General features: G+C 49.6%; 3 protein-coding genes across 3 annotated transcripts; 1 reads left to right on the top strand and 2 right to left on the bottom strand.

Moving 5' to 3' along the window:
* Nucleotides 1-25,700: 25,700 nt before the first annotated feature.
* CYB5A (cytochrome b5 type A) lies at nt 25,701-56,033 on the bottom strand. Its single transcript, XM_066352401.1, is given in 6 exon segments — nt 25,701-27,020; nt 27,580-27,614; nt 31,696-31,725; nt 33,077-33,199; nt 33,201-33,206; nt 55,769-56,033. Coding segments are annotated over 6 exon segments (405 nt in total). The 5' UTR covers nt 55,898-56,033; the 3' UTR covers nt 25,701-26,938.
* Nucleotides 56,034-60,576: 4,543 nt separating this feature from the next.
* On the top strand, nt 60,577-83,101 carry C11H18orf63 (chromosome 11 C18orf63 homolog). The gene is made up of 13 exons (XM_066353078.1): nt 60,577-60,710; nt 62,470-62,548; nt 64,597-64,653; nt 68,812-68,923; nt 69,476-69,517; nt 70,986-71,062; nt 73,075-73,184; nt 73,931-74,027; nt 74,140-74,225; nt 75,373-75,556; nt 78,833-79,825; nt 80,003-80,091; nt 82,917-83,101. Exons 1-12 carry the CDS (start codon nt 60,577-60,579, stop codon nt 80,069-80,071), a joined length of 2,040 nt encoding a protein of 679 aa, XP_066209175.1. The 3' UTR covers nt 80,072-80,091; nt 82,917-83,101.
* A 29,450-nt stretch (nt 83,102-112,551) lies between these two features.
* On the bottom strand, nt 112,552-126,819 carry DIPK1C (divergent protein kinase domain 1C). The gene is made up of 4 exons (XM_066352735.1): nt 126,600-126,819; nt 119,908-120,573; nt 116,669-116,833; nt 112,552-113,701 (listed from the first exon to the last, which is right to left on the bottom strand). The coding sequence occupies exons 1-4, from the start codon at nt 126,795-126,797 to the stop codon at nt 113,495-113,497; spliced, it is 1,236 nt and encodes a 411-aa protein (XP_066208832.1). The 5' UTR covers nt 126,798-126,819; the 3' UTR covers nt 112,552-113,494.
* Nucleotides 126,820-143,195: the final 16,376 nt, after the last annotated feature.

The raw sequence follows: 143,195 nt of genomic DNA, 5'->3' as shown, positions 1-143,195 counted from the left end.
AGCTGTTATAATCGGCCAGTTTCAGCAACTATTGGAAAAGGGGAAAACAGACAAAAATACATTAAGCTAATTATTTCAGAATGGTGACTCTGGGGTCCTAATTATCTTAATTAAATTTTCAACTGCTAATTGGGTTCACCAATTCGATTTATATGATTCACATGGACTGATATTCGTGTTCTTACATTGTTATGGTGGCGGGAAAACCCTCTGGAAAAGGGCCTCGCGGCCTGGGAGCCCTGAGAGGCAGGGCGCAGGGTCACGGAGCTGAGCAAGCCGGAGTGACCCATGGCTGTGATCTCAGGTCTCTAAGGGCACAGGCTACTGGTCATTTAGCTTTTCACAGCTGTATTCTAGAACAAATGGAAGGCTTTATTTCTCTTAGCATTTCACAAGAAGAAAAACATCTTAAGACATGGGGATACCAAGAGAAAAAGCAACGGCCACTCATCGAATGACTAGAACATACTCACATTGGGCAGGGTTCTCTCTGCCAAACTCATGTAATAAACAGGAAACAGGCAGAGAGGAGCATTTAGAAAGCCTTTCCTCTTACAGCCACTTGGACTCCCCTGGCGGGCACGCAATGGTCTAGGGCGCCCAGATCGGGAGTGGGGATGGGGTGGAGCTCCGCCCAGCACGCAGCCCTTCCCGTCCAAAGGGGCAGGGCTTTCTGCACACTGGCCTGTTAGAACAGCACGGGATGGGACAAAGTCCAGTGTGATAAGAACGGAAGCTCTGGTCCAACAACACACCCTTCCTAGGCAGCCAGTCAATCCCCAGGGGCTCTGAGAAGAAGGAGAAATTCAGTCACATGGGCCCTGCAGGGTTCTGGGGAGAGTTTGGCAGCGGGATGGGTTGAAGACAGTGGGGGACTGTCCTGACACACGAGGGTGATGGTTCAGAATTTATCCTCCGGGAAATGGGGGAGTTGTCGGCAAAGGACACGCAGATTAGACATATTTTAGGGAGGTCACCAGCCCTCAACGTGAGATCTTTACAACCACAAGGTCCTGGCTTTAGGACCTTTACCTGATCTAAAAATGCAGCCCTTTTTCCTATAAAAGCAAGATGTTCAGGCATAAACGCAAATATCTGGAATGCCCAAACTGTCAGGAAGAACACATTGATGTCAATCCATGGTTTTGTTTTACAGTGAATACTTCAATTGCTTCATTTCTTATTGTAACTATAACGTGTCCTTATGTTTCCTGACTTGTATCAGTTTTGCCTGTTGCAAACTGTTTGTAACCCTTGTAACACAGGTTTCCTGTAACCTTATATTAGTGGTGATGTATAATTTTCAACAGTGGTATTCTTGTTCTAGAATTACCTAATAACGAGTCTTTAATAGAGGATTGTGTTCAAGTTCAAATAAGAATGATTCATACCCTAATTGCTAAAGTAGATGCATCCAGAATATTCCCCCAAATTTGGTGTGCAGTATCTCTGCTAGGATGCTTATTATTGCAACTTAAAAGTCCCCGTCAACATGGCTTAATAAAGGGAACTTCTTGGCTTGCATAAAAGAAAAGCCCGAGGCTGGATATGGCCTCAGGTGGAGTGGACTCCAGGACTCCAACCTCAATGGTGACACAGTGTTTTCCCGGTCCCTCCACTCGGACTCCCAAAGGATCAGCTTGGATCCCAGGTCTGGTCTTCTCTGGCCCGAAAGACGTCCGCCCACAGTACCAGAGACACCTGCCTCCTTGCTTACAGCCCGAGGGTTAAGAGCATCTTCTCACCCCACACCCTCCTGAATCACTGTGGCCAGACGAAGTGTGGCCTTGAGCGGTTTAGAGAGATTCTCACTGATCCCTGAACCAACCACTGCGTAATGACTGCCCACAACTTAAGCTGGGGCTGGGTCTATGTGAGCCCAAACAGCGTGGTTACTAAGCCGTGGGGGGGAGCAATGGGTCTCAGGGAGACAGCCCCAATGTGCCAGTTTCCCCGTCTGGTTATTTCCCCACTGACTGGCAGGTGGCAGGAGGGGTCTGTGGTAATCTATCCTGCCTATGTGGGCTACAGCAAAAAAGTCCAAGACCAGGCAAAGCTGCATATGGTATTTGTGGCGGGCTGATATCCTCCAAAATATGTGTATCCACCCAGAACCTCAGCCAGGGGTCTTATTCAGAAGCCAGGGCATTGGAGACATAGTTGAAGATGAGATCACACTGGATTAGGTTGGGCCTTACATCAAATATGACTGGGGTCTTATATGATAGAGCAAAGGACACAGAGACACAGCGAAACAGCCACGTGAGGATGGGCGTCAAGTTTGGCGGGACATCGCTTTGAGCCCAGGAACACCTGGAATCACCAGAAGCCTGAGGAGGCAGGAAAAAACCCACCCCAGAGCCTTCAGAGGGACCATGACCCCGCGGGCACCCGGCTTCAGACTTCCAGCCTCCGCAACTGTGGGCAAATAACTATCTGTTGTTTTAAGCCGCCAGGTTGGATAAATATTGAATAAAGAATAATATATAAATTGAATAAACATTTGGAAAATCTCCTTTCCAAAAAAGACTGAGAAGCGGCACATAAATTTTAATGCCATGGCAGTGGCTGAGCTGACTAAGGGTGATGGTAGCATGAAGAGTGGAAAAAAAGGTCAAGCCTGACCAGGCGGTGGCGCAGTGGATAGAGCGTCAGACTGGGATGCAGAGGACCCAGATTTGAGATCCCCGAGGTCACCAGCTTGAGCACGGGCTCATCTGGTTTGAGCAAAGCTCATCAGCTTGGACCCAAGGTCGCTGGCTTGAGCAAGGGGTTACTTGGTCTGCTGAAGGCCCGTGGTCAAGACACATAGGAGAAAGCAATCAATGAACAACTAAGGTGTCACAACGAAAAACTAATGATTGATGCTTCTCATCTCTCTCCATTCCTGTCTGTCTGTCCCTATTTATCCCTCTCTCTGACTCTCACTCTGTCTCTGTAAAAAAAAAACATGGTCAAGAAGAAAAGGAGGTAGGTGCCAGACACAGCCAGCTGCCCAAGTTCAGGAAATACCAGCTGTGGTTCCTTCCCAAAGAGAGAGTCTGGTGCCACCTACCTTCCAGTTGTAATAACTTTTTGCTCTTATGTCTATGATGACATCACCTTCATTCGACTCTTTTTCTATAGATGTCCCTCACCTCCTCACCTCCCGACAGGAAGGAAGAAATCAACATGATAATATTTAGCATCACTACACATGTTCATCATGGCTGACTCTATTTGGTCCAGTCGAGCCAATATGTAGGACTGAGTCCATGAGACAAGCCATGTTCTACCTGCCACTGAGACAGCCCCCGTGACACACCCTGGGGTTTGGACCACAGATCCATCCATTGCAGTCCTCTGATAAATTTTGAATCATACCCAGTTGGTCTCCCCAAAATGAAGACTATGTCTGATGGATGCTGTCATGTCTCTTCCACACTTTGTGTGCACGTGTGTGTGTGTGTGTGTGTGTTTCCACTTTGTGGTAGATGATACAAGTGCACAGGCATATGCCCTTGTCCTCACCAATGTCGTGTTATCACCCCGTGATTAACTACCGGCACCTGTAGGTGTCGGCAGAGGGCGGGTGACAGGTTCTGAGCACCGCCCCAGCCTTTGCCATTCGGGGACTATCCATTTCCTGCAGCCACCACGGCAAATGACCACAAACTCAGTGGCTGAGAACAACCCACCTGTATTATTTCACAGTTCTGGGGGTCCCTGGTTCATCGTGGGTCTCACCTGGTTAATTAAAATCAAGCATCAGCAAGTTGAAGGCAGGTCCTTCCTGGAGGCTCTCGGGAGGGTCTGTTTCCTCAGCCAGCTGGGTTGCAGGCAAATTCCGTTCTTTGCCATTGTGGGACCAAAGGCACTGCTTTCTCGCCGTTTTTCACTTTGGGGCCATTCCTGCTCCTGGGTTCCTGGTCCCTTCTTCCACCTTCAAAGCCACCAACAGTGGCCTGTGTCCCTCTCACACTGAATCTCTTCCGCCTTCCTGCGTCAGACCCAGCCAGGGGCAAGGCTCCACTTTCAGGGGTCACACGATGAGGGTGGTGATGAACCCTGCCAAGCGTCAGGGCCCTGGCCCATTGCACCATCCGGTTTGAAACGAGGTGTGTCAGCTGCTGAGGTCGAGCCTGTAACCCCTCAGACACCCTGTTTTCCTAACAACCCCATTTGGGTTCAGAGAGAAATCGGTGCCTTGCTGAGCCACACTGGAGACTGAGGGGAGAAAAAAAGTCAGTACTTTTGATCCTGTCTTTACCCAAAATATTTTTGTTGGTCATGGTATTTGGTATTAATTTTTTATTTTAAAAATATTTCTTAAGTATTTTATTTAACTTGGTTCCTGTGTTCTGGGCAGCCTCCCCTAGGCCCCCGAGGTAGAGTCCTTGACTCCGGTCCAGGTAAGCAAACAGCGGGCCCAGATCCAGACTTACAAGCTGCTTAAAAGTGTTAAAATGACTCCACATGACAGAAAGATGAGACCTAGAACTGAAAACTGTTCAGAAGACTCGGAAACATACCCAGTCGTAAGTCAGAAGAGGGAGCTCTGGTTTCTGTTTCCCCAGCACCTCAGGTTTTTCGGGGCAGGGGGGGTGTCTCTTTGTTTTGCTGCCTGAAACATTTGTCTTTTGCCATTTTTCTGTTCTGTCCCCAAACGGCTCCGCTTCACTCAGGGGAGTGCGGTCACCCAGGAAGCACAGCCATCTTGAGAGAACGTCTGCGTTTCCTGCACCAGCGACGAGACCAACGCCTTCCCCCTTCGGAGCCACTAGAGGGCCCCCGGCACCCACAACGAAGAACGCCAGCTCCACGGGTCTTCATCAGCCCGTCTCTAATTGCTTTAGAGAGGCATTCTGTTTCGACAGTGTGTCTTGGCGATAGCCTTCATGAAAGGTGTTTCTTTCGCAGGTCCACGGTATACATGATTCACTGTAACTGCAAGACCCATGGCTCCTTAAGCGCAATTCAACTTCAGTTGTTTACACAGCCTCCGTGGATGCAGCAGTTATTTATAAATCGCAGCCTGCGTCTCTGTAACAGCCTGTCCTGGCCAGTGAGGCCCCAGAATTGCAACAGACTCCACGCTTTTCTTCCAGAATGGAAGAATGAGAGGCATAAACTGGTACAGTATCGGATGGCAAGGGTCAGAGTCAGTCCCTGCGCAGGAAACGCTACAGCTGGTGAGACGGGGACCAGGAACCCTACAGTGACCTACTGAACACCACCATGTTAACTTTTTATAACCTTTTAAAAGCTTTTTGTTGTTACTGTTTTAGAAAAGGGAGAAACAAGATGTTATTTTCTCCAAAAGCCATGCCGTGTCGCCGGGTCAGGGACTACACCCCTCCTCCTGCCTTGAGAAGTGGGTGCAGTCTGAAATAGGCTGGCTGTCACTGTGTCCCCCGCTGGGGGATGGGGGACAATGGATGTGTCTTCCCTTCTGTTTTGCATACGGGAGCTGGAGGAGTCTGTCCTTCAGCAAACGGGCAGAGCACGAGCCCTGGAATTGCTACCATTCTGACTGAAGGCCACCCTGTGTCCTGCTCGCCTCTGGCTTGGTCCTGGAGCCACTCACCTTGGAGAGCAGTCAAGGGATTTCTGGAGAACTGGGCTCAGACCCTCTGTCCCCAGACGCTCGCAGGGTTGTAAACCAGGGACATCAATCAACTGGATGTGGACACCAACCCGGAAAGCCAATGCCCAACAGCCGTTCCCTCTCACTCCCAGTGATCACAGCCAGGGGGCTGGGGTGGGGGGCCCAATGGGGCTCACAGGCAGAGGGAGGGAAGGGCCAGGCAGGCCAGGGATGGGGAGGACAGCAGGGTCCTCAGGAAGCGCTGGTGGAGGGGCCAGGCAGACGCACCCACCCAGAGGGCCTGCCATTCAGACTCCCGAAAGGAGGAGGCCACTAAGCTTTCGGGCAGGAAGGGCCCATGGTCAGACTAGGGACATCTGTGGATCTCTGAGCAACAGAGGACGACCAGACAGAGAGAAGAAACGCTGAATGCAGGCACCCCAGCAGGGATGCTGCCCAGATGACAGTCTAGCACAGGAGTGACCTCTGGGCTCTAAGTACTGACGCCTAAACCCTAGGGTCCCGGGGGAAAGGGGGTCACTCAGACACATGATCAGTGCAGGTTTAGTGCTTGGATAATGGCAGCGGTACAGACACACATGGACACCTGCCCTACACTGACCCCCATGCAGCTGCGCTGCACAGAGCCCAGTGGGCCAGGAGGCCAGGTGGCCGATCGGAGGGAGCTGACCCAGCCACAGCGGAGGGTGTCTGTGCCTGGCAGGAAGTGGCTTCTGGCCTGGGGACCCAGGTGACATTTGGCCAACAGACCCTGCCAGAAGGGAAAAGAGTCAGAAAGGAAGTCACCAGTGGGCTACCGTGACAGACCCCAGACTGCTACTGTGCAGACCCTGTGACAGGTGGTCCGATGAGGGCTGGGGGTCCTGCATTCGTGGGCAGGGCAAGGAGACCCAGGTGACAAGCTCTGAAGGGGGTTTCTCTGGCCTCAACGACAAGCTCCTCAGTGGGGGATCCACGAGCTCCCTTTGTGGGACCCCATGCCCCACAGAGAGCTTGTCCTGCAGGAAGCTCCATTTTGCTGGCCCGCGTGTGACAAGAGCATGAAGGCTGAGACACGACCGTCTGATGACCGACAAGCACCTCAATAGAGGAGAAAGGCACGGGCAGTCCCAAAGCTGAAATGGCCGGTTTTAAATTTTATGTTCCAAGGTAACCACGTGTGGCCTTACTCCTCTGAAGGTGGGTTCTTTGTTCCTGAGATGTTTTCTTTTCCTTTAATTTTGAATTTCATCTCCACCTCGGTGTGGTTAAGTCCCTGGAAGAGGCTGCGGCCCCCTCACCTTGGCCTCCAGCGGGCTGCGCGGCGGTACCCAGTCGGGGACGCTCTCGGCGACCCGCACAGACACGTCCGGTCGGCACCTTCCTTAGAGCAGAACGCGGCAAGGCGTACTTGAGTGGCCCATGGAGAAATGTTTACATGTGGGCTGCAGGTGCAGAGGGGACCGCATGGTGCTACAGAGCCGCCTGGCCAGCAGGAGGGGCCCTGTCTCCAACCCTGATGGGAGCGGCCTTGGACCCTGGCTCTGCATCTCCCACAAAGGACAACCTGAGAGGGGCTTACCTTTGGCTCCCTCACCTGTAAAAGGATGGTCCTTGTGGGGGGTTAGCTGTGTCCCAAAACAGGCATGACATGATGTGGCATTATATGGAAATGGTCTTTGCAGATGTAATTGATAGGTAAATTAAGGTACAGGTTTAAGGTGGGCCTTAAATCCAGTGACCTTCTTACAAGAGGAGAAAAGACAGAGACCCTCAGGGGAGAGGGAGGTGGAGATTGGAGTGACAATGACAAGTCTATAAACCAAGGAGCTCCAGACAGCAAGAAGGGCCCTCTAGAGAGCCTTCGGAGGGAGGGGCCCCACCACACCTTAATCTGAGATTTCTGGCATCCAGAACTGTGTGCTAATAAAGCTGTTATCCTGAGCCCCCAGGCCGGGGTATGCTGTTCCGCAGCCCAGAAACTCAGACAGCAATCCCCTCCCTCACAGGCTGCTCAGGAGGATTAACAGAGATTATGTACGTGAATTCTCACAAAGTGTTGGCTATCTATCACCCCCTCTTCTCTCCTCTTCCCCATGGATTGGGAATATAAATACACCCAGAAAGGGCTTGGCTGTGACCTGAGAACGCCTGGCTTTGACTGATTTGATACATGCACAGCCAGACTGCACTCAGCTTTGGCCTGCCCTGCCCCTGACATCTTGTCCCATGGGACAGATTGTTGGTCCAGGCTGGTCACTGGAGGTTTCTGTTGACCCAAATCCCAGCCAGATTGGCACAGAAGCTTGGGGGCATTGTACTAAGTGAAACAAGATGGAGAGAGAGACACAGTGCGTGATCTCACTCACGTGTGGGTTCTGCAAAGTAAAAGTCACACTGAGAGAAAGAGAGCAGAAGAGCAGCGTCCGCAGACCCGGGCGAGTGGACTAGGGAAAGGCTGGGCAAAGGACGCAAACGTTCAGCTAGGAAGTGAGCGAGGCCTGAGGATCTGTGGTATCCATCATGGTGGTTATAGTTGGTAGCACCATACTGCATCCACATGAAAAAAGATAAAACACGTGAGATGGTGGTTAACTGACCTGAGGGGGGAACCCTTCCACAATGTCTGTGTGGCTTAAACCATGACGCATGCTTTAACTATCTTACCATTTTATATGTCACATATGCCTCAGCAGAGCTGAGTCTTTAATAATGTTTTTAAACTGTGTCTAAGTGAAGAAGGATGCTGTTAGACAAAGACGTGTGTTCTGGGAAGGTCGCACACTGCAAAAGTGGAAGGTGAGACTTTGTTGGCTCTGTCTCCCGGGCATGAACGCCACAGTTATTAGAAGACACAGGTGGGGGCACCCAGGTCCCTTCTCACCGGCACCTGCTCCCCTTCTAATTGCCAATTCAGTTTCTTGGTTCCAACGCGGCCAATACACAGATCTGTGAGCTACTGGGGAACAGACTGACAGCGTGTCTAGCAAACCAATCTTGTGTAAGTCAGGCTTTGGTAGCTGGTCAGAAACCAGCTCATGCAAGTTTAGGCACAAAAACAATTTGACAGCCCCCTGCACCACCACCCCAATCCAAAGTAGACTTAAACAGCCAAATGCCAGGAAAGTCGCAGAAGCAGCTGGGCCACAAGGCTCTCTAGGGCCAGGCCTTGAAGCTGGCAGGAATGTCCTCTGGCAGCGCCGCTTAGAGCAGCTGGGTCTCTTCACCACTGGAAACAGCTAGCCTGGCTGCTCTGGCCTCAAGGCCCGGCCCCTCCTCCAGTAAGTCCTGGGAGATAACCACCCGGACCACCCTGACTGTGTGCTCAGCGAGAGCCCAACAATTCCACCAGAGCCACAAACCCTTGTCCCCCACAGAAGGGGCAGGTCAAGTGAGGAGCAGAGAGGAGAGGGTGGTGTCATCACCCGGCAACACACAGAGACATGCGTCATGGGGAGGCAGGTGGCCGGAGTCACTCTGTAAGGGCTGCTTGCCTCCCAAAAAGCAGCTTACTGACGTCACCAGTCTTACATACTGAAAATTCAGACCCTGGATCAGGACCCAACTGTCAGGGGCTCTGGGACACAAAGTCTGTCTAGAACAGCTTGGCATCTTGCCTGGTAGGTCGTGATCCAGATCGGAGCATGCTGGAGAATCTCATTTTTTTATTCGGTATCCAAGTGACAAGGAAGTGAACTGATTTGGGGTGGTGTTTGTTTGTTTGTTTCTTTCTTTCTTATGGCAACTTACTGGGGTCAGAACATACACACCTGTTTTCTATGTTTTTAATCCAGAGTCTCAATGTTGAGGCTGCTATGCAGAAGCATGGTTGTCAGCAGGTACTGAAGGCGGGCCTAGCTTGTTTCAGGCTTAGGACAAGTGCTGAGGAACCAGTGATCAGAGAGGCCTGGGCCTTCTTATAGACCTTTTGAACTCATTGGCCAAGTCCCTGGGAGAGTTAGTCTCTCAAGATGCTAGCTTCTGATCAGAATTCTAGAAATCATTAACACCCACTCTAAGGTGGTCAGCAATGGGGGACAGTCACATGAGGAACCCAGACCCAGGAACTTTGGCTGGAGCCACCCATACTCATGAGCGCCAAAAGAAACTTCCCAGGAGTCCGTTGGAAAAAGAGCGACCGTCTGCCAGCCAGTGAGATTTCACCACGTCATATTAGCTCGACCACCCAAGAGACCCTTTAAATATCCCCCATGCAGGTCACCCCATGTGACTTCCCTGGCCTCTGTCCCCGAGACCAGGGAACATCATCGGACAGGATGCGCTCTGTACTCAATAAAGCTTTTATAATTCCACATTTCGGTGACTACGCCCTTCCTTCTTCCTCGGCAGGGAAAAATACCTTACGCCCACCTTCCCCGCTGTAGTAAGCAGACATAAAGCCTGGGCCCAACACTCTCTAAAGCAGGGGTCTCAAACTCGCAGCCCGCGGGCCGCATGCGGCCCGCCAAACAATTTTGTGCGGCCCGCAGACTAATCCACGAAGTTCAAAATATTTTGGATAAAATTAAGTAAGCCTAGGGGCCTACTTGTATTTTTCATTTCTCTAGCATCCTAGCTAGATATTAGCTTAGTTAACAGCAGTTGTGATGTGAACTACAGTTTCTGGTCGTTTTGTGACACTGAGTAAACTGCATGTACGATTGTGCTTGTTGTACTGATTTTTTTTTTTGTTTTCAACTGCAGTGAGAAAAGTGTTGCGTAACAGTTGCCTTTTGTAGACCTAGTGCGGCCCGCCGAACGGCTGTGATCTTGCTCTGCGGCCCACATGCTGAGTTGAGTTTGAGACCCCTGCTCTAAAGCATCCAAGACCAGCTACGTTCTACTGACTTTTTGATGGTAAACTGGTATTACTCTGATTCATCTTCATTGTGGAAACCCAATCATGGCAGAAATGGTTTCCCTTCAGTCGTTTCTGCTATATTAGATGTATAATAATACTTGTTTTTAAATTCAAGTGATGTTTGTAATGTGACTGACAGTTCAGGACTATTTCCACTCTCATTAAATAAGTTAAGAGTTAACCCAAAACATCCTGCCTCGTGTACTCTGAATAGAGACTTAAATAATAACAGCAGGATGAGAACAATTAAGTCTTTGGAAATGACGTTAAAGAAGGAGAATATAAAAAAATTTTTTTTTAACTATTTTCAAGTTTTCTAATACAAATCATGTCACAACGGTATAAGAACCTTTACATCGGTGCAATAGGGCCGACGTGGACCTTGTTGACATGATATTTTTTTTCAAAACTTAATGAGAATTAGTTGGTCACGGTCTTCAGGTCTCACGAGCACTTTGGAACTTCCTAAATTAAATAAAAAGCAAGGTACTGGAAACGCTTAGGTGCGTTCACCAACCCCATAATCACACAGGTTTGGTCCCAGCCTTTCTATTAATTACTAGTAGACTTAGACACGGGAGTATCAGCTTTCCAGCGAGGATGCCCTCTGAATCACCATCTGATGTAAGGCAGCAGGTACCAGGTACACACCCCTACCTAAGTGGCCTGGCCAAGAGCAATCCCTTCCTCCCAGACCTAAGACATCAAAAATCCTGGAAAAGACTCGGCTGTCAGGGCCTGGTGCCGTCAACAGCACAGAGGAATCCCTCCCTCCCTCCTCCTCCTCCTTCTCCTGCTGCTGAAGTCAGCTGGGTGCCGGAAGCCAAGACAGCTTAGGAAGAAAAATACCCACGTGTAATAACAAAGAGTAGTGAGCGGGTAACAACTGTTTTACCTAGTTCTCCTTGTAAACATTCGCCAGTGGGGTGAAATGTTTATAGCTTATGCTGTGTGCACGCAGAATGAAAGCTCTTCACAGGAAAGACGTAAGCCGAAATGACAGGATCATCACGGAAGGTTCCAACCAAGCTAGTGCCACTGAGTCATCCATCTGACTTCTGAAAATGCGACTTTACATCAGAATAACCAGACGTAGTCTTCAGTCTTCACTGTAGGAAATGACGTATAAAGGAAGTTCTATTTTTCAACTTGCCTGTCTAATAATGATTTTACGATTTCCATATTGGCCAGGATTCCAGATCTATGATATTTTCCACTCTCAGGATAAGCATGCATGTGTGTGTGAAGGAGAGCTAAAGAAAAATGTCATTTAAACAACAAAATAGGGCCTGTCCGATTGTGGATAAAGCTGCTCTCCCTTCGAGGAGTGTTGTCTGGAGTATGGCTTATTATGTCGGTCTCATCAGTCTAAACGTGTTACGATTCCAGCACAGACCTTGTACCTAGACACCAACTGACAACAGAATCCCTGAGAACAGCTACCATTTAACTGAACACGTGCTCAATACCACAAAGTGTCCCAAAACCTTTCCACAAACCAAGTCACTGAATTCCCACGGGGACTTAAATAAGCAGAAGCCATTACCTTCTCTTGTATGAAAGACAAAACCAAGACACAAAGCGTTCAAACTGCCCAACGTCATCGGGGCTGGAAGACAGAGCCAGCATCCCAGCTCAGGCAGTGTGGCCCAAGTGCAGGTGCCATTGGGACAGCCCCGGGAACCAGCCACAGCCTGGGCTCACTGTCCCCCACCGGGGAGCACACTGGGGGAGCACACCAGGAGGCCTCTCAGGGGACCTGGGGACCACATGCCTCCACCTGCCATGGCTCCCAACTGGCGCTTTCCCCTTCACACTCAAATCTTTTCATGCTGAGAGTTCTTAACAGTTTACCCAATTCCAACACTCCCCTCCAGGGGGTCAAAACGTGACTTTCTTGAATTGGCAACGTGGTTTCTGTGCACCCCCCCTTCCCGTTTTCTAAACATTTGAACAAAGTGATACGCCCCAGACCCACTGGGTTAGCCAGGGCCGGGTCAGAGAACAGAAACCCAGCTAGTATTTAAGAGCACGAACTCAGTGCAGGAGGTTTGTCCAAGGGACTCAGAAGGGACACGAGGATCAGGGAGGCACATCAGAGCGAGCAAGCCAACAGAGGGAAGGACAGAGGGGCAGAGGGCGGTAAGGAGGGAGAGAAGGAGGGACAGAGGGACAGCAGAAAGGACAGAGGAGTCACCAGCCTCGCTGAACGCACTGCCAGCTTGACCAGAGGTCAGAGCCACCGTGACGCCCCTGCGGCCGAGTCAGGGCAGCCTGCCCCCCTGCCCCTGGCCCTCTAGCCTGGCGATCCTGCACCTGAGCTGGGCCCGAGCTGGCCACCTCGGGTGCCTGGGAGGAACACCCAGTATGGAGCGAGTGAGGGCCACCCTCAGGGACACAGAGCCCAACAGGGGGCCAGTGAGGAACAGAGCCGCTAAAGAAAACTGCCAAGAACCAGCATGTGGCTGCATGGCAGACTGGGGCTGCCCGGAGCCCACACAGGCAAAGCAGGCTGTGCTCACAAAGCTGAGCCTGGGGGCAGGGAGTGGGCAGCAGGTGAGGCACGGGTCCTTAGGACCTGGGATCGATGCTTCTGAACGGACTGCGTGATCTGTAAATAGAACTTCGGACGTGACTGCACAACAGGAGGAAAGAAAATATGGTGCAGGAACAATCGAACAACCAAATATTTATGTCAGATAAAGTGTTCATCAATCCCCACATGACATTCTGGGCACCGTAGATCTCTTTAACGTCGGGGACCATGGACTGGCTCTGAGTAGAGCTGGACAGGTCAGCAGTCTCACCCCCTCTCCCTCACATGCACCCCACTCCAAGACACCTCCCAGCTCACAGAGGTATTCAAGACTGTACAAAGGTAAGCACAGGCTGCAGGTGTAAAACGCCTCTTCTGCAACCCTGTATGTGTCCTTGTCAAGACAGAGCAAGTATTTCACAAGATGTCACATCAAACTCTAACTACGGTCTGAGGTCGCAGCGGCTACCACCCGACCTCCAAAGCTGCACGAGGTCTAAGGTAACTTCAGGTCACGGGCCCTCTGTTCACACACACTCTCATTTCCGGAGAAAGAAATCAAAATCACAAATACTACATTCCAAGTTGCATACAGTGTTGCAATTCCTGATTTTGAGAGTTACCATTTTTTATAAAGGAGACTGGTCAGCCATGGTTTTTATTTAAAAAAAAAATTTTTTTTTACTATTTTAAAATCTTCATTATGGAATTTTCAAATATATTCAAAAATATAGAAAATAGTATAATAATCTCCATGTTTGTTTAATTCAAAAATCATTCAAATTTTGAGGGATCATCAAAAAGCCAATCTCAGAGGTCATGTGATGTCACCTGTAAATGTGCATCTTTAACCTCACACGGCAATGCCATTTTTACAGCTAAGAAAGTTAACAGTAATTGCTCAGTATCATTCAGCACCTTCCCATGTCTAAAGTTTTATAGCGATCTCATGTCCCAGCTATTGCTTTAAAAGCCCCACCCCTCTGCCTCCGGTGTAGCTGGATGGATTCCTAGTAGGATGAGGGACGCCTTCCTACTCACTCAGCGTCTCAGGCATTGCAGGAATCAATGAAAGAAAGGCCCAGGCAGCTTCTCCTCTTCCGGACCCCTGGGTCTGTAAGGCTAAGGAAATTCTACAGCTGGAAAACATTAGAACTAAGTGGTGGCAGGTTCTGGGAGGCTGGAGGTAGTGGACGGAGGGAGGCAAGGAAGGGAGGAGGGAAAGAGGGAAGGGAAAGAGGGAAGGGAAAGAGAAGAGGGAAGGGAAAGAGGGAAGGGAAGGGAAGGGAAGGGAAGGGAAGGGAAGGGAAGGGAAGGGAAGGGAAGGGAAGGGAAGGGAAGGGAAGGGAAGGGAAGGGAAGGGAAAGGAGTACAAACTGCATGTCTAAACTTACAGAGCATCTTTGGAAAAAGACCAGAGAGCAACAGAAGGACTAGAAGGCAAGGATGAAGGAAATTCACTTTTCACGCCTTTAGAGCTAAGTCCTTCAGCCACGTGCTTGCAAGTTTCAAGGAAATCACATAACTGACACGCCACTCAGCTCAGTGCACACACACTTCATAGAAACAAAGTAGAAAGGTGGGTGCCAGGTGCTGGGGAATGGGGGGCAAGAACTGTATAACAGGGATGGAGTCTTACACGGTGAAGAAATTCTAATGACCGGTCACACAATAATGTGAATGCATACTTACCACCACTGAACCACACACTTAAAAATGGATGAGACGGCAAATTTTATTGCATACTTTACCACAAGTAAAAAGCTTTTAAAGTGAAAAAACTCCCCCCTCCCCCCAAAAGATCCAGGCTTTAAGATTAGTTCTATGTGTTACTCATTTGAACATCCCTTTTTAAATACTCCCTTACTTGATTATTCCAGAACGGAGCGCTCAGAACAAGAGGACACTCGCTAGGAGCACAATGTTCCAGGGACCTCTGCCCCAGAACCTGTGTGCCTTCAGTAAGACACCCAGCTATTGCTCAACCCACGGCGGGGCCTGCCCCACAGGCGGTGGGGTAACCCCTCCAGCTCCTTTACCGGTGCAAGAGGTTTCATACGGCTGCGACCGGAATGACATACGGCACACAGGGTGCCTTTTCATGTGTTCCCTCAGTGCCAGGAACAGCACGTCCTTCGCAAACCAGTATCCCCAGCACAGGCGTCCAGCTCGGGCCACACCTGGTCACACGCTCCATGCCTTGTCTTTCCCGGAGGCTCCCCTGCCCCAACCCAGTACCGGAACGTGACTTTCTAGATCAGAATCCATGGCGACCATGTTTTTCCTATACTGCCACTGATGCAACAAGATATGCTCGTCACGGGTCCACTAATCCAGGATGGAAGGAACTGGGACCCAAAGAAGTGGAACTTGTTACCCAAGGTCACAGTTACTTAGTTACAGGCAAAACCTCAATCAAAAGCCCACTTCTCGTGGCCCCTGACCAGGTGCCCTTTCTGTCCCATCCCTCGGTGCTTGCCAAGGACAGGAGACAAGCTCTCATGCACAGCCGCGGGAGATCACCGTGCGCCAGCAGCACGGGCCTTCCCAAGCGTCCCAAGCGCAGTCAGCCCCACTGACCCTTCCAGCCTGTGTTGCAAGATAGTTGGAAATGTCGATTAAAATTGCAACAGAATGGACTTCCAATGAAACCTCTGAGGCTTTGGACAACCCTCGGTCTCATTTAGGGATGGGAAGGGCATGTTTTATTTCAGGTTCTGCACGTCAAGTACACTTTCTCCCTTGTCTGCCTCTCCTTCCAGGCTCCCCTGGAACATGGAGCCCACCTGACACAGAAGGTACCCCACGTGGTCACCTGGCTTCGCGCACATGCCTCCCGCCTGCACTGGTGCATGCAGCTCTGCGTCTCTAGTAACAAATGGCTCCAACAGATGGCTGCACTTGGTGAACACGTGCTCCACAAGTGGAAGCATAGACAGTTGAGGGATCATCACACACTTGAGGGAGTGACCGTTCCTCTAGCTGTAAGGCGACATGCACTGTGACACGTTTTGTTGGTCTGTGCCATCAAGTAGGCAATGTCTTGCTTGAACCAGTAACAAATGAGGTCAAGTCCTTCACGCAGATATCTAATAAACGAAGAGCCAACAGACACAATTCCTAGAGTATCCGTTGGAAGAATATTTACAGGTGGTGTCTTATTCTGTAGTGGCATCATACCTGTACTATTGGGCATTAGCACTAGGGGGCCAATGTGAGTACTTCTTGTTCTCGATCCAGAAATTGTCTCATGATATGTTTTATAACTTACTAAGTTTTTGTTGAGTGATTTATTTAGAATAGTATTTCCAGAAAGGAAGATGAAGAGATGATAACCTTTGTAAGCATTAGCACTAACACAGACTTGATGGAACCCACATTAGTGAGGGTGACTGGTCTCCAGAGAAGTTTGTGTGTCTCAGACTAGGTGTTACCCGGAAGTGGACCCTGGGACAAGCCTCCAAGGGCAAACAGGTTCAGTGTGAGGTGTCCAAGAATGGGAAGCGACACAGGGAAGTTTGTGTTAATGAGGCAGGGGCGTGCTCATAGGCACTGGGGTCTCAGTCCCACAGGAGACTACAGAGCATGCCCCAGCACTGTCTTGGAGGGGAGGGGACCAGGCTCTTTGCTCTACCCCTTCCTGCCCTCTTGGGGAAGTTGCTCCTAGGACACTCCCTCCCTGCCCACTGCAGGGTCAGCGGGGTCCCAGGCAGGGGCACAGAAAGGTGTCAGGCAGAGACATGCAGGAGCCAAGAGTTCTCACCAGAACTGATCCAGAACGACTCCCTTCCCAGGTGCGGACCCAAAGTGGCAAGGACACGGGTGGGGGGAGGACAGTCTCGCCTGCCCCCGCGAGGCCTGGGAATGTGGAGCACATGCAGGAACTTGCGGGTCCCAGAACCCCACTGAAGTGCTCTGGCCGGGAGCGAGCTGAGCCTACACCAGCCAGCGCAGCGCAGAGGCCCGCCAGAAGCCACGGAAAGGGGAGGGCCAAGAATGCGCTGCCAAGCGACGCTACAAGAGAGGAACAGGGCGACCGGGTCCTGCTGGTCTCCTGAGCCACCACACACGCCCCCCCCTCTCCTTCACGACATCCGACTCAACTCTGTGCCCGAAAGTCAACGTGGTCCACGTGTTGCAGTGACAGGAAGTTTTGATGACATTCTTTCTGTGAGCTAACAGAAAGGCTCCTCTGTTGCTGGGTTCAGAGGCAATGCTGGCAGAGAGGTGGGCACAGGTTGTCAGCCATACGCTCAACACAGAGTTTCAGGCAAAGACACGCCACAGTGTGTCCACTGCAAACGCCCCTTCTTCCCATCAGAGACCGGAGATCTGAATTCCGTTGACGATGAGTGACCTTGGAGGTGGAGATGCTTGACACTTACCTACACGTACACCTGCCACCGAGGAGGTGCCCAGGGTGGGTGTGGCTGGACAGCACCTTTTGGCAAAGCTCTGCTCCCAGTGAGGGGCTGAGTCACCTGCCCGGGAGGGGCCAAACAGGTGAGAGGCTTCCAAATCAGAAGCAACAGCAGAGTGCCACGAAACCACCTGGGGCCCAAACCATTCCTGATGCAGAGATTTAACAAGGAAGAGGTGTGTGGGCCTGGTTCTGGGTTCTGTGGGCAAACATGCACAGGGCACGCTCAGACTTGTAGTTGTGTCTTCCGCCCCAGCTGGGGTAAGTCCCACTGGCATCCTGCCTGCCCTGGTCTCAGCTCACCTGGCTCGTCGAGGAATGCCCCTGGCATGCCCAATGTGCCCCTTCTGTGTGTCCTGACTGTCCCTCAGCAGCTGCACTGCAGGACACACCCCCGCAGCTCTGACACCATCTAACCAGCGGAACAGAGCGAGGAATGAGAGCGAGGGAACTGCTCGGTGTCCCATCAGCCAGGACCTCAGTGAGCTGCCCGGTGTCCCCATCAGCCAGGACCTCAGTGAGCTGCCCGGTGTCCCCATCAGCCAGGACCTCAGTGAGCTGCCCGGTGTCCCCATCAGCCAGGACCTCAGTGAGCTGCCCGGTGTCCCCATCAGCCAGGACCTCAGTGAGCTGCCCGGTGTCCCCATCAGCCAGGACCTCAGTGAGCTGCCCGGTGTCCCCATCAGCCAGGACCTCAGTGAGCTGCCCGGTGTCCCCATCAGCCAGGACCTCAGTGAGCTGCCCTGTGTCCCCATCAGCCAGGACCTCAGTGAGCTGCCCGGTGTCCCCATCAGCCAGGACCTCAGTGAGCTGCCCGGTGTCCCCATCAGCCAGGACCTCAGTGAGCTGCCCGGTGTCCCCATCAGCCAGGACCTCAGTGAGCTGCCCGGTGTCCCCATCAGCCAGGACCTCAGTGAGCTGCCCGGTGTCCCCATCAGCCAGGACCTCAGTGAGCTGCCCGGTGTCCCCATCAGCCAGGACCTCAGTGAGCTGCCCGGTGTCCCCATCAGCCAGGACCTCAGTGAGCTGCCCGGTGTCCCATCAGTCAGGATGGCCTTGGGCGCTTCCCTCCTCCTGGTCCTGCATTCTCGGACTTCTCCAGGAGTAAGGAAGGGCAGCCTCACATCAGCCCCCCAAATACCTAAGGCTGAACTCTTGTGGGTTGGTGGCACGAAATTAATTTTCTATTAGTTATTTTATCATCTTAGGTTTGATTATACTGGAGATTCTTGGTTGTTTAAAAAAAAGAAAAACTAGGTTCCAGGTTGCCATGCTAGCTTGCATAATTTTAGAACAGGGGTCGGGAACCTTTTTGGCTGAGAGAGCCATGAACGCCACATATTTTAAAATGTAATTCCATGAGAGCCATACAACGACCCATGTACATTAGGCATTATCCAATAAAAATTTGGTATTGCCCTGGAGAACAGCTGTGATTGGCTCCAGCCACCCGCAACCATGAACATGAGCGGTAGGAAATGAATGGATTGTAATACATGAGAATGTTTTATATTTTTAACATTATTTTTTTCATTAAAGATTTGTCTGCAAGCCAGATGCAGCCATCAAAAGAGCCACATCTGGCTCACGAGTCATAGGTTCCCGACTCCTGTTTCAGAAGTTTTTCCAAAAGGGCTTTCTAAGCACATTTTTTTTAAAACCTCAGTTTCTTATGAGCAAGAGGTGAGACATTTAGGCCATAGGAAATTATAGTCTGGGGGTGTCATACACAAAATTATGATATAAACCTTGCTTCTTTGTTTACAGTTTGGCGAGCCTTAAAACCAACCCTTCAAAGTAGGCACCCTTGCCATCCCATCTGCCATCTTTCTTTCCGTGAGGCAAGGTGCTGGCTGGCCCAGACTTTAGTCTCTACGAAGTAGCTGTGACCATGAGAATGACTTTTTCATCTGAATCTCAAACACCGCACGACCCCGAGGCCTCAAAGGCCCGCGTCAGAAGGCGCTCTTCCGCACCTGGCCTCCAGAACAGAGGTGTGCCGCACTGACGGCTCCTTGAACTCTGCTCCGGTGACGAATGATTACCTAACTGGGCATGTACCAACCCATAGGCTGTCCTGCGTGGTTCTGGGTCTGTGACGAGCTTGTGAACATTTTCCTAGGGACAGAGTTTAAAAACAAAGTGGTCGGGGGAAGAGACAGAAAGGTGACCATATCTGACTAATAAACAGTTTCGATCGACACCCCTGCCTCGAGGGAGGGCACTCTGAGTGGAGAGGTTTAGCTCGTGAGTGTGTCAGCACCGGGTTTCACCACACTGGGTTCAGGTCACTGACGACTGGCAAGCAAAGCCAAGAAGCATCAGAGGCCTCGGCCGACCTCCACAGGCTGAGCAGAACCCAAGCCTTGCTTTCTTTGGCTTATGGGACAGTTGTCGCTCCTGGGGACGGGCTCCATCCCAGCAAGGCCAGGGTGGCCATGAGTCCTCCTCCAGATATACTCGTTCCATCTGCCTACACCCGCCAGGCAGCTCTGCCCGGAAAGGAGGAGGGGCAGAGAGTCCAAACACAGGAGGAAACGGAACCATGTTGCATAGGAATGCCATAAATGCAAACTGACTCAGGATGTCCTTTCCCCCAAGGACAAGAAAGACTGTTACCTGATGAAAGATGCTGGGTTTATTATTCTAAGTAGTGATGGCTCCACGTTTGCCCTGTGTTCACAGAGCAAACTAGAGGAGCAGGAAACACTGTCTACACTGCGCACATTTTAAACTGGAAAACCTTCACTTGCCCGCCACACGGGCCATGCTCCGACGCACCCGGCCACACACAAATCCCTCCTGGCCATCCCAAGTGGTCAACTTACAAGGACAAAAATGCCAACACTGGCGTCTTGTGTGCATTGTGAGTCCTCTTCATCCATTCCTATTACTTGTTTTCAGCCACACTGATGTCTCAGATATGGGATACCCCCCCCCAAAGGAAGGCTCCCATCCCTAGACCCCGAGCCTGCAGACATCCCCACAGGAAGCGGGGTCCCCGAGTGGTAACTCACATTCAACTGGCTGGTCTGGGCCCCACGTCAGCTGGGCCAGAGTGACCAGAAAGGTCTTCCCTTTGGGTTTCTGCTCTCATACACTGACACTTGTTAATGAGAAAATGCACACAACACCAGCACACACCACAAACGGGAATGTGTGAGTTGAGCCTGGGATGGGAAGGAGCAAACCAGCAGTCTGGACTCGGTGGTGTAAGCTCCACAAGGCATCCCATCAGTCCGTCCCGGCGGCTCACTCCTGTCACCCAGCGAAACGTGTCTCCAGCCACACAGACACACAGAAGCAGCGAGGCCCCCGGCCACAAGGTATCTGCCTCCTGGTGTGCCCACAGCCCTGCTCCCCCTAGAGAATGCATGCTTATTGCCTGTCCTGGCTCCAGCCTGCTTATCCTGCCCATTTCTGTAAATGCAATTAGCACTATTAATTAAAATTGACATAACATGAAAAAAATATTTGTGCAAAAGGGGAGATGTTCCTGTATTGGCTGCAAAGGCTCAGCTGAATGCATTTGAAAGTTCCGCTGAAGGGGCCGTTAGAAGGGCTGGTTGGGTGTGAACATGACAATAGAAACCAGGTAGAAAGTTCTCAAACTCTAGGAGTGCCAGGAGCATCTTGGTTTTCACTCTGCCTTCAAGTAAGAGAAATCTTCAGTGATGCCCTCATGACCCAATCAACGGGCCAATCAACACAAAGAGAAGCCCCTGACAATGAACAAACATTTGGGTGAATGAAAATGATGAGGACTTCCCACTTTCCCACATTTGGAAAAGGGTTCTGGGACCCAGACGCACTTCAGAAAGACGGGACCAGCCAAAAAAGGGCACACGGCTCCGTGGTGATGGTTCTGAAAAATAAATCTGCTCCGTGGTTTTCCTACAAGAGCGGTTTGCTGTAATACATAAACACTTCAACCAAAAACACTGCGTTGCCTTAAATCATCACTGCCGGCAAGTCTGCGAGCTGCTCGGTGCCGGGGGTTGGTCCCTGACCAAGCTCAGCCTGAGGCAAGAGAAAATCTCTCTCTCTCTCTCTTTCTAGTTGAGTGCTCGGTCTCTGTCATGACTCTGGAATGCTGAAATCATCACTATTTCCCCAGGAGGAAAGTGTCACTTGGGGCCCCCCAAATCAACAGGTTTTAATTAAAAGGGAGGCATTTACGTGCTGGGCTTACTGTCAACTTACAAGCTTGTTCCGAATCCGCTAACTCTGGTCCAGGGCAGGTTTGCTGAAGTCAGGAGATAGCGCAGCTTGGCAGAGATAAAAGGGTAAGTTAGCACAAAATTCATCAAATGCGCAGAGCTCCGACCTTCGGGCATGCAGCCCGCCCTGCCCTCCGTCTGTTTGCTCCTGATAACCCTGCGCCCTCCCTGGCCCTGGCCCCGGCCCGTCTGGACAGGCTCCGAGATGGAGGCGCTCACAGGGCTTCAGCCGCCAGCAGCGCCGTCAGGCTCTGCACATCAGTGTGTCCTCAGGTCGATGACATCTCTGCCTGCCTCCCGCCAGGCTGAGGAACCAGGGGGGTCTAAAGGCATCTGAGCTCCAACATTAAGAAACCCGGACAGCCTCCCCCGGCTGCAGCTGTTAGACCTCACTGTCTTCTGAGGCTGGGCAGCTCCCACACCATGTGGACTCAGTGCCAAGAGTGATGTCAAAGGGCGGTCTCAGTCAACATAACTTAATGATGGGAGAAGACATCAGAAACAGAGACCAAGGGATGGTGGTCATTGATTCGTTTAGTTATTCAGTCAACAAAAGCCTCCTATGTCCCAGGAAAGGGACAGGCTCTTTAAGGAGAGTCATCTCCAGAGTTCCCTCATAGCTCCAAGAATATTAAAACAAATTAAAAATCTAAGAGACTCTTTGTAATAATGTATTTGAGCCAAATAGAGAATATCTACACCTAGAAGATCTCAAGACTGAGAAAAACGCTTCTAAATCAAGTCTTATCTAAAAACGACCACATGCCATTTTAGTGGCTTCTGAAACTGCTTGGAGTAGGGGTGGTATTTCTGCCAGTGCGTGCCTTGCATTGGTTTCCCGGGAACCTAAGTGGTGGATACAGAAAATTTATTCCAGAGGCTTTTTAAGGGAGTGGTGATTCTGGAGGGCCCCGCAGCCCCACCCCCAAATGGATAAGTATTTCTAGGCCAACCCTCGAGTCCCCTTCAGCCTGGTCCTAGAGGCTCCAAATACCCCCTCCCATGCCAGGAGACCATCTCTGGGATCGGGCATCTCTGAGACCACCCACCCTCCTTAAAACAACTATCCTTATGCCAGAAGTTTACTTCCAAACCCCACCCCCCACCCCGGGCTTTGGTGCACTGACTCTCGTGACTCAGGGACTCTCTGTGCCACCAGCCTCAGCAGGAAGCAGTGACCGGGCGGACACCCGGGCCAGCGACGAGCTCAGAGGGGAGCGTTTAACAGCACTCCCACTTCTCCATTTTTAGGACTTCAGACCAACAGATGGATAGACGCCACTGTGCCTGCCCACGACTCGGGACTCACTTCCTATCAGGATGGAAACGGTCACACCAGGCCACCAAAAATCAGATAAGACTGCAATGTATGTTTCAGGATTCACATGGTGGTTTTGTGACTGCTCTCAGGTTCTCAAAACTTGTTTCTGGGTTGATCGCAGCAGAGTGTGTCTCCTGATGGCACCCTCTCACCCCCGCCCCTTGCCCCACAGGCACACCTGTAACCCTTCTCTGCCGTCTCTCAGATGGACGCACAAACATCTCCCTGTTCAGCTGCCAGGGCCGACACAGAAGTCCAGCCCCACCGATGGACGCCGTCTGTGTTCACACGCGTGCCCCTCCTCCCAGGGGCACGGGGAGCACAGTCCCTGCCCCTGCCGAGCGGGGACCACGTGCCCCTCTTCCCCCGGGAAAGCTGATGCTGACAGCAGGAGTCGACCCCATCTCTCCAGGGCGACCGACTCCTCCACCCCCAGTCCAAGAGCTCCCCACCCTGATAGGGAGCCAGGCCCGTGGCACGTCTGGATAAGGCAACAGAGAGAACACACGTGCAGTCAGAGATGAACATCTGCGGGAGACTGGAGACGGGGCACAGGGGCCCCACCCCAGCGTCTTGTAGCCAGGCATGACGTGGCTTTTCACTGTACATGTTGCAACTGCAATTCCTTTTTATTCAAGTTCCAGCCACCACAGACCTCAAAGCAGCCACTTCTCCAAGAGAGCCAGCCGGAGGAAGGGAAGTGCACACACTCATCGCACACGCCCAGGTGGGGTGGGGGGTTAGGGCTGATGATCAAGCCCGGACCATAACCCTGAGAGCTGCCGCCCCCTCCCACCTGTGTGGCAGGCTCCAAAACTGTGAGATTAGAGTTCCTGTTTTAAGCCACCGACTCTGGGGTACTTTGTGTCCCCCAATGCCATCTGCATCTGCAGACCCCATGGGAAGTCCGCCCTCCATTGGGAAAGGGGTTCCCAGAACCCCCATGGGGCACTCCCCAGACATCTCCCCTGAAGGCGGGCAGACAGATGCCTGTCCAAAGGAGAGCAGGTCCCAGGATGAAGATGCAGGAAGGGGACTGGGCAGGAGGGGAGTCACCCACAGGGTCAGATCCAGCCCCAGGGCCTCGTCCAGGACAGGAAGGGGGCTCACACTCCTCGGGGGGGGGGATGACTTCCTGCCCAACAGAAGTCAGGAACCAGACAAGGAGGAGAAATGATTCTGTTAGCTTCATGAAAACAGAGAAAAAAAAGTTTCAAATTATCTTTCCTTGCTTGTGATTCTGGCTGCATATAATAGGTTAAAATATAAAATACACCATGTCCTTTTTCTCCTTTGTATAATGTTGTTCCCACAACAAAGGAAGAGAAACTTACAAAACAGGGAATGAGTGAGTCAGCAATAAAAGTGTCAATGTACAAGTGTTCTTGACGGCTCCCAAGAGCCACACTTCTTAAACATCACCTACAAGCCCACCCTTGAGTCTCTCGGATAAGATACACCCCGCCACTCATCTCAAAGCCGATTTAGGAGCAGGTTTGTAAAAGTACTAACATTCCAAAGTTTATAAGCTAAGAGCCACAACCTTAAAGAGATGGAAATGTTTACACAGGGCCTGTAACACGTGTTATGTTATTTTGAAATACCGATCAACATATTGACTCCAGGTTACACCTCTTTGTTCTACAGCCCTGCTTTTTTTCTAAGAGCACATCCCAGCAACGTGAGGGAAGAGGGGAGCAGAAGTGAGGGGAAGGGAAGGAAAGAGAGAGAAAGGGAGAGGAGGAGGCAGCCCCCACGCCGGGGGGGGGGGGCTGGTGGAAATCAGGGGGGGGGAGGCCTGGCGGAAATCCGTGGTATGGAACCCCTTCTGTGGGGTCTGTGCAAGCGTTTACCTCCGTGATGAGGCCAGCTCCCTGAAACATCCATCCCCGCGCACTCGGAGGAGGAGCGCAGAGTGCAGGGCGAGAGTCCGTCAACATGCACATGCCCCCACCGCGAGGCCTGCAGTCGACGGACAGGCAGGAGCAGCCACCGACAGAGGCTGCAAACCCAGCTTGAGGGTTTGGCAGTCATCACGAAGACAACACAACATGACTCTTGTCATCGACTTGCCAGTGTCTGGCGGGCAGTAAGTGCTCAGAAGTGTCAGTTCATAGGAGTGACGGTAACGTGACACAGCAATACAATGACCATAGGAATTGTCCTGTGCGTTAACACAGAGGGAACTGATACGAGACTGATGATAAAATCACCACTGTATCCTCCGGTGCAAATGACATTCTTGGTGTGTACTTTAGCGAACTACAGCAATGCCACAATCCAGCGTCCTCTAGACGCAAATAAATGGTCAACCAACCAAAAGAAAAAATACCTCTCCTGGAGTAATTTTAAAATTTGAACTTACTCAAGAAAACTGTTCCAAGCTTTCCTCTCTACCACAGCAACGCGGTGGGTCTCCATTAGCGACGGCCCACAGGAGCACGCTTTTACTTCCAGAAAGCCCTGGGAGTAGACACTCCTCTCACCTTAATCCCTGGGGTTTCTTACTCCCCCTCCCAGATGCACCCTCCAGCATGAGAGCAGTGGACCAACCGCTCTCCGTTCCTAGAGGAAATGCAGGGCTCTCCATGGAAATCTTAGACAAGTGTCAAAAGGCAGCAGGAAGGTCCTGACATTCCTTTCTGGTTCACGTCTGAGCCGCCCGGGACCGAGGCATGGTGCCGGTATAGTCAGCGCCCATGGGCTCCCGGGTCACGGGCATCCCAGAACTGAGGTGCATGTCAGAGCACGGTGAGTCCATCACAGGAGGCGTGGCTTTGTTCCAGGCGTGTGTTTATTGAAATGTGAATACAGGATTCATTCTCTCTGCAAAGTATTTTCCCATGTGCCACAACACCCTTCCCCAGCCCCTAGATTCACACTAACTTACCTTGCAAGTGACAAAAACAGCAAAAGGGGGATACATGGCAATGGTTATAAAAAGTTATACTCTGTAATAATAAAAAATATTCCTTTCCAATGTGTCAGTGGACTCTGACGCACCCCAGTGCTCGGCACTCAGCTGGTGTGCCCGCAGACCGCTATGTGTACACATCCACCCCGTAAGCTCCCACACTGAAAGGCCAGAGGCACAGGACAGAAGGGACCAACGGAGACGAGTGACCGGGTCCTCTGGGGCCACGTCAGAGTCTCTAGCGGCTCATCACCCTCAGCTCGGTGTCTTCAAAAATCAGATTCCTAATGTCCCACAATCTCCAATGTGTGTCTTGATGGGTTAGGAAACCGGCATTTCCTTACAAAAAAACACATAGACAATTTTCCCCTCCAGGTGAGGACCTTTTACCACTTTAGAACCTCTGTAACTGAGCACTTCTCTGGTCAGTATTTGTGAGCTGGGTGAAGAGGTGCAGCGCCCTCTCACGGCTCACAGGGTTGTGTTTTTGCTGCTGGTGCTAAAATCTAGTCCAAGAAGAGGAGCGGTCTCCTAGGGGCCGCCTCCTCTTCAGACCTCTATTGCGGGTAGAAATCCTTACACTACCATTTCCGGGGCCTATCTTGACTTCCTTGAACAAGAAACTAAATTGGCAACAGGCGATCATACCAAGTGACTCAACCAGATACTCCCCCCTATGTTCCTCGTGCCCCACGGACCCCGTGGGCCTCAGTGGCGAGCATGCCAGGTGGCTCTGCTGAACTACTGGAGGTGTTACATGTGAAAGACAATGACATCCCCAATCGACAGGCACACAGGGTGGTGTATTTGAAAAGCCAGATGCGTTTTTTAAAAGATGGTGCCTACACTCAGGAATGTTATGGCACCAGGGGACACAGAGACCAAGTCGGTGACTACAAAGGCACACAGCGAAAGGTCAAGGGCAGAGGGAACAGAACGGTTCTTTCTGGTTCGGTTTTGTTTCTAACACAGGAGGGAAGGGAGATGGGCGTAAGAAGATGACTTTCGGGAGAAGGTTTCTGTTGGTCGAAGCAGGGAACATGGGCTTCTCTCTTCCTGCTGCGCGGTGCCTCCCCCGCGGGCTGGGGGGGGGGCTGCGTCTAGTCTTCTGCGGTGTAGAGGTGGTACATCAGGGCCACGGCCAGGGCTGACAGGGCAGGGATCACCCAATTGGTCCACCAGCTGAAAGGAACAGCAATGGTGCTTGTGTGTGTGTGTGTTGGGGGGGGGGGGTTTTGCCTTGGAAACTACCCCTCTGACCTCTCTGGAGGAAAAGACAGTTCTGAGCTGCTAAAAGGGCTGCCAGCCGGTATTCTGGTATTTCCTCCATCATCCTAGGCTGGTAGGAAAACTAACAACCACCCCCCACCCCTCACGTTCACTTCAATCTGTTTTTGTGAACTGACACAAAGAGCCACCAGTCACTCTCCCCAAACACACGACCGAGGACTAGTGACGTCCCCTGGGGGGGAAGGGACCTCGCTGAGCTCCTGCTGCTCCTTAGGGGAGGTGCAGCTGGAGTGAGGACTTTGGGGTCGTTCTGAAGACTGTCCAGAGTTCAGGAGGGAATGCCCTGGGCAGTGCAGCTGCCGAGTGGACATGAACCCTGGGAGTCCCCCGAGGGGGGTCAGGGGGAGCCCCAGTGTCAGGCCCACAGGGTGGGGAGAGGCCAACAGTCCGGCTCTGTGAGTCTGTGAGCCTGATCATCACAGTGACACTTGAAAAGGAAACAACCACATACCTAGAACTCGAGTCAACCGTAGTAATGAGAGTTTCCTGGAATGCGAGAGAAAAAGTAAGGTAAGTTAAAGGGAACTGACTGAAAACCTGTTTCAGAGAAAGATCACAGTTCTTCATTCAGTGCGTTCTTCAAAACACAGCAAAAGGGAAAATTACATCATCGACCTCTTTCCACTCAAATGCATGATTTCATCTTATTTTTTTTCCCAGAAGAAAATACAGAAGAATGATCTATTCTTAAATTACTTACAAACACAACCTAGATAACTTGAAAGAAAATGTTAAAAACTGATAGGCTACATAAAATATCCTCTACATCACAGATATTTAAATAATTTATCAGAGAAAAGGACAATAGATCTATCTGATTTACACACACACACACACACGGCCCCATCATTACCTTTAGGAAGAAAGTTTAATTCTTCAAGTCCATGAATAAAACATTCAATAAAAAATATTCATTTCATTCAAATCTTACACAAGGTAAAAGTGTCCCAGATTATGTTAAAGACACATCAATCGACAAGAAAAAATTAAGATCTGCCATTTGAACTGCAGAGTTTGTGACAATCTTTCTTTAACTCTCAGAAGACAGTTCTAAAAAGACACTGGAGGCCTTGGGGACCAACTTCACACTGTCACCCACCAGGAAACCTCCGAATCAGGACGCCCTGGGCCCTGGGGTCTTCCCCAGTTTGGGCCTGGCCGCGTCCCCGCAGCTGCTGAGCGTCCCTGACGGGACCGGGGAAGTGACCCAGCATGGCCCCACCTCGGAGAGCGTGTCCTCTCCCACACGGCTGGAGAGCCAAGGCCTCGGGAAATATAAACTTTGCCAGGCTTCCCAATGTGTTAAGGAGCATTCTTTTAAAATTCCACACCAGCGAAAGCATTAGTGCCTCAAAAGAAGGCAGCCATGAATAAGGCGGCAGCCCAGCCCCCTGAGACCCAAGCCCAGCAGAGCAGACCGTTAGCAGCGCAGGCAGCGGCAGGGCACAGGTCCACGCGGGGGCAAAGCTCCACACAGCCAGGCAGGTTAACAAAGGGCAGAAACTGGTCAGGGACAAGCAGGCAAAGCAGTTGTGGGACCCACCAACCTGGGAACACAGCCATTACGATTCCTGACACAGGAGAGGGGGGAAAAATAAGTCGTTGAAAAAGAAAACTTCACATGTATTATCTTTTTGAGCAATGTTCCATTTTAGAGGCTACAAGATGTATTCACCACCCACTATGGGGTGATTTTTCAAAGTCTGTACGTTAAAAATAAAACTAATCAAGATTCTTAGAAGTGAACTAGAATACACAAAAATACAGCTTAGCGATTAGAAGAAACACAATCAGCTCAGAAACCCAGCAGTTCATTGGAGGTAAAATATTATGGTCATGCTAGAAAGTTAAGCCTGAACCAGAAAACATCAGGCAAACACACTCCGTTACTTTGTTACCCCGAGCACAAACACGTGCATGATTTACTCAACATGCTGACAGCTCTGTGGATACTCAGCTGGCCTGGTCTTCCCCCTCATCCCAGGCTGCCTGCGCCCCCCAGGGCCAAAACTGCTAGCAGGTCACCACCACCAGCACGCACAGTGATCGCATCAAGAGCTGACCTTTAAAAGATCTCATAGCCGTCTGACTGCTTCTCATCTGTGAGGCTCTTAACCCTCACAGATGCTTGAGAGTGAAAGCAGGTTTGAATGCCCATGGGGTCTATGGCCATACCACCCTGAACACTCGATCTCGTCTGAATCGCCCAAGGACATTTGGATGAAAAGGGGAAGGTCTTCCCTGTCCAATGCTCCAAAGAGGCTAAGAGGCTTTGGGTACGTGTCTAATCAATATGTCAACAAGGAAATGGGGAGAGTGGACCATGGTTTTTATCACAGGCTTGGCCACCTGTTCACTCAGTGACCGTGAGGGGTTCAATTCCAAGTGGGTTAACAGTGAAAACAGTACGTGATACGCTCTCATATAGACAAGCGTGCAAAGCCCATGCAGCTTTGGCCAAAGTTGTCTCATTTATAAGTTCACCCTACTCAGCCCCTTTCCTGAACTGGAACTCTTTCCAAAAAATACTGACAGACTGAAGCTTTCATGCAAAGTCTACAGCCTCCATAAGATTAAGAGATTGTACCTGCCACACCTGACGTGGGGACCAGCCGTGGTGCCTGCCACCCAGTGTGACCCTGAACAAGATCACAGCCTGGAACAAAGCCTGAATCCCACCATATTCACCATCCCTGGATCCCACCGGGAAATCATGAGAACCAAATCAAGTCACAGACAGAGCAATCCTTTGAAAACTACAACCAGGGACAGGGGCTGCCAACTACTGACACCCCTCACGTGAGCCCATGTGATAGAGACAAACTTCAATGACCATGAGTCATTTCTACGTCCACAAAGACCTTGTTCTGGCAAACTGACATCATGTTTTCCTTTGGGCAAATGGGCACTAATCATCTGGGGTGCACTTATTTCACAACTCAACTAGATATTTCAGCAGGCAACATTTCAAAAATTTGGACCACGGCACATACAGGCACCAGTCTGGAGATAGATGGAGGGTTATACAAACCCACATGACAAAGAAATATCTGAGGACACTCTCTTCTGGTAAACCTGGAGCACAAGAAAGGTCGATCGCTGTATTTGCTTACGGCCTCTAGGAAAAAGAGCATCATCTCCCCAGTTGTGCTCTAATGTAAGCATGTTCTAGCAAACAGAGGAGAAAAGAGTCTCTTTCAAAAATCATGCAGGTATGGTGGGAGACCTCAGCCCTCACCAGTGCTTTTTGCTTGATGACATCCTGGTTTGGGACACAGTTGGACCTGCGTTAGACCTAAGTTCATGTAATAAGCCTTATCCAACTGTTGTTGATTACAGCCGAATGATTTACACCAAGATTATTAGATACTGAACACCTAACAGGGTTCTGGCTTTGGAGAAAAAGCAAAAACTTCATGCACCACAGAATTTCAGAGGTCCAAAGAGTAGTCGACAAAAAAGGTGCTGAAGCCATCTGGACCAACAGCAAGGATTCTAAGCAATTGTTCAGAGGCAATTCAAAGTCTGAAGTCAACTTTTTATCTGCCCAGAGTACTGAGCTTTAAAAGATAATACACAGTACTGAGCTTGCCAACACCAAACTGCAGCCTTCCTCAAGCAGGGAGAGGACAGAACATACGAGGAACAGCCTCACACAGACGTACACTGGACTCTGCGGTGCCAGGGTGAGCGTGACCTTCACGCTCAGCCGGACCACAGCTTGGTTTTCTTGAGAATAAACTGAGACAATGACTTGTCCTCAGCAGCAGCTGGTAAATGGGTTTGCCAGATCTTAACCCGAGCCCTGTGCGGTCTCACTTGAAGGAACCAGGAGCCAGGCCCAGGAGAGAAAGTTACACTTTCTGCCGTCTGTTTTAAGCACAACACAGTCCCCTAGTTACAGGCTAAGAACTGTCCATCCTGCTTGCACGTTTCAGGAACTCTGGCTGTGGTCACCAGTGCTCACTATGGATTATCTTCAGATATGAGGGAGGTGATCAGCCCAGAGAGAAGGGCTATGGAACCAGGGCACAGATTCAGTCTTACCAGAACTCTTTTCTTTACCCAAGGAGACAGGCATCAAGAAGTTAACTGAAGTAACATGAAATTCACCCAGTAAGTACTTACTGGGACATCGACTGTGTCCCAGAGATGTGGCAACGGGGACATGGACAGTGTCCTCAGAGGGTTACATCTGAAGACCTCTGCCCAGTCAGATGTTGGTTCTCAGAAAAGAAGGCTGTGCCCAACCTGTCACTCCAGAGGTGGCATGCCGGTTGTAAAACGTAGCTCTTTAAAAGGTGTCCATTGAGGGTCACGATGAAAAAATTATGTTAGGTACCGAAAGTCTTTTGCAGAGAACACATGACTCTCCTAATGAAGCATCATGGCTGGTCTGCACAAAGAGAGAAGCTCGCCGAGCTGAGCCCACAGGTTACACATTCATCTAACCTATACAAAGACGCCTGTACTGGCCTAGTCAGCTCAGCAAACGACCTTTACTCTCCAGTTTGCGGGGATGAGATACAGTGCCGATAGCTACAGCCACTGATACGGTCACACTCACCGGAGGCTTGGTTATCTTTGCTCTGTCATCCTGCAATAAAGAGAGAAAGAAAGAAGAAAGGCATATTACAGAGTGAAAACTGTCTACAAGAGCACTGCTTCCAAAGTGCTTCCTTTCACTGAGATTTCTAAAAAAAAATTACTGTTCCGTAATTCTCGTGTTAGGTTCAACTAGGTAGGTTGTGAAACACAAAGTCTCCTCTGCCTTGACTGCAAAAAAGAAAAATGATTAGCAGATTAAGTCCTGAAAGGTGTTCTGATCCAGAGTGAGTTCCAAAACTGAGAACAGCACCCATGCGGTCAGATCTACATGTTGCTGTGGAGATGCTGCTGTCACAGCCAGAGCGCAAGGTTTACTCATTTAACAGTGCCAACCTTTTTTATTTATTTATTTTTTTCTGAAGTTGGAAACGGGGAGGTAGTCAGACAGACTCCCACATGCGCCTGACTGGGATCCATCTGGCATGCCCACCAGGGGGCGATGCTCTGCCCATCTGGGGCGATGCTCTGCCGCAACCAGAGACATTCTAGTGCCTGAGGCAAAGGCCATGGAGCCATCCTCAGCACCTGGGCCAACTTTGCTCTAATGGAGCCTTGGCTGAAGAAGGGGAAGAGAGAAACAGAGAGGAAGGAGAGGAGGAGGGGTGGAGAAGCAGATGGGCGCTTCTCCTGTGTGCCCTGGCCAGGAATCGAACCCAGGACTCCTGCACACCAGGCCGACACTCTACCACTGGGCCAACTGGCCAGGGCCAATAGTGCCAACTTTTTTAAAAATTAAAATCTTTTTTTTTAGAATAAAATATTCTCGGCTTGACCTGTGGTGGCACAGTGGATAAAGCATTGACCTGGAAATGCTGAAGTCACCTGTTCGAAACCCATCACATATGGGAGTTGATGCTTCTAGCTCCTCCCCCCCCTTCTCTCTCTCTGTCTCTCCTCTCTCTCTCTCCCTCTCCTCTCTAAAATGAATAAAAAAAATAGAATAAAATATTCTCAAACTAATGAAAATAGAAGGGAGGGTCTTAAATATATATATTTTGGTCCAAAAAGTAAGCAATAAAAAGTAAAACTATATACTGGGTTGATTCTCTCCCCCTTCTAAAAATGTGCTGCTCCACGGCCCTTCACTGCCGGAGACACACTGTCCCCAGGGCCACGGCCACGGGCGAGAGGATTCAGACACTAAACTCCAGTGGAGAACGCAACCAGGGGAACACAAAAAAGTTTCCAGGCGATTTGTTTACGACAAAAATGGTGTCGTAAAATCAGAAGGAACTGGTTTCCTTTACTCCTTTTGAAACCTGTAAGTCTACAGACCTGAGGAAGGTCACACCCCTAGCCTTCAAGAGAAAGACGTATAAAGGTCCTCAAAAAGCACTTACTGGATGCAGCTCCCCGATGATAAACGTTTTGGACAATTCTCTGGCATCCGTCGAGTGCCCGACGTCCTCAAAGTTTTCAGTGGCGTCCCCTCCAGCTTGCTCCCGTAAGACTTCTTCCCCCCCCAGGATGCTGTTCGAAGGACAGACAGAAACAAACAAACAAACGTTTCTTCCCCAAGCAAATGAGATCGAGGAAGTGGTCAGTCTATTTAACCGAACTGCCTATTCCAGAAGTTTCAGACGACAACGTGTGGGCACACCTCGTCCACAGTGTGGGTGAACACGGTATACTCCTTTCTATCCCAACGCCTTCCTGGGCATGTGATGGAACCTTCGCCGATGGGAAGGTTGTTCATTTCTCCGGGCTATTCTGACGGCAGTAAGAGCGTTAGGCAGATATTTCCCTTGCTTTGGCAACATCCTCTTCGCTTTACCATGAAGATCTTAAAATTGCTCTTCTTAATCTTTATCTAGTCCTTTTTTTCTTACGCCCCACCCCTTGACCTCTTAGGTCTAAGTGTACATGGAATATACACCATTCCATGTTCGATAGCTGCCAAGTACAGGCTACAGTCTGACGGACAGGTCAGCGAGCCCCCATCTCCTGCCGAACTCGCCTTCTAGGCAGAAGGACAAGAAAGTCAGCAGGTGCACAGTGACTTGCTCAAAATTCTGCCACAGGGATATGTCATTGCTAGGGTACAGAAGCAAGGGGGAAAGGGTTCAGTGCTACACAGGGGAGGGGAGAGGGAGCCTCTGTATAATCAAAAGCACTTCATTGCTCTTAGCTGCTTTGCAATGCAGGGAGTGGGGGCTGACGGGAGGCAGGGGGGGGGGGGGTGACCAGTCGTGAAGGTGGGTGAAGAACTCAGGCAAGGGAGGATTGCAGTCAAGTAAAAAGAAAGTGCTCGCTTATATCACCCTAAATACTTCCACAGGGGAAACACCTACTTAAACTGAGCTTCATTATTCCTTAGAGCAAATTCTTCTGCCCTTGAGCAAAGCACCTGCAAGTGTCCAATAACTAAGGTAACAACCCCTGCTTGAGCAACAGACTGGAGCCTCTTCTTAATTTCTCCCAATAACGGAAGATGGAAAGACACGTAAGATTTTAGGAAGGTGGACAGCTATTCTGTATTGAAACCTGTTTCTCTTCCTCCTTTGTTTAAATATATCTACGGCTAAATAATTTCACTTACTTTTTCTCTACTCTTTGTACAAGTTATCCATCTACATTGTAGAAAAATTGGAAAGCACTAAAAGGAAACTACAATCGCCTAAATCACCCATAAACTTGCCGTCCATAGAAACCTGGATATACACATGCATGTATGTAACAATTTAAAAAAGAAAACTGTGTCCGCTACCTTATACACACCGTTTTTGTTAGATAGAAAAAGCAGATTACAATACATGGGAGAGAAACAGTATGCCCTGCGGTCACCCCTGCTACGTGAACTTGGGAAAAGAATGGTACTTAGATAGTTTCTGAGGATTAAGTGTGTTGTTCTGTGTGTCTGGCACATAACATATGACCAATAAATGTTACTCAGTATTTCTATTAAATATTTTCTGTGTCATTATTCTTCAGTGTGGCTGCTCCAAACTTATTTAATGCCTCCTATTGGGGCATGCAGAATTTTGGACGTCCACTTAAGCAAGCGTGTGATGCACACTGGAGGTAAAGGCAGGTGGCAAGCCCACCCCCAAAGCCAGCGGAAGCTTCCAGATGCATCTGTAGGCCATGGCCATGGCCATGACAACATGGTTTGTGGATCTGGAACCATCTGTTTATTGCTGGACATGAATGGAGAAGTTCAGAACACAGGAGTCATAAAACAACCAGTCTAGCATGTACGGATCATACAAATTCAGACAGCTGTTCCTTGGGGGGGTTTAACTCCCCAGTTCCCTAACTTGCGATTCCTGCTATGGATCTGTGAGGATTGACAGATGCCCCAGGGTAAATCACCACGTCCCAGGACAGCCTCGCTTCAAAGGAAAGTTTCAAGTGAGGCTAAAAACAAACAGCCTTTTGTAAAGAATCCTAAAATTAGGCAAGTTTAAAAAATACAGAATTTGACCTTGCTAAAAATGAAGAACGTAAACATTCTATTTTGTTGAGAGTAACACAGCTTTCTTAACCTGAAACAAAAGGACAACTTTTCAAGGTCTGACCAGGCACAAGAAACAGAAGGGCATGTGCTTAAATATATCTATGTATATATGTATGTTATCTATCTATCTATCTTTCTTTCTATCTCCCGGTCTGTCTGTCTATAATTTAGACCCTGTCTAAACTACTTGTGAGGCAATTTTCAAAGGAAAAAACAAACAAACAAAAAAAAACAATGAGAGAAAAACACCTTGTGTTATGCTAGTTTCACTGACCACGGTTTAAAAAAAGAATAAACTATAGGATAGGGCAAATAAATTGATGCTAAGATCCTTTTGCCCAACCCTCAGAATTTTTTAAACAATTAATAAGAAAAACAAAGCCCCAAAATTGATTTTTGGGGAATAAACAACTCAAGACTTGTTAGTCAATAAAAAATTACAGGAATGGCTTACTGGCATACCTGACATTTTCCTTGAAATATGTGTGTGCTGTGGGGGCAGAGATAAATGGACAGAAACACAATGCCAATTAAATCTAACCCAGAGCGCCTGAACAGGCAGTGGTGCAGTGGATAGAGCATCAGACTAGATGCAGAGGACCCAGGTTCGAAACCCCAAGGTTACTGGCTTGAGCACGGGCTCACCAGCTTGAGCATGGGATCACTGGCTTGAGCATGGGATCACAGACATGACCCCATGGTCACTGGCTTGAGCACGGGCTCACCAGCTTGAGCATGGGATCACAGACATGACCCCATGGTCACTGGCTTGAGCAAGGGGTTACTCCCTCTGCTGTAGCCCCACAGTCAAGGCACATATGAGAAAGCAGTCACTGAACTAAGGTGTCGCATCAAAGAATTGATGCTTCTCATCTCTCTCCCTCTCCCTTCCTGTCTCTTCCTATCTGCCCCTCTCTCTGTCTCTGTCATAAAAAAAACAAACAAAAAAAAAAACCTGACCCAGAACCCCACACAAGGCCTCACACACATCCTCGCTCCAGAGCCCTCTGCCGACTCCCAGACTAAAAACAATCCTGCCCCGTATCCCAACACCACAGTCTCCATCACAGCACTTAGCACCACCTCAGGTTACAGTTACTTACATGTGTTTGTAAGACTCAAAAGGACAGACACGATTGTCTTACATGTTCATCCCTACTGCCCTGATACCTAGTTTAATGTTCAGCACACGGCAAACACAAAGAAATGTCTGTAAGTAATTTCTGAAAAAATGTATAAGTACCCATCATTCCACGCTGGTTTTGAACCTATCAGCCATAACCAGTTTGCAGCTGATGATAACCTCTTCCTTTCAACTTTATTCCACTCTTCTTTTCCTGAACTGTAATAGCTCTGACCATATAATGTCATTATTCAATCGCTGACTAACCCACTTACTCAAAATAAGTAAGTGCAAGGCATTGTGTGGGACACACAAAAGCACATGGGAAATAAAATCAAATGTGATTTGATTCTGAAAAAGCATGCCGTTAATTTGAGGTTAAAGAAATAACACAGAAACGACCTTTGGCCTTCACTGACACAGCCTCGCAGCTTGGATTATTCATAAATTACCCAATAGGTCCTAAATGTGTCGTAATGTGACCTACGAGCATGAACTGGAATCACTTCCCCTGAGAAGCAGGCATGAGTCACTCAGCGACTGAGCACAGCCGTGGACTGCGCGAACCTTCTTCAAGACATGGAGACCAGCCAGGGGGAAATAAATGGAAGAGGCATCTCCTTCTGCCCTCCGCCCCAGGTGAGAGGCTCACAGGGGAGGCTCCCAGGCGGAGACAAGAGTTCAGCACAAACCAAGCCGCTCCAGAAGGAGCGCTTTCGTCAACTGACCCATCCAAGCAGGAGTGGCCAGCACAAAAGATGACGGTGGCCTGGCCGAGGCCCAAATGTCTCTGTGGCTACGTGGCAAGTTTCAGGAGCAGGTCGCACCTGTTTTACCATTCTGCCAACCCCGGGGCCCTAAAGAGTAAGGATAAGAAGTTCCCGTCTGTATAAGAACGATGCAATCAGAAACCTCCTGCATAACAGGTTGCTTCAGTTCCTTTAATTTAACAGAAATAAAAATAAGAATAATAATTTAACATAAATGAATAGTGTTAGGGCTTCAGTCCTCCTCTTTCCATCATGGGAGGTCTGAAGTGGTCTCTGAGAAGCTTCTTCAGTTACACTTTATTCAGTGTGAGAAACACAGTTGCAACTGTACCTGTGAACTTGAGGATTTGTCAAAGTCAAAGGTCTGCCAAATATTGATACATACAAAAATGAGAGAGGGACAAGGCAGAAAACAAAGAGCGATAAACGAGCATTAGTGAACTCAAGAAGGGCGGACAGCTAAGGCATCCCTCTGGCCTTTGCTGGTCTCTCTCCACATGCCCAGTGCCTGACAGATAGGGAGGGGAGGGTTGCCCCTCCCCCGCTGCTGGTCATTTTAACAAACAGGACAGGCTGAGCCCTCTGTGGGGCTCAATGATCTAAAAGGTAGATCCCCTGTTTTCTAAAACAAAAAAAGGAAGATCTCAAAAAGAGCATAGTACAGACCTGATACATTTTTCTTCCCTGGGCACCAAATATCCATAAGGAAGGAAGCAATTTGGACAGTCCTTTGGACAACGAAACCAACCGCACAACTTGAAGTGTCATTCCATCTTTGATCAGCAGCCCCAGGTTTTCCGGGTAAACTGCTGAGCTGACCTGCAGCAAAAAGTCCACACACTTCAAACCAGCGACCACTACGTCCCTCTTCACCTCTAGCGCCGAAGCCAGCGTCACTGGTGGCCCCCTCCCCTCCCGTTTTCAGAATACACTGTAGCGTAAGAAGTGGCTCTAACAGGATAAACACTGAGTGAAGGTGAAATTCAAGTGCTCTTGTGACTGTTTTGTGGAGGAGACATATCAAGGTTTTCAGGGCTGACCCCACACTCACGGCCTCGCCACCGCGGCCACCGGGTAAGCTGCATTCCTGACCCAAGTTCCAAGGATCATGCCGAGATGTGCAGCCCCACCTTGAATGCTACGCAGCTCAATCGTTTCCACCGTAGGTCATTCCAAAAAAGAACATGCCCCAAACCATCGCACGTCCCATTGAGGTCACACCAGTTCTGTCCAAGTGGTGAAGGCCAGTCACGGGGGGCTGCTGCCTGCACTGCATCTTCTAACCGACTTCAGTGTTGCTAGGCATGAGCTACCACATGCAGCGTGGAACTCGTTTCAAATGGAGTAAGAGTTCAATTTCCCACTCACACATAAAAAAAAATAATAAAGTCAGACTAAAATAGCAGAGCACACAGTGGAAACAGGTCCGGCGCAGAATGGGCACAATGGGTGACAGCGTGGTCTGCGGTCACTTGTGCACACAGGCAGGCTAAGTGCACACTCCACGCCATGGCAGCGGCATCTCAGGTCCCTTGTAGGACAAAGCCAAGGAGAAATGCTACACGAAGGAATAAAGGTTATTACTAGACAACCCGCGGTCCCCGGGATTGATTACATCGCAGGGAAATTCTCTTTCATGTCTAACAGTGTACACTAAAAATGATCTATAAAAACTGGCAAGATACAAAAAAAAAGATAAGACTTAGATGCCCTCCTGACACAGACAATTTCAGGAAGTAAATTCTGAATGTGTAGGCAATAATCCCAAGGAGACAGACAATATAGTAAATAAAACTGGTTGCTCTGGACTCAACTACGCAGTCCGCAGCGTTAACTCAGAAACCCATCCCTGAGGGGAAACACCCACAGGTCCTCTCTTCTCCACTGTGTGTTTCTAGGAGTGTCTGACAGATCCTGAGATGCTCTACCCGCCCCCCGAGAAAAGATGAGTATAAAGGATACTTTTGGCATCGCTTTTGCTAGTTATGTTCCCCCTTTAATACAAATTAGGTTAGCACAGTTTAACCACCCTAAAATATGTCTTTCTGGGATATCGATTATTTTAAAGGGGTTAGTTTTAAGCAACAGCAGATGTGGAGGAAGCTCTGAACACCAGCAGGTCTTACACTCCATGAAAGGACGTTTACATTTGTGGGGGAAACCTTGCGCCCCCCCCCCCAGCTGCCCTCACTGTACCTGCCCTCCCTCTGTGGAGAAGGCGGGACCTCCATCTGCTTAGTAATCTTCCCCTCTTCCCCTTGTCTGTGCTGTACCTGTCACCTCCCATAACTGACTTTCTGCCCCCAACACCTTTTCTGCCTTTAGGTGAAACTGTTGTTTAAGGTAACATTTTCCACCATTTTGACAAGTTACTCACTGTCCCTGGGTCTCCCCTGCCCGTGTACCCAGGAGGTATATATATTATGCAACTTGAATTTGTTTTTCTCAGGCTACATCTCCCTCATGTGTATCTGATTATTAGGCCAGTATAAGAACTTTGAGGCCCCAACAGTTCCATAAAAGAGAGGGTATTAGGCTTGATACGGAGCCATAGTTTTACTTGTCTTTGACCTTCATACTCCCTACATTTTAAGGGCTTTGGAAAAACAAGTGAAATAATGTCCAAGTCAAGGGTTAGAAGATCTTGTTTACGTGACAGGAAGGCCTTGCATTCTTGTAAATAAAGCCAGGGTGGGCTTCTCATCACCTTCATGGCTCCAGCCACGGGACAGGTCTTCCTCAGTCCACGCCCTCACCCATTCCCAACCATCTTCTACATCTGCTAGACGACTCGCCCTCAAATTATCAGGCCTGTGCCCTCCTCAGAAATCTACAGTGGTGAATTTCTGCAGGCACATCAAAGGCCTCCTGAATTCTCAACAGAGCTCCAGTGTCTACTGAGCCCAGGAAGTAGCCAGGTGCCAAACGGCACGGGCTGCAGGGAAGACTGCTTGTTGCTCCAGCGCCTGTTTCTCCCTTGCCCCGACACTTCAGCCTCTGGCTGGGAACAGCTACTTGGAACAGAAGCATTTTCTCCCAGGCTCCCTTGCAGCTGGGTATGCCACGAGAGGAAATCCTGGCTAATGGAACGTATGCACAAGCATCAGGAGCGCCTTCCGGAAGCCTTCTCTTTAGAGTGGTGTGCCCCCCTTTAGCCATTTCTCTTTATCCCTTTCTTCATCCTGCTGTCTGGAATGAGGGTGCTGCCTTTGAACCTGGGAACAGGGTCAGGTCCTAGAAATGGCTGAGCAGTGGGCTAGAAGCTGAGCCCCAAGGGCTCGCCGGAGCACCGCCGCCCGGCACGCTGCACCTGGGCCGCAAAGCACGTGTCTTCACAATGGGTGAATCAACTTCTTATCTAAGCACAGTTGTTTGGGGTTCTTCTGAGCTTAATTCTCGTGACTACATCCGTCACTCTGTCAAGAAACACCGCAAGCCAGCACTCAAGTCCTGAAAGATGCAGATAAGCATATGCCCGAGTGGTGAGAAACCTGAAGCCAAACTAGGACAATGGTCTTCACATACGTTAACCAAATAGAGAAATATTGAAGAACCATCTTAATTTATCCAGTATCTAATAATTGGGCCATCTTAATAAAAATCTTTAAGCATACTCTAGTCCCCTTCGGGTTAGAATCTGGAGGAACAGAGGAGACACAGGTGAGTCCCATCACAAGGAGCCCAAGCCCGAGGGAAGGCCTGGGTTGAACTGTGCTCAGTGCACTGGCTGAGGGAAGAGATACGTAGTTTGAACGAAGCAACAGCCGGACTGGGCCGGGGATACCCGGACTGAACGCCATTTCCAGGGTGTGTCCAGGAAGGGGTTTCCGGGCAAGAGTGGCCTTCGAAGCCGAGGACTCAGTAAGCCAGCTGACCTCCTGTAATGTCGGCGGGCTCCCTCACACCCATGAAGAGCTTGACTAAAACCAAAGGCAAGGAACTGACCCTCGTTCCTGCCTCACTGATGGGGCTGGGACATGTCCTCATGTCCTCTCACTGGACCCTGCCTTGGACAGGGTCTGCCCTTTACACCTCTGGCTCCTCTGGCTCTCAGGCCCGTAGAGGGACAGAGGGACCCAGCAGCTTGCCTGGGGCTCCAGCTTGCAGACAGCGCACCTTGGGACTCCTTGGCCTTCCTCCTAATAAATCTCCTCCATGTGACAGATCGGGCATGTGTGTGCACACGCGTGTGTGTCTCCTATTGGTTCTGTCTCTCTGGTGAACCCAGAATGACACAGGCAGATGGCTGGAATGGACCACACGATGGAAGACCCTGCAGGCCAGTGTGAAGGGCGGACACTAAGGGGTCCTGAAGAGCAGGGCAGCATGGCCAGATGGCACAGGGCCACTGTGGGAACAGACAGGCTTCAAGTGCAGAGCTCTGCTGCAGGCCCGTAGCCGCCTGAGAGCGGTGGCAGCACAAGGCTTCTCCAACCCTGCCCTCCTTACCAGGCACCGGCTGCAGCCTTAGTAATAAAGCGGTCTTGGCCTCCTGAAAGTTCTGCCTCCTCCCTTTACCTGTGAGCCTGACACCAAAATCATAAAACCCAGCTGGAGAACTCGACTTGAAGGTCAGGCCAAGGGCTCCAATTCCAGAAGCTCAGGGTTTACAGGACCTTCAGAGACCCAACGTCCTCCCGCACTGAGGTGGAGAAACTGGGACCCAGAGCAAATAAGCCCGACATCACACGGACAGTTCATGAGGAAAACAGGACAAGCGCCCCAGTTTCTGACCTACTTCGCCACCCCCCCCCCTTCGGAACATGGGTATTCAATGGCCATTTTTATGTTTCTGAACAAAGCGACTTTCAATAGGAAGGCTTAAAAATAAAGTTTCTTCTTACATTTCCCCAAAGGGGAATTTAGAGGAAAATCTGTCTCGCTTCTTCTAGACCCCAGCAAATTGTCATCTGTCCTGGGCCTTACCCACTAATATTCAAAAGACAAACCTACACACTCCGAGTTCAGAGAGTTACCTGGGCAAGCAGGTTGTTCCAGAAAAAAACCAGAAGAGTGCAAAACTACACTTGGTGTCACAATAGGCACTAAGCAAAAAAACAAATAATAAAAAACCTTTCCACTTAGAGGTAATGCCATGTGGACCCAAAGTCCAAAGCCCTGGAGTACTTTCAATGCGAACACTTCACACTGCCAAAAAAGGTGGAGTAAACAATGCCTAGGCAAAACAAACACACAACAGTGTACAGGGATTATCTGCAATAGTTAAGCCAAAAATGAGAACAACTCAAAGGAGTTTGGAAAGCAGTCGTTTAAAAAAGATTTAGAGCAAAATAAGCCGCCCAACCAAATAAATGTTCTTGATCACTTCCGGATCCTGTTTTTCCGAGGAGGCCCAGGATGAAGGCCTGGCAGCTGGCGGGGGTCACCAGACTTGTGTGTGAGGCCCCCAGCGTGGAGTCCGAGGAACATTCCTGCGCGGCCCTGCCTGGGGCTGAGTGTGGCCCTCATGCCGTCCTCAGAGCTGCAGGACCGGGCTCACAAGCCTCGCAGTCTCCCGATTTCACACTGAGGATACCGGGACAGAGCATACAACAAGGCCTATCCATGGCATCTGCCCACCCAACAGCTCCTAAATTACCACCGGGGGAAGCCACGGCTCTGGCCTCAGGAATTCCAGTCGGGTGGGTGTGGGGGAGGTCGGACTGACAAGCAGACAAGGGGAGCCAGCTCAACAGCTGGATGGGTCACCCTGCCCAGGAGCAGCAGGCCAGGGAGGGGACACTTGGGCTCTGGTGGGCAGGTCCAGGAGCCGTTCACCAGGTGACCCAGCGAGCTGGGCACTCTAATAAAGGGAAGGACATCACAAAGGCCCAGAGGCAGAAACACAGTGGCACCTTGGAGGAAAGGCAGGTGCTGTGACTTGTTTCAGGGGGATAAAAATGCTTGACGCATGGCCTGACCTGTGGTGGCGCAGTAGATAAAGTGTCGACCTGGAAATGCTGAGGTTGCCGGTTCAAAACCCTGGGCTTGCCTGGTCAAGGCACATATGGGAGTTGATGCTTCCAGCTCCTCCCCACCTTCTCTCTCTGTCTCTCTCTCTCCCTTTCTCTCTCCTCTCTAAAATGAATAAATAAAATTAAAAAAAAAAAAAACTCTAAAAAAAAAAAATGCTTGACGCAAAACCCATCAGGGCGGAGGGTCCGTGGGAGCAGCTGGGGCCCCAGGAAGTCTACGCCCTCTGTGTAACGGCGGGAACGCTACAGGCAAACTCTGTTCTAGGAAAGCTCTCTGGTCCTGACGTGAGCCCCTGCACTTCCTCCTCCCGTCTATAAATACCCCTCCACCTTCGCACGCAGGCCGGAGTGTGCACGCAGCTGCCACGTCGGCATGCTCTGGGTTGCAACCCTTTCTCTTCCCCCAAGCAAATCCTTTTTGGTGACAAAACACCAAGTTGATATTACTATGTATCAGTTCACAACTGATAGTTTCTTCACTTGTTAGTAAATAGAAGGAAGGCCATTAGAAAGGAGAATTAAGAACAAATCACACCTCCCAACTACTTCACATAAAGAACGCCTTCCTGTATCATTTACCTAAAAGTTAAAAGAGACCCCTCATGAGTCATATATTTGGCACAAACCCCTTCACCTTTGTAAGGCCTGCCTGACCCCTCAGGGGCTCCAATGTCTACCTTCTTCCACTCCCCGGGTTCCCACGTCCTGCTCTAGAAGTATTCTGGAAGTCATGGGTTTTTCTCCAGCGGGCACAGCCTGCAGGCCCAGGCAGCACTGTGCTACAGAGCAGGCAGAGGCCTGCAGGTGAGGACCCCGACCACAAGGTCCAGCTCTGCCACATCTTCAAGGCGAGACCTCCCCCATCTTACACTACACGGAAGAGTAAACGATATACCGTGTTTCCCTGAAAATAAGGCAGCGTCTTATATTAATCTTTGCTCCTAAAGACGTGCTAGGTCTTATTTTCAGGGGATGTCTTATTTTTCCATGAACAAGAATTCACATTTATTGCTGAATAAAAAATCAACATTTATTACTATACTGTAGTCATGTCATCACAAACATCAGCATAACCAGCCAAACTCTGAATTTCATCAAGAATTTCTTGTGACTCTATTTCCATATACAACAATCTACCCTGTTTCCTCGAAAATAAGACAGTGTCATATTAATTTTTGCTCCTAAAGACGCACTGGGTCTTATTTTCAGGGGAGGCCTTATATTTCTAAGCTTGAAAAAAATTGCACTAGATCTTATTTTCGGGGAAACAGGGTAATTAGTAGAATGCCGGGCATAATAAGCATTCAAGTCATATCAACTGAGTTTCCTTGTATCCCCAATCCCATCTGATAATGTCACAAAGAACCTTGTACAGGCCTGATACAGTTCCCAACCCTGAAATGTTCAAGGCAAAGTCCAGCACCAACAGACCACCCCCCACCCCCGCCCCATCTTCAAGTGATTTCTACGGATTAAATCAACTGGCCTGATTCTACTAAAGCACAGAACCAAATGACAAGAGTCAACATAAGGACAACGAACATCTTCGGCAGGTCATATAGTCTCAGGGGTCCCTGGCGTGAGGACAAGGGGAGAACCAGCTGTGAGCTCAGGAGCTGGCACACCCCCCTGCAGAATGCCAGTGCAGTTTTCTCTCCTTGAGCAGGACAAGCAGAATTCCTGGTTATTTTTAGAGTTGAGACAATCAACATTTGGTCCGAGACACACAGCGAATCAAAGCTAACGGGCTTTTGGTCAGTGTGCCCTGACCAATGATGTTTACTGTCACCACTGCCGCTCATCAGGGAAGGCAAAGTGGGTAGTGGGTGAAGTGGGACACAAAGAAGGACCCGGGGACATTCTCTCAGCCACCCTGCTCCCCTTCTATGTAAACAAGCCCCGCCTCACCTCAAGCCCATGCCTGCTTCCTCCCTGCCAGACTCAGCCTGCTGTCCTTTCTCCTCTCTGAACAGACACGCACTCCTGCACACACACACTCCTGCACATGTACTCCTGTGCACACACACTCCTGCACATGTACTCCTGCACACACACACTCCTGCACATGTACTCCTGCGCACACACACTCCTGCACATGTACTCCTGCGCACACACACTCCTGCACATGTACTCCTGTGCACACACACTCCTGCACACACACTCCTGCACATGTACTCCTGCGCACACACACTCCTGCACATGTACTCCTGCGCACACACACTCCTGCACATGTACTCCTGCGCACACACACTCCTGCACATGTACTCCTGCGCACACACACTCCTGCACATGTACTCCTGCACACACACACTCCTGCACATGTACTCCTGCGCACACACACTCCTGCACATGTACTCCTGCGCACACACACTCCTGCACATGTACTCCTGCACACACACACTCCTGCACATGTACTCCTGCGCACACACACTCCTGCACATGTACTCCTGCGCACACACACTCCTGCACATGTACTCCTGCGCACACACACTCCTGCACATGTACTCCTGCGCACACACACTCCTGCACATGTACTCCTGCGCACACACACTCCTGCACATGTACTCCTGTGCACACACACTCCTGCACATGTACTCCTGTGCACACACACTCCTGCACATGTACTCCTGCACACACACACTCCTGCACATGTACTCCTGTGCACACACACTCCTGCACACACGCACATGCACATTCCCGCACACATGCACATGCACACTCCTGCACACGCACTCCTGCACACACGCACATGCACATTCCCGCACACATGCACACTCCTGCACATGTACTCCTGCGCGCACACACTCCTACACACACACACTCCTTCACACGTGCACATGCACTCTCTTGAACAACGCACACGCTGTCTCTCACACAGCCTCTCTCCACACCGCTTGCCCTGCAGGCATTCCCTGCCCCTTTCCTCCCCCGTGTACTGAAAACCCTCTGAAAGGGTTCCGCCTGCTGCCTGCAACTCGTCTGCTCCCTTTTCTCCACCAACGGACCCAAACTGCTGTTCTAAGGTCACCAGTGACGCTGTGTGATTGACTGCACAGGTGAGGTCGGTGAGCCCTTCTGGAAAGTGTGTGAGCTGGTTCCCAGCACACCGCTCTCTGGGTCTCCCTCCCACCTCACGGGTCATGCTTTAGCCCCTCCCCTCTCTTTTTTCTCAACACAGGAGTGGCCCTGGGCCTATTGTTGCATGACCCCTAGGCCAGCCATCATATCCAATGCCATTGCTTTAAAAATGCTGACAACACCTGGGTCTTTATCTCCAAGTCTCTCTCCTAAACTCTGTGTCACAGAGCCACAGCCCAGGTCGCACCTCCACCAGGACATCTAGTTGGCTTCTCAGACCCAACATGCTGAAAACAGAACTGACTGTCTCTCTCCAAACCTGCCCTGCCATCACCCTTCCCCATCTCAGCGGATGACAATGCTGCTCACCTAGTTTCTCTGGTCAAAACCCTAACCCTTCTCAGAACCCGCAGCACATTCTGTGGGCTCAATCTGTAGAACGTGGCCAGGATCCCACCTCGACCTCATCACTCCTCGCCTAGGGTCCCTGGCCCCGGACCACGTGCTCTCACCCCAGGAGAGCAACAATTTAAATGCACATCAGCTCACGTCACTTGGCTCCATAAACCCCTCAATAGCTAATTACACCACTGACTTAAGACTGAGGCTGTAGCTCTGGGAATCAGGAACGTGTGGTCCCGGCAGATGAATGGGACAGAGCAGAGAACCAGAAACAGACCCACGCAAAGGTTTTCCATCAATTTTTGACGAAGATTTGTAAAAGCCGTCTGAGGAGGAAGCAGAGCCTTTTCAACAAATGCAGACATTGACCAAAGTAAGTGCTGGTACAGACGTGCAATGGGACACATGACATGTGACAGAAAATTCCTCGTTTGACACCAAGCAGTTGTGACCTGAAGCGGGTGGTAACCAAGGGAATGCACACCGGGCAGGAAAACTAAGAGGAAAATTAAGACAGAGGCTTTCAGGCAGAAACAAGCCTGACTTGTGTGAGGATCAAAGAGGGCCTGGTCTGGGCGTGGAGGCCAGGGGAGAGAGTGACCAGGCCGGTGGGTGAGGTGGCAGGGGCCGGACCGTGCAGAAATCATCAGACCAGGACTGGCAGTGGGGACATCATTCTAAATGCCACAGGAAACCACCGAAAGGAACCAGGCAAGAGAAGGGATGATCCGTTTCCACAAGATAAAGCTTTTGATTTTCTTCCAGAAATAATCCTCTTTAATGAAATAATAACATACATCACTCAAAATGAAAACTCAGTGAGCAACCATCAATTTGACAGGAGCGGTGAAATCCGGAGGACTCTGTCAGGACACGGGCTCTGACACCCATGCCAATCCGGTCGGGCGACACGTGCCAACGCAGATGTGTGGCCAGGACAGAGCGGTGCATGAGGACACTCAGGGGGCAGGCTTCCACAGGGTCTCCAGATGGCGACAGTTAAGTGGAATGGGGACATTGGCAGACAGGGGAAGAGTGTCACACACAGGGGACAAGGACCCACAATCAGCTAGGGGGCGGGCAGGCCATTAGATGAACATTGGACAGATTTCATCAGAGCGGTCACCTCATCAGATTTCTGCTCAGAAAAAGCCCCTTCAGAAATCCTTTTGAAAACATTTAACCTCCTCACCAGCGCCCAGTACGCGTGCTAACCATCCCTCTCTCTCACACAATATGACACCAGCTCTTGAGACCACCCAGGTGCCCTCTGGGTCTCTCTTTACTTCAGACTCCTCTGGGAAAAGCTGGGGTGACCATGCCCTTCACCTTGAAGAACCAAAGAAAAGGCACCACCTCCCTTTCACCTTGCGAGGGCTCCCTCTGTGTTCCAACATTTCCATTCACATCTTCCCTTTGCTTCCTCACTGGTTCCTACAGAGAATTCTGGATGAGGGGACAAAAATCTCAAAGCAAGTGACAGCAGCTATGTACTATAGGATGGCTTTTTGCTTTCCGAGCTTTCCTAGTTATCATCAAATCTCCTGCGGTCTCACACCCGTCAGAGAATCAGCAGAAGAACTCAGACTAGGGAGTCCTACATCCTGGATTTAAGTCCTGGCTTGAAATTCTCACCAGCTGTGTCATTTGAGCAAGTCCCTGACGCTCCCAAGCCACATTTTTCTTGCTTTTAGAAAGGACATCACAACCACCAACACCAACCAGAGGTTTGTTCTCAGAACCCTGCAAAGGAGGGTTTTATGCACGTTGGCATCCTCTCTGGCATATGTAGAATGTCAATCCTTGCCCGGTCAATGTCCACTGCTATCCCATTAGCCCGCTGGGCATCGCTACAAGGGGAGGAACATGACTGACATTTATTTAATACTGTTGATAGAAACTGGAAAGTGGAAAAGCAGGATGGATATATTTTGTGTCCTAGCCAGTTTCTGTTCCTCTCTGCCGCTGACAAACCAGTGGGTGCCCAGAGACACGGGTAGAAACAGACACACTGAGGCCTTCAGTACGAACGAGACACAGGTGCCAGCCCCGCGAGCCAGGCACAGAAAACCCGCACCTGGGTGCAGGGGCCGGGAACGCCAGCCACCTCCTCCCCCCCAGCATCAGTGCTGGTTCACTGTCACCGTGCTGGATGTGCTGGCCACACGGGCAGACTAGAGACATAGTTCATTCCATGGATGTAAGAAATTGACTCTTCGCCATTATCCGTGAGAGGTCAGGCCTCACTAACCAGAGGTCACTCGCCACCAGCCTACAGAGGCCAAATGCTACCGACCTGGCCTTGAACTGTCTTCTCCTCCCCACATCTTTAACTCATCCTCCTGGTCCCATGCAGAACCTGATAGAGCACACAGGCAGCCAGTTAATAAATACACAGACCTGGATCTTCCCAAGGCAACACAGTTCAAAGGTAACAGGGAAAGAGAGCAGTATGAAGACGTGGGGAATGCCCCTGAGCCACTTCTGTGTACGTCCACCTTAAGTCTGCGACCTGCAGCCACTTCTCTGAGCACCGGGATGTGGACGACTGCCAACGACCACACTCATGTGAAGATAACAAGGCATTACTTGTCGCAACTGCTCCTTTTTTCTTTTTTAACACTTAATTTACAAGAAAACTTTAACTTAAAATGTTTTCACATGTCATTCCTGCCAATGTTCAAATGTAAGAAGGAAGAAAACTATTTAGAGGATTTATCTGACTGGCCCAAGGTCACCTCAACAGTAGATCTAAGATTTAGATCTGGTTTTCCTCACCACGATCCCACACTTTCCCGCCACTGCCTTGTGGGACACGGCTGTTCAGACTCCATCAGCTACAAAGAACAGATGGACAGCTGTCAGAGGGGAGGCAGGTTGGGGGGGCTGAGTGTACAAGGGGAAGGGATCAAGCAAAAAAAATAAATGGGCAATCAAGGGGGTAGAAGAGGGTAAAGGGGATAAAGGGTGATGGAATGAGCTTGACTTGGGGTGGTAAGCACACAGTACAGTGTACAGATGGCGTGCCGTAGAACTGTGCACCTGACACTATACATAATTTTACTAACCAATGTCAGTCACCCCAATAAGCTTAATAAAAATTTAAAAAAAACAAAACCCACATTACTTATGGTTGTGTTCTGTGGTTTGGGAGGACTTTTAGAAGAGCAGACACTTGCAAGAAAGTGAAATGAGTGTTATTTACTCACAGTTTGCACTCCCTTCAATTTAGAATGCCTAGCTTCCTTAAAAATAAATAAAAGTTAACCATCTTGAGAGTTTGTTTTGAAACAATTTTTAAAAAGTAGCTTCATAGTCTTAAAACCTCTTCTCAACAGTAGCAAAAAGTTACCAAAAAAAAGTATGTAGAAATCTACAACAGCGGCCCTGCCCACAGGCTCAGCGGCCCTGCTGGCCTGTGAGACTGACTGTGCCACTGTCTACCCAGATGCCTGGCCACCGTTACCACCAAGGGTGCCTTTGTATTTTCCTTCTGTGGATTTCATAATTTCTAGTTCTATTCACCAAACTATGCAGGTTCAATAATAAGTAACACTCCCATTTTACATTTAAAGACGTGCAACTGCAGCTTTCTACTAGCATGAGATTTAGAATATTATTCAACTTATTCGGAAAAAAAAGCAAAGGCACTTAGGATTCTAGCCCTAAATATGACAACCTTCTCCAGAGTCAAGATACGACAATCTCCGGGTTTTTCAGAATTCAGGACTCTTGCGTTTCAAGCACCCACAGTCTCCTCCGGATCCCCGGGGTACTGAAGTCTATCAGGCTCAGAACCTCTAGTCTCTGCCAAGTAGGCAGCCACATTCATGGGAAATAAAAAGTCATTCTCTGTCACAAAAGCTGCTGTGGAGACCCTGCCTACGACTACGAAAGCAAGAGTGAGTCCGGAGCCAGCAGCTCGGTGAGGCAGAAGGGTGCTACAGAGCAGCTAAAACACAGATACCCAGCATCATAATCCTGGGACCGCTAGGAAGTGGTCTAGAGAAACACGTTTTTATCTGGACCACGTAAAGGAGGGGGCCGTCTGACCCAAAAGCATTCTGCTCTCAGCATTTTTCAGGAAGATACTTTTTCACAAATTGAACATCTACTGACTTGAAAGCAAGTTAACATAACTGTCATTGCTTCTGTGGCACCTTTTCCTCTCCCACCACGGCTCTAAAACGCTGTATGCTGCTGCCCAAATCACAGAAAGAGAAAAGCAAACCTTTCTCTCTCTCAGGTCTCAAGTGTCTACTTTTTCATTTCAATAACTTGCCCTCAGCGTTCTATAATCACTAACCCTATTAATAATGTAACCATATATGACAAGACCCAACTTCACAGTCATATCTGTGAATTTATATATTCAAAAACTAGAACTCAGGATTGAAAAGGAGGGAGGGAATAACCCTAGTTCAAAATACAAAGGCAACTAAGCTCATAACCTTGCAGGTTGGTATCAGATCGTAACTGAACACCTGCTGCTTAGCTGGCTCTTCTACCATCCTCCCGAACAATAAAACAGCTGCACAAGGCCACTGTTTCAGGAGACAAAGCCCACTGCACATTGCACAACAAAGAAACTTCATGTTTGTTCTTAATTAGAAGAATAGCATTTTTTAGAACATTCTCCTGTTTCAACATCACCTACCAGATGTACACCTTTACTTAAAATCTCATATTAGCACTCAGCTACAGAGAATGCTAGAGAAAGCAAGCCATTACCCCCTACCCCACCATGCAGGTGCAGAAGTTTGCATTTATTGCATGGATCACATGCCTGCAACCATGTTGTGCGGAGAGCCAACATTATTCCTTTCAGTTCTTCTCATAATCACCTCCATGAAGTTGGCACCGTTATCATCTTCACATTTTAACTTAACTAAGCCATCTGAGGCACAGAGTGCAGGCAGCAGACCAGGACGCCTTCCACCCATCCCACTACGTATCTTCTTAACATGAATAAAGACATGCGGGTATATCTATCATATTCTGAATGATGCTATGGAAACAGTGGGTCATATTGGGTGGGTCAATTCATAGTATAAGAAAATCTTGCCCATGGTTAAAAGTTCACTTTGGCCCTGGCCGGTTGGCTCAGCGGTAGAGCATCGGCCTGGCGTGCGGGGGACCCAGGTTCGATTCCTGGCCAGGGCACATAGGAGAAGCGCCCATTTGCTTCTCCACCCCCCCTCCTTCCTCTCTGTCTCTCTCTTCCCCTCCCGCAGCCAAGGCTCCATTGGAGCAAAGATGGCCTGGGCACTTGGGATGGCTCCTTGGCCTCTGCCCCAGGCACTAGAGTGGCTCTGGTCGCGACAGAGCGATGCTCCGGAGGGGCAGAGCATCGCCCCCTGGTGGGCAGAGCGTCGCCCCTGGTGGGCGTGCCGGGTGGATCCCGGTCGGGCGCATGCGTAGTCTGTCTGACTGTCTCTCCCCGTTTCCAGCTTCAGAAAAATACAAAAAAAAAAAAAATTCACTTTATAGTTTGGAAGCCCCTTTCCCCCCCTCAAAAAAAAAATACCTTCCATATTTAGGTAAATTAGTGAAAACAGAATATTCTTTGGTTAACACATAAAAGATTCACAAATTTCTGAGGCTTTTATATCAGGAGTAGTCAACCTTTTTATACCTACCGCCCACTTTTGTATCTCTGTTAGTAGTAAAATTTTCTAACCGCCCACCGGTTCCACAGTAATGGTGATTTATAAAGTAGGGAAGTCACTTTACTTTATACAATTTATAAAGCAGAGTTACAGCAAGTTAAAGCATATAGTAATTACTTACCAAGTACTTTATGTCAGATGTTTGCTAAGTTTGGCAGAATAAATCTTTATAAAACAACTTACTATAGTTAAATCTATCTTTTTATTTATACTTTGGTTGCTCCACTACCGCCCACCATGGAAGCTAGAACGCCCACTAGTGGGCAGTAGGGACCAGGTTGACTACCACTGTTTTAAATGATAGTAAAAAGAGGGTGAGGGTTGGGGGAAGAGACAGATCTTCTGGACTTCCTCTGATTCAAAAGTAGGGATAAGATACCCACCCAGCCCTTGCTTCATCAAATAATGGAACCGAAGAACCTAGAAAGAAGTAAACCACCTGTCAGAGTATCCTGCAGACCTCTGAAGGAGAAGGTGTGTGTTTAAGATGCAGGAAGCCAGGGCCAGGGATCCTAGAATGGCCATGCTGGGGCAGGAAGCCAAAGACCAGGACACTGCCTTAAGCAGAGACATCACAGAAAAGTGATGACAAACAGTAAAGACAGCAAACGGAAGATGTGCCCCGAAAAGTGGAATCGGATGTTCTGGGAAAGCTGGCACTATGGATTCCAGCTAGAACAGGCGGGCAGGGCTCCTCCCCTCCACATGCCACACACCTTCTCCTCGGTCCACTTCCAAAGCATCGGCCACCTCCCTCTTCTACCTAAATCCAGCCCCGCCGTGAGCCTGTCTGGTATTTTCCACTCCAGCCCCGCTGAGTTGAGACTCTATTCACTCACTAAAGCCCACCTGTGACACTCCCACTGCCCTCCAGAGACACTCCCGATGGCCGAACACAGCTTTCTGTGTCACCATTCCTATTCACATCACTGTCTTCTGTTATCCCTGCTTACTCTGGGGTTCCTGTGTCCTGAGACATGTGGAGGCCACAAGAGCTCAGCAAGTGCCACACCAACCGATCAGAAGGAAGGGCCCGAAGAGCAGTGCAGTGGGAGTCCCCTCAAGTCCTAGGGAAGCTGCTACAGGGAGCACTGGACCAAGCACCAGCCAAGAAAGTCAAGTGTATAGGAACTGCTGTAAGCTGGGTTTCATTTAAATGACCGTAAACAGCAGTTTCTTGTTATCTCACTCTAAGTTATCAACATTAGTGATAAACTCTCATCCAATTTTACTCGGGAGGCATGCTCCCCAAGCTACTTTCAAAGATAGGTGACTAAAACCTGAGAACGAGAAAGGAATCTATTGTCAGCTAACTTACCCACTGAAGGGGCTTGTTCGTATCTCTTCCAGTTATACTCAAAAAACAACAACAAAAACAACTTTGTATAATTCCCCATCCCTGCCTCATAAGAATGAAATGTAACAGTAAATGGCTTATAGTAAAGTTTAATGATCTTCTCCTACTATCTCCTTCTGAGAAATTTACTCAGACATTGTGCAAAACTCATTTCAGGGCAGTAATTCCTTCCAGACTAGGAATGATTCTTGTCCCCAAGGGGGCATTTGGCAATAACTAGGGACATTTTTGATTGCTAAAATCGGGGGAGGGGTGCTATCCATGTGGTGGGAGAAGGCCAAGGAATATATAGAACAACAGAATATATAGAATAGAACCCATAAAAAAAAGAAAAAAGAAATGACAAATGCTTCATAATATAAAAGACTATTAATCTTTTATAAATGCTACACTTTTTAAGAGACACAAATAAAGAAAGTACACACTGTATGTTAAAGCTGCAGAATTACTTATATCATGCAAGGGAGGTGGGGACAGGAGAAAAAGAGTTCCAAGTAGACAAGTGGTGTCCATTACACCTGATGCTATGTTCTGGGTCTTTAGTTCAAGAAACTCTTGGCCCTGGCCGGTTGGCTCAGTGGTAGAGCGTCGGCCTGGCGTGCAAGGGGTACCGGGTTCGATTCCCGGCCAGGGCACACAGGAGAAGCGTCCATCTGCTTCTCCACCCCTCCCCCTCTCCTTCTTCTCTGTCTCTCTCTTCCCCTCCCGCAGCGAGGCTCCATTGGAGCAAAGATGGCCCGGGTGCTGGGGCTGGTTCCTTGGCCTCTGCCCCAGGCGCTAGAGTGGCTCTGGTCGCAACAGAGTGATGCCCCGGAGGGGCAGAGCGTCGCCCCCTGGTGGGCATGCCGGGTGGATCCCAGTCGGGCGCATGCGGGAGTCTGTCTGACTGTCTCTCCCCGTTTCCAGCTTCGGAAAAATACAAAAAAAAAAAAACCCTCTTAACAGCAAATAAACTCTGTAGTTCAGCAAAAGGGGCAGAGCAGATCAGATGTGTCTCCCAAATAGAAAGCACTCTTAACTAAATTGGAACACTCTTTATCTTCCAGCACTCCAGCAAATGACAATGTTCATACATAGCAAAATGGCCTACTGATAAATATCAACTCTAACCTTTTTTAAGTTTTTTTGTTTTTTAACTCTCTGCAAAACAAAAATCTCTCAATGTAAACTGTGGTCCAATTAAGCCCAGGCCTGTATCTGTTATCCCCTCAAACTGTGTAAAGAATTCCCACCACTAAACATCCTCCTTTACTGTCTGGGGGCAGGAAGGAAGGTAACTGTTAAGATTTATGACTCACACTCCCCCACAGTGATAAAAACACCTCCAGAGGTAGCAAAGAAAAGCCCCCTGGAATTTATTGCAAGAAGGGTAACCCTAAAGCAAAGAGCCTTATCAAGGGAACCTTTTCCTTCAAACCAGGCAAAGTTCTTTTCCAGCGTCCAAAGCTGCTTCGGGAGCACGTCCCACGGACAGCGAGTTTCTGGCTCTGCCCTCTTCCTTCTTCATCACAGCCTGCCGCACACTCACTCAGTTCCTGGGGTGCCGCTCTGCACCTCGCTGCAACGTCCTCCCCCGGCGGCGCCTTCTTAACGCCAGGGTGGGTGGGTGTGCGCGCCCACTCACCCTGACCTCGGGACGACCTCGGGGTTCCTGGGGTGTGGTGGTGCCCCCACAGCTCACCAGGTGGAGGAGGTGGTCTCCAACCTGCTCCAGAAGGAGATCACGTCTGTGCAAACCCAGGGAGAAAATGGGTCTTGCAATATCCTTCCGCTAGCTGCGCCCCCCGCCAGGGAAGCCGATCCAGCGGCGACTAGGTTTCCCACCGAGTGCTGGGTGGAGCTCGGTCCCACACGCCGGACCCGGGCTCCCGAGGCAGTGCCCGCCCCCTCTACGGGCCCCCTCCCCGCCGCAGGTCGCCCCAGGTGGGCACGCACAGGTGCGCAGACGCGGGGAACGCTCCCAGGTGTGCGCGCTCCGACGCGCGGACTCGGGGGGCGCAGAAGCGGGGACAGATCCCAGGTGTACAGAGCAGAGACAGGTGCGCCCAGGAAAGCATGCAGGTGCGAGGCCCGCTCCCAGGTGCGCAGCGCAGGGCGGGCCGGCTCCGGAGCGCGCGGACGCACGCACAGCCGCGCCGCGAACCACAGGTCCCGGCGGGGCGCCTCCAAACCCCTCTCGGCGACGCGCCTCGCGCACTCACCTCCTCCAGAAACTTGGTCAGATCGTAGACCTTGTGGTGCAGGATCAGCCAGGTGCTCTTGCTGTGGTTGTGCTTCTGGATCTCCTCCAGGGTGTAGTACTTGACGGCCTGGTCCGACGGCGCGGCCATTTCGGAACGCGGCGAGCTTCAGGCCCTGCAGACAGTACCCGAACCGGGCGGAGAACAGCGCGCCTCTCGACCAGCCAGGGCCGAGACATTCCCGGCATCCCAGCCCGGCGCCCAGGGAAGGGCCACCCGCATCTCGGCGGGGGGGGCGGCTGGCTCGCGGCCTCCGATGATTGGCCAGAATCCGTATCGCTCAAGGGGCCCGCCCTCGACCGACACCCTCCACCAGTCCCAGCGCGCCCCGCCCAGAGTGAGTGTTAATTGGCGCAGGGCGGGGCGATGCCCGCTGCCCTTGCGCCTGCGCAGAAGGAGGAGCGGCGGGGCAGTGGGGGAGGGTGAGTCAGGTGGCGGGCGGCACACGTGTGCGCAGGAAGCAACAACATCCTCCACCGGTTGTCCTCGGAGGTCAATGCAGAGTCCACTCCGTGCTGGGCGGCGCCCGCACGTCAGAATCGCCGCTATTTCCCAATCAAGTCAAATCAGCCAGACCTCGACGTTTATGTCTACAAGTCCGCTGCGAGTCTCAGGGGCAAATGGTTCGCGTTCCGGGAGACAGAAGCGAGCCTCCTGGACGTTACAACACGCAGTTCTGTCCCTTGGCCTGTGTAAAACGAGCGTGCTGCTCAAAACAGACTGTCACTGCAATTTCGCTTGACTAACCATCCCCCCCCCCCCCCAGGCTGGTTCTCAAGGCAGAAACAATCCCAGGGCTGCATATAGAAAACAATCAATAGACTTTAGCTAGTGCCATTATAATTATTATTAAACAAGATTTCCTTATTCACCCGACCTGTGGTGGTATAGCCTAGCTAGCCAATAGAGCATCAATCTGGAATGTTGAGGTCACGGATTAGAAATCTCAGGCTTGCCCAGTCAAGGTACATACAAGAAGCAACTGCTACCAGTGGATGCTTCCCACTACTCACCACCCACCCCTTCTCTCTCTGCTCCCTTAAAAAAAATTTTTTTTCCTTATTCTAAAACACAAGTATGAGGAAATATCCTATCTAGCAGGTGCTCCAAGGTGAAGTAAATCTAGGCACATTTAGAAGCAAACAAACCTGATAAAATGAAGGAACGCAAATACTTGCAAACTCCTCCTGGCTTCCCCCACAGCAAAGAAATGTTTGTAAATATTTAGAAAACCAATACTAATCCTAAAGTTCCTCAGGTAAAAATATACTGTAAAAGGCACTCAGTTTTCTCTCCCATTATAAGACTAAAGTAGGAAATCATCATTAGATTTTAAATTTTCTAATTCCTTCTGCCACTCAGGCACGGGACTAACCTGAGCAGGTAGGTCATCCCTGCCCATTTAGGGAAATGGCTATATTTGCTTTTATATAGTTACAACCGTAAAAGGCTGGTTCTCTCAACAAATGGGCACTTCTAGAAAGATGGACTCCAAATATCTACATGGCTAATTTGCATTCTATTCCTATCCATGTCTTTTAAAAATCATGTTAGCATAGGTTATCTTCATCCTCCTCAAAATATCTTTATCTCTAGAATATATAGCCTAGTTAGTTGATTTCTTAACAATTCCCCATCTATTAGCAATAATTTCAAATTTTTTTCTAAATCGTTAAAATTTTATTCATTTTAAAACAAATCACGTACAGTTCAAAGTTGCTCATACCCAGGGGTCCCCAAACTACGGCCCCCTGAGGCCATTTATCCAGCCCCCGCCACACTTCTGGAAGGGTACCTCTTTCATTGGTGGTCAGTGAGAGGAGCATAGTTCCCTTTGAAATATTGGTCAGTTTGTTGATTTAAATTTACTTGTTCTTTATTTTAAATATTGTATTTGTTCCCGGTTTGTTTTTTTACTTTAAAATAAGATATGTGCAGTGTGCATAGGAATTTGTTCATAGTTTTTTTTTATAGTCCGGTCCTCCAACGGTCTGAGGGACAGTGAACTGGCCCCCTGTGTAAAAAGTTTAGGGACCCCTGCTCTTACCTACGTGTATCTGTAACACACCGGAATGTCAGCTGAGAACCTCTGATCTATTGTGTTGCAGAGGCAGAAATGAGGCACAGAGAACAGTGGGTATTATCTGATTACAAAGCCAATACAAATGTCTTAAATTCATTGCTGAAGTACAGCAGTTTACCTCAGTTACCTTCAGACACTCAATTATATGTAAGACATCTTATTGTAAATACATTCGTAGGCACTATTTTCTTCTGTGTTTATTAGATTTAACCTCAAAGTACCTCTACAACCCCCTGCCACCTCATCGCCTCCATGCCACCACCCTGATCCACACCAAATCACTTCCTGCTTGATAACTGTCACTGCCTCCTAACTGCTCTCCTTCCCCTCTCTGTCCTCTTCAGTCCATTTTCAGCATGGCAGCCTGGGTGCATGTTACAATGTCACGCGACTCTTGCTACTTCTTTCTCCAGCTGCACTGTGGCCAACTGGTCACCCTCCTGCGTTGGGCATTTGTATTTGCTCTGCCCTCACTTGCAACGTTCTCCTGTGACATCCGCATGGTCGCTCCCGTCCACCTCCTTCGTCTGACATGTCACCTTCTCCACGAGGCCTCCTGACTTCTACAACAACCTCTCCCTACGTTCCCAGTCTCCCTATACTGCTTTATTTTCTCCGAAGCACCCATCACCACTTACCATACTAGTTCGCGTCTTTATCTTATTACTTGTCCCCCGACCCCAAGTAAAGTGTAAGCCCCATGAGGGCAAGAAATGTTGTTTGCTTAATGCTTCATCACTGAAAAAGCTCCACCCTAGAAAAGCTCCCAGAACATGGCCAGCACTTAGGAAATACTTGTCACCCAAGCGAGAGGCACCTGCACAGCACTTGCCCCAGGCTTCACCGGCACACTGCATTGCAGGGCGTTCCGGTCCTGGGCAGTCTGGCCACGGCAAGTCCTTTGGGGGGGGGGGACGCTCAGGGTGGGCCTGCTTGTCTGCAGCCGGACTGCCCTCCAGCGCGATCAGGGCGGGTCTTCCGTGCCCGCGGCTCCCCAGCGTCCATGCACGGAGGCAGCTTTCCTCTCCTTGAGGTCGGCAGGAGCCTCCTGGCTGGGCCGCACCGGTGCCAACCCCAGCTCTTCTCCCTGGGAACCGAGGGGGCCACCTGGCAGGTGTCGGTTTCACCAGTGTGGGCGAGGTAAGCAGAGGTGCAGGGTGGCAGGATGCTCGGAGCATTCAAGGTGGGGAAGGGCCACAGGGCCTGGCACGTGGTGCGCAGGGTTTGCTGGGAGCTTTCCGGGCCTGCTGCGTTGCAGGGCATGCCGGAAGCACGTGGTGCGCAGGGTTTGCTGGGAGCTTTCCGGGCCTGCTGCGTTGCAGGGCATGCCGGGAGCTGGTGGCGCGCGGGGCTTGTTGGGAGTGGCCTCAGAGGTCGGTGAGGTGCTGCACGCGTGGGGCGGAGCCGCGGGGAGGAGGTCCCTCAGAGGTGAGGCCTAGCGGAGACGTCTGAGGGCAGCGGGGAGGGGACGGAGGAGGCTGCCGCAGCCTCCTCCTGGTGAAGCTGGAGGCACGTGCGCCCGCCCCTGGAGGCGCCAGCTCCGAAGGCCGCGCTGCGATGTGCGCAGGCTGGGCGGCCCGTGGGGGACGTGGGAGCGCCGGGGGAGCGGAGGAGCGAATGGCGAATGGTCACTCGGTGAGGCCCTCGGGTCCCGACCTTTGCGGCGTCTTATTTCTCAATACCTAGGGGGTCGTCCTCCAAAGCGTCCCGGTTTAGCCTTGTTGCCCGAGGCTGCACTGACGTAGGCGTGAGCAAAGGGTGGCCTCTGTCTGATGTCGGATCGTCGGGCCAGGCACGCCCCGTATGGACCTGATGGTCCGCCGTTCTGAGAGTGTTTTCATTTTTTAAAAAAAACCAGCGAGCCCTAATGGCGAAACCTTTCAACACCGAGGTTCCTGGGTCGGGAGGGGCACCGCCGAACTACCGAGAAGGGGGGGGCTGACGGCGGGTCACACCCCAGATTCCGGGGCCAGCGTGCCATTGCTGTTCAGAGAGAGAAAAATACATTGATACCAAAAAGGTTGAAGTGCTGGAATCTCACTTTTATTCCCGATGCACGTGTGTGCATGTTAGAGATGTGGAGCTTAAATTTTAGTTTTTGACAGAAGGAAGACTCCAGAGGTATGCCTTGTGAATTCTCAACTCCGACACGTGTCCCAAATAGAAGTTTTACCACCACATGGTTAGTGGAACATTTCCTTTTATGTAAAAAGTTTGAAAAATAGAGTCCTTAAACCTTGGAGTATTTGGCAGAGATAATCTGAAAGCAGAAGACATGGGTATAAATTTTTATTTTTTTAAAAAAATTACTATTGTCCAAGGAGAGGTCAAAATGAAACAAGAACAACCAGGAAGTTTAGAAGGAATGTATTAAATAAAGAAAATATGGTAGAAATGTATCTAGTACCTAGGGACAAAGTAGGGATTTAATAAACAGGGTTGGGTTTTTTGTTGTTTTGTTTTTGTATTATTTATACCCAAACTATTATATTTGCACTATAAAACTGTAGGTTTAGAATTGTAAGTTAATTTTTTGGAGATGACTTTTTGTTATTTTGTTTCAACGTAATAATCAGCTATTCTGATGAGTTGTTATTGAAACCCTGTTGGTAAGATAGTTTTAAACCTTTTTATTGCTGTTTGTTTTTAAAGGCCCATTGCTGAGACATTAAGCCAGCAGGAAAATATGAATGACTCGAGGCAACAGTCACTGTTCTTCATCACACTTCCAGACTTACAGAAACTCTGCGCTGTCAGGATAATATTGCACGATGGGGTGGCAGGTACTGAGATGAGAAGTACCCAACTGAAGATGTGCAGGTGAAAATATATTTGTAACTAATGCTTTCTGAAATTTTTGAGAACTATAAGAGCTGTTTTAGAAATATCTCCTTTAAAGCTCAATCACTCAATCACCAAATACTCAATCACTCAATCTGTGAATGTAATTTTAAAAGTAAGTTTAATTTTGTTCTGACCAGGTTTGCAGAATTACATTTAAGAAAGTACTTAAAATGCTTGAAATAGAATATCTCACTGTTGGGTTTTTATATTTATGACTTCTTGTGTGATCTTTGTAATGTAAAATTTTTATAGACATTGCTCAATTAAATCAGGCACCCCCAAAACATAGATATAGTAATTAGTAAATATTTACTGAGTACCTTCTGTTTATGGGGCACTTTAAGAGATAATGTAAATATTTTAGGTTAATGTTATTTTTTAATATTCAGGTCATTATAAGATTATTTATGAAGAGTATATCTCCAGGAACAATCTTGAAATGTCTGACCCAAGATAGTCTTTAAAAAGCAACTTAGTTGAAGCCTCAAGTATAGCTCCATGGTTACTGAGTATCCATCATATGTTACTCTAAATTGTTTGAGGCACTTAGGGAAAGACTCAGACTGCATGGCAAGATTCTCTCTGTAACTGAATTCCTGGCAGAGGAACAAACACAAGATTGCTAGGGGCCAGAAATCAGAAAGGTACTCAGGGTGTCCTCTGTTTTGCTCTTCTTTACAAAACTTTTTCTCTCCCTTTGTATGTATTCCTGCCCAGGAACATCCAGGGGCCTGTTCCTTCTGATACCTTCTGAGCCAGTTACCTGTGGCTCCTTTGGGAACCAAGTACTTAGAAAACTGGATGCGAGATTTTCTGCTATTGACTCCCGAAAGGAATGAGCCCCTGCCCACGGACTGTGGTGTACTGACTTGTGGTCCTAGTAAGTGACAGACAGGCTCAGGCAGAGACAGGCCTTGCAGAGGCAAGCACCTGCTGCCCCAGGGTTCTGACAGAGAGGACACCAGGAACAGGGAACAGGGGCCTCATCTTGTTTTTTGAGGTAACTGCTGTACCACCCCACCCCCCACCCCCACACACACTCATGCTTTTTTTAATTTGTTTTCTTGATAATTAGTGATTTGGAAAATTTTTGTATTTCCAACTCTTTCATTTTGTGTTTTCTTCACCTTCTCTTTGAACTTTGACACAGAATTATTGATCATTTTCAGTATGATGATTGTTATTGTAAGTTCATATGAATACTAAAAAACTGCTAATGTCATCCTGGCTTGGGGAAAAGAAATTCAGTTTTACAGGAAGAGAATCTAGTCAGTAGTGCTAACATTGAAGTGCTTGGTAACTTCACTGAGAGTTGAATCATTACACTGTGGCCCCTGTTCCCCCCATCACCACTTAAAAAAACAAAAGAAAAGGGAAAAACGGGAGCTAACAGCTGGATTCGTCAGTGTTAAGACTTCTTCAAGTGTACAGTTAGGGCAGAAACGGGGTTTTAAAAAAGGAACTCATGTCCACACATGAGAGGTTAGGAAACTCACATTCATGGACAAGTTTACATATTACTATCAATATCTAACATTTTATAACTTTATTCACATCGTGGCTGAGTGCCTGCAGTATTCAAGGTACCGTGCCTGGTGTGCGGAGAGAGAGATCTGTAACAGTCTTTGCCTAGAAGAGCAGAAAACTTTGGAAATAAGGGGTTTATAAATTTCCTGATAAAGTACAAAGACAGTGGGCCAGTCCATTTTAAAATTGATGCATTTTATCTCCACAGGCAGTTACTGTTTCTGCACCAGGATGTTCTTGCCTCACCTGTGCCTGGGACATTTAGCCAAATTTGGGTTGTGATGGCGGTTAGTATTTTAACATTTTATAAAGTATTATTACTGATAATTTGGGGCAATTCTGATAAACAGTAAATCAGGTACTAATTTTAGCTTAAATTGAAGATGGTGTATAAAGGCAAATATACTGTTTTGTAGTTTGATTGAACCATTAACAGACTTTAACTTTGATATGCCTGATGTTTAAAATCTGTTTTTATGGTTTTGTTTTATGTTTAGTTTTCTGTGTCATAAATGTTAAGATAAAGACTATGAATGAGTAAATATAGTAAATATAGAATTTTTAAGATACAATCTTTTTATGTTTTATTCTTTAGAATTACGCTTAGTATAAAGGAAGACATTTCTTATTCCAACAATCTTCAATTATTTTTAAAGAATTTAGATTTACAACAGTTTATTGTAATATTTAAAAAATTTTACACTTCATAAAATTAAAACAAGAAACGTATTTCCCATGGTTGTATATAACTGAAGTTGATAATGAAGTGCCAAAATCTTCATAAAAATCATAACATTCTTGGATGTCCCAGATTCAAGTCCTGGTCAGGACACACAGGAGAGGTGACCATCTGCTTTTCCACCCTCCCCCTCTTCCTTCTTTCTCTCTCTCTCTTTTATTCTCCCGCAGCCATGGCTTAGTTGGAGCAAGTTGGCCCCAGGTGCTGAGGATGGCTCCATGGCCTCACCTCAGGCACTAAAATAGCTCAGTTGCAGAGCAACAGAGCAAGGGCCCCAGATGGGCAGAGCATTATTACCCCATAGGGAACTTGCCGGGTAGATCCTGGTTGGGGTGCATGAGGGAGTCTGTCTCTCTGCCTCCCCACTTCTCACTTAAGAAAAAAAAATTTTTTTAAGTCATAATATTCTGAGTTTTTGTCATACATCTTTCTGAAAATCCTTTTCCTCTGAGATTTTCATTCTCCAGAATTCAGGGAAGTCAACACTTATTAGTGCTGATAAGCTATTATGAAATCTTCAGATTTTTTGTTTTCTTCTGGGTTTGTGGCTGCACATCCAAATTTTTCTTCCCATGCTTAATACAATTTTTAAGAAAGGCAAGCTGTTGGTGAACAAGTAGACACTTATACTTCTTAATTGTGTTATTTCCTACCTAAAAGAGTTATGGAACAGGAGGAGATTGTTTTATACCTCTAGTAAATTTAAGTATCCTAATCTTAAAATAGCCATCTAAAATTTCATTTTGCTCTTTTACAAAGTATATGTATTATATGCTGTAAAAATTTTATAAAAATATTTAAAATGGGATGATTATGCATACTATTTTAAAACTTGCCTTTCGTTTTTCCCTTGAACAGCTTCTGGATATTGTTTTGTGTCAATACATGTATCTCCATCATTTTTAAGGCTGTGAAATGTTTCATTGTATGATTATAAAATAATTTATCACTTCTAATGCACATCTGAGCGTCTAGTTTTGTGCTCTTGTTAACAGTGCTTCAGGAAGCATCGTTTTCATGTCTGGTAGTTTCTGTGGGTTCAGTTCTTTGAAGTGGGATTGCAGCACATTTTCACTATAGTCTATCTAGATCAGTGTTTTTCAACAGCAGGTCTGAAGACGGGTGCCTGTCCGCCAGAAATGTTGTGCCAGTTTACAGACTGGTGATTGAGAAGCACTGATCCAGGCATTGTGAATTTGCTCTCTGAAAAGCTGTCTTGGAATCCACATTTTAACAAATCGTGGGTGAAAAACCTATCTTTCCACATCCTCACAAACACTGGATATTCGCAGCCTTTACACAGCTGCCAATGTTTTAGAAGTGTTAATTATTTATTACATGAAGTTTATTGGCCTCTTTCTTCACATGGTTTCTGGGTTCATGTCACCCCAGGAAGGCGCTCCTTGTTCCGAGGCTGTACCCACAGATTCTGTTTCAGGGAGAGGTTGCCCATCCCTTGTCTCTCCAGGGCATGAAGCGGTCAGGATGATGGCTGGTTTTGTGCTCTCTGCTGCGTCACGTTTCAAGTTGTCAGGTGTTGCTCTATTGAATGATGTATTTGTATTATCATTTTTTAAATGTGGGTTTTTGTTGTAGATACCGTTTTATAAAGCTGGAAAACTTAATGCCTGCATTGAAAAATATGGAGCCAAGGTAAGATTTTAAAAATAATTCCAGATGTTCTTTATATCAATTATGTATTCAACTTCTTTTTGTCAGCCAACCAAAATTGGAGTCTCTTTCTCCTAAGTTAATGCCGTGCATGTGAAAGAGCCAAATGAATTTTTCTCACACAATTATTTTGTGCACCTTTAGTACCGACCAAGGGGAAGACGCTTAGTAATTTTTGTTGGAAACTTTCTTGCAGGCGTTTTATGTAGCATAATCTTGTTTACTACATATAGCTTCTAAGAAGTGAAGATTCCCTTTTACAGATGAAAATGAAACCCAGGGAGATAAAAGTATCATTCATAACAATATAGCTAATGAGAGGAGGCACCAAACAGTATAAACTGTATTCTACATAGTCATGAATTTCTAGATCTTAGCAAGGAAAATATGGATACATGGTTGAGCTCTTCTGTGTCGCAGTTGCTCTGGCCGTGGAGACTTGGCTGGAGCTCACTTCCTGTCTCAGCGTGTTTCTCTGAGGCAGTGTATCCTCAGCTGTTTCAGCAGGGTGATTCCAAGGGGTTGGGATAGGGAGGTTTCTGGTCACCTAGAACCAGAAACCAAGTCTTCCTACAAAACTCTGTCCTTGACTGTGGAGTGTCCTCAGGGTTTATTGGAGACCCCTATGCTGCTCTCAGAGAATTTAATCTTATTAATATGTTCACTTAAAGTTAAGTCAAAATTGTGGTGTTTCTTGACAAATGTCTAAGAGAATAGATACAACATAATTTTAGAGAGAAATTCTAATCAAAACAGTTATTTTCTGAACATAAATCATTTTCAGTATTGAGTTAGCATAAGAATACTTCTAAGTATTTATATGTATCTTCAGATTATAAGAACAAAATAAAAAATTAAGAAGCACGTCTTCCACAGCCCTTATGCACCAATAAAAACACGCTTTGTATTTTCTTCCGGCCTTTAGTCACACCTTTGACTTTATCACTGCAAGTTTTCCAGTGTCCAGAACACTTGGAATCATTTTGTTTATACATCCTATTCCTGTCGCACTGAGCCCAGTTCTCCTTGTTACTAAGTAAACGTGCTTTGTTCCCTTCCCCAGACTTCCAGGTCCCGAGCACCTTGGTATTCATGAGCTTTCTTCCAGCTTGACATTCCTGCCTTTTTGGGTCTTCACCATTATGCTCAGTATTTCTCTTTCTGGATAGTCACTGCACGATAGTGACTGTGGTCAGGAGATGTTTACTGAACATACTATATGTCGAGCACTCTGATTTGTTTGGAGTTAAAGCTGTGAACCAGATAAACTCCCTGACCTCAGGAATCTTATAGTAGGGAAAAATGTCCTCCTTTTTACGTTTTTGGAGTTTGCATAGAATTCTTATTATTCCTTCTATAAGCATTTAGTAAAATTCACCGACAAAGTTATCTGGGCCTAGAGTTTTCCTAAGGGGAGCTTCTTAACTGTAATTACAATTTCTTCAATAGATAATAGAGCTGTACAAGTTCATCTGTTTCAAGGAACATGTCCATTACATCACATGTCTTGGCATTCACTTACTTGTAATAGTTCCTTAGTCTCCTTTGCTATAGGCTCGGTGGTGGTGTCCCCTCTCATTGCGGATGGTGGTGACGTGCGTCTTTGTTTGCTTGTTTCCCCTGACCAGTCCTGCCAGGGGCATAACCATTTCACCAGTCTCAGAGGGCAGCCTTTGGTTTCATTGACTTTTCTCTGCTGTTTCCTGTTTTGTATTTCATTGATCTTCATTTTTGTCCTGTTATTTCCTTTCGTATGCTTCTTTTCAGTGTAGTTTGCTCTTCTTTTTTTTTCTGGGGAGATGCAAACACAAAACCCAATCCCATGCAGTGGTGATGAGAGCGCCTTTGGGGATACCCAGCAATAAGGCATCCAATCTAACAGGGTAAGCTGGGTTTAAGGAAGCGGGTGCCTGGCACTGCCCAGCCTGGTGGCACGAGGAAGTTGCCCCCAGCACTCGGCACAAATCATGGAAGCCCTCAGCCAAGGGCATGATACCAGTTGATTTATGCTTATTATATTTAATTTAAGGTCTTAACTGTCCTGCCATCTTATCCAAGCCCTTTCCCACACATTAGACTGTGAATGTCCTCCTCGTGACAAGCTCTGGGGAAGCACAGGGTGGCTCTCTTTCTGTTCACTTAGCACAGAGGTGAGCACAGGGCGAGCAACCATACCCAGGTGCTGACGGGAGAAGTGAGGAAGTTCATTTCCTGTGCATCCTCGTCATCAGAAATAAATATGATGCTAATTTTTTTTTGTTTAGTTTCTTAAGGTGAATGCTGAAGTCACTGCACTGAGAACTTGTTCTTTCCATTACAGGCACTTTTAATTCAGTGCTAGAAAGTTGCTCGTAAGCATGTTTTTTTATTTTCCTTTGTTCAAAATACTTTCTAATTTTCCTTTTATTTCATCTTTGAACTTGGGTTAGTTAAGAGTATGTTAAGTAGTTTTCACATATTTGGGGATTTTCTAGAGAGCTGCTATTGATGCTTTCTAATTTAATCGTAGCTAGAGAACATATTTTGTATATTTGAATTTTTTCGGATTTATTGAGACTTATTTTATGGCCCAGAATATGGTCTATCATAGTAAATGATTCTTGTCCCCTTGAGATGAATGTGTATTCTGCTGTTGTGTTATAGACTGTAAATGTTGATTAGGTTACATTAGTTGATAGTGTTAAGGTACTATATTCTCACTTATTTTCTGTCTACCTGCTGTATTAATTATTGAGAAAACATGGTACAGAATTTGCCCCCAACTGTAGCTGGCATGACCAATGGTACCACCTTTGCCCTGGAAGGCATCCAGGTCACCAGACAAGATATTTATGAATTGTAGCATTGCCCTGGACTTCCGCCTTGCATTCCAAGTCTGATTGGGAGCTGATGTGTCCTGCTGTTTGGGGATTAACCCCCAGGTCAAGGGGAAGTCAACACAGAATCGAGGAGAAAGCCAGTTGGCCTTTGAAGGTGGGTCCTGATAGTTCATGGGATTTGTTCAGCTGCATGGCCCTTGGACCCTGGGGCATGTGTGAAGTTAGCATGTCGGCTTCATGGGATTTGTTCAGCTGCGTGGCCCCTGGACCGTGGGGCATGTGTGAAGTCAGCATGCCGGCTGCTCACCCACTGCTTGCAGTCCTGCTGATAGTGCCCTTCATTATATCCTCTGTGAGACAAAGAAAAGATTTGGTCCCGTCCGCCACCAGCAGATTATTTACTTGCATCCTGGGAAAAGTCACCAGAAACCAAGATGGTCTGGGACGCCGTCCCTGTTTTGCATGTCTTGCCAGTAGAGGCGGTGGCAGCATTTACCTCTGGACTGCCCATGCACAGGTGTTTGTAGAGAAAGATGCGTGCTTCTTTCCCAGCCTGAGTAGTTTCCCCGCAAGCTTGCGCTAGTCCATACTCCGCTGAATCCTCGCGGGGGCTTTGCCGGTCTCCATCTGCCCTCTGTGCAGCTCTGTCAAACTGTGGGGTCCCCTGGCCCTTTCAGGACTCCTGTTCCTGCACCGTAGCCTGGAAACCCTCCTCAGTCTGTATGGAGGAGTGATCATGGGCATCTGTCCTGTAGGGACTGCTTTTCTTTGTTGCTTGTCGTCTATTGTCCCATGATCATTGTTTCATATAATACGCAGTTTTTTAGCATTGTCTCAGGAGGGAGGATGGATCTGCACTACTCTCATTGATCAGAAGTTCTAGTTTTTAAAAACCCTCTATAAGTAGAGATGATTTGCTAGAACCCAGTACATTTTTCATTGTTTTCTGGTTTTGAAAGTAATGAAAAAATGCAACGATAGAGTTCTGGTTTGGGTTCTTCTGTGTAGAGCAGAAGGCTAAATAAGGTTTAAGGCTCTAACCCAGGAGCTTTAAAAGCTTAGGTTTCTTGGGGCAGATAAGCAAGTGAGATTGGGCTGTGACAGCATGGCAGGAGTCGGGGTTTCATTGTGAAAACAGTTCTAACACTGCTTTTCCTTTAGAACCAGGTAGGATTATGGGATTGTGGTGATATGACTAACATCAGAGTAACCTTGCGGGTTAGATGGTGATCTGCACACACACACACACACTTTCTGTGAGTTTATAGGGACATACTGATGGGTGTGGTTTGCTCATATTTTGACCTTTTAATCTCTTTAGGTGGAGGCACCAGAAAGAGTAATTCCTTTAATTCTTCAAAACTGCCTTTCATATTCACTCACAGCTAGGCTCGCCCCAGCCTGGAATAAAGCTGGCCATCTCCTTGTGCAAGGTGACTTCCTTTCTTCTTTCTATTATATGCTGCATCTGTTTTTAATTTTGAGATATTTTTAGGGAATAGTTTTGATAGCATAACCCCAACCAGCTATTCTCAAGCAAGCCCACAACAACATAAATGTCATCTCCTTACTTTGGGATTATATTCAGAGGCTTGCTGTTTCTTTAAAGAAAATGATTATTAAATAATACTTGATATTTAGAAAGAAATAATGATATGTGAGGAGCATTGTTATAAAATGAACAGAAATTACCAATATTGCTGGAACCAAAAGACTATTCTGAGTTTTGTGTTGTGGTCTGACCATTTTCTAAGCATTTTATACTAGAAAATAAATATTTCAGGGTATAATTAGGTATTTCTGTTCTTTAAATGAAGAGGTAGTTTTCAGTGATTGTATTTTTTCCCTCTGAGCTGACACCAGCTATTTCTTTGTATAAAACTGCATTTTAAGACATTTTTCTTTGATAAGCTCACATAAGGTTGTATTTCTTAAGCATGCTTTATGGGTTATAATAATATGGCCTGTCCTATCAATTTTTTAAGGAAGGGAGTTTCTTTCTCAGATGGGAAAGCAAAATGCTGTAGGTAAGTAAAAATGTATACATCAATAGATAAAACATTAATGTAACCCACAGTTGTTAAACAGTGTTATAGATTGTTGACTTGTTATAATGTTGGTGATTAGGTTATATCAGTTTAATCAGATTTATTATAATAACAGTTTCACCAGGAGAAATCACTGTGATTCAAAATATATAGCCTGCCTTACTGAGAAAAATTCACTTCTCTCAATAGGAATAAAAGCTTAATTTTTATTTTTCTTCTTAAGGAAAATTATGACTATTGAAGGAGTTTAAGTTTTATAGGCATTTATAATGTGTAGTTTACAGAATCATATCACCAAAAATTCTTCAGTATTCTAAGTAAAATCGCTATTTCTTATGAGAACATGATTTCTTCTTTAAAAGTCTACAAAGACAGACAATCTAAAATAACAGGTTATCATATGGTGCAGTATAGTTCTTTTCAATGCCATGCGTGGCTGTTTTGCAGGTAGACAGGTTCCTAAACAGTAGTTCAGAGATACAGATAGGGGATACCTAAGCCCAGGCAGACATTGCTCGTCAGCCATGGTAGCCGTCACCACCATTTGGGCACACCTTAAACCCTAGGCAGCATCTATAGTCCACAGTCTTTGATCTCAGTGCCCCCCCCCCCCCGCACTAGTTTTATATTTAAACTGGACAGTGGCAGTCGCCTCTACCTGTGGACGAATGGGCTCGTCACTCAGTTCATTACTCAAACACTGCAGTGGTTGGAGGTGAAAGATAGCAGTGTAGGACAGCAGACTTTTTCACCTCTGTGTTAGAATTTTTTCTTTTCATTTACTGAATGCCATATTCTACAGCAGAACTGACAAACTGAAAGCATATAGCTCACTGGGTTTTCACAGACTACACTCACCCCCAGTTCCCAGGTCCAGAGACAGAGCATCAGCATAACCCCACACGCCCCCTGCCTCCTTCTATGTGTGACCCCTTCCAGAGACAATCAGTAGCTGACGTGTGCAAGCACTTTTCATTGTGAGGAAGCAAGACACAGGCCTTGGGGCTAGAAGATCCAGAGTGTATCTGCCAGAATATTTGAGGGCATTTGTTAGGGAAAGACCACTGAGTAAGAGTCATGGTGTGGTCCCCCTGATTTAAGAGGACAAAGAAGACAGTCTCCATTTCCACATACCATAGACATCAGACTGCTAAAGGGTACTAGTTGCCTTTTCCTCCTAACTCTAGTCTGTCTCCTTTTCTTACTGTGGCCCTGCCATGAGATACCCCCAGCACACACACTCCCATGTGTCCACACTGTCCCAGCCTCTGTCTTCGTTTAGATGTTTCACCTGCGACAGCCACGTGTAATACAATGATTGCCTTTTCCATGTCTGAGTTTCTAACCTGAATAAATTAAGTTAAAGTAATTTCTTTTGTTGCTACAATATGTAATTTGATGGGATGGAGTGATGATTCCAGAAAGTTTACATTTGTTTTCTTTTCAGTGTTAACCCTCAATGTAACAGAAACTCAAGTTTGTCTGGGTGTAGAAGCTTGTACAGTCAGACTGCCACCAGCCGAGGTACCGCGTGTTTTGGTTTCTATGATTAACTTTACTACAAACTTAGTGCATTTGTTATTATTAATATGCCGGTAGATTTTAATTTTTAACAAGAAAAGTGATGAGTTTTTTATTTTCAAAATTCATATTAAATTATTGAAATATTGATATTGTTCTAGTCTGCTCACCCAAAGAAAATAGTCCAACACAGATCCCATCATGCTGTCCCCTTGCTCAGGGGACTCCCACAGCCCTCTTCGCACACCTCCAGACACAAAGCGCACTATTGCAGCCCATGCTGAATGTATTGCCCCATTGGCATCCTGGGAGCATCTGATTTTTTTGTGCCTACTTTTTCACATGTAATGTGTTTTGCTTTCTTAGAAGGAGGATGTGTCTTTTATTCTGCTCTTCTCGTAGCCCCAGCACAGAACCTTAGGTGTGAGTGGCAGCTCAGTGAGTGGTTCTCAGCAGAGGCAGGTGGAGGGCAATGAGTGCTTCTGTTTCCCACAGCACATTTGGCAACGTCTGGAGAGAATCCAGTTGTCGCAGACAGGACGAGTGTACTGCTGATGACACTCAGTAGGCAGGGACAGAGGTGCTGCTGCAGTGCCCAGTCTGCGTCTCCACCGTCATCCCCACAGAGCATGGCCTGGCCTGACGGGTCAGCAGTGTCCAGGCTGAGAAGCCCAGGCATAGGGCAGGGGACCCTTCTGAGCTTGGAGCACTCCGACTGGCCGCACCTCTTGCTCCAGCCAGCTCAGACGCTGCTCCATTCACTTTCTCTGTAACTGATTACACAATTCTGTGCGTGTGTCATGGCAGCAGACAAGCCAGAGATGAATAGCACATTCTCTCTGGCTCCCCAGAATTACGTACGGTAGGGAAGCTGGCCTGCTTGTAAGGAGTGGGAATGTCCTGCTGGAATGAGGAGCTTGCACAGGCTCGGACCCTAGTGGGACCCCCGCCCTCTTCTAAACCTGCACTGCTCTGCACCATGCTCTCATACTTACTTGTGTTTCTAAAGTTACACTCCTCACTTTTATGTCCCCGATCTACTTTGTAATAAGCCTTTTGAGGACTACTTATTACAGCTTAAGTTTCATGTACAATTTCTGGAGGCATTTACAAAAAATAAGTTAAACTTCACTTACACTGCAGAATAATCTAGATTTGATTTTTTTTTTTTAGATTTCATTTTATTTATGGGGCTTGACTGGTTTTGTCTGCATAAAGAAGTTTCAAGTTTGGCCTTCATTTTAGTTAATAGACATATGGTCACACTATTTATTCCTGAGAAAGGTGAGAGATAAACAGCCATTGAAGAAAGTGGCCTGCCTGGACCCAAGGATCAGGTGGATTGACTCGCCCTCGAGTGACAGTAGTGGGGACCTCCGGCTCCCTGGGAGATCAGGCCCTGTTCCCAGAACAACTTTGCCAGTAGGCCAGCTCCCGAGAGGAAGAGGAAGGGGTTGTCCCAGCTTTACCCACCAAATACGTCACCTCATCTGCCATGGAAAGGAATGAATAGAGGGCACAGTGACATTAGGGTAGTAAGAGCCTTTTTCAACAAGGAAGCAAACCCCAGAAGTGAGGAAGTTGCTTCTCTCTTTTCTACTCAGCATTATATACTCAGTCCATACTTGTTCAATTCATTGAAGTCTCTAAATTATCATTTGTCATCAGCTTCTCTAAACCTCACCTTACTTAGTTTTTTGACATGCCATTTTTCACATCCTGACTGCTCTAACAATTAGTTCATAGACCTCTATAAAATAGTATAGGATAGGAGTTTTGATTTTGAAGTTAAGAGGAAAAGCATGAAATACTTGCTGTACTGTAGAGAAGAGCAATGGGGCAAGCTGAAACGACTGCATTATGGAGGGGGTTGTGCAGTGTAACTGAGACTTCACGATTACAGCTGTGTGACTAGGCGCACATGTGTGTAACAGAAACAGTATGTGTCCTTCAGTGTTTCTTGTTTTCCAAACTCTTTTGAGGACTTATGCATTATAATCTTATTTCTATTAAAGCTGAAAGAGTTTGATATTTCTCAAAGTGTTATAAAGGAATTTGATACTCACAAGAATGCTGTCATTGAGGAACATTCAATTTTAAGCAACTGGTGCTACATTTTGCCAAGGTGAGATTTCAGTTTGTACTATCTAAGGGAGGTTCAAGGTGTACCAGTTTTTTTTTTCTAATTTTGCTTCAAATTTGACATGTGCAAAAGTAGAAACTGTTTAGTGAATTTTTGAAACTGAGTTATAACTTTAAAGATCTTGCAACAATATTGTCATACTTATAGAAGCCAACAATTTCCTTTATCAGATTACTGAGATTACTGAGATTTCAAATATTATAATCTCAATAAAATCTTTGTCAACTTTAACATATAATTAATGATTCAGTATCACTTGAAAAGAGCTAAGTTTTAAGTTTGTACTATATTCAGAAATAAAAATGGCTTGTTATTAATAGGACTATTAGGATGAAATTTTAACCTGCTTTACAAAAAAAAGAACTTGAACTAGCAAGCATGCACATAATAAGTTACTCATTCAAGAAAGAGGTGGATGGGAAACATAAATTTGACTCCAATTTCATTCAGCTCTTAAACTTTCCCCTAACGTCTAACAATACCAAGCACACTTGTGTGTAGCAACATTAGTCTTTATGTTAAGTTTATAACTGGTGTTAGTTTTCCCTAACAATTCTAGAAGTTAAGATGTAATACAGTCTGTCTGGAACTAGGAGCAAATGATTAGTTAATTACTTATGTATAGATAGCTGCTAAATCGTTTTTGAACACCTTAAAAATCACATGGTTAAGCTACATCTAAGCATTGGAATTGGCTCATGATATTTTACCAAACTTATTTTTCGTAGTATGAAAATGGGACAGATACTGAGTATTCTTCACACCACGCCCCCTGACTGTCCTTTTCACTCTTACATGGATTTCCAGGTGCACTGGGATGACCTGGTAAGGAACAGAGACATGTATTATGTCAGAAGGTGTTTGGTTTTGCTTCTGGTGATTTAACCTAAGTTTATCTTCCTCTCAAGAGAATTTCAACTTTGTTCTTAATTTTTAGTATGGCTATAAACTTCCAGAAGATTGTGGAAATACTAAAGTATACTGCAGCATCTACTTCAGAATGCTAGAAGGAAGGGTCTTCACGTATCCTTTACTCACCAGCCATACAAGGTGCCCTCTGCCACCTTGTGGCCGGGCTCTCCTGCCCTGATGTCAGCCTCTGTCTAAAAGAAACTGCTTTCTCTTTGCTGCTTTTAATCTGCATGAGGTTTGTTTGTTTGTTTTTGTTTTTGTTTTTAAGAATTTTCCTACTTTTTATTTGAGGATGAGTTTAATACTATTTCTTCTTTTTAAACACTGCTGCAACAATTCAGACAAACTTTATATTAGATAGAAAAGATGTTCATATGATTTTCTGTAAAAAGTAAGCAAGGAATCATAGGATTCTTCTTAACCAAGGGCTCCCTCCAGTGGTATTTTGGATATTACCAAAAGGGTGGAATTACAGCTCATTGTTTAACAAAGAATTTTATTTTTGGAACATTATTTTACAGGCAAAATTAAAAGGATTTGACTCACACTTAATGCACCCCATTGATAAGAAAATATCTTAACCTTGTTTTTAAAAATCTACACATGACAGAGCACAAGTGGTTGGGTGTACTCTTCAGTCCTGACCCCAGCCCCGCCCTCCTGTCCAGCTGTGTTCTGAGCAGCCAGAGTTTCCCAGTGGAGGAAGGATGGCCACCACCACGTTCTTTTCTGTGTTCTGTCACCCAGCCCAAATCTCAGTATGGAACTGAGGTTGACAGATAGCAGTTACTCCCTTTCATGAAATGCCAAGTTGATTCCAAATGTTCAGAATATTTTTCATCAGAAAAGCATCTGCTATTCTCAAGGAACTGCTTTTCGAGCCTGAGTGAAGTCTGTGTGTTCCCCTGTACTGAATCTTGAGTGCTTTTCAAAGGTATAACTTGCTTACTGTTTACTCTAAACACTTTTATAACCTACAAAGGTCATGTGTCTCTTCTGTAAGTCATTTCTGGACTATCTTAGGTTGCCAGTCTGTATAGAAAGCCGTGTCGTAAGGATACAGTGAGTTGTCTTGTAAGTATCAGAATAGAATTAACAGCCCTATAAGAAAGCATGCTTTTTGGCTTTGGATTAAAACAAAATTATTTAGCTAAGAGTAAATAAGCAACATATAAAATAGGAGTTAGTTGTGTGTGCCTTTTTGACAGTCACTATTTCATGCTGCTGTTCCACAAAGTTGTTCTCTGACGTTGTGCAGATACCCTCTCAGTTGCATCAGAAGTCAGCCCGTGCAGTTCTTTTCGCGAGTAGATTTGGAAGGTGTGTTGAAAAGTTTTCTTTCAGATTTGAAGTCTAAACTGCCCCATATATGTGGGTTTCCCATAAAGATGACGACGAGACCATGCTACTGTACTCAGGAGCTAACCAGCCTGCTCCTACAGGTAAGAGGTCCGTGTCCTGTGGTGTCCTCGGGTCACTGTTTGCCTGGTACTGCCTCCTGTTACTGGACTTAACCGCTGGTCACCGCCGTTGGTTATGGCTGCGTTTTACCGCAGGTACAGGAGTAGCTGTTTGCTGGTCTATTTCTTCTATTTGGTGTGAAGCCCTGGAGGCTAGAGCTCACCTCCTTGTCCCCAGAGCATGATCTTTCTTTGGAATGAAAAGTAATCTTGTGTTTTCACCAAAGGAAAGACAAAAATGGGGACAATTTAACACATACTGTAAGCTACCTGGATATTTCCGTGTCTGTTCACTCTCCTCTGACTGTTGGTGACCCTGCTTCTGAGGTCCCCGTGGCCCCAGGGATTATGTCTTCCACTGACTGGCTCCGGCCCCTTCATGGTGCCTCCACAGGTTATTTTCAAATTGCCGAGATGCTAAGTGTTCACTGTGTTTATAATCCTCAACTGAAATTCACCGGAGCCCAGGGGCAGACCATGGTCTCTTCAGCCCCTGCGTCTCCTGTCACCAGCCAGCGTGTGGGTTTCCTCTCCTTGGGTCAGGGACGGACACGTTTCCACACCACAGGACAGCCCAGATGTCAGGGCTGCAGGCACGGCCATTTGCTTAGAAGGGGCTGAGTGGACACGTGTGAGTCACATCTTTATTATAATGACTCAGACTTTAATTGTCGGCTAGTCCAAACCTGAGGAGTTAGAGGTTAGGTCAGTACATTACGCATATGTATTGAATACTAAATATTTCTAGTCCACATCAGTTTTAGAAATAGTGAATCCAGACAATGTACTTGTGAAAATGTACTTCTTACTTGCAAAATAACAAGCTGGGGGTGGTGGCCTTTGTGTTGCTCCTGACAGTAAGGACTTCTCCTGCTCAGTTCTGCGAGCTCCTTCTGTGTGCAGTTGTCCAGATACACTCTTGAATAAAGAATTGTTTTCTCAATTTTGCAGAAGGTGAAACAATCTCAGAGCATCCAGGTAATATAATGAAAGCCATGCAGTTAAATACTCTGCAGAATTAGGACTGAAACCCAAAGTTAGATTCTTAATCTTGAAATTGGGAGAAGTTTAGATACGTGGTTAAGAACCCAGGCTCTATGGGAGGCTGTCTGTTTGAACTCCTTACTACTTGTATAGTCCTGGGCGAGTCATTTGTATCCCTGGGCCTCATTTTCCTCAGCTGTAAAATGGGGCCTGGTAGTGGGAATAGTAACAGCACTTGTCACAGTGGGGCTGTCTGGGAGGCTGACTGAAGTGGAGCCCAGTGCGCGTGACGTTTATAGGTGACTGTCCTTGTAATCCACCCCTTTGGGGCAAGGAAGGCAGCGAGGCTGGGTGAGGGAGTCAGCGGAGCTGGGGCCACACAGCCTGGGCAGCCCTCTGCTGTTTCATCTGTGAGAACCTGACGTCCATTTCTGTCTGACGGGAGCTTTTTAAAACCCACTGAACAGTAATGCCATGACACCTGACCGCAGTCCAGTCCAGTTCCTGTCATCTCAGATGTACTCTCCATACTCTGTGCGGGTCAGAAGCCAAACCAGGCCGGTTGTTCCATTTGCTGGGTGTGTCTCTTTGAGGCTGTTTTATTCTGTAACATTCCAAACCCACTCCCTTTATGGGGTTATTTGCCCTGGAAAAATATTTGATTGATTGCTTCTTTGTGTCATGTCATTTAATGTATTCTTCTAAAGTCCCTGTTTCCTACAAACCATGGTTAGAGCTAAGTTGAACTGAATTCTGCTCAACTTTAATAAAAAAATTACTCAAGTTGTACAGTGTAGAACCAGATTTTAATAGATAAAGCACATTTTATTGGTCATTTTGGTCAGTCTTCAAGTTTCATTTAATCATTACCTTAATTCTAGGCCTCCATTAGAGAGCCATTCACATCTAAACAGAGGCTAAAGCTTTTGTCTTCCCTCTGTAAGTTCGTATTAATGTACAAAGGTATATAAATTATATGTAAAGTTCTAGAAATTTAATGTCAACCAAGCCAGTGACAGCTGGCAGAATAATGGTAATGTGGTAACAGATATGTTCTTTTCTTGCATTATGACTTCACAAAGCTTGGATTTATTGACCATTTAAGTACGTATATTAAGTTCTATAAATTATTTATGATCTCTTCTGCTGTTTACACGGGCCCTTTTGTAGTCTTTTTATCAATTTTGACTATACATCTAGAGGCTCCCTCCTTTGGACTATTTACTGTATTTTAGAAATTAATTAGAAGAATGAAGTAATATATTAACAAGCTAGGAAGCAAAACAAGGTCTTGGAAATTATTTCTATCAGATGTGTATTTCTGAGAGACATGAAGATAAATCGGTGTGAATATAAACGTATTTCAGATACATAGTCTAGATACATTTTTTATGTGCAGACACAAGTAATCTATGCTTATATGAATCTGCCTGGAATGAGGTGATTACTTTTTTGTTTTGGTATCTCCAATATTAGGCATGTTGTTTGAAAGTTACTGTGGTTTATGGAACCCAGGAGTAAAAAAAAACTGGCTGGTCTTTGATTTTCTATGATTGAGTTCAACTTAGTTCTTGAACTCCTTTTTTATCAAATGGAAAAAGTTCAGTCTAGACACTTCAAGATGAGTCAGTCGCTCCTGACAGTCATCTCTTTGAGGTGGCATGTTATTCAGATTTAAGGTCGGCTCCTCTCGCCAACAGTACCTATGTGCAGGGGCAGCCCTCGGGAGGTAAAGGCAGGGCGTGTGGTGGAGGGCATTTCGTGTGTTTGCATCTGCTGGGCCACAGCAGGAGAGTGAGTGCTCCCACTCTATCTCCGGTCACCTACAAAGCTGGGGGGTGGACACTTGGCTTCTGCCTACCCTGCAACTGAAAAAACCAAAGGCATTCACAGTTAAACTCTTCAACAGAAACTACACAAATGTGGCTGCACCTCCCGTCTTCCTTCCAAATGTAGTGTGAGTGCGTCTATCTGCCTGATTGATCCTAGATCACGGCCTGAGCCCTCGCTGCACAGGGCAGCTAACCAGAGTCGTTGTAGTGGAGTTATATGGAACTTAGGACCTGTCTACATCTTAAAATACTATGAGAGGCTGGTGTCTAAGGAAGGGTACAAACCATAAGAAATACACACATATCCTTAAGAAGGCTTTGTTTTCTTTTTACCTATTTTATATATTTCAGTGTTACTTTATATCTCTATTTTGATATTTTATTTCTTTTCCATTGGGGACAGTATTACATTTTAAAGATGTCTTAATCTGTACCCTTTCAGGAAAACAAAGTCAAGCCACCCAACTTGACCTCTAAACAAACGTTCGGGTCCTCTTGGATGCAGGGCCCTTGTGCAGGGCCCTCCCTGATTCAGCAGGCACCGTGCTCCATAGCTGTGGACCACAGGGTCGAGCTCTGGGCCCGCCCACAGAAGCCCTGCATGCCTGGGGCCCTGCACCTGCAGCCAGAAACTGCTCAGGGCAGACAGAAGCCCCTGGCTGACAGGGCACGGGCACATTGGGAAGGACCGACATCCACCAGAGGAAACCCTCAAGTGCCCAGCTCCCAAAGTAACATGGCCCCTAAACTCGTACCAGTGTTCAAAACTCAACCATCACAGATGAACAACAGTGTCTTAGAACCTGTCAACCTGAGAAGAAAAGGTGTTACAGAATCTAAGTTATTTTCACTTAAAGCCAGTGGGATCCAGGCTGGCAAACTGAGTTTAAGTCCAGTTATTAAAAAAAGATCTATTGGTAGCCTTCAGGTGGATGCTGGACATTTAAACCAGAAGGCTCCTAGACCTCGGCAAGAAGAGAAGACTGAGTCCTGGAAGAGCGCCACGTGGCTCCCCTCGAGCGTGCGGTCCTCGGCCCTGAGCAGAGGTGGGAGCAAGCGAAGGTCTGAAGGTCCAGGGCCCCGGCGGCCAGGCCACAGCCCAGCTATGAGGACAGGTGCTGCCGGCCACCACATGAGCCGGGAGGACGCTGTAACAAGCAGGTGCATAGCAGGACTTCTAGGGGAAGGGCACAAGTCACTGAAAGGGAAGAGACTGCATATTTTTGAATCCGACACAGAAATGGAAGCTGCCCGGTTGCTGCAGCCACGAGCAGGAAGTCAGACTAGAGAAGCTGAAGCCGGGGTCCACAGACTGCCAGGAGGCAGAGCCGCCCACAGGGCCGAAAGGAAGTCGTGTCAGGGACCCTCCAAAACTGCAGAGCTGCCTTGTTCCAGTGACGCCTGTCATGGACAGCCTAGTCCTTCTGTGAATCAGGTAAGGAGGCGCTTTTAACCTAGGGGTGCTTATCATGTGGTAGACCTTTAGAGCCCCTAAATCCAGGCCCAGAGGGCTTTCGCACGGTCACCCAGAAGCGCTGAGAAGGTGGTGCACTAGCGCACTGCAAGTCCGTTCAGTTCAGGGATGAGAAACGGCCCTGGAATCTGATTGCAGGTGCATGAGGTGGACGGAGCAAAGCCAAAGCCGTTCCCTGCCGCCCCTCGAGCTCACGCGTGGATGTGAGAGCAGGGAGCACCCATCAGGTAACCTAGGCGATAGCTTTTGACCTGTTCTTCACTACATTATCTCCATTGGAATTGCTATGTTAGGAGTCTCCAACCTCTTGATAAGGAGTTACTTTTAAATTCTTGAAGCCTTAAAATCAAGGAAACAGGAGATGTTGAGAACAGTATAATAGCCCTTGAATAAGGACCACACACAGCAACTGTTCCACACAGCAAAGACCCCAAACTGGGCTGAGGTGGAGAGGGCCCACTGTGAGCTCCTCCCACCCCCGCTCCATGTAGGGTCTTCACAGACGAGAGGAGGGCCCACAGCAGCACAAAGATGAGAGTCTGTACCCACTAGAACACAGACCTTTCGGGACTCTTTCCCAAGATGACTGACCTTAAATGATGCTTCAAAGTGTAATAAGTTCAAAATCTACTCTAGAAATGTTGCAGTGTTGGCTGAGGGTGAGCTTGAGATGTGGCTGATGACACTGAGGGCACAGCGCTGAGGTCACAGCCACGCCGGACATCGCAGTCCCTCCCTGCCACCCTCCCAGTCTGAGCACAGACACCGCTGCAACAGCCACACAGGCCTTTCTGCATAGAACCAGTACAATACTTTCCATTCAGTCTTTATGAGCAAACTAGAAAACATTTTCTTCTTTTTTCTTCCAAATGCTATTCCTTCTCATAATTAGAATTTTCAGCCTGATTTGACTTAACCAAAGACTTAAGTCTATTCGGATAGGTTTTATAACACATGTTTCATGCAGTTTATGACATCTTACATTTTAATACACTCAGCAGGTGATTGAAGAAAATGTTCTGTGCTAGAATGCCTTCAAATTTTTTATTTTTAAAATAAATGAAATCTATGCCAGATTTTATAAGTTTTAGAAGTATATCATTTTCCAATTCTGAATTACTGAAGACCTAAAACTTTTTAAATACAAAATTATTTCCATTACCTAGAAAGAATAAAATGAAACTGTAGGATATCATTATAGAAACTAATTTCCCTCAAATATAAAAGTAACATAAGCCTCTAAAAAATTTGAGAAGTATGAAACAGTTTCAAGAAAAAAGGGGGAGAAATCGGCTGTGATTCCTGTTTGCAGAGGTGGCCACTGAACAGCATTGGACCCTCACGCACTCCGGTGGGCAGAGCCTGGGCTGCGTGCACGGCTGTGGGGCTTCCCGTTTCACCAGACAGCTCGTTTCTCATGGCTGCATGCATGGGGCTGGCTCTTCCTGCGTGGGGTGCTGCATGTGGGTGGATTTAACTGTCCCTGCTGAGGACACTTTCTCCCCAGCCCTTCACTGTAACAAGCAGTCTTGTAGAGATGCTTGCAGAATACCCATTTATATGACTAGTTTTTGTTTTTAATAAATTTTTATTAATTTTAATGGGGTGACATCAATAAATCAGGTTTCATATATTCAAAGAAAACATGTCCAGGTTATCTTTTCATTCAATTATGTTGCATACCCATCACCCAAAGTCAGATTGTCCTCCATCACCTTCTATCTAGTTTTCTTTGTGCCTCTCCCCCTCTCCCTCCTTCCCTCCCCCCGCCCCCCATAACCACCACACGCTTGTCCATATATGACTAGTTTTGTTAGTTGAAAATATCTTTATTTTGTCCTTATTTATTACTGAAATTTAGTTGCATTTATTTTTGTTATTGAAATTTTCAAACCATACAAAGTACAGATAATAGTATCAAGTATCTTTAAGTACCTATCAGCCAGCTTCAACCATGAATATATTCTAGTTTTTCCTGTTTCTCACACATACACACACACACGCACACACACACACTTTGCTATTTTATAGTACATTTGAGACAGCATATGTTACCCATAAATACTTTAGTAGATGTAGATGTAGATGTAGTATATATATACACACAACCACACACGTATGTAGCAGATAAGAGCTAGCACTTGTTAAACAAAGACTGTGTATAAATGTATTACATTTTGGGGTGTCTGCTTTGTCTTTAATGACTCACTAAATTCCACTTCAGTTTAACACAAACGTAACAAGTCCTCCATGAACATAAAACCTGTTTCACAGAAGAACTAGAACCTTCCATCACATAACCAAATGACTAGAGTAGGGACTGCTTTGTTCAGACATTTGTGAGCGCTGCCCTGCCGAGCAGCGGGCAGGCTCTGGGTTGTTGAGATGATTGCGCTGCAGCTGGCCGCATAGGCTGCGCTCTGGCAGGGACTGGGGGCAGGTGTGTGTCGGCAGACGCGGGCTCACAGGTAGGTTGCCCAGCGCGTGAGGAGGGCAGGGGGAGCTGCCGCTGCTGGTGCTCTGGCTCTCCCGCAGCTCGCTGTGTGCTTGACAGAATGTGGTGTAACTGTTCTGGTAAGATACTTGAAAAAACCAAAACTTCTCAATATTCCTCGGAAGTAATCTTTCATTAAATTCTTTTTAAAAATTAGCCAAGTACAAGTGGAACTTTGAACTTTTAGTGTGACTTACTGCTTTTGCTATTTTGCTAAACTGCAATTAAATGCAAAAATGCATGTGAACTCTGCTTCAAAACGAATACAACTCTTTCTCCTGGAATTGTGCCTGGCTAGCTGACTTGCTCAGTGCCGTCACCATGAGCACTTCCATTTTCCAGTTCTCACTCTTAGAATGACCATTCCACAGGGGAACACGTCTAGTTCACAGCCCGTTCCTGAGCATGCCTTTCTCTTCCCAGAGCTGGTACAGGAGATCATTAGTGGACTACTGTAATGAATGGTCTTTCCGTTTGTTTCTGAGGCTGTGGGGAGAACTTGCTTTCACAAAAGTGCAGTTAATAAGCACAGCTAGCGGGTCACTCTGTTGTCCACAGCACACCTGGTTCCCAAGCCCGTCCTCTGCTGCGTGTGCCCGAGGCTGCCCTCTTGCCACCGTCCCATCACCGCGCCACAGGAGTGAAGACTTACACTGCTGGTACGCCAAGTAAATAACTCAGATGAGCCCGCTGCTCAGGTGGTGTGGAGTATCTTACAGTTCTTTATAGGTGGTCTTGACAGCTTCTCCACCCCTCCATTAGTGCCTAAAACTTCGAGTTTATTGTGTAGTATTTCATTCAGATAAATGTTAACCTACCTGGCAAAGCTTGCTTGTATTAGGGTCAGTCTTTGGTGTAGAACTAGATTTTTTTTTTATCTTAGGATATCCATCATAGTGAAAGTTTCCCCCCCTAAAATATATCTATATATGTATGTATAAGTGTGTATATATATGATTTATTGTAGAGACAAAGCAACCAATTGTTTATTCACAATCCATGTTCAGCTATAGATCCAGGTGCTGTGCTAGGATTCCCTGGAAATCAATGAAGAATTTGGTTCATTTTAAAGAGTATAATTTTGAAAGCCAGAATAAGTCCAATATAATGAAGGAAAACTGAATTGCACTTTCTTCTATAAATTTTTGGTAATTATATGCATTGTGGACAGCCCCTACTCTGACCCCAAATCATTCTTTATATTACTATTGTATGCTAGTCTTATAGCCATTATACTTTAAAAACTAAATAAATGGTTTTTATGTTATCAAGAATCTTAGGTCAGCCACTGCATTTAAACCTATGGCAAAATGCTACAATTAACTGCTAAAAAGTCATCCTCATAGAAATGTGAAAGTACTTTTCATGTACTATTATATCTTAAGTGTCATAGTATCATTGCTTACTAAATTTGTCTTTGTTTTTATCTTATGTTTTATTATATACTATAATTGTACATTATTATGTTATTTTATTTGTATTGGTTGCTTACTATAACAAATAGGAAAGAAATACGGGTTTGCCAGTGATTTGTTTGTATTTGACTAACCCGTTCACTAACCAGATTTTGTTCTTTTTCAAATCATCATCTGGACGTGACAGTGTGTTAGGTATTTATTGATACTTAAGAATGGTCATTATATAATGATGGTTAAATTGTTTATGTTGTATCCTACAGTGTCTTTTTTAAAATAAAGAAATAAAGGTATTTTAGATAGAGTATTTTTCACGTGTGACCGTGACTGTAGAGGGGAAAGGCTCAGATGAGCCACCGTTGTTACCTCTGTGGCTCCGTCTCTTCATGAGCACATGCTGCCGGAGCCGTGGGAACTGTTTGTTTCCACCACTAGACAGAACTTTTATTCTGAAATGCCCTTCATTCTTTTATGTGACAGCTGTTTGCTATCTGCCATGTGCCCAATGCTGCCACAGTGTATACGTATCGAATGTGTAATGTACAAGATGGTGACGGGCACAGGAAGGAAGGAAAGGAGAGCAGAGGGAGGTGGCTGAGGTAGCTTCCTTGGGCAGAGGCGTGAAGGGCTGAGTGAGTGAGCTGCGTGGCTCTCTGAAGGACGGGCTGTCCAGGCACAGGAACAGGCTGTATGGTCAAGAGACGTCAGGGAGCCCAGAGTGACGAGGAGAAACATGATCCTTTTGGCCACGGCAAGGACATTGACCTTCACGCTGAGTGAGATGGGGGGAGACCAGGGAGTGATGGGGTCTGGCTCTGGTTTCGACAGGACTGTTCTGACCACTGTGCTGAGAAGAGACTGGGCAGAGGGGACAGTGGGAGGAATGGGGACCAGCTGGGAGGTGTGACCGCAGTGCAGGCCACAATGCCAGTGTGGCACTCGGTGGCAGCCATGCGCTCTGCGAAGCAGCTGGTTCTGGCTGTACTGGAAAGGGTAGGCCCCTGGGTTAGGGAACAGAAAGGGGTGTTTGGTTGGTCATGTGGGAAGATGGAGTTGTCAGAGTTAAGAGGAGCCAGCTTTGGAGCTAGAGAGGGCTGAGGACCCTGTGGGTCTCACGCCGGAGTTAGCGAGGATGGGGGACCCTGTGGGTCTCACGCTGGAGTTAGAGAGGGCTGAGGACCCTGTGGGTCTCACGCCGGAGTTAGAGAGGATGGGGACCCTGTGGGTCTCACGCTGGAGTTAGTGAGGATGGGGGACCCTGTGGGTCTCACTGGAGTTAGAGAGGATGGGGGACCCTGTGGGTCTCACGCTGGAGTTAGAGAGGATGGGGGACCCTGTGGGTCTCACGCCGGAGTTAGCGAGGATGGGGGACCCTGTGGGTCTCACTGGAGTTAGAGAGGATGGGGGACCCTGTGGGTCTCACGCTGGAGTTAGCGAGGATGGGGGACCCTGTGGGTCTCACGCCGGAGTTAGAGAGGATGGGGGACCCTGTGGGTCTCACGCCGGAGTTAGTGAGGATGGGGGACCCTGTGGGTCTCACGCCGGAGTTAGTGAGGATGGGGGACCCTGTGGGTCTCACGCCGGAGTTAGAGAGGATGGGGGACCCTGTGGGTCTCACGCTGGAGTTAGCGAGGATGGGGGACCCTGTGGGTCTCACGCCGGAGTTAGAGAGGATGGGGGACCCTGTGGGTCTCACGCCGGAGTTAGAGAGGATGGGGGACCCTGTGGGTCTCACGCCGGAGTTAGAGAGGATGGGGGACCCTGTGGGTCTCACGCCGGAGTTAGAGAGGATGGGGGACCCTGTGGGTCTCACGCCGGAGTTAGAGAGGATGGGGGACCCTGTGGGTCTCACGCCGGAGTTAGAGAGGATGGGGGACCCTGTGGGTCTCTCACACAGAGTGGTTGGTGTCTGAGGAGAAGTCTCTGGTGCAGGGAAGCCAAAGGCCGACTGAGTTTAAGGAGAAATGGGAATCATGGGGTCAGACAGCTCTTCTGAGAAGGGTCATCAGTGGACTTTTCTAAGTCTTTACTTTCATTTACCCGTTAACAATGTTGTCCTCTGACCCCTTCTTGAACTATTCTCCCATGGCCTCTATAACCTGCCCTACATCTTTGGACACGATGTCTCTGTTGCCTTTCCTGGTTGAAGACACCAAAGACCTTGAGTGGTTACAGCAGACACACTGGGACCCAGGAGGGCCAGGAAGAGGGTGTCCCAGGAGCGAGGACATGACAGGTGTGCGGAGTGCGCCCAGGGCACACATGGGTCTCCTGAGCCCAAGCACAGCGGTCTCTAAGGAAGCACGTCGCTCACACACGGGCAGAGAAGCAGGATTTCCAAGACACACTGACGTGATCGTGGTCATGGGTACTAGTTGTCTCCGTATGCACACCACTTCTTCAGAACCTTTCTCCCGTTAGGAGCTCTCTGCTCTCACCTACCCTCACACACTTGGGGATGTCTCCCGTTTCACTTGGGTCCCACGGTAGAGAGTGAGGGTCAGGGGCGGGGGTGCAGCCCGTACTACCTTAACAAGCCTTTCAAGAACTGAGGTATGTGGGCGGGGAGCCCCTTCCCGCCTCTCTGAGTCTCCTGAGGGACACCGAACTGGTCTGGGCCAGTGCCAGCCTGGATGGCTTCCCTGTCTACAGCACTGAGAACTAGTGGAGGAGGTAGTGCAATTCTCCCAGTTAGCAGCAGAGACCTGTCCTCTCAGAGATGGTGGTCCAGGCTTCCAGAGTCTATCTGGTGCCAACCTGGGTCCCCTGCTGCCTGTACCCAGGCCATTCGATTGCTTTGTAGGTGGCAAAGCCACGGGCTGGCAGCCCCTCCGTGCCACCTTGCAGCCATGGACGTCCTGCCCCACGGGATCCCCACGAGGTCCTGCGAGCTTGCTGCGGCACCCAGTAGAACCCACAGTTACAGCTATGACCTGGACTCGCCTGGTGTACCCATAAAACAAGGACCTCTCGTGTGATGCAGGGGAGCAGGCTCTGCGTCCCAGAGCAGTAAACCCAGCCTCCTTCCCCCGACACCTTGGTTGCAGTGCCCCGTGAACCCCAGTGAGCTAGGCTATATTTGCAGCTGCGGGGATGAAACAGCAAAGTATTTTTAGTCATATTTCTCTTTAACGAGATTTACCACATTTCATTACGTGGCCACAGCCGATTGCACTGTGGTCCCCTAGGACATAACTAGATGAAACTGAATAAAAACTACCTGAAGTGGGCTATTCAGCACCCCAGGTCACCTAGACCCAGTCGGATCACACGGTGATTAGACTTTGCTCTAGTTAGCCCGATTTCATGTGTAGCACGGCTCTGGCTAAGCCTTGCTCTACGGCGTCAGAGAGGACTTACCCTGAGACACGTGGTTCTGAGTGTCCCTGCCACGCCAGGCCATCACACCTGGCAGGCAGGTCCTCAGGCGGCTCAGGGCGTGTTGCGTGTGAACCACCCACCTGACAGACTCTCAGCCCGCCTGGCTTGCCACGCCCTCCGCGTGGCGCTACCTGTAGCACCTCTGCTCTTGTGCTGGTGGAAAGGGAACCTGGTTCCATCTGGACGTTGGGAACCAGCATGTCCCTGACAGGCGGCTCCATGTAGACTCGTCTCCCCAGACCTCAGCCTGGAAAGCATCGCCTCCTCTGGAAAGGGGCCCCCAAGCCGAGAGCGTCTGTGCACGTCAGAAGAAAGACTTCTCAGACATTTAAAGTTGATTATGTAGCAAGGCTGTGCAGTTCCTTCCTGAGGAAAGGGAGAGTAGAATTTCCAAAACGAATTGGTCCATTCTGCCTGCGCTGGTTTCAATTAGCCAGTCGTGCCACGGGCAAGTGCAGAGATAGACCAGACATCCTATGGAGGTCCCCTCTGACCTGCCTGCTCTCTGCTGAGTGACAGAAAGAGATCTTGGCCATAGAGCCCCGTTACTCTGCTTACCGGGGAGGAAGCCAAGATACGGCGGTAAATGCAGTTCGCACTTGTGTTATTATAAATAAATAGTAATTAGGTTGCTTTATTGCTCATTTGCTGTTAAAAAACAACCCTTTTTGTGAAAAATATGAATTCAAGAGTTTATCAAGTATATACGTGCACTGATAAAAATGAAGCAAATACCCTCTGATTTTCCCTATAGTTTTATCCCTTTTGTGCACATACCCCTGTGCAGTAGGTCTGGACATTGTGTCAAGTGACTCGATACCATATGCACTCCTCTGACTTCTTCCTTTCAGCCAATGGCATGTTTTGAGGTTCACCCACATTGATGCCCTCGTTCTCCTTCGCCAACACAGCCCCACTGTATGAACGGACCATAATGTATTTATTCACTCCGCTGCGGGTGGGTTCTGGATTGCTTCCAGGTGGCGTTCTTGCTCCTTAGCTGTGATTTGTGTGCATGTGACTTGCACGCATGCAGGTTTCTCAAGACTCCGGGGTTGACACGTGAAGAGGGAGACAACTTGAGACTGGAAGAATAACATCAGAGCTGAGCCTGGACTGGTGAGCAGGAGGGTCACGTGAATATGGGAGCAGATGTTCCACGTAGAAGGAACAATGGACGCAGAGCTCTGGGTGAGGAAACTGGGAACCCCAGATAGAGGCAGGGAGGCCCCAGGGCCGAGCATCAGGGGCCCAGGGAGTGGGGGGAGAAATGAGATTTGAAGCAGGAGTCCGGTCACTCAGACATCGTGTCGAGGCTGGATGCCGCGTCAAGTCTGGACGGGGGCCGCTCTGGGTGACGAGTGGGTGAGAGTCCTACAGGGACAGGATGGGAGGAGGCTGCTGAGATCGTCAGGCAAGGCCGGTGAGGCTTCGATGAGAAAGGAGGGATTGGAGATAGAGAGGCACAGCTGGTCTCAAAAATAGTTTGGAGAAAGAGAAATGAACTTTGTGGTGGGTCCAAAGAGGTCATGGAGCTAACGGAGAGGCAGGAGGCTGGCTGGAGGATGCAGGTGTCCAGGGAGATGGGGAAAACAAATGTCTCAGCAGTGTCAGCTTCGAGATGCCTCAGACAGGACCCATGTCTGGTGAGCAGGTAGGTCTGTGAATTTGCAGGAAGGCATGGCCTGGGCAGGTTAGTTTGGAGAAGTCAGCTTACCATGGGTCTTAAAGTCCTGGGAGAGAATAAAATTCTCTTCTCGCAGGGAAGAAGCCCCAGGTCTAACTAACCCTGAGGCAGCCCCACGTTTTCTGGCCAGGCCTAGGGGGAATGGCCAGCCAAGGGTGTGGAGCTAGGACAGCGGAAACGGAAGGTTGCTGATGGGTCAGGTAGGGTAAGGATAGACGGGCAGAGACAGGGCAACCTTGCAAGAAGCCACACGTGTTGGGGACACAGACTACGGGGTAAGGAAGCAGAGACTGTTGCAAAGATCAAACAAGGGGACTAGATGGATGGAGGGAGCAGAGGGTGGAGGCCAGAGGCATGGAGGGCGAGAAGAAGACATCTGTTTAATACCGGAGAGATTACGAGTAGTGCTGACCAGAAGGATTCTCCAGAGAAGGGAACTCAGAGGTCGCAGGGTGGCGATGGCAGGCATGTCCTCAAGAAACAGGAGAGTATGAACACGAGAGACCAACCTGTGGTTCGAGCAGAGGGGCTCACGATTTGTACCAAGGGCTCATCACAGCAATATACATATAACAGGAAAACTGGGATACCACCTAGTGTTCAACAGTAGGAAAATTGTTTCTTACAAGTCATGGCATGTCCGCAAAACAGAAGGCTATAAAAGTTTTTTATTGGAGGGGGTCATGTTGTTTGTAGATGAAAGTAATATAGAAAACATGCATTTGAATTTTGAAACAGGTAAACATCTGTATTCGTGTACAAAAACTCCTGGAAGGAGATGCATCAGAACATTACCGATGGTTATTTTCTGTATCATCTTGGGCAATTCTTATATATATTCCTTTTAAATGTCCAGATTGCCCACAATGAATATGAATTATTTGTATTATTAGGAAAAAGATAATTCATGTTTTTTAAAAAAAGATCAATGGAACAAGATACAGCGTCATCTTTTCTCTAGACAGCCATTTCCTTTTGCCCGATGGAGGCGAAAACATCACAGAGGGTACTACTGTTTAGAAAACCACTTTGTGTTTCCTTTTTTACTCTTCTCTGTTCATCTTCTACGTGACGTTAGGCATGTTTCACGTGGATATGTGTCACGTGGTTGCTGATGCTTTCTAGGGTCCTGGGAAATCTCCCAGATGTCATTAAAGAGCCCTACCAGGAAAGCATGATGGGAACACTGCCAGCGAGCTGTTCCCAGCACCTTTCCACCTTTCCTGACAGGAAGGTGACAGAATGGGAGGCCCTGGAGCCATAGGGGGAATCCCAGTAACTCATTTAAGTGAGAAAGTGCCATTGCAAGCCGTGGAAGCCACAGAGAAGGTCAGCTTTCTCAATGCTGAGTGTTCATGTAACTACTGGAGCTAGGGTAAATATATGCTTTACAAGGAACCACATGGATCCCCAAATAGAATGCAGGGCTGTTGTTAGTTTGGGGGAGCAAGTGACTGCCATGAAATGACCAGTGCTGACCGCAAGCTGTAATCCAAAAACCCTGACCTCATCGACCTGTAACAACAAACTGAGTGATCATATTTCCACTGAAACAGGCTTTTGTTCATTTGTGAAATGTTTATTTAGCCCCTGCTACAGGCCAGGAACTGGGCGAGGGCCCAGATATGCAACATCAGATACAGAGGACCCAATCACTGCTCCCCCAGTCCAGCGGGGAAGAGAGACTGTAACGCAAGTTGTGACCAGATGTTAAATGCTACCACGAAGAAAGTAAAGTCAGCTACTACGAAAGCTCTAGCAGGAACAGAGCTCTCAGAAAGCAGAGACATGTAAACAGGGATTTCTAGGAGTGGGAACTGGCAGTGTAGACTGGAAGTAAAAGTGGTCAAGGCAGAGACTACATGAGAAGATCCAGGAGAAGGCATGATAAGTAAGGAACAAGAGGAGGTCAGTAGGGCTGGAATGCAAGGAGAAGGTGTAGTGAGCCATGCAGCTGGACAGAAGGAATGGGAGATTTGGGGGAGGAAGGCAAGACTGGAGATGGGGACTGGCTTGGAGGCTGCGGTAGCATGATGGAGAGAAGTAAACTGATTAAGAAATATTTAGGGAGGGAAACCAACAGGACTCAGTGATGAATTGATGTGGTGGAAGTTCAGATCACTGATGCTAAATCTATTCTATATTATAAGCGTTTTTAGTGCTATACATGTCCCTCAAAGCACTGCTTTAGCTGTGTCCCACAACTTTGACATGTTGCATTTTCACCTTCAGTTTAAAATAGTTTCAGATTTCTACTTAGAAATTTGTTTAATTTCCAAATTGTTGTGATGTTTCCAGATGTCTTTCCATCATTGCTCTCTAGTTGAAGTCTACTTGGTCATTCATTTTAAATTTATTGAGACTTGTTTGATAACCTGGGACACAGTCTAGTTGTGGGCCATTCCTGGCTCAGTTGAGTCATTTCCCATTTTTTGTCTGTCCTCATCTTGCCTTACCTGACTTTTCCTTGTCCTTTCTCATGTTGTCAGTGGTCTCTGGTTCAATGCAGAGAAGTGAAGAGGTCAGGTCAGTGTGGATTTCCTGCAGTCTGGGGATATTTTCTCGACACTGCCTGTGAGGAATTATACACTTGCTCACAAAACAAGCAATAATGCATTGGCACATTGGAATCTAAGTCCATATTTGGGAAAGAAAATCTCTAAAGAATCATGACTGCAGAATGTGACTCCAACCACGATAATCACAACCTTTACATTATTATGAAGAGGAGTTTAGCTTCTTGGAATCAGAGACAAATGATTTCAGATCTCTTTTTCCCAAAAGAGGGTCTTTCCCCATTGGGGTGGCTTCCTGAGAGAAACAGACATTTGTCCTCAAAGACAAGTTCAACCTCATCTCTTAAGAGGCAGGAAATTGCAGGAACTTTAAAATTATAACTTTTTTTTATCCTCTTTTTCAAGGGTCTATAATATATATATATTTATATTTACATAGTGTCTATCTGAATAATTTGTATATAATTATATGTCACTTTTACATGTAATTTTTAGCCATATATATGTGAAATCTTGGCATCTGGCTTTTCCCAAGGTCATAGTGAATGATTACTGTGGTTTCTGAAGGAAGAGAAGCCCGTAATAAGCTGGGAATTATGGGTTCTGCTTTGCTTTCCATAAGTAGTTGGAGCATAAAAATAACCTCAGAATCCCCGTGGGTGCCTGTCGCCATCCCAGGCCAGCTCCTAACCCCTCCACCTCCTGCCCTTTTTCTAATTATAAGGTCTCTGCAACGTGGTTGTTCAACTTAGTGCTTACATGGCTGGGATTCTAGTAAGTCCGTCCTTGTTACCGAGAGTCAGAATTCTCTGGAATCAGGGCAGAGGTGCCTCAGGAAACCACCCAGGTCACTGCCAGAGAGCCAGTGATCAAATTAGCAGCAGAGAAAAACGTGAGGATGTTGTATAAGTCCGTAAAGCCACAGATTTCTGGGAGAGTCAGTGCCATTGAAAGGGAAGAAAACCAGTGATGTCTTCCCACTGTTCAGAACTTTGTGCTTGGAAAGAGGAAGTGGGAGGGGGACAGGAAGTGCAATGGGGTAAGAAGTCCTGTGGTCACCTGCACCTTGAATATAAGACAGCTGGAGGGTACTTTCTGGTCTCTTGAAGGCTGTTTCTCCTTTGGGCACATACCACGATGTCCGCCCGCCCTCCTGCACCGGACGTCTCAGCCACAGCTGTCCCACATCTGTGCCTCTGTCAATATCTTGAGAAGTTCCAGCCACCTCCCTCACATTCTGTTCCCTTTCCCTGTCACCCAGTTCCGAGTCCCACACGTCCAGATGTGACACGGCCTACTGAGTGACGAGGGCCCACAGGAGTCTCTCTGATGAGCACCAGAGGCTCCCACATACCATGTGGCTGCCAGGCTGGGGCCACAACTCGGCCTCTTTCCCAAACGACTGCCTGCCAGTCTCCTCGGACTTACTCAGCGGTCCCCAGCTGCCAGAGGTCGCCACGGCCTGGCCACAGTCACAGAGAACCAGTATTCCCAAGTTTTCCAACGGAAGATCCTTGTCTAAGGGTCACCATCCACCATGCTCACGGTCTTTTCTGCTTTCCCCGACCCGCCAAACGTCCACTGGTCTCAGGTCCCTGGGCGTCGTCTAGGGACACTGCTGAGTCCACTGTGAGAGGTCCCGGGAGCTGCAGGGGCCACTCTGGGTTCCAGTTCGTGCACCTGGTCTCCTGCTTCTCACCGGAACCACCCTGTTCACGAGTGCTCATGACCGGCCCGCACGCAGGTATTTATTAAAAGTTCCGTTCACCTAGCAAACAGGAGCCCGGGAAAGTCGTGATTAGCAAGCAGGTGTGCCTCAGAGGCCCTGCCAGCTGGACAAGCACTGCTAAAATACTTTGTTGATTTTAGAGAGAGAGAGAGAGAGAGAAACGTCGGTTTGTTGTTCACTTACCTGTGCGTTCATCGGTTGATCTTGTATGAGCCCTGCCCAGGGTTGAGACCTGCAGCCTTGGTGTATCAGGATGACGCTCTCACCACCAGGCTACCCAGTTGGGGCTTGGACAAGCACTTTTAGATGCTTTTAAAGCTATTTTACTTCTCAGCATCCCTCCTGTGAGAAGGTGGCTCTGCCCGGGAGGCCTGCCGGGTGATGCCCACCAAGTCAGCTGGTGTGTAAGGGTGCTCAGGACTCCCACGGTCTCCAGCCCGGGTTCCCCAGCGCCCATCATGCGAAATGTGGAGGGGCACTCACTCGGCACACAGCTGGGTGTGAACCAAACCGGTACCCAGGGCTCACACTCTGCAGCTCCACAGCGCTCGCAACAGAGGGGCCTCTCGTCTTGGAAGCCGGCAGGGCGTAGATGTGTGGTCACTCATGATGTTTTTCTCTGACGTGATGAGTCCGGCTTCCTCGTACTTTTCCATGCCGTCCCACAGCGTTAGGACAACATGGCTTAGAGGGCCCTGTCCCACGTGACAAAGTGTGTTCTGAGCAATGAGCACATTGTAGGGGAGGCTGCCCCGGCAGACCCGGAGGACACTCACTCTCAGTGCCAGGTCCCTCAGTCTCCGGCCCTTAGAAGGTGGGTAACGCTCACCCTGAATGGAGCGTGTTGCCAGTGGTGGGATTTCTTATATCTGCAGGTGTGGGGGAGGGCGGGGAGAGGGGTCCTGTTCCTAGCATCTCAGCCCTGGAAGCAGACCTGCCGATGACCAGGCTCCCACTGACTCGCTCCCCGACAACCTCTGCAGGAGGGTGGGCCTCAGCCCTTGTCACGGCCACCATGTCGTTGGGCACCGGGTTTGAGCCGAGGTGTGTAATGCAGCTCCCACCCCTACCCTGCATGTCTGTTGACTGGATTGAAAGTTATTAAGCAAAATTATGGGGGGGGGGGGGGCTTTCAGGTAAAAAGAGATGATGACCTGCTTTCGGTTTTGTTTTCAAAGAAAATCCCTGGGCTTTGAAACTGTCCCCTTCGAGATGGAACGGAGCCAGGGCCCGAACGTCCCCACTGAAACTCTTTTTCTGTTTCCTAATCTTAGAACTCACACTCCCTCAGCAACCATGGGGCTTATCTCGACTTTGCAGCCGCAGAATTGCATAAGGGGGACGAGCAAAGGAGTATTAAAGGGCCCGGTCTGAAAGGGAAAGAACCCACAGGTGCAGAGCGATCACACGTCCCCGCACCGTCTGTGCTCAGGTTGGCTCCAGATGGCCCCACTTGTCCCCAGACCACCTCCCGACTCTCCCCACTGCTACCTCTGGGGAGTGGACCCGGAGAAATGTCTCCCTCCCAGGCGTGGTCCTTCCCTTTTCTTTCCTCTGGAAAGCTCTAGGACAGCGGTCTCAACCTGTGGGTCGCGACCCCTGCGGTTTCCGATGGCTTTAGGCAACCCCCGTGTTTTGGTCGTTCAACCCCCGCCGGGGTCGCAACCCACAGGTTGAGAACCGCTGCTCTAGGAGGTGTCTCATACAACCAAAAAAAAAAAAAGGTCAAAATGAGGTGGACCATGGAAGTTGATAATAAACAAGTCAAATGTGAAAACCAAAGAAGGTGAAGGGGGTGTGGGCTCCGTGGTGACAGTGGAGCCATCGTTGAGTCGGGGAAGTCAATGGTGAAGAGAAGCTTTTTATCCAACGTGGTCATTCCTGCTCGACCAGCCCTCCAGTCACTGGCGTGGTAGATTCCGGGTGGGAGAGTCACACAGGCTCTCACCATGAGGGCCTCCCAGTGCACGGGGAAGGTGGCGTGCAGAACCGTGGCCCCAGAAAGACGCCACCCTCCTCGTTCCCAGGCACTCTGAATGTGCTGCCTCATAGGGCCCCAGGGACTTTGTAGGAGAGATTGGGTTAAGGATCTCAAAATGGAGACAGGACCTTGGAGTCGGGTCCAATGCCACCACAGGGGTTGGTCCTTCCAAGGGAGAGAGGGAGGCAGGGGACTCAGAAGGAGCTGGGTGGACGGAGCAGAGGGGAGATCTGAGATTGTGTGCTCTGGCTTTGAAGACGGGAGAGCCACCAGCCAAGACACGTGGGTGGCGCCTAGATGCTGGAAAACGCTGGGGACCGGTTGTCCCCATGGAGGCTGCAGGAGGAACACGGCACTTCCAGCACCCTGATGGGAGCCTGGCGCACCCACTTCACCTGTGCCCAGAGCGGTGAGATAACCCATCTGTAATGTCTCAAGCTGCCAGGTCTGCGGCCATTTGCTGCGGCACAATGGGAACCCACGCTGAGGAAGAAGGAGAACACAAGACAGGCTGAGCCCCCCACCTGGGCCTGGGCACAGTCACCTGTCCCCACTTGCTGCAGGGCACGCGACCTGGGTGTCTGCACTGTGGGCAGCACCGCCCAAGGTTTCCTTCAAAGTATGTAGTTGGTGCCTTCACTTCCATTGCTGACCACCAGTCTTTAGGGAGTCACAGGGCCTCGTGCTAATCTGCATAGATTAAAGAGCGTGGGAACTCTGGTGCAGAGTTCAGGGCCTTCCCTCCCTACAGAAGGGGGGTTAGAGATAGCTCCCGTGTCGGAGAAACGCTGGGACCTCTCCGTGAGGTTTGGCCGGCAGACTGTCCAGCACCCATAAGCAGGGAATCGGGTGGGGAAAGGAGAGATTTATGAGCAGAGGACAGTCCCCACTAATCCTGGGAGTCCTACACGCGGACAAGCCCTATATTAAGCATTCAGAAGAGAAGAAATTGATTTAAAGCCATTCACTGAATGAGCCAAAAATAATTGCCCCAGAGACTTGTGATAAAGCCAACAAAAGCCCAGAGCAAAACCCACAAGAAGTGCCTGCAGCCTAGACGGGCATTTGTCCAAGATCTGTAGCTGACAGACCTGCTTAAGCTGGTCCTCCCTGCCCTGCACCCTATTTAGAAGGAAGCCACAAAGGAGGTGACATATAGCCTTCCCCCACACACACACAGACACACACAAGTGCAGGTCAAGAGGAGTGAGCTCCCAGAGGCTCGGAACAGGACCTGAGTTCAGCCAGATTCCTTATGTGGCAAAGAGATACCACAGGTCACTGGCTCTGGAGGCTGTGGAGGGCACTGTGGCAACAGGAAGGAGGGCCAGGAGTTGTGAACTTGAACGCTTCCTGTCACCCATTCTACACGTGCTCCAGGTGCTATGTGGGGCGGTGGGGGTGCCCTCCGGAAGCCCATCCTGTGAGGGCAAAGGAGGACGAGTGGCCGGAAAGATGTAAACAGTCATCATCTAAGACAGAGGGACACATGCCTGGTGAGCAGCTGGCGGATCCCTCTGTTCAGGGGACAGCCAGGCTGCAGGCTGACCCCCTGGAGGGCGGGCTGGGGAAGACCATGGTTGGCCAAGTCCAGAGGAGGTGTGGAGAGGGCTGGAGGAGGAGGAGCAAGGAGGAAACAGCTGCTGTAGGGACAAGAGCCTTGGAGAAATGGCCTAGACGGGGGCTTTAGGTATTCGTATGCTTTGTGATAGAACATCCCTCTCCACTGGGCTTTCCTGACTAACCCACCAAGTCTGTGCACGTGCACCGTGGTTTTTATGCCAGAGTTCAGGGTGTTCTTTTTTTGTATTTTGGTTTTTGGTTTTTGATTTTTTTTTTTATACAAAGCCATGGCAACTATGAAAGAAAATTGACATGTCTGGTCTTCAAATGCATGAACCTGTAGGTTAAAGACCCACTTGAGCTTAAGTGTTCTTTAGGTCCTTTCTTAAAGTTACACAATCTTTGTCCAGGATGTTACTTTTCTTTCTAAATACTTTATTTGTTGTTGTTTTTGCAGTTATCAATAGCCTCTTTATTGACGACATTGTCTAACCATTTGTCGTTCTCAGCAACACGGGTAAACTTCTCCTTAATTATAGTTAATGCGTAATTGATTGATCCCCCTTAGTCTTGAATTCTTTCTGAGTTTTCTAGTTAAAGTCATCCCAGTTTTCTGCATGGGCAACAGTGTGATCTGAAAGGTCACGACAGAGTGGTCCACGCATCCGGCAGGCCTGCGCCAGACGCCTCCATCCCATCTGCCCTGTGGCCGAGGTCTCTGCAGCTCTCTGTGCTGTGGGGTGACTTCCTCAGGCCCATCTTCTGGCTCCATAGTGACCTCTTCCGTGGCATCTGGGCCTCTGTGCGGCTTTCCTTGTAACAACCCTACTTCCTATCCCTAGACTTCCTACTCGTTTCTGTCTAAGTCTTCCCCTGCTCGCGTCACGGCCCCTCCTCTCTTTTGAGACTTGGAGTGTGTTTGCTGATGTCCCTACCAGAGCACGCCAGCCCTGGTGCATCCTGGGAGGTCCTTCATCGCGGCTGGTGCACCGGCCCGCTTGTGGGAGCCCTTGGTTTCTTCGCAGGATGTGTGCTGTTCGCTGTGAAACCCGCCTTAGGTGCCAGCTGTCTCCACAGGCAGTCCTGCCCTGTCCTGGGATGTGGGGGCATCCCTCAGGGCTCCCTGGGGTCCACTGTTTCCGGACCAGGATCACATGTCACTCTCCCAGCTCAGGGTTTCTGCCCCTCACAGGGAATGTGGTTCAGACCCTACACCTGCCTGTGGCCCAGAACTCAGCTCTTTTCCACCCTGACCTAGAGGGAGGGGCAGGCTTCTGGCCATGTCTCCCTGTCAGATGGGCAGAATTTGCTTCCCTCTGCTCACAGGGGCCCCTCCCCCACCCCTCTCCACACTCCTTAGAAAATGTCAAGTCCCTGCACTGAGCTGAGTATTAGGGATGGGGCCGAGGAGAGAGGTCACCTGTGGGCTCAACTCCTTCCCTGTTGCAGGTGGAGGTGGAGTTCTGAGTCCCGAAGGGCAGCACGGTTCCATCCTGGGTCTCCGTGGCAACCGTGAGCTCCCTTCACTCTGGCACTGGTAGATTCTCAGCCTGGATCTCAATTTCCAAATGCATTGTCACATAATCCACTTTTCTACGTATTTGAAGTGGGGCAGCATGTTAATGGATGGTCTCCCATATCCGCTCCATCCACCGTGTCCTGGTGACCAGCGGTCTGAGGTCATGGGGCAGAATTGGAATTTTCAGTGAATACAGCAACCAAGCCCAGCTGGTCATGGAAACCCAAGGAGGCTGTCAGATCCCAGCACTTCACCCGTCCAGCCTGGACACTGCACCTCTCCCCTCTTTGGGGTGCTCCGTGTCTGGCACCTGCCAGACACAGCCTGAGCATGCAGACAGCAGGCGGCTGCCCTCAGCTTGTGCCTTAACAGAAATCTCCAGTCCTCCTGACTTTCCCAAGTAGGGACATTCTCCCCTCTACCCCACTTAAAAACATAGCCAGACTAAGTCATTGCCAAGGGCACCCGGCTAGCAAACAACACAGCTGAGAGTTCTTCCTGAGGTCTGTCCGAGTCCAGAGCCCCGTCTTTAACCACGATGCCCTCCGGAGCCTCCCGAGTGTTTGCTGAGCGGGGGAGAGTGGAAGAAGGAGGACTTCCTGTGCGTGGCCTCCGTGATAACAGGGATACACGGGAAGACGCTAACTGGAAACTGGCGTTGACTCATGTGAGGACTTTTTATACCAATCAAACCAGCCCAGCGGGTCTCCTGGCTGGCCTCACATTCCTGGGCATCAGAAGAGCTCAGGCGTTGATCTGATAACCTGCAGGAGCGCTGCCCCAGGGACAGAATTAAAGTGATCAGCTCAGCTAGCCCTGGGTGAGGTGGCCTTGGGTCCTTTCTGCTCTGGGTTCTGGGACTCTGGCGAGAGCTGTTTTCACATCTATTCTGAGCCTGCCGGTTGCTGGACTACAATGCCTCCTTTGATCTCATTGATGACCCAAATAGCTTTAAGTGGCTCTCAGCGGGTGGCCCATGCATTGTGCAGGGAATCCAGGTCTGGAGCTGTAGGAATGCGGTGAGTTTTCTCTCCGCAGGGGGCGCCTCCTAGTGCCCCACCAGGGTCAGGACAAAGGGGCTCTTTGGCTGGTAGGGTCCCCACCTGTCCCCAGGTGACAGTCTCAGGACCCTGCCAGGGAGCAGAGGGGCAGAGAACTGAGAAGGGGAGAAAGAAATGGGAGAATGGGTGGGGGAGGGTGGGAAGGAGAGAGAGAGAGAGGGAGCCTTCTGCAAGTGTTTTCCAGCCATTGATTCTGGTCCTCTTCCATGGGCTGCTCTGCAGAGGAAGCTCATTATGAGTGTGCTGACTCAGGGGCTCGGCCACAGTGCGGATGCACTCCCACTCGAGTAGGAGCCGCTGACAGGGCCTCCATCACGCCCTCGCCTGTCCCAGTTCAGTCTCCACAGGGCCTCCGCCTGGCAGCCCTGCCTTCCCTGGGCTCCAGTCTCCACTCCTCCCCTGCCCCTCAGAGGCCTGGCCGTGGGGAAGACTCTCCTCCTGCCTCTCAGGAAACCCTTCTCAGTGCCTGCGCCACGTGGGCGCCCAGACCCCCGAAGAGAGTGGCGGGTGAAGCAGAGGAAGCAGCAGCAACAACTAACAGGTAACAGCACCAAAGAGGCCGCGCGTGCTGGTTACGCATAAAGGACTTTGAAGGGAAAAAACCCCACAATTGTTAAGAAGTAGCTGTTGCTGCTGCATCTCGACCCTAATACCCCAAGAAGCCGTGTTTCCCAGGAACCCAGACACAGCCTGGCTCCACGTCTGCCCACCCTGCACAGACATGCGCAGGCAGGAAGGCGCCGGCTGCAGGCAGGAGGGAGGGGGAGGGTGTCGCGGATCCGTCTTTGAGGCTCTCTGTTGGGCAAATGAGTTTGTAAAATCTGTATTTTTTGAGTTGGCTCGCTTTGATTGTTAAAAAATGGCGCTGGGCAGCGACGTGTGTGCTTGCCCTCAGAGCAGGGCAGTTGATTGCAAATTGTGGATTGCGTTCCTGCTTGGGAAGGGTTCCTGTTCTAATGATAGCTGGAGGAGAGTTTTGTGGACCCAGCCAGTTTTGCAGGGAGAGCAGAAAGAATGCAGAGTGCTGAGGAAGAAGCCAGTTTTGCAGAGAGAGAAAAGGTGTGCAGATGGGGAACCAGAGGTGAGGGGCTTTGTGAGCTCCGCTGTGACTGGTGGGACCTTTGATTCTAGGAGGAACCGGAGAAGATTCTCCTGGTTGTGGAACTGGAGAATGTATCAGTGGCTTTGGAGCCCTGAGTGACAGGGAAGTGTTTTCCTTCTGTGTGTTTGCTCGTCGGCCGGTGCAAGACTTTAATAAAGGAATGGCCCACCATTTTTTGGCTCCACTGTTTCTTTACCATCTGCCCAAATCCAGTGTGACCCCTCATAGCCATAATGGCAGTGGCCACTGGCCATACACTACTTTCTCAGTCAGCATGGGGACGGGAGCTTCAAGGAGGATCAGAAAGTTAGTGTCCCCCCAAAATTCCTCCATCCATTGAAACCTAACCCCCAAGGTGATGGTATGAGAAGGGGATGAGGTTGTGAGGGTGGAGCCCTCATGAATGGGATCAGTGTCCTCCTAGAAAGGAGCCCCAAAGAGCTCCCCGTCCCTCCCACCGTGTGGGGACACAGCAAGAAGACAGCACCTATGAACCAGGCGGTGGCCCACCCCAGACGCCGAGTCACCCAGACTGTGGCCTCCCAGCCCTGAGACTGCAATGCCAGGTTCCCTATCCGTGCGCTCTGGTCCCATAGCCAGAACACACACAACGGGTGACGAGGTCCCTGTGTCCCGATCATCACTCCCCCTTGGGTGTGGGGGCCACCCTGGAGGCCCGTCTGCAACCACGGACACACCAGACAGGTCTCTCTGCTCACGGAGCCCAGAGGTCTGCACCAGTCAGCTGGTCCAGGTCGTCCTGACCCTGCATCGGCACAGACCGTTCCCTATAATGGGGCAGCCGGCATGAATGGGCGTTTCTGGGAAAGGAGGGGAAAGGGCAGTCTCGTCTTAGAACCCTAGAGCCCATCCGACTGGGGCGGGGGAGGGTCGTCATCTTGAGAGGATCCTGTAACCTGTCTCAGCCATCTGTTCTCTTGAAGAAAGAAAGCACAGGTTGCCCTGGGTGCACTGGGCGGCCCCGGGGATCAGGGTCAGGGTCCTCTTGGCCTTTGCTGTCACAGGGCTGGTGCGGCTTCTGGAAGGAAGGGCATCACAGAGCAGGGACAGCGTGAGGTCCTGGTGGGTGGCCCGGTCCCCATGCAGCATTTGGCCCGTCCCCGCGTGGACATGGAGGGAAGTTACACCCTCTGGGAGTGCTGGTGTTCCATGTGACATTCAGGGCGTGTCAAATGGCACAGGGCACATCACTCTGAGGACCACAGGGCAGCTCATGGATATCACAGGTTCCCCCAAGTACACACGTGTTTTAGGTAGACACGATGTTGTGACCTACTCACAAAGTGTGGCAGGGAGGAGCCCCGCATTTTCTTAGGTGATGCTCACAGTGACTGTGCGAGGTGCTCACGAGGGTTCTCCGCCCGGAGCCACCGGTGTGGACTATGGACAGGACGTCCTGGTTAACCACGCAAATGGCCATCGTCTGAGTCCTCAAGCCCGTCCCCATCGACCCCTGGGGCCTGGACGGCATCTTTACCCCTTGGCCTCTGTTTTCTTGACTTCTGCTGGAGTCAGATGAGATCCAGACCTGGAGCCGCGCTCTGATGTTGTCATTGGTGTCCAGCCAGGGGCCACTTTCTAGATCAGACCTCCGGAGCTCGTAGCCAGGACATGGAAGCAGCTCCCCGTTGCTTCAAGCCTGGAGCCCAGCAGCTGGTCCTCGGCCAGGGGCAGTGGGGACGAGAGGAAGGGCTCGGCATCTGGCTCCCCGGTCCCAGAGCCCAGGGAGTCGGGGTGTCCTCCACAGTGTCTGTGTTGCCTAGTGAGGGGTGAAGTAACGGGCCTCACGTTACCATGCGGTGTGCAGATAATAACCACAGATGTAGCCCTGAAACAAGTTAGAGTGGCCCTTCCTCAGTAGGGGAATCAGTGCCGCAGGGTGTTCGCAGCAGTCATGTGACCACCATCACCCTCTCCCTGGTCACCAGGAGCTCCGACAAGGAAACAGTTTCACTCAGTCACTCAGCTAACCTTCGTTTGAGCACGAGCTCCATTCCAGGTGCTCTGCGTGGCACTGGATGCAGTCAGCAACAGGCACTGGGGGCCCTGGCCTCGTGACTGGCTCTGTGCCGAGTGCCACTCAGGGAAACCGAGGCACGTGTGCATGAGAGATGACGTGGCCTGAATCCGCCCGTGCTCCAGCACTCAGCTTTTATTGCCTTCAGGCTTCAAGGAAGCGCGGGGGATGGGACACGAACCCCACCAGCAGACACGGAGCTCAGAGAGTCAGTGTCCTCCTCAAGGCTGACCATGCGCCCCCCCCTCCCCCGTGAGGAAGTGATGCTCCCTGTTCCACCGGAGGGACCAGGCTTGTGCCAGCGAGGGCTGGAGGCTGCTGTCCGGGCCACAAACGTGTGTCACCAACCCTGCACATTCTTCCCAGCACAAACATTGGGGTTTCCTGCGATTCTGCCCCCCCTCTCCGGAGGCCCCTAGGCGATAACCTCCCAGGGGGGCCCTGGCCCTGCCCCCCTACTGGTCCTGCAAGAGAAAGAACACATTTCCACGCACTCAGCAGGGGCCGGACGCTCTTTTTTTCAGCCAGTGCCAAGCATTAGCAGCACAGAGCACCTTTTCATCTTCAGTGACTTTATTTGCTGTCAGAGACAAAAACATTATTATTCACCAACTGCTTTAAGGAAAAGAATCTCTTAAAAAATACGGTTAGGTTGAGTGACTTTCTATTCATACTCCTGAGGGACTTTAGGAAAAAAAAATACCCCCTTCCTCACAACCCCACCAGAAAGGGCTTGTTGAAAGGCTGTGGGTGATTTGTCATCTGCGGGTCTCCAGGTTAATATCCACAGCTGCTCCACTTAGAAATGCTCCCAGGTTCATGCCGGTGAAGCCTCGCTCTGCAGAAGAGAGAAGTCGCTCAAGGCAGAGTGGCTCTCGAACAGGACAAAATAAAGTGGAAACGGAGGATGCCCTTTGGGGACGCGACAGCTCAATGCAGAAACTGTCTTTGTGTGCAGGTTGAAGCGATGATGGTAACAGCTCAGCTGTGGCGAAAGGTCTCTGTTCCCTGATATGTTCACAACCTGTCCCGTCCTGGGAGCAGAGATGAACCTTCCGCCTCAGACCAGTCCCTGCTGGAGCCATGACCGTGACCCAGGGGCTTGCCTGCCGCCTCCTCCCACCACTACACCCCAGGTTTGCTTTCTCAGACCTGGGAGTCCCCCCAAACCCTGGCGGACGCAGCAGCCTGGGGCTCGGCGTGCTGAGCCCAGTCCCCTCCCAAGCTCCACAAGTCTCCTTCTCATCCCCAGGTGCCCGCCACGCCATGCAGCCGGAGGTCGGTGAGCTGGCTCAGTGCCTGCTGGGCCGTGCGTTCCCACGGCCCAAATGGCGGGCTGTCCGCATCCTGGTCCCAGGAAACTGGAGGCACAGCCTCATAGGACAAAGAGGACTCAGCAGGTGTGAACAAACTAAGGGACCTTGCAATGGAGAGATTATCCCGGATTATCTGAAGGAGGCCCTACGTGCAGTCACAAGTGTCCTCATGAGGGGGGGCAGAGGGACAGCAGACTACGGAAGGGGGGGTGACGTGAGCAGGCAGACAGATGGAAACGGCAAGGCCACAAGCCAGGGAATCCAGCAGTGCAGCCCCCACAGCTAGAGGAGGCGAGGAGAGGGGTGCTCCCAGAGCCCTGCCCACACCTTGACTCCTGCTGGGTGAGAGGGGTCTTGGGCGTCCAGCCTCTGGAACGGGACAGGGGTAAGCTGGTGTTTTCAGCCCCTGGGTTTGTGGGTTCACTACAGCAGCCCCAGGAAACCAGCGCAGGTGTATTGCATGACAGGTCAACCTCCTAAAATGCAGTCTTTGCTTCCTGGGCATGGGGATTTTCGTCTGCAGAGTGTGGGGCCTCCAGCAGAGGGAAGGGCAGACCCTGCCTCAGCTTATTAGCATGCACTGACCCCACCCCCACCCCCACCCCCCGGTCTCCACAAAGAACTACACCAAAGTCACTTTCAATAGCTGAGCACCAGCCGGTTTTTAAGGATGGCTGCCTTGGTCATTTCTCTCTCCCAACATTTGGCAGACCAGCCTGGCTTGGTGTCAGGGTCACATGGGAAGCTCTACAAGTGCAGTTCCAGTGTCACCCCGCAGACCCGACCTGGGAGGTCAGGGACGGAGCCTGTGCGTGTCTCTGTCAGAAAGCCTCAGGCTCAGGCAGCTGGGGGACCCCGCCTGGGCACAGGCCGATCTTCACTGCTGTCTGAGCCGTGCTGCCCTCTGTTCTCACAGCGGCCTGTGCCTCTCTGGCTCTGCTCCTCCGGGTCAGGTCATGCAGAGGGGAGACTGTCATTCACTCTGAACGCATGCACACACACACACACACACACACACACACACACACACACACACACACACTTTTAGCTCTCAAGAAATGTATGACTTGGGCCCAACCTTTGGACACGTGACTTCCCCCAGAGGTAGGATTTCACAATCTGTTCCAGAGGTTGGCAACAACAGTGGTTGACAATGGTCACCTTACATTCCTTACTCCGTAGGTCAGTCAGGTCCGGCTCCTTCATCCAACGTGCATTTGTTGAGCGCCTGTTATGTGCCAGGCACCAGGAATTTAAAAGTGAACTGAACAAAGAAAAAGCCCTGCCCTTCCAGGATCTAAAGCTGATCATCTCCCCCATCACCCAGCAGTCTGAAATGCTCCCTAATGGTGTCGGCCACTGGGTCTCAGGGGTCCCTACTCAAGGATGAGGACATTGAACCCACTCTTTTCTTCTCAGGCATCCCGCAGGCCTTCCCAGATCTCAGCCCCCTTACCGGGCTACGGCTGCTGTCTGCGAACCTCCTCCAAGTTCCCCTTCTTCCTGCGCAAACGGACGGGGCACAGAGGACTTCAGGGCCGCGAAGTGATTCGTTATGGTCCTATAATCACGGGTGTCGGCCATCTGATGCTTGTCAGAACCCACAGAGTAAACGTTAATATGAACTGTGGACTTTGACCAGAGGGAAAGGGGGCGTGGAGGCGTGGGGTCGGTGGAGATAGGCAAAGAGGGGGAGATGGGGACAGAAGGAGACTTTGCTTGGGACAGAGGGTGCACCATAGGGTGGGCAGGTGGTCTTACACTGAGTTACACACTTGACACCTGCGTGGTTTGGGGAACCAATGCCATCCCAATACATTCCATTAAAACAAAACAAAACAAAACAAAAAACCTATGGACTTTGATGATAATGATGTGTCGATGATAACAAAGGCACCACTCTGGTGGGAATGTTGACAAAGGGGAAGGCGGTTGGGGGAGGGGACAGGGGGCAAGGACTGCTCTACTTCCTGCTCAGTGTTTGCTGTAGACTTCAAACTGCTCTAAAAAACAAAGTCTGTCTTCTTGGAAAAATGGCGTTATTTGGTGCAGAGCTAGGATGATTTAACACAGAGTGTGAACTCTGAAAGTTCCCACACCCCATGGCATTTGCACTTTCTCTGTAGGCAATAAGGCAGAAAAATGGCGAGGTCATTAGTGCGTTTCTGGAAGATGGTCGAGTGGGGATTCACTCACTGAGCTGGCATGGCATCAGGGAGGCCCATCAGGACTGAGTAGAGACAGTCTCCACACTCTCTGTTCCCAAATCATCCACCTTAGAAACAGGTAGGACAGACAGAAGTCCTTCAAAGACCCATGCCAAAGCCGCCATCACCTTCTCTGAGCACTAGATTTTGCCACAACCGATACTAGACACCTTCCTTTGAGAGTGGGGTTATTACAAACGGCGAGCTCCACCCACGTGTTAGGGAACTGAGTCTAGAAGCCTTCAGGCCTGGAGCTGGTGTGCATGACAACAGCACCCACTTATGATGGGGACACTTTGCCACCTTTCTACAAAGGAGCCATAAACCCCAGTCACATGAGGGTAGGGTTCCAAAAGGGTCTCACACGACCCTTCCCCATCCCTGAGCAAGGGTCTGCTCCATGATATTTTTTCATTTACTGTTTTAGTTTTTCTTTCCCAACCAGTTTCTTGGTTTGGGCCCCAAATGAGTCTTCTTTTATTAATTCCATTATGTCTTCCAAGGAATCAGGAGTCTAAATGTCAATTTCCGTTTCCAAAGCAATTGAGAAAAGTGCTTTCTTCACATCAATACTCCCTCCTGACTTGACACTGAGCTATTGGTAATTACATGGCATCTATGATCTCGCTGGGAAAATGGGCCTACAGAACAGCAGGACGTGTGGATGTAAAATCAGCCGGTTTTCTCCGTGATGGGTTTTATAGAGAGGCCGCGAATGTCCCAAGAGGCAGGAAGCTGCTCTCAGCCACCACGCCCCCTTCCCGCTAGACCAGCTCACATCCCCAGGAATGAGGCCCACTTGGCAAGAACCCCTCTGGCGACTTGTCCTGCCGAGTATGTTCGAAGGCCTCCTTTTCCCTCGCCGTGATTTCTGATGGACGGGTTGGCTGGCCAATTCAGCAATTCACTCAGTATTAGAAGTTATTTGCAGTCGGTAAAAAAGGTTTCAGGCGATTCTACTGTTCAATGAAAACTTCCGTTCTTCCTCTAGGGCTGCCCCTCCCCCCTCAGCTTTCCTGCCAGAACCCCAGTTCACAGCCTTGGGGACACACTGTGCTCCTCTCCAGGCTCAGCAGAGGGGGACCCTGGCCCGCCCCGCCTTCCCCACTGAGCCCTTCCTTCTCCAGGTCACCGGCACTGAGGCTGAAGAATAGTCTGCAGGAGGGTCTGGACCACCAGCTAGGGGGGCTGCAAGGTAGCGGAGGAGGAAGAGCTTTTTCAGCTGTACTAGACAGCACAGCACAGCCCCCTGGTCCAGGGGCGGGGCGCCAGGAGAGCCTGCCCCCTCCTCACCCGCAAAGCTGTGACTCTGTTCTTACCCCCCCTGGGAGGCCCGCCCCCAAAGTTCACCTGCAGAATGTGCTCGACAGCACTGGGATCTGGCGTGGCGCCCCCGGTGGCCCCGTGAGGACTTCTTGTCTTTTTCTTCCAAACATCGAGCTGGTGCACCGCATACAAGGACACGCACAGACACGCCCGTGTACACACACGCGTGCTCACACATGCTCCCAAGTTCAGCCTCAATGAGGAGCTTTATAGAGGAGCGCAAACACTCCCCTCAGAGCCCCACACCTGGCACGGTCACGGCGCCTGGGCGTCACTGAGTGCGTGAGGGGTCACAAAGACCCAGGCAGAGCTCTACAACTACAACACCTGGCGCCAGGGCTTGGGAGGCTGGGCCATCTTCTTCAGCTGGGGGTGGCGGGAGGGGCGTGGGAGTGGGGGACCATGTGATTTATTCTCTCACTTGTACATGGAGGGCTTGTGTTTCAAAGGAAAATTCCCAGGTGGGAAGAGGGTCAGGGAGGTGTCTGCGGCCTCAGCTCCCCAGAACAACGGGTGCTCTGCAAGCTCCGGGTCGATCGGCTTCACCGGTGCGCTCAGTAGGGCTTGGCAGGCCCGCTGTGAACGGGGTCCAGCTTCCACGCTAATACACGTCACCCGTGCATTAGTACAGCGACCCTCTCTGTGGGTGTCATCACCCCCGAATAGTGCCCTCTCACTTCTTAACTTTTTCTCTGCAACTTCTGTGCAAGCTGTTTCTTTTTTTAAGGAAACGCTACCATTCATAGAGAGACAGACATTCAGGGATGGGTCTGTGGGCTCAGGAGTTGATGAACAGCTGAGAGCACAGCGTTTCTGTCCAAAGCAAGCACATTCCAGCTATTTATTCTCTGAGACCAGGCGCTGAAACCTCCTGGCTGTGTCTTCGTTGAAAGTGGGCCTCTTGTTCTAATCTTCGGACTGGAGCTAGAGAAAAGATGGCCGCACTGACCATTTCCCAGGGGATCTCAGCCTGCCTATTCCAGGGACAGCCCACATTAGAACTGATTATGCCCCCCCCCCCCCGGGACCCAGGGAAGCCGCCAGAACAGCTTGTCTTCTGAGCCCCTCACCGAGGACCTGAAACATTAGTTGCACTGTTGACCTCAAGCAGCAAGGTCTTCACCCACACTGCTGTAAACTTTCCAAGTCACCCTACGGTGTTTCCTGTTCTCCCATTCTGTCCCCTCCCCACCCCCCGTGGGTTGTTATAGTCCCAGGAAGCTTTGGCAGAGCAGAGTCACAAAGACGGATGGGAGAACAAAGGCACGGCCCAGAGCGGAGGTGTTTGCATGGTGTTTGCACACCCACACACCTGCCGAGTCCTGCCTCCCCTCCTCCGGAAGGCTCTCGGGTGGAGCCCCGGGGTACACGCAGCCCTGCTCTTCTTGCTTTGGGCTAAATACCTTTTCTCAAGTAACCTCCAGCAGGGAAGTCACACACCTGAACCAAAGCAAAACAAAGGATCAAGCACCCCAAAGTGATTTAGGTGCATGGCCGTCCCAAGTTTTACAGAGCTGCTCTCAACAACCACCATGTCTGTTTTTTCCTCCCAGGGCCTTGAAGTCTGAAGAAAACACTTCAATATCTAGGGCCCCGGACAGATCAAGGGCGTGTCATTTGTCTCTATTTGTGTTTGGTAGGTAAATGGCTTACTTGCTAAAAAATAAAACAGATTTCTTCAAAAAAACTGCAAAACATAAAAAAAAGGCAATATCGGAAGTGAAGTCAAACTGCATTTAATCAGCAGACGGGGTGGGGGGGGCAGGAGGCAGGGTGAACGAGGTGTCCCGCGGTGAGCACGGGAAACAGAGTTTATCCCAGTGTTATGATTTGTTAATTATCACATTATTTTCCACACAGACGACGGTAAACCGACTTTCACCCCACCCTGCAATAATAAACCATGCAACAATTAATAAAAATAAATCATAATACAGGGTTAAACTCGGTGTTTTGTGTGCTCAGAATTGAAGACCTACTACTTTTGCTCCATCCTGGAATCTGAGTAAACAGTAAAGTGCTTCACGAGTGAGCAGTGGGTTCCAAGTAATGCTTTTTCCCCTTAATGCGAGCGTCGCTGGTCATAGAGGCTGTGTTCATGTGGGGCTCTAGTCACCAGGATAAATTCTAGGTTTCAGAGAACGTGACATCGGGCCCCGACTTGAGGACGAGTCTCAGGGTGTCTCCAGTGCTGTTCCCAGACGGGCAGCCCGCACGCTGAGCGTGAGAGCAGGATCACTGTGCTCTCCAGCTCCTCTAGCTCACGGAACAGCTCTCTACTGAGGACTGGAGCAAAAAATAACCTTGGCTTTTATAGACTTGTATTCTCTTCCAAGGGCTTGGCCCGTAATCTTATTAAATTGAACAATTCAAGATGAGTTTCCCCGGGAAACTTTGCTAATGGATTCTTGGAGAACTTTGAAAACATTGACTTATAAAATATATACCATATTAATGTTCAATGACCAAGATGATTATTACCAAAAAAAATCATAAATATACAACACAGAAGAATACAGTTTATGCAGTAAGTATCTGTGTCTCAGAGAGACTCTCCATTGGTAGTTTTGTGTGTGTGGTTTCAGAGATTGACATACAGATATTTTCGTATGTGTGTACCCACACACACAGACAGGTGTGCTTTCTCTTTAACAAAAGGTAAATTTTATGTCGAAAGACTAGATCTTAATTGTTCCTGCCCCAGAAAAGACACAGTTACATAACGTGATAGAGGTGTCAGCTAGTGTTCTCATCTCGTAATATATAAATGTATGAATAGTGTCACCATGTTGGATACCATCAACTTACACAATGTGACACGCCAATTATATTTCCGTTGCTTTTAACATGAAAAAGATGGAATTGTAATACACCACCCATCCTGCGGGCCTGTTTCCCATTCATGACTTACCTAACATCCTTCCTGGGGGTGGGGTACAGGGAGGCTGAGGCCCTGGGTTCCGAACCCGAAGGGAACAAAGCAGGTGGGGACACCAGGGACACTTGCTGCCCATGCTGGCCAGAGGACACACATGACTGAGATGTCTCTGGAACTGATTATGCCCGAGTCCAGGGACCTGCCCAGTTTCTATGCCAATAGCCCTCAGGTGGAATTGGACCTGAACACAGGTCTTTGGTCCCAACCCCAGGGAAGTGAGCTGCGACTCGGCAAGAAGTTCACAGGGTGGTGGTGTGTCCCACCACGGGGGCCTGTTCTGCACAGAGGAGAAGGACATGCTGGTACGCGCTGCCCCGCGGAGGAGCCTTGGGGACACGAAGCTCCGTGAACTGAGCTGGACGCTGAGGACGAACACTGTAGGGTTTCACTTTGATGAGGACACAGAGGGGTGAAATGCATAGACACAGGACGTAGAGGAGTGGACGCCAGGCACCAGGGGAGTTCATGTTTGGTGGGGACAAAGCTCTGGGGCAGGAAGAGATAAAAGATCAGGAGGTGGATGGTGGTGAGGGCTGCCCCCCGTGGGAATGTGCTCAGGGCCGCTGAGCTGTTCCCTTAAAACAGGCACGTTCGTGTTGTATATATTTGACCTCGAGAACAAAAACAGTGCGTTGACTTCACTCTTCCAAGAACAAGCTACAATATGTCTTTATGTGGTTTTTGGTCTTTTTTTTTCTTCCCTCATCTGTTGCGGCAGAAATCGACCCCTTGAGGAGAGAGCCATGTGGGTGTGAGCCTGGCCCCACGGACAAAAATCTCCACAAAATGACTGCTAAAGAAACACAATAAATCTGAATTGCTCTTAAAAGCTTCAGTGCTCACTTTCCCCACACTCAAAGTCTGTGACGTTAGCACACTTGAACAGGACGCTCCAAGGGCGGAGGAGGCCCTGGAGACCGTCACACCCTCAGTGGCTGCCCTCGGCACAGATCCGGTTCTGGGGGTGGTCCTGTGATAATGCTGAGCTGGAGGGAGTCCCTCTCCACCCCGGCCACCATTGTAGACACAGAATGCAAAAGGACTTGCCCAAACCTAGGGAGCAATGTTCTCCAACTTTGGGGTACATCCAAGACCCTCAGGTTGAGGGGCAGCCTCGGCCCCAAAGACCCTGACTCTAGACCTGGGAATCCGCTTTTTGAAGCAGATTCCAAGTGGTTCTGGAGCAGGGGTCCGGCCACCAGGGGAGAAACTGCCCGTGGGTTTCTGTCTCAACCCATTTCATTCAGGAGCCACTGCCCGCTACTCACGCCCTGTTGGGAGGTGAGAGTGTGAAGAAGAAGGCTGAAAAACGTCTGTAGGCGTGTGGCGGACGTGGTCAGGACAGCCGACTGCCCCAGGATGTTGGGCAGTTCAGGCAAGACGCGGTCAGCTGCTCATGGCCCAGGCTGTGCGGTTCATGCTTGCCAACGAACACACCCAATGGGGTGCGCGTGCTGGGTGGTTTCATCACAAGGGAATTGTGTCTATAACTTACCGAGATAAAATACGAGAACGGGCCCTGGGTGAGGAACCAGAGGTGAATGAAAGCACTACTTGCTTTAGTTTGGAAGCAACTGAAAATCAGCTCGTGCTCACTGAGCCCGCTTTGCTGTCTCTGCCCGGGTTCCTGTCCACGCATCTCGGAGGGTGGCGTCTGCGCGGGGATCACAACCAAACGTGAACATCCCGAAGGCTGACATTTTCCCAAATGGCAAGGAGGCTGCTCCATCAGATAAGCAAGGGACACGCTCGCTTGTCAGTCACCGTAACAATCTTAAATACTGACAGGACCGTGTTTGTTTATTGTATTCTATAAAAATACCATTTTGTAAGGGTTTGAAATAATAATAAAAAAAAAGCACTGAAATTCACCAGAGACAGTTTAAGAAACACTATTGAAAATGCAATTCTCGGCCCTGGCCGTTGGCTCAGCGGTAGAGCGTCGGCCTGGTGTACGGGGGACCCGGGTTCGATTCCCGGCCAGGGCACATAGGAGAAGCGCCCATTTGCTTCTCCACCCCCCCCCCTCCTTCCTCTCTGTCTCTCTCTTCCCCTCCCGCAGCCAAGGCTCCATTGGAGCAAAGATGGCCCGGGCACTGGGGATGGCTCCTTGGCCTCTGCCCCAGGCGCTAGAGTGGCTCTGGTTGCGACAGAGCGACGCCCCGGAGGGGCAGAGCATCACCCCTTGGTGGGCAGAGCGTCGCCCCTGGTGGGCGTGCCGGGTGGATCCCAGTCAGGCGCATGCGGGAGTCTGTCTGACTGTCTCTCCCCGTTTCCAGCTTCAGAAAAATACAAAAAAAAAAAAAAAAAAAAAGAAAATGCAATTCTCTGGGTGGAATGGGAAAGGAGTGTGTGTGTGTGTGTGTGTGTGTGTGTGTGTGAGAGAGAGAGAGAGAGAGAGAGGTGTCAAACACAAAGGGAAAAGGATCAAACTGTCCCTTTTCCACAATAGAAACACGATTGTGCTGGGTAATTACATATTGCATAGTTTCCATGATAAACAGAAACATTTGTTTCCATTTTGGTGGAAATGAGCAGAAACCTCTTCCCTTCCCAGAGCCAGTGTGTCACCTGGCAGGTTAGCTCCGAGCCCAGGTGCAGGCAGGGCTGTCATTTAGGGTCAGCCCGCCTGACACCCGTCTGCCCTCACAGTGCCCTCTGCCACACAAACCACACTTCCTGATAGTGCAGCTTGTGTTTTTATTGCGTCTCGTGCCAAGGGACAGGTCACTGTTCTTGGCCCACTGGGCCAGCTGTCCCAGAAGACACCCTGGAGAAAACACCTTGCCCTGACCAACAACACACACACCTCACACACGTAACCACTCACACTCACCGGCTCACACGCACACCTGCTCACACCTGCTCACATTACTCACTCACACTCACCTGCTCACACCCACTCACGTAGGCATGTGTGCTCACATGTGTGTGCATGCACACGCTGTCATACTTCCATGTACATGTGCAACACACCTATGTGCACACTAATGTGCACTTAACAGCTGGAAGCATCGTTCTGGGAACAAGCACCTTCTTGAGAGCAATTGCACACCGGGATTTGTGCTGTTTCGGACAGAGGGCCCTCCAACAGCCCGAGGCTCTGTGCCCACCTCCCTCCCGCAGGTCACGTTCAAAGGGATGACAATGAGAGGCCAGATGGTCTCCCCAAACATGGAAGCAGGCTGGGATGGACAGGAGGCACAGTCACAGCAGTGGAAGCAGCATTGGGCCCCTGCACACTTTGGAAGGCCTGAGTGTCTTCGAGACCACTCGTTTGCACAGTGACAATGTTACCTCTCTAAAAGCACGCAGAGGTCATGCCTCCAGAACGAGCATTGGAAAGGCCAGCAGTGGCTACTTCTCTGCCTCCTGCAGTTCCCTCAGCGCAGCTTGGAGGAGTTGCCGAAGCTTCCAGAACACCATGGGGTCTGTCCCCTGGGGGCTGCCCCGGTCTGCACATTCCCGCACAGCCTCTCGCAGTTGCCGCTGAAGCAGGACAGATACGGCGGAGCCTCTGAGGGTGGAGGGGAACCAGTGTCGGAATATTTTGTCACAGACGACCTGAGGGGAGGGACAGTGAGACATTTATTCGGGACAGCAAATCCACCCGAGAGCCCTTGAGCCTGCCAGGTGGCCCTGACACAGACCTTAGCTTTGCTCCCTACCCCCGAAGCGCCTTCAGGGAGGGTCCTCTAGTAGGTGCCTTCCCTTCTGGAACTCAAATTACTCAGCCCCACAAAGAAACTTCACATCGGGTAGGAAATCCCACTCCTGGCCTTCGAGGTGGGGAAGTTCTGGGTGACACTTCACACAGGGCTGATTACCTTTCCAAAGGCAGAGCAGGAAGTCACAGGCAACACCTGCTACGTAAGGAGCAGCCCCTCAGCAGATCTGAAGACAGCGACCTGGCTCTGTCACCACATCCCTGTGGCTGGGCCTTCTTAGCCATCAATGGTCACAATAATAGTGATACCCAGGACAGGGTGTCCTGCGGGTCCAATTACATGCTGGTGGGAAGTAGTATGCAAATGTGACAGCATCTGGAGGCTCATGGGAAAATGGTATATTGGAAGCGAGCGCAGGAGAGATGCAGTTCTTTGCAGGAGCCTTGGCGACGGTTTGTTTTCAGGGCAGAAGTGCAAATGAAACCATTACCTCACAGCCTTTCCTTGGAAGAGGGCACGGAAGACACCAATGCTGGAGATCTGTGTAAATACTCAGTCTCCACCGGCTGTTTGCTGTGCAGCTTCCCCTTCCCTCTCTGTTGGGAGACTGGGACTGGGAGGGCGATGCTCACACTGCCCCATTGTTCTATAGCACGCTTTATATTAGCCTCACTGAACAAGCGCCTCTCCATCTTGTAAGCTGCTGCTTCACCAGAAACAATGCTCACGTCTGTCTCCTGGTGCCTGTAAGGGCGAGGGTTCTTTCTCAGAACTAGTTATCTTCTTTCTTTTTGGGGGGATTGATAATGAATTTCCATGTGCAAAGATGTAAAATATCCCAAAAGACAGACTGTAGTCTTAGTCTCCGTCCCAGTCCTGACTGCCAGACCCTGAGCTCAGGCTCTGAGAGCCAGCCACCTCCTTGAACATCCTTCCAGAGACAGTCTGTGCACACACAAGGCTGTGCACGCAATTCTGTAAACGGCGGTATTTTCCACGCACTGTTCTACGGCTCCCATCCCCACTGGTCCAAGTTTCAGGGAGAGCCTTCCAAACTGAGTCTTATCAGGATATCCCCTTAGTCCTAATGGCTGCATCTCAGATGTGTGGACGTGTCATAGTTATTAAACTAGTTCCTTATCAAGGGAAATGTAGGTTGTTTATTAAGTTTTGCTGTTCTAAACAATGCTGCAATAAATAGCTTGCATATACATCATTTTTATGTGTGACTAAATTTCTAGAAATGGCATTTCTGGGCCAAGGGGTAGATGTACTTTTTGTTTTGATAGATCTTGCTAGATTGGCCCCATAAAAATGGCACCGGCTTACACACGCACAGCAACATATGATGAGAACGCTCGTACCCCCCACGCACGTGCCAACATGCGGGTTGTCTTTTGTTCTTGTCAACAGATGTGTGAAAAGGTTTAATTTGCACTGTACTTATCAGGCAGGTTGGAAGTCATTTCTGCTTCCTTTCCAGTGAATGGTTAAGTTGATATCCTTTACCCACATGCCTATCAGAATGTTGGCCTCTTTCATGTTCAATTGTAGAAGCTCCTTATATCTTGAGGATCTTCATCTCTTGCTGAGGTTGGGTTTCCTGGGGAGCCGACTCTAAGAGAGAGGTCTGTGTGCAGAGATTTATTGAGGGGCATTCTCAGGAACGACACGTCCATTGAACTGAGAAAGTAAATGTCTGAGGCTGGAATCCTTCCTCTGGCCCTTCCAAGTCATCCTGAAGCCGGGAGGGCTGGGCGTGGCGGGTGCCCCACATTCACGGATGCAGGGAAACCATGGCAAAGAAGCTCTGCGGGGCCAGAGACACTGTCAGAGCCTTAGAGGTAAGGGATAAGGGCCCCACTTGCCTCCTAATGAATCTGTAAGAGTCCTTTCCAAGAAGGGTGAAACAAAAGTAGGTTGACGGTTGTGAGCACGTGAAACAGAGTTTGTTCTGGTATGATGATTTGTTTGTGGTTGCCTTATTTTCCATACGAACAACTGCCAACCTCCTTTTACCCCAGCCTGGATCAAGGATGGGGACCTCCCTCTCTCATTAGGTGGCCAAGGGCAGGTGGTCATGTTTCCACTTTGTGGGAGGAGGTCGCAGGTGGCTGATACTCTCGTGAAAATCATCTTGTTCCCACAGCTGCGGTGAAATGATTGACCACAGACCCAGCAAAGATGTGTCCACAGGAAGGGAAAAAGCTGGGGCAGAGGAGCCTCTGAAGGCCACCTGCCTGCCGGGCTGCCCAGCTAGAGGAGGCCACTTCTGCCCATGGAAGAGAGCTCCCACTCACGGGGCGTAGAGCTCTGCATTTGGGACCTCCCCGACTCTGGACCCGACCCGGAAACCCAGACCCAGCATTGATTCCTATTTACCACTGATTCTGGGACTCGAGACCCATGTTCTCTTGCTCTGTGTCGCCCCGCCTGCTGGCCCTGACCCCCTCGCCTGTGCGGGCTGCGATGTGTGTCCATCCTCTCTAGTATGACCAGTTTTTCAGGGGCTGCTTTGCAGTCTTTTCATTCTTACTCGTCATTGGGAGCATGTGTGCGTGTGCAGGCGCGCGTGTTTGTGTATATGCAGAAAGCAGACCCAGAGAGAACAGCTAGCGAAGCCCCTGTTGCAGTGGGATTGGGGAGCCCAGGCTGACTGTGCTGGGAGCTGCATCCCTTGGGCTCATGGCCTCCCCGACCAACAAGCCCAGGGGGGCAGACAACAGAGAAGGGCTGGCCGCCTGTCTCCCACCGTCCCCACCCTCTCGGCACACCCCGGGGGGCACAGGAAGGGCGCTGGTCTCCGCGGACAGGAGCTGAGCGCCAGCGGCTAGCGGCCGAGAGCCGTCCCCCCAGCGCTCACCTGCAGGTTGCTGTTGACTCTCTGAGCCCCGCACTTGCTGACTCGCAGGTCGCACTTCGAAAAGCAGTCAAAGAAATTGCAGTCTTCGTCTCCCGTGCAGTTCTGCTCGAGGATTTCTTTCATTTTAGGTTCAAAAAAGGCCATGTCCACATCGATGGCCACCACCTGTAAGGAGACAGCAAGGGAGATTAGAGAGGCCCGGGCTCAGCACCGAGGCAGCCTGGGCAGCCTTCCGTCTCGTGTGAGGGCAGGTGGCACAGGGGGCCAGAGGGAGCCCGGGCAGCCTTCCGTCTCGTGTGAGGGCAGGTGGCACAGGGGGCCAGAGGGAGCCCGGGCAGCCTTCCGTCTCGTGTGAGGGCAGGTGGCACAGGGGGTCAGAGGGAGCCCGGGCAGCCTTCCGTCTCGTGTGAGGGCAGGTGGCACAGGGGGCCAGAGGGAGCCCGGGCAGCCTTCCGTCTCGTGTGAGGGCAGGTGGCACAGGGAGTCAGAGGGAGCCCGGGCAGCCTTCCGTCTCGTGTGAGGGCAGGTGGCACAGGGGGTCAGAGGGAGCCCGGGCAGCCTTCCGTCTCGTGTGAGGGCAGGTGGCACAGTGGGGGGGGGGCACAGAGCTCCGTGGCCAGTGGCCAAGCCCAGGGCATGCTGGGAAAGAAACGTGGGCTGTGTTACACAAGCAACTGGAACGGATTCTATTGCAAAGCTCTTTGCTGCCGGAGGGACCTTCGCTGTCGTTAGTGAAAGTCTAGGATTTGGGACTCTAAGGAGAAGCGTCCTTTTCACCTCTCAATGTGTCTCAGTTTTAAAAGTAGCATCTCTGAACTGTCTTTTTTTTTTTTTTTAAGATTTGACTTATTGATTTTACAGAAGCAGAATGGAGTGAGAAGTATCAACTTTAGTTGTTCATCGATGGCTTGCTGCAGGTGCCTTGACCAGGCAAACCCAGGGTTTCCAACCTGTGACCTCAATGTTCCAGAGTGACGCTTTGTCCACTGTGCCACCACAGGCCAGGCTCTGAAATGTCTTAAAAATGAGTTGACCCCTGCCTTCTTGTTTTACCACTTTGGTCTCTGACCTTCAAGGGTCAGGATCACAGAGCACAGATGATTTATTTCCCCACACCCATGAACATAAGCAATAAAGGGAAACTCCATTCAAGAGGCAGGTCTGTGGGTGGGACAGTGGTACCTAAATTGTCTACTTATGGCACCTGTCACCCAAGTCAACTGATTTACAACAGACTGGTTGGATGGACGCACGGGGGAGATGACAGCATAAACGTTCTTGAATTAGGATTGATGCGTGCAGAGCCTAATTCGGCACAAGGACTGGGACACCTGGAAGTCCAGATTTATCTCCTTGGCTTCAAACCAAAGAGGCTTTTAAACCAGAGCAAGAGTAACATCTAATTTATGCAGATTTCCCTTCACCACCTGAATTAAAAAAAGAAAAAGAAGAAGAAAAAGAACAAAAAGAAAAAGATGAGCTGAAACCTATGAAAACCTGGAGTCAGCCCAAATTGAGCAGCTTCTAGCTTCTAGGTATTAAAAAGCTATTAAAAGACGTGACATATTTGAGGAGGAGTGTTTGGCCATTCCACAAACCTTCACAGGTCAACGTCAAAACATCACCCTCCCTGCCCCTCACCCCCCACTGCTGCATCCCCAGGAAGGGCTCCTTTGTTTTGGTTTCTCATTCAGGATGGATGCTGAAGGCAACAGAGTCTCTTGGGAGAGAATCTTCAGGGAAACGAGGAGGGAAAATAATTTATTTCAAAATATGGGGAGAATAAGGGGGAAAAATAGAACGAGAAACTTTTTTCCTTGTTAAGAGCTTTGCCTAATTATTAACTGAGGCACAGCAACCAGAAATTATCATTTTAATCAGTTTTCCCTGTCTCATTATTTAGAAAAAATAAATAAATAGTTCACTTCATCATGTGCACCGGCTAATAGACGAACAAAGCATCAGGGTATGCTAACGATCTAGCGCTCTCCCGGTGTATTGCTGGGGCGAGGGGACCTTTCTCTTTGCCCCATAGTTTCTGGCTTCCCCTGGGCCCCAGACGGAACTCCAGCTCCTGGCAATTGCTCTTTCTGCCCTTTCTGATGGTTGCCTTCGCATCTCCCCAGAGGGCTAGGTGGATTGATTTTTTTTTTTTCATTTTTGTGTGTGGCATAGGATGGATTGTGAGCCTAACTGGAAGCCCCGAACATGGGAATGGTGACTAAACAAACCAGGAAAACCTGCAGGAGCCTCTTCAACTGTGCCAGGAGAACCTCAACATTCTCCCTGCGTGGCGGGACCTGACTCGCACCATCCTCAAACTTCATTCCAGCGTCTGCCTAGAAAGGACAAGGGAGAGTCACCCCATCGTGCCCCTTCGAGGTTAACCGGGGTGAGAACATTGTCCACTATGAGCCGGTCCCCCACAGTGACCGGCCCACAGAAGTGGCCCTTCACAGCCAGCACTTGCAATGTCAGGAGTGACTCGTGGCCATAGAGGAGTCACCCCAGGCGACGGTGTTATTGTGACAATGGGTTTTAGCCTAGCCAGGAGGCGGTGGGCAGAGATTGTTTTCTAAAGACACATGGCATCCCTCCTGCTGCCGCTGCTCCTCATGACTCCGTTCCTTAGACACCAGAGAGGAACTAAACTGTGCCAGCCTCGCCCAGAGCAGTGCAGAGGCCGATGTGTCCCCCCAGGGAAGGCTGGTCCCTAGAGGAAGGCACCCAAACACCAGCCACCCCTCTAGACGTCTTAGCCACGGAAGGGAAGCTAACTAGAAGCTCCACGAAGAAAGTGTTAGAACACGTTGCTCATTGTCACGGGCCTGTTCAGTTTGAAGACAGCATCCTCCAATTGAGTCACTGTCCAAAGCCCCCAGAGGCCATTGTCCTTGTGGTCCTCTGTGGTCCCCTCACCCCGAAAGGCTGCTTTCTGCCATCAGCAAGAGCTAGTTTCCAGGGAAAACCAGAACACCCCTCAGGAAGGACACCCTCACCTCCCCGGCCCTGGGCTCCTGCTGTCCCGAGCTTTCACTGCAGTCCCTCCTGGGCTGGGGATAGGGGCACCTGTCCTTTGAATTCTCCAGGACAGGGCTGGGTGGGGTTGTCCCGCCCAGCAGGCCGCCTAATATTACCTTGTTTCCCAGGATTTCAGAAATGCTCTCATTTATAATCCCCTGGACAACCCAAAAATTCTGTGGCCATACGATGCAGCCGCCCTGCCCGGGGACACTCACCGTGAAGTCCCTCCTGATGGCAAAGTTCTCCGGCTTAATGTCGCAGAGGTGTAGGCGGTGGGGGAAGTCATGGTCGAAGTGCCGCACCAGGTCCAGGAAGCTGAGCGCCATGGCCCCAACGGCCCGGGCATGGCCCCGGCGGGCCCCGTCCAGCGGGAAGAGCGCACTGTGCCCGGGGCTGCCAGCTGCCAGGTGCTCCACAGCATAGAAGTGGCCACAGGAGCCCAGCACGGGCGGGGTGTGCGGGCTGAGACCCTGCAGCGTGACCAGCAGGACGAACTCCTCCTGCTGCAGCAGTGCCCACAGGCTGGCCAGCTGGCTGCGGCCGCGCGGGCCCTGGCGCCCTGGCCACAGTGGCCCCAGGCGGCCGGCCGGCAGCTCCAGGCCCAGCGCGCTCCTGACCTCGCCGGCCGCCAGCAGAAGCAGCTCTGCGTCCGGGAAGCCCCAGGCTGCATCCTCGGCCGGGTCCTCCAGCAGGCCGGGCGGCCGGAAGCTGGCGAAGGCCTCCTCCTTGGACTTGAGGACGACCGGGCGGCCGCGCCAGTCTGCCTGCAGCACCTTCTTGCCCCTCTCGTAGTACAGGCAGCGCCAGTACCGCAGCGTCCCCGCCACGCACAAGTCCTCACAGAGGTCGCCAGCCAGCGCCCCGCCCCGGTAGTCCTGGCACTGGAAGGAAGGGACAGTTGGTCACAACGCGGGGCGCCGGGGAGTAGGGTGCAGGAAAGGGGCCCAGGCTGGTCTCTGCGCTCACCACCCCACTAACCAGCCCCTGGGAGGGACCCAGCTGCGTGTGAACCACACAGCCTCTTTGGGTCCTTGCGTAATGAAGTAAACAACTTTAAAACATCCCATTTTATGCTCCTCAGTCAGGCCCAGGACAAGGTCCTCGGGATCAAAACACCCCAAGGCAAGAAGGAGGTCCCCGACCTGTGATGCAAGGGTGGAGTGCAGGGAAGTATTCTACTGCCTGGTTTTCTGTGTCCTCACCTGTTACTGAGAGGTGCGGCCAGGTGGTAGGGTCACCGGAGAGCTTTGAAGCCTCCAGCAAAGAGGACAGCTAACTCACCTCTGCAGAGGTGGGGAGACCAGGCCACAGCCCTGGCCCTTCTGTGGGTGTGGCCTGCAGGCTCCACAGGCCTCAGGGAACTCATGGCCTCCGGAAACAGGCATTAGAACAGGCCTCGTGGCCGCTGTGCCTGCAGGACCAGGACAGCACAGCACCGGGGACGCCCTTCAGAAGAGAGGAACCACATGGAATAAATTGTGGACCCACAGGGAGTGTTTGGTTCCTGGTCGTGGTGAGGAAGGCATCCAGGAGCCCCCGCATGGGGCATTCCTCCTAAATTTCAGGGGTCCTTTTGAAGGGTGCCACACGAGGGGACCTGGTGACCTCACCACTTCCACACTGTAGTCATCCCTAAGAAGATGGTCCAGCCAGGCCCAGTGAGGGACCTGCTAGAGCAATGGCCCCAGGCAATGTCTCGCTCCTCAGCCACACCAGGCCACCTTCCAGTTAACAACGCCACTTTCTGAACTTAGTCCAGCCATCTGTGGGCTGAGCCACCACCTAGCTCCAGGGTCCAGTCTCCGGAGTTCACAGAACAGAGGTGGCTGCCTTGGAAACCCACGACAGCAAGGTAAGAGCACGTCTGACCTACCTGGTTCGGGAGGACCCGGGTGGCCGCTGGGCTTGGCCCCTCACTAGGTGTGTGGCTGGTTTTCAAGTCTGTGATGTTGGTTGATAATGCTGTGTCATGGGAGACCTGTGACGGTCAACCAAGGTCCTGGGTGCAGGGGATCTGGTCATCTCAGGGGAGGCTAGTTTCTTCCAGCCCTGGTCATTAGAATTCGGGGGTGGGGGGCAGAGAGACTTGTTCCTGGAAAGAGGTCTCTGAGCTCAGTTTTGAAAGACAAATTGCCAGTCTGCCTAACAGACAAGGAGGGTGAAAGCGGTTCCATTGCAGGACATGGCCTTGCAAAGACCTGACGTCACCAAGTAGCCCAGGGCGTTCAGGGAACCGGACCTGGTCAGTGCGTGGAGAGCGAGGTCAGAGCATGGGCCTGTGTGTGACACACTGAAGCGTCCTATCAAAAAACGCCATTCCTATGTCTCCCCCTGAGGCAGCCCCACCTGCCTGTGGGGAAGCCCCCTGCCCCAGCTGTCACTGAAGGAGGCAGCGGAGTCCCTGGTGCTGTCCTCCCTCTTGCGGGCTCCCGCCGCTCAGCCTTCCTGACGAGCCTGCACTGCATTGAGGGAATCAGATCCAAATCAGATTGAAACCGACAGAAGATGTGCCCCTGCCAATTGGGAAAGCAGTTCCGGACAGGAGTGGCAAGACATCTTGAACAGTGGTCTAATCATTGAATGTGGCCTATGGCCTATTGATTTTGGACGGGAGCATTCATGTTGGCTGTTTTCTGAAGATCAGCAGATGGAGGCCTAAGGGATGCGGTGTGAGGCATCAGGAAGGACAGGAATCAGAGCGAGGTGCCCCGGTGGAGTCCGTGACCTCATCGATCATGAGAGGCCGTTTATAGTCAGCAAAGCACATGTGATACAGTTATCACACAGCTGCTCTCTGTTATCTTCCTGCAGGGTGGAGGGTTTGGAGCATTTCAGTTCCTACGCCTGTTACGTAGAACGGAAACTTCGTCCATCCCGGCTATTCTGGTCACCAATGTTAGAGTGCGTCTGCCGGGTCTCCTGCATGTGTGTATGTTTACTAAACACAGAGACGGGCTTACTCTAGCACTTAAACAACCGCGAACTTAAAGTATAAATTACGAGGTTGCAAACTAATTAACATTGTCTTAGAGACTGTCGTGAAATTATTTTATTAGCGGTAGAGCCTACTGAAGTAGCTATTTTTTAACCTAAAAGAAAAGTAGTTTATTTACTTTAACTCATTTTTTAAAATCACTTTTCTCTGCAGGTAGGGAGGTCCCAACCACCCGTGTGAAGACAGGTACATCTCTGTACCCACATGTGTGTGCACGCAAAATCCCTGGTATCAGGGTTTAAAACACACACACAACACACACACACACACACTCACACGAAAGTCTCAATGTAGTGAAGTGGCATTTTCTCAGTAATTGAACTCACAGTGCGTTTGTGTTTCCTAGAGGTTGTGTGTGACGTGTAAACATACTTCTTCAGCATGCCCAGCTCCGGGGAAGCATTCTTAGTGCTCGCCGCTTAGAATCTCTCCGGTGTGCATCACACTTCTCAGGCCAAAACAAAGCCTGTCCACTCAGGTTTGGGAAACGGTTCACCGGGTCTCAGAGGTCATGCCTAAGGTCTGGGTTTTCTTTAGTGTGTTTGTTTCTTTTTTTAAAGGAGCGTGAAGTTCCTACGTGGTTAACCACCATCATGCTACATGACAGTGTTCCTACCCCAGCAACAACGCCGTGCATCATAGAACCTCAGAGCATCTGGCCGGTCTGCCGGGTACCCCTTCCAGACCCTGGACGGCTCAGATAATGTCCATTACCAACACAGCCAGCGCCCTCGGGAGAACAGTTGTTCTCTGCCATCAAGGGTCTCCCTGTGGCTCTGGGTTTCCATCGGAGCAAAGAGACACAAGCCTGTCCTATTAAAAGGGAACTCCGAATGTAGGCAACGAAATGAAATCACATCAAATCTAACTCACCAAAAGGAAATGAAGCCTCTGAATAAAAGAATCTGTGGAAATGGTTTTGAGACTCTTTGAAAGTGATATGCCGCGGAGGGTTAAGTATACCCAGTTGTTCCTGATGGCTTTCATTACCAAAGAAGCCACTCTTGGTCATGGGGTCTCTCCTATCAGACAGCACAGGGCTCCACACACACTACGTGAGTCAGGGCAAGTGACCCAACCCCTCTGGGACTGGGTTTCACCATCTGCGGAATGGGGGTAGTCTAAGCACATGCCTCCCGGAGGGCATTGCGGGGGATTAAACGCAAGGCTGTGAGTAAAACCGCTTAGTGCTGTGCCTGCCCAGAGAAATGACAGGCACCCACGGCCCAGCCCTCTCCGCTGCTGCGTGAAGAGCTATGCCTGCCTCAAGGAAGCCAGGCTCGTGAGTTATTGAGCGCGGCCCGAGGCTTCTCAGCCTGGACGGCCTCCTGGCACCTGGCATGGCCCTCTGGACCAGTAGGGTGGCAGAACCCTCACGGGGAAGTCAAGGATGGCGTGTGATGCCTTGTGCCAGAAGGCCGCAGGAGAGAGGAGTCCCGCAGTCGGCCTAGAAAAATCCAAAGCTCTCAGACCCAGGGTTTGGCTCTGGAACACGAACAAGTCCAGTTGGTTCTTCCAAGACCAGGGAGTATAGTGGGCTCCCTGTGGAGGTGGGTGGGCTTGGAGCTAGCAGCAGGCCTGGCTCCCCCCCCCCCCCCCCCCCGCAGCTTTAGCTAGACTCCCCTCAGGCAGGCCAGCGACGGCCCTGTGCACTGAGGGCCTGGGAACACGCCCGGCCTTGCCCAGCACTCCACTGCCTGCACAGGAGCAAGAGAAGGCCCCCTTTGGCTTAGCTCTGCTGTCCTTCTGTGCTCTGGAGTTCAGAGGGAAAGCTAATGAGAGCATGGAGGCCGGTCAGGAGACTCACAGCCAGTTTTATTGTTAAGGATAAAAGCCAGGCTGGATGAATGGAAAGTGCTTGGGGAGCCCAGAGACAGAAGCCTGATTCAGCCCGAGTCCTGGGAGGCCGCAGAGCCAGCCTCCACTGGCTTGCCAGCGCCCAGCCATTGGGGTGTGCAGGCCAGGGTCTTATTCAAACCTGGGGCATGTGCGAAGCGCCCCAGGTGAAAGGGGCCCAGGGTGCTGTCCGGGGCTCACATCACTGAGTCAGAATGGAGAAGGTAGAAAGGGATGTGGCAGGAAGGAAGGGAGAGACAGCCACATCCGGGCATGGGGGAGAAATCATGGCTTCAGACATGCCGGTGCCCAAATGACACTCCCCGAAAAGTCAGTTCACTGAGACAACAGCTGATGAGCCTCAGGAAGACAGACCTGGTATTTCAGGTCATTTCAGTGATCAGAAAGGAGAGAGCCTTCAGAAGCAGGACTCACCTGTTCAGCTTCATGTCAGACTTAAAACGACCCTGAATGGGTGCCCCTGGCACCACAATGGTGGACCCTCTAATCAGAACTGGTTTTAATTTATGAGCTGAAATGCTGGGAAAGTTATGATTAACAGTTTCTTAAATGATATGAAGCTATTTTGTTTCCATGAGGCTGCCCACCCCATCCCTCCCTCCACTTAACCAAAGGTAAATAAATGAAAAAAAAAAAATGGAGTTCATGTGTTACTTTAAAAGATCAGTATATTTTTTGTAAACAGAAGTATCCCATCCTGGCTAAACTATTAATCTTTGTTTATTATAAATAGTCTATCAGTCTCCCCAAAATAAAAGAGGGTTTTAGATGAGTTACTAAAAAAATTAATGAGCTCATGCACATTCAAGAAAATTTGAGAGAACTTAAGTGTAACAGAGGGTGGACGACAGGGCGAATAGAAGCAAGCACGCAGAAGTGCATGGATGATAGATAGATCGATAGCTAGACAGACAGGCTGGAGGGAATCAATAATAAATGTCTCACTTCCATGATGATCAATTCATGATGACACATGTCAAACTCAATTAGGAAACATGATTTGTTGTAGCTTGTACCTTTCACTCGTTTCTTAAAATTTTTCCAATCTCACTTTTTATTAAAAAACAAAAAGGTACATGTAGTTGAAAACCTTTATGGTACCCCGTTTTGAAATCCTACCATCTCAAAGGCCCACCCATATGTAAGCAATTGGATGGAAACTTTCCATGGGTTTCTTGAAGATATTTTTTAGAAAACAGACCACTTTTCACCTCAAATACTTAGAAGTTCACTGTTGGAGGAGTGAAGAAACACGTCAAAAGTCAACAGAACCTTAGGAGCTGCTATCTTCACCTTTCTTGCTAATTTCCCTTCGGGGATTTCTTCCTTGTTAAGTCTCCTAATGCGTATCGTGTTCTGAACCAAGCCAACTAAGGAGCAGCTCACATTCGGGAAGCCACTGATGCCCCCGGTGCGTGCAGACTGCTAGCCCAGCGTCTCCTTCTCCACTCACGGCCCCACCCAGCTGAGGAGCAGCCAGGCCCTCCCCTGGGGGGACAGAGACTTCAGTCACCACCGCAGGATCAGGGTCCGCGGGTCCCAACCCCTCCCTGGGAGCGCGATCTGCCTGGGATCCCCCAGTCGCCTAGCGTGAGCGCCACCTGGGGCGCAGGAGGCAGGGGTCCTGGTAGCCGTCTGCATCCGGCGCGGGCTCGGGGTCGGGAAGTCCAGGTTGGATCACAGAACCGAGCCTGAGCCGGAGAACGGGGACCCCAGAGGCATCTTAGCCCGCACCCGGCCCAGCGCCCCGACCCTGCTGCCCCAACAGGGGACGTGGCCACCGAGGGGATTTCAGGAGACTCGGAGCCGCCCCGCAAACTTTCTTTAGGAGCGCGGGCTCACGGGCAAGTGGAACAGCAGTCCGGCAGCCAGACTCTCGGGACAAAGGACCAATTTTGGTGATGTGAGGAGAAACACCCCCGCGTGCCCACAGAGGAATCAGCCCACAGGGCACAGTGCGGGAGACCGGTATGTGACGCGTCCGGAATTCCACGCACCGTGTCCCACCCAGAGACCCGAGAGCGCGTTGGGGGGCAGTGCGGCAGCGGGACCTACCAGCGCGGCCAGGATGCGCCGGCTCTTCTCGTCCGTGCAGCGCTCGGAGAGGACGTCCGGGTGCGCGCGGAGCAGCAGCGCGGCCGCCAGCACCCAGCCCGCGGCCCAGGCGGCGCAGGCCAGCAGCGCGCCCCGTCCGCACCTCCGGCGCCGCCCGCACGGCCGGATCCGGCCCCGCGCTCCCGCGGCCCGCACCATGGCCAGCCCGCGCGCCGCCCACTCTGCCGCCTGCGCCCGGAGCTCGTGTTGCGGCTTCACTTCTGCCGGCCAGCGGGGGAGGGGTCGCGGGGGAGAGGCCATGCGAGGGGAGGGGAGGGGAGGCGAGGGGAGGCCCCGCGGCTGGTTACCCGGCTGGGCGAGTCCTGGGGTGGGCAGAAGTGTCCGCGGGAGCCCCAGGGGAGGCGGTGTGCTCGGGCTGCTCCCTGCCCTTGCGCGCGGGGCGCCCCGCTGAGTCGCCGCACCCCGACACTTTCTCCACTTTTTCTTTTCTGTCTTTATTTATTTATTTATTTATTTTTTTTTGCACCTTTTTTCCAAGGCTAGTTCCTCTCTTAAACAGAATCCAACTCCCTGGTCTAGACTCCTGACTCCCTGGTCAACACATCTTCAAAGCAGACAAGATAACCGCCCAACCCCGCCACCTCTCTGAGGGTCCCGAATCCGGACCCCTGCTTGCTCTCTGTCCCTTTTCCCCCATTACCTCTCTGCTCGATTCCTCCCTCCTCAGCATCACCCCGACCCGGAGGCGCCCCCAGGTGAGACCTGGAGCGTGCGCCGGGTCGGGGTCCCGGAAGGTCTGTGTGTCCACTGCCACCGGCCTTTCCCAAGCAGCCTTCTGACTCCAGTGCCCTCGTCTAACCCCCACCCCAACCCCCACCTCAGCCGACAAAAAGCTCCCGGGTGTCCTTTCCAGGGACAAAAAAGCGCAGCACCCTTTCAACGTTTCTGTTTCTCCCCGGGGAGAAAGCTCTCACTAAATGTATCTAAATCTGCATGTAGGTCCATTCCTAAGGGCTTGGGGAGCAAGCCTCTATCGCAGCCATTACATAAAATAGAGCACCTCTGCGGTGAGAAGAGCTGTCCCTGGTTTTTGCCAATTGTCCCCTCCTCACTCCACCAAGCTGCTCCTCTGCTCCCTGAAACCTGTCTCCCGGAGAGTGCTGGTGGGTGGTGTGCCCTGAGCTGCCCCCACTGAAGGCCTCTGAGGGCACCACCCCAGGGCTCCCGCGTTCAGTCTGCAGGAGCTCTCTGCCGGCAGGTGCCAGCCCCTAGCGATGCCCCCACCCCCTGCTGCTGCCGGGTGCCTGAGTGTCACACACCCATTCCTGAGGGGCGGGGTCATTACTCTGGTCCTGACAAAGCATTCATCCTCCTCCCAAGGGACTCGCCTCCTCACCTTGTCTATTGTGTGCGTCTTAGGGGTTTCACTTCACGTTGCATGACTCAGTGGTAGAGATCTGCAAGAATTGTGAGACGTCACATGAACAAATGATCAGCCCTAAGGAAGGCTCTGGGTGCATCGCAGGTGTTCCCTAATGCCAAAGATATAGGGACCACTCAATTGGCTGAGGCCCTTCCCTCATGACCAGCCCTCCTATCCCCAGGCAACCCCACCCCCAGCCCCAGACACCAGGTGTATTTTTCCTAGGCTGCCTGTGCCAGTCTGGTCATCTCATTTCAAAATAGTTGTTGGGCACAGAAGCCATTTTAGGATGCTTGCTTTAAAATCCTGACTCAATAGCAAGAAGGCAATCTATCTCCTTTCCCCAAAATTCTATGTGGGAGTGGAGGGGGCAGGACTAACTAGAAAGGAGGATGAGGTAAAGACGGGTAAACCACATCCTTTCAAGCCTCAGCATAAAAATCACAGACGGGAAGCAGGACTTGAAACCAAGGATGTACAAGGTCGGCTTTGCTTTTGTAAGTTTTTAAAATCCGTTGATAATCCCACTCCTTTTGGCATTGGACAAAGAAAAGGATTTGACAAAAGAAAGGATACAGAAAAAAATAAAATAAAATTATAACCGCACAATGACGAGATCCTCTGACATTCAGAACTTAGTACAGATGTCACAGTATCCTTGAGCCAGAAGAGAACCCACAGAAAGCAGAACCTGTGCACGCACGCCCTCCTGCGGGCAGCAGGGCCCTGCACCGGCCAGGACAGGACGGGTGGATGGGGCTGACATCCACCGGCCCTTCCCTTGGGAGGGGGGGGGCAGGGAGGGGAGTGTCACCTGGGGGGAAGCCTTTTAAGATCACCTGTCCAAAGGAGTTTTTTTTGGGGGGGGGGGATTCATACGAAGGTGATGTAGAGGCCAGCTGGTCCCAAAGGTATTTCCCTAGAGCAACAAAAAGATAAACAATTAAGTCTTTATGTAAACAACAACATGTAAGGCTTCCCCTGATCCTCTCCCACGAGCCCCGCCCCCTCCCTGTGTGTGGGTGGCAACGGCTGCCTCTGGGGACCTGGCAGCGGGTGGCTGGTCAGGAGAAGGGTATGGGCAGAGCTGAGAGAGTGACCTGACCTGGGGCTGGCTTCTCATCAAGTGAATGTTAATAGGCTTTGACTCCTTAAATAAAACACCCTGTGAAATCCAGGCTTGCTTCCTCTACCTTCTCCTCCTGACCCAAACTGAGGTCAGACTGGTAGAAAGCACTGAGAACAGTAGTTCTCCTTTGTTTTGAAGGAGGTGGAAATTTGGGTCTGTTGAATCAACTGGCCAATGTCCTGTGAGCAGATGAAAGGCACCCTGTGTCCCAGTCAGGGACCTATGACCCTGTGCCCAGGCCTCAGGGGTCCCCCACAGATGCTCTGATACCAGGTAACCAGGGTGTGTTTTTTAATTAAGCACGTGGATGAGACTGCGTTTACTCACTGGCTTCTTTCACTGGACAGGAGGCTACTGACTGTCTTATTTTATGCCCAATATTTTATCTTTCAATACTCAATAAGGAAATGAGAGGAAGGTATATTCTAGCCTTTTCTCTGAAAGATCAGAAACCTTGCACACCCTGTGGGATTCTTCTTCACAGTTTTCCTTTTAATGCATAAATATTTCTTTCTGATTGCCCGGGTTTACACTGAACAATGCAGACGGGTCACAGGGTTATGACTACATTTGAACATATCCTTTAGGCTCTGAACTCATGTATGGAGAGTTGAACTTGTCACTGAGAATAGAATGTGAATATTCTGCTGATAGGCCATTATTACTGGGAGAAAAAGTACCATTCTGTAGTTTTCTGACCCTGATTATATCAGACCAATAGTTTCCTTTTTTTTTTTTTTGTATTTTTCTGAAGCTGGAAACGGGGAGAGACAGTCAGACAGACTCCCGCAGGCGCCCAACCGGGATCCACCGGGCACGCCCACCAGGGGGCGAGGCTCTGCCCCTCTGGGGCGTCGCTCTGCCACGACCAGAGCCACTCTAGTGCCTGGGGCAGAGGCCAAGGAGCCATCCCTAGCGCCCGGGCCATCTTTGCTCCAATGGAGCCTTGGCTGCGGGAGGGGAAGAGAGAGACAGAGAGGAAGGGGGGAGGTAGAGAAGCAAATGGGCGCTTCTCTTATGTGCCCTGGCCGGGAATCAAACCAGGGTCCCCTGCACGCCAGGCCAACGCTCTACCGCTGAGCCAACCGGCCAGGGCCCAGACCAATAGTTTTCTTACTGCTGAATTCTGCCACGTTTCTACACACCTTGAGCTCATAAAAATATTTTCCTTCCTACAAAGATTTTGACAACAACGAACCTACCTATGCTTATATGCACTTAATACACTCACATTACACATTATTAGCTCACATAATTCTGCCAGCAGCCTGGCAGGGTGACTAGGTAAATGTCACAATCGAATACTTGACAGAGAAAGGCATGGCCTCTTTTTTTAAAAATTTGATTTGTTAGTGGGAGTGACAGGTTATAGACCCCTCACCTGCTTCTAGGTTTGATGCTCTTAATTCTGTTTCGATGTTGGAATTGCCCACTCCAGGAGTGAGATTGTGAAATGTTGTATACCTGGCACAATCGTTGACACAACCCACCACGGGCCAAGAAACTTTCCAACGTTAGTCAGCGTTACCCGTCGTTTGCAAAAGTCGTCAGGAACAAGATTTTTACTCAGGCTTAGCCTTCCTACGAGTGGTCTCTGTGCTCATCCCAGCAGTGGCTCCCACATGGCAGGATGGTGGCAATGAGGAGAAGGTGCCGCCCTGCAGAAGGAGGTATGTTTCTGCTTCCCTGTTAGGGGTTGTGGGGTGAGGGAGGGTAAGCTCTAAGAAAATGAGGGCCAGGCAAACGTCCCTCTCTTCTCCACTCAAAAACAACCTCTCTGCTCAGACACATTCCGCACTTCGGGAAGGTTAACCGCATCGACGTCTGGGTTCTGCTTCCTGCGGGCATTTCCCTCGCTTTTGTCTTAAATGAGATCAGCCCTATTTAGAAAGGCCGGTTTTGTTTGGAGAGGAAGAAGAAGTTATGTCCTAGTCTGGGGCCAGCCCGGGTGGAAGTCCAGCTGGATGTCCCTCTGGGAGTCCTTTACAACCAGAGGCCGGGGTGCAGAGAGAACAGGAGACAGGAGCTTAGCATGGTAACAAACCAAACAAGACATGCCTGGCTTCTTTTGTAACTTTGCTGAGAAGTGCCCACACCGTCCAGTTTGTAGTCAGTTGGTGTTTGATCCTGATTTAGGAGAAGTAAGCATTCTTGATGGGTGTGGGCAACGCTTTAGCATCAGATGTATTTATGACACAATGTGTAACAGCTATGAACTAAAAGTGACCTAAATGGGTGTGATGAGGGTGGTCCTGTAAACCTCGGTCATCCACAATGGGAAAAGGTCCACTGCCCTCAAAAAACTGTGCGAAGCAGCTGCTTCACAAATGCTTTTGCTGTCTGGTGAGGCTGGCCAGGAATCTTTGCACAGAAGGATTTACTGAGTTCCTTACAGGACTCGTCCCCCGTGTATAATAAGCCTCCGGGCTTTTCAACTCTCCTGCAGTTGCACCACGCTGTTTGGGAGTCCACTCTAGGAAATCTCGAACCTCTTTTTGGCTTCCCTGCCGGTATTTTTCAATTCAAGTCCAGACACAGCTGCTTGCTGGGCTGTCCCCCAGTGCCTAAGGAGAAGTGGAAGCAGCCACTCCCTGGGCTGGTCTCCATCCTTCCACCCTGCGCGCTCTCTGTCCCGCGCGCACTTCAAGGCCACCAGCTTCCTCCACTCACCTGCAGAAGGTGCCTCTCTAGCCCTTTCTATCCCCCCCCAAAGCACCTCGCAGGGAAAAAAAATGTATCGTGCCATTTGGCCTTGAAGCACAGGGGGCCCTTAGGAAAGAGTGACATTCTAGCATTTCTTTTGCCCCTTTTGGCAAGGGGCAAGTGACTCTTTGTGGAGAGGAGCATTCCACCATAAAGAGTGCCGGAAAATGGTGCAGCCCCAACTGCTCACCGAACCTGGCCTTGGGTCCAGCTACGGAGGCCTTTTCACCAGCTGGTGAAAGGCAGAGACCCTGACTGCCTCAGGGGTCCAGGTTGTGACCGTCCGGAAAGCCCCCAGAGCTCTGATGCAGCGGCTTTGCCAAAGAGACGTCCTAAATGGACAGATGGCGCTGGAATTAGATTCTCCGCACCAAGGGTCATTAAACGCGTGTGGGAAGCCAGAGCGTCCACATACCCCCCCCCCCCCCCGTGAATTTTGGCTCTCTGAGTGCTGCCGAGAGAGAGCAGCGGCTTTGTTAGTGGATGACTGTGTTGTTATTCCATAGAAGAGGCTCTGCCACCTGAACCCCCCCCCCAGAGAGTGTCTCCTGGCCATCTCTAGCCTCTGATGTCTTTCACCCCCGCTCAGTACACCCCTAGGAGCCCTTCAATCCACCTGGTAACCTCCTAGTCCAGACACCCTGGACTATCCCTGGTTCTAGCCCTCTCACACTCCATATTTGATATTTTTTTAAAGCTAGACGATATTTTAGAGCAGTTTTAGATTCACAGCAAAATCTAGAGGAAAGTATAGATATTTCCCATATATACTTCCTCTCACACTTAACAGCCCCCCCCCCCATTGTCCACACCGCCCACCAGAGAGTTGCTTACGTTACAATGGATGAACCTACACTAACTGGCATGTCATTGTTACCCAAAGTCCATAGTTTACTTCAGGCTGCACTGTCCGTACTGTGCATTCCGTGGGTTTGAACAGATGTGTCACGACACGTACCCACCATGACAGTATCCACCGGAGTATTCCCGCTGCCCTACATGTCCTCTGTGCTCTGTCTGTTCATCCCTCCCTCTCCTCCACCCCAGGTAACCTCTGATCCTTTTTTTTTTTAATATTTTCTTTTTTTTTCATGGCCCCATAGTATTCCATTGTGTATGTACCACAGCTTTTTAAATTTTTTTTATTTATTCATTTTAGAGAGGACAGGGAGAGAGAGAGAGAGAGAAAGAGAGAGAGAGAGGAGAGAGAGAGAGAGAGAAGAGGGGGAGGAGCTGGAAGCATCAACTCCCATATGTGCCTTGACCAGGCAAGCCCAGGGTTTCGAACCGGCGACCTCAGCATTTCCAGGTCGACGCTTTATCCACTGCGCCACCACAGGTCAGGCCGACCTCTGATCCTTTTATTGTTTCCATAGTTGTACCTTTTCCAGAATGAGTTGGACTCATACGGGGTGCAGGCAGCCTCTGCGGGTTGGCTTTCTTCACTTGGTCACACACACTTATGTTTCCTCCACATCTTTTTGTGGCTTGAAAGTTCATTCCCTTTTAGCCTTAAAAATAAATACTATTTTGTTGCCTGGCTGGACCACAGTTTCTTTAGGTCACCTACCGAGGGACACCTTGGTTGCTTCCAAGGGTTGGCAGTCATGAATAGAGCTGATAGAGACATCCACGTGCAGATTTCATATGGCTGTAACTCCCTCGTGTAACTATCAAGGATTGTGATGATTGGCTCACCTGGAAAGAGTGTGCTCTATTTTGTGAGATACCGCCAAACTGTCCTGCAAAATGGCTGAGCCAGTTTGCATTCCCACCAGCAGCGAACAACAGTTCTTGTATCTCGCCTGACCAGGCGGTGGCGCAGTGGATAGAGTGTCAGACGGGGATGCAGAGGACCCAGGTTTAAGACCCCGAGGTCGCCAGCTTGAGAGTGGGCTCATCTGGTTTGAGCAAAAGCTCACCAGCTTGGACCCAAGGTCACTGGCTTGAGCAAGGGGTTACTTGGTCTGCTGAAGGCCCGCGATCAAGGCACATATGAGAAAGCAATCAATGAATAACTAAGGTCTCACAACGAAAAACTGATGATTGATGCTTCTCAGATCTCTTCGTTCCTGTCTGTCTGTCCCTATCTATCCCTCTCTCTGAATCTCTCTCTGTCTCTGTAAAAAAAAAAAAAAAAAAAAAAAAGAGTTCTTGTATCTCCACATCCTCACACACATGTGGTGTTGTCAGTGTTTTGGATTTTGGCCATTTTAGTAGATGTGTGGTGACATCTCATTCTTGCTTAATTTTTAGTCCCCTGGCAACATAGGAGGTTGAGTGGATTCTTTTCAGTGAACATTGTCAGGGCACATGGACGGCACAAACAAAACTATTTGTTGGAAGTACTGAAATAATTTTATTTTGGATATTTCATGAAAAGCAATGAAATAATCATCATGGCGAACTCTGAATTTGTTAGACTTGCATGCCGTTAATTTATGGTTAGGGTTTACTTTTATGCTGACATCGTTTTGGGAGAGCACCACCGTTCTGTCCGTGCTTTGGGCACTAAAGGTCCTAACTAGCCCTCTGGGTCCTCATGTGCTGTTCGCAAGTTCCAGATAGGCCCCAAGGACAATGTCCCTTCCTCTCCCCGAAGGCTGCGTTCAGCCCCACTGCTCCTGAGCTATGAGTTATCCTCTTGGACAAGGAACATGGCAGGGGTCCCCAAACTTTTTACACAGGGGACCAGTTCACTGTCCCTCAGACCATTGGAGGGCCGCCACATACAGTGCTCCTCTCACTGACCATCAATGAAAGAGGTGCCCCTTCCGGGAGTGCGGCGGGGTCCGGATAAATGGCCTCAGGGGGCCGCATGCGGCCCGCGGGCCATAGTTTGGGGACGCCTGCTCTAGAGGAAGGGTCATTTGATGACTCATGTTCCCTGACGGTGCCATTGCCAAGTTTCCTGCCAAGCCACTCATCTGCACCTCGGGGTCCATCCTGTGGAGCCCCTGTGCTCACTCCCTCCTGGTGGCCCTGCTCCTTCCTCAAGCCCCACCTCTAGTACCGCCCCTGGGGGGTCTCCGGTGACTCCCCTCCTCTGCCCTGCCCCACCACCATCTAAACACCTCCCCGCAGAGCTTATCACATTGTCTCTCACTAGTCGGGGTCTCTCACTAGACTGAGGACCCCCTGAGGGACGAGCAGTGCTTCCTGCATCCTGAATCCCACAGCCCCCTCCCCTGCTCTGAGCAGTTCTCCCAGGTGACGGGAATGGGGTCCTGCCGACTCCTCCTGCTCATCCCCAACCTCGGGATATGGAATGGGTAGGAAGTCCTTCCAAAGAATACAGATAACAAGCTTGTGGAAGACAGCACTCCCAACATGGATAAGGGAAATGAGGCTGTTCCAGGAGGAGGTGGCTACTAAATCACGACACTTTCTTCCACTGTTGCCGTGGATACTTCTGCTGCAAATGTGATGTAGAAACAAGCAACTTTCCCGTGCTTAGGTCCTCCTGGTCACACCCCACCGCTTGTTACCATTTGTGCAGAACTAAATAGAATGTCACAAAGGGCGAGACAGAAAAGCCACAGGATGACTTTCTCAAATCAAGACGCACTGGGGTGAGCCTTCGGAATAATTTTGGCACTGGAACAATGAGCAAAGGAGAAAAAATGGTGAAGGATAAGCTATGAAAGTGGCTCATAAATAGATTCATGGTTTTATGTATTTTCTTTGGTGGTATTAATTTTTAATAGTAAGATAAGTGCCTGAAAGATATAAGACTCCTCATTAGAAAACGTGTTTTATTATTTTTTTATTGTGGTAAAATATGTATAACACAAAATTTATGATTTCAACTATTTTAAGTATATCGTTTAGTGGCATTTTGCATTGACGTTGTTGTGTAATGGTCATCACTGTCCACCTCCAGAACGTTTTATCTTCCTGAACTGAAACTCTGCCTATCAAACAGTAACTCCCTCCCTCCCCCCCCCCAGCCTCTGCCACCCACCATTCTTCACTCTGCCTCTGTGGCTTCAACTCCTCTGGGTACCTCCATAGAAGTGACTCGCACAGCATCTGTCTGTTTGTGTCTGGCTTATTTCACTGAGCACAATGTCCTCAAGTTCCATCCCTGTTGTAGCATGGGTCAGAATGCCTGTCTTTTTATTTTTTATTTTTTTGTATTTTTCTGAAGCTGGAAACGGGGAGAGAGAGTCAGACAGACTCCCGCATGCACCCGACCGGGATCCACCCGGCACGCCCACCAGGGGCGACGCTCTGCCCACCAGGGGGCGATGCTCTGCCGCGACCAGAGCCACTCTAGCGCCTGGGGCAGAGGCCAAGGAGCCATCCCCAGCGCCCGGGCCATCTTTGCTCCAATGGAGCCTTGGCTGCAGGAGGGGAAGAGAGAGACAGAGAGGAAGGGGGGGTGAGGGTGGAGAAGCAAATGGGCGCTTCTCCTATGTGCCCTGGCCAGGAATCGAACCCGGGTCCCCCGCACGCCAGGCCGACGCTCTACCGCTGAGCCAACCAGCCAGGGCAATGCCTGTCTTTTTAAAGGCTGAATAATATCCTCTTGTATGTGCAGACCGCAGAGTCACCAGTGGGTGGACACCTGGGTTGATCCACCTGTTGGCTCATGTGGCTAATGCTGCTTCGAACATGCAGGTGCCCCTATCTGCGTCCCTGCTAGAACGCACGATAATAAGAGAAAATGCCAAGCGATGATGAAAGAGAGCCTTCTGGTAAACCAGGGTGGCTTCTGTGACGTCGGAAAACAAACTCTCTGTGGAGACAGTGGCTGTTCTGGCTGCAACTAACATCCATACACCAGCCACGTCTTCTTAGAGTTACCAAAGCTAGATCATGCACACACGCCAAGGTATGGGATTACCCGGCAAGAAACTCTCACACCACCAATGCCAGTCAACACCAGGAATCCAGTAAGTCTAGCCAAAACAAAAACAAACAAACAAACAACAACAGAAGAGCAAACACCGTGCCTTTCCTCCACGCAGCCCAATGACCTCAGCAACCTTTGACCTTCCTCCTTCCCCACTGCCTCCCTCCTGCTTCCCCTCCAAGGCCTTCCACTTGATCATGTGGTCCTTTCTCCCTTGTTCACTCACCCCTTCTACCAAATGCCCTTGCCCCTCTCTCTTTTGCAGAAGACACTTTTCATGGAAAAGAGCTGCTTAGTCGTGCAAAAAGCCTGATGAGTCCCCGAACCTCCCAGCCGTGGATTCTGAGAGGGCAGGGTAGGTCCTGCACTGCGTTCACTTTGAGTTGAGAGCCTTCCTGTTTCCTGCTCCTCTGGCAGACGTGGGCGTGTGAGTGTGCCGGTGGGAACCGGGGCCAGCCAGTCCCTGGCCCATTCCACCCCACCATCCCCACCCGGGGTTCGTGGCTTCCGTCCTGTCAGAGGGTGAGCATCTCCCCAGCGTCGCGAGCCCACTCGTCTCATTACGGGGCAATCAGGAGGCAGATTTCCAGGGGCTCTTTTTGTCGTCACCCCCCCCACACACACACACACACACCATGTGGTGTTTTCAATACTCCTGGCTCCTGACATTTCTGGCTGTTCTCGGAGCTTAGTCACTTTCAGAGCTGAACAATAGCCTCCTTTCTGGGTGGAAGAGTCCAGCCCTGTTTCACATTGGAACGCCAGAGTTCATACAGATTCTCTCTTTCTTGGCTCCGGTCAGCCTCTGGCCAGAACATCTGCACTGGGGAGAGCGTGTGATCTCTTTTCTCTGTGTTTCTTGGTCCCCCTGCTCCCCTATGTACAAATAATGATGGTTTTATTTCCATCCTTCCAAACCTTATGTCTTTATTTTATTTTTGAACCTCCAGTCAAAATTGTTTGGAAGTAGTAGCAGCAAGCATCCATGTCTTGTGTCTACATTATTTGTTTTTCCTGTGACTCAACGAAATAGCTTATTTGTATAACTGAAGAAAATATGCCGCTGCTACAGGGAGCTTTAAGGAACTCTGCTATCAGGAGGGCCTCGAGGATACTTAGCATTTAAAGTACTTGCTACTCATCCGTGAAGTTCTAACTGCTATTAGCTTCTATAACTTTGTTTTTTTAGATTAACATACAGTAGAACTGACTTCTGCATGAGCATTCTATGAATTTAGACAGATGTATAGATATATGTAACTATAGTACAGAATAGTTCCATCAGCCAAAAAAATGCCCCCATGATTCCTTTTTATAGTCACTTTTCTTCTTCCTCAACCCCTGCTAATCATGGAGTTGGGTCATTTTGGGAATCACTGAATCAAGCAATACAGACTCATTTCTAGAGCTTTGTCATTTCGAGAATGTCGTAGCTATGGAACCATGCATCTCTGAGACTAGTTCCTTTCACTCCGTATGGTGCTTTTGAGGTCCGTGCAAGTTGCCGCGTGCATCGATAATTCGTATGACTGAGTCACATGGTTTGCCAACGTATGACTGTCTCTTCATCTGCTCACCTGTTGAAAAACAAGTTGTTTTCAGTCGGGAGAATGTGAACAGAGCTGCTATGAATATTCATGTTCAAGTGTTTGTGTGAACACACATTTTTTTTCGAACATACATTTTTATGTCTCTAGGAATGTCATACCTAGAAATGGGATCGCCTAGCTTTATGAGAAACTGCCGAACTGTCTTCCGAGGAGACTGCACCCTTTTACATCCCCACCCACAACACCGCAAGTCCTGGTCGTTCTGCGTCCTCCCTCAGATGTGCTGTTCCAAATAGTCTTTCATTCTGGCCGTTGTGACAGGGGGCAAATGCCTAACCTCTTGGAATTGACCATCTGAGATGACAAGGACGTGAAGGGGCACCTAAGGCTGACAGACAATGCAATGTGCTTTTTTCTTTTTCTTCTTTTTGTATTTTTCTGAAATGAGAAGTGGAGGGAGGCAGACAGACAGACTCTCGCATGTCCCGACCGGGATCCACCCAGCAGGCCCACCAGGGGGTGATGCTCTGCCTATCTGGGGCGTTGCTCCACTGCAGCTGGAGCCATTCTAGTGCCTGAGGTGGAGGACATGGAGCCGTCCTCAGCACCCGGGCCAACTTTGCCCCAATGGAGCCTTGGCTGTGGGAGGGGAAGAGAGAGATAGAGAGGAAGGAGAGGGGGAGGGTAGAGAAGCAGATGGGCGCTTCCCCTGTGTGTCCTGACCGGGAATCGAACCCGGGACTTCTGCACGCCAGGCCAACACTCTACCGCTGAGCCAACCAGCCAGGGTCAATGCAATGTCCTTTTCATTCGCATTTCTCTCACATCTAATGATGTTGATCATCTTTCTTATGTGCTTGTTTGCCACTCCTATCTCCTCTTAGTAATGAGCCTGTTCAAGTCTGTTGCCTGTTTTTAAATTGTTTTCTTATTGTCGAAGTTGAGAGTTTCTATATACATTCTGGATAAAAAGCCCCCTTGTTAGATATGTGGTGTGTAAATATTTTCTCCCAATAAGGAGCTTTTCGTTCCATTCTCCTAACAGCTGGTTTCACTCTTTGCGTTGATTTTTAAGTGAAGACGGAAGAGGAGGCTCCATTTGCTCTTTATGGACGTCTAAGTGTTCTAACACCATTTGTCAAAGAACACGGGCCTGTTTCCTCTGAGTTGCCTTCCTGTCTTTGTCAGAAATTCACTTGGCATATGTATGTGGGTCTATTTCCAGGCTCTATTCTGTTCCATGTCTGCATACTTATCCCTTTGCCAATATATACTGTTGTCTTATAAAATAAGTCATAAAATAAGGTATGCGAGTCCTTCTACTTTAACCTTTTTTTCCAAAATTGTCTTGACTATCCTAATTCTTTTGCCTTTCCATAAAAAAAATTTTTTAAGTTTGATGGTCTATAGCTGCAAACTAATCCTGCAGGGATCTTGACTGGAATTGCATTAAATCGGCAGATCGCCTTGGAAAGAATTGACACCTTAACTGTGTTGAATATTCCAGTCTAGGGAATATGGTCTATTTCGGAGTTTATCGGGGCATTCTTTGATTTCTTTATCACGTGTTTAATCTGCAGATGAGAGATTCTGCATTGTCGGCAGGTGCACGTGGGTGCCCGCCTGCATGCAAATTCTGTATACAATAATACATTTGAATAAAAATCACTGGAAAACACTCCTCTCTGCATCATTTCTCCCAGGTTTTTGTCCTCACAGGTGCGTCCCCTGACCTGAGGGTGGGTGTGGGGCATCGTGTGTTACTCTCAGTGCCAGGGGGTGGCGTGGCACTGCCAGCCAGGCCAAAAGCCCGGGCTTGACTGTGCTCTTCCGGCCTCTGTGTCAAGTACTCTTTTTCTCCCATTTCCTCCTATTTTCCTTCCTCTTTCTACTGCTCTTCTTCCTTCTGGAAGTACTGGTAGACCCCATCAACTGCTCTGGGAGCTGAGAATCAGTGTCTGGCTCCTGCGTGCAGTGACATGGGGTGAAGAAGGGAGCCATTGGGCTTTTAGTCGGCTGTGCCTCCTGGTGGACGGGGGCTCCGGGCCGGTCACTGTGCCTTGTGCGTTTACTGGTCTGGGTAGCATCACCCCAAATTTCTGGCCACCTGGATTATTGGAGTTGGTTCTTATTTGGAAAGCATTTTTGCAGAGATAATTCAGTGAGATGAGGTCTTACAGAACTAGAGAGACCTAAGTCAATGGGCAGAGAGGACACAGAGAGGCACACCCGGTGAGGAAGCCACATGAGGACAGACGCAGAGACTCCACTGGCCAGCTTGAAGCCAAGGCACGAGAGGAACACGGAGGAGCAACAGGAGCCACCAGATGCTGGAGGAGGTAAGGAAGGACCCTCCTCAAGAGCCGACAGAGGAATCCAGCCTCCAGGACCCTGGGACAGCTATTCCTGCTGTTTGTATGCCCTCCACGGTTTGGCAATTTGTTAGGAGCGCCCGACGAATCTATAATATCCATGTAAATAAATTACTTGGGTGGGGGGGAAACAGTCTCAAGTGTGACTGAGTGTGTATACGATCATGAGAGAGAAAGAACTTCCACCTGTGTTGGATGCCTGGAGTTTTTCTTCATAACCTTCATTATACAATTTAATTTAAGATTTCAAAGCAGATGGGCCCAGGGAAGGTCATACGCTGTATTTAACTAGGACTGAAAATCACAAAGCCACATCAACCTTCATTTGAAAACCTTACTTGGGGCACTGAAGGTGCCAAATGTCTAAATGCAAACAGAAAACTCCGTCGCACACTGGACATTTCCCTGTGCATATGGCTACGGGGCTATTCCCGGAGGAGAAACTGGATTTCCATCTGCATTTGCAGATTCTGCATGGTCATGACACAGAGCACCAGCACGCACAGGGTGCTTTGCCTGTCTCTCCTAATCCTGCATGTTGGCACAGGTGACTGTCACCTGAACACACAGAACTCTGGGTACCTGCTGTACATTAGCCGGCTTCAATTTTCCTTTGCTGGTCCAGGGCTTTGAAAGTTGTTTACGTTTTGACACAAGATAGGATATTTTTTTTTCCTCACAAGAAAACATGCTGGGAAAATAGTTTCAAAATGCTGATAAAAGGAAAACAAATGATAATTTTATTTCAATCCCCAAATCGAGTCTTCCCTTCTCAAAGAAGAAAATAAAAGGAAAATAGAAAGTCCATCAAAAAAAGGAAAATTGATCCCTGATCTCCTAACCATCCTGAAGTGCATAAGGAATAAAACCACCCTGGTTTAGAAAGAGGTGAAGACATAAAACTCACTGATAACCAAATAAAGTAGGACGGTTGTTGGGGCACAAATCAACTGCGAGGTCCCGGTAGCAGGTATACCTTTTGGCGAACACACATATTTTTACTATGTTTTATACCCTTTATTTTATTTTTATTTTTTATACCCTTTATTTTAAATCAGAAGTAACTGGCAATGAGTGTGTGCTTTTAATTTGACTCAGCATTTGGTTCCTTTCTACATAATCAGTGTAAGCCAGGGAGTGGGGGAGGGGGGAGTGGGCTTAAACATGACACCATTTTTTCTTGATTCATTAATACATTTGGGTATTTTTAAAAGATATTGAGAGATGAGTCATGGTATTCTCACCGCTATTCAGACATGTGGCCGCCAAACTCTACCTCCAGTAAAAGAAATATATTTAGATAGATAGATAGAAAGATAGATAGATACATAGATATGGCTAAGAATCCCTGCAGTCAAACAGAGGACAGACAGACTGTCCCTAGTGCCCAGATATGCTGACATCAGACAAAGCCAGACCCTCAGTCTGTGATACCCCTTCTTGGCACGTGGATGCTTACTCCGCTCCCACACTCTCGTTGACCTTTGTAAAAAGCCCATAATAGCAGTGGGAACAGTAATACCTTACATCTTGAAGCTCTTCCAAGCTCTTTGAACTTGGAAGTTTTTGGTGCAGTCAAGGTAGATGTCACTGAATTAGAGGAAATTGCAGGGAGTTTATGAATGCCCTGAACTGACTTTCTCTAATTAAGGGTGGAGTCATCGAGTGACGTTGCTGAGCAGACGCAGGAAATTGTAGTTTAATGAGTGGCGGCCCGATTCTGTGACAACTGGTGTTGTTGTTCAGTCTCTGGTTGTTTATTTTGGGATGGGGGGGTCACTGGAGTACTTAGAATTTTCTTCACAGTAGTGATGGAAAAGACGACAAAAATGTAATTCAATTTGCTTTTCTTCATCTCCCCTGACGGCCCACTCACATTTCTCTGCACCACCAGATTCTTGGACAAAAGTGCCACCCTGGAGACCATTAAGTCAAGAAGTAGGTAGGTACCAAGTACAGGGGTAGCTTTTGTCTTGAGGATAGAAGCAGTTCTGTTTCTACAAAGGTAGGGACAAAGTTCCAACCAGACCCCAAAACTATGGAGAAAGAAGGAATGGGTAGCTTCTGCTGTTTGCTCACGGCCACTTTCCAAGTCTGTCACTAGTGAGCCAGCGTGACCTGCCATCTGCTTTTTAAAAGCCTCTCCCCCTCCATGCCCAGTAGGACGGGCCAGGTAGGGCCCCCCAACCAGGACAAGCCTCAGGGGCCTGCCCTGCCCCCAGCCCTGTTCTCTGGGGCTCCCCCAGCACCAAGGGCCATGCTGTGAGCTGTGTGGGACGCTGATTGCACAGGGGAGGAAGCCCGCAGCAAGTGGGCCTGTGGCCTCTGGACAACTTGGGACCCACGCGCTCTTCCCAGCTGGGGAACTTGACTCCTAACAGTGACTTATCAAATCACTCATGTTCTCCGTCGAGAAAGTTCAACCTGAGTCAGAAAATGAACTTCTCAGTGTCCAGGTAAGTGGAAGCAGATTGTGGAGCTCAGGAAACCGAAGCATGAGTGACGTGGAACCCAGGGTAACGGCTGGGGCACCGACGTGGACCCTGGGGTATATAACTGCT

The sequence above is a fragment of the Saccopteryx leptura genome, chromosome 11, assembly GCF_036850995.1.
Source record: "Saccopteryx leptura isolate mSacLep1 chromosome 11, mSacLep1_pri_phased_curated, whole genome shotgun sequence".
NCBI lineage: Eukaryota > Metazoa > Chordata > Mammalia > Chiroptera > Emballonuridae > Saccopteryx > Saccopteryx leptura.
The sequence above is the reverse complement of the archived record's forward strand: the minus strand, read 5'-3'. Positions and strand labels throughout refer to the sequence as shown.

Excerpts from the sequence above, each read along its gene's own strand:
- C11H18orf63 (XM_066353078.1), top strand. The coding sequence starts at position 60,577 with ATGAATGACTCGAGGCAACAGTCACTGTTCTTCATCACACTTCCAGAC. Across the intron at positions 64,654-68,811 it reads TTGAAAAATATGGAGCCAAG|GTGGAGGCACCAGAAAGAGT; the intron begins GTAAGATTTTAA and ends TAATCTCTTTAG. Across the intron at positions 79,826-80,002 it reads CTAGTCCTTCTGTGAATCAG|GTGCATGAGGTGGACGGAGC; the intron begins GTAAGGAGGCGC and ends ATCTGATTGCAG.
- DIPK1C (XM_066352735.1), bottom strand. The coding sequence starts at position 126,797 with ATGGTGCGGGCCGCGGGAGCGCGGGGCCGGATCCGGCCGTGCGGGCGG. Across the intron at positions 120,574-126,599 it reads GGCGCATCCTGGCCGCGCTG|TGCCAGGACTACCGGGGCGG; the intron begins GTAGGTCCCGCT and ends CCTTCCTTCCAG. Across the intron at positions 116,834-119,907 it reads CCATCAGGAGGGACTTCACG|GTGGTGGCCATCGATGTGGA; the intron begins GTGAGTGTCCCC and ends GTCTCCTTACAG.